The following is a 144,179-nucleotide window of genomic DNA, read 5'->3' as shown; positions in this document are numbered from 1 at the left end:
ACATTTGGAATGCTTCTATGAGATCCCCCTCATTCTACTGAACTCCAGGAGATACAGCCCAAGAGCTGCCAGACGCTCCTCATATGGTAACCCTTTCATTCCTGGAGTTATTCTCGTGAATCTTCTCTGAATCATCTCCAATGTCAGTATATCCTTTCTAAAATAAGGAGCCCAAAACTGCACACAATACTCCAAGTGTGGTCTCATGAGTGCCTTATAGAGCCTCAACATCACATCCCTGTTTTTATATTCTTTACCTCTAGAAATGAATGCCAATATTGCATTTGCCTTCTTCACCACTGACTCAACCTGGAGGATAATGTTTAGGGTATCCTGCACAAGGACTCCTAAGTCCCTTTGCATCTTTGCATTTTGAACTCTCCCCCCATCTAAATAATAGTCTGTCCATTTATTTCTTTCACCAAAGTGCATGACCATACACTTTCCAACATTGCATTTCATTTGCCACTTCTTTGCCCCTTCTCCTAAACTATCTCAGTCTCTCTGCAGCCTCTCTATTTCCTCAACACTACCCTCTCCTCCACCTATCTTTGTATTATCGGCAAATTTAGCCACAACTCCATTAATACTGTAGTCCAAATCATTGACATACATTGTACAAAGCAGCAGTCCCAACAACGATCCCAGTGGAACTCCACTGGTAACTGGCAGCCAGCCAGCATAGGATCCCTTTATTCCCACTCTGTTTTCTGCTGACCAGCCAATGCTAGTAACTTCCCTGTAATTCCATGGGCTCTATCTTGCTAAGCAGCCTCATGTGAGGCACCTTGTCAAAAGCCTTCTCAAAATACAAGTACACCACGTCTGCTGCATCTCCTTTGTCTACCCTGCTTGTAATTTCCTCAAAGATTTGCAGTAGGTTTGTCAGGCAGGAGTTTTCTTTCAGGAAACCATGCTGGCTTTAACCTATCTTGTCATGTGCCTCCAGGTACTCCATAATCTCATCCTTAACAATCGATTCCCAAGCACTGATATCAGGCTGCACACATAAAAGTTGCTGGTGAACGCAGCAGGCCAGGCAGCATCACTAGGAAGAGGTACAGTAGACGTTTCAGGCCGAGACCCTTCGTCAGGACTAACTGAAAGAAGAGCTAGTAAGAGATTTGGAAGTGGGAGGGGGAGGGGGTGGGGGAGATCCGAAATGATAGGAGAAGACAGGAGAGGGAGGGATGGAGCTAAGAGCTGGATAGTTGATTGGCAAAAGGGGTATGAGAGGATCATGGGACAGGAGGCCTAGGGAGAAAGAAAATGGGGAGGGGGAAACCAGAGGATGGGCAAGGGGTATAGTGAGGGGGACAGAGGGAGAAAAAGGAGAGAGAGAAAAAGAATGTGTTTGTTTGTATATAAATAAATAACGGATGGAGTATGAGGGAGAAGTGGGGCATTAGCAGAAGTTTGAGAAGTCAGTGTTCATGCCATCAGGTTGGTGGCTACCCCAACGGAATGTAAGGTGTTGTTCCTCCAACCTGAGTGTGGCTTCATCTTTAAAGTAGAGGAGGCCGTGGATAGACATATCAGAATGGGGATGAAACGTGGAATTAAAATGCGTGGCCACTGGAAGATCCTGCTTTCTCTGGCGGACAGAGAAACAGGTCTATAATTTCCTTTCTACTGCCTCCCACCCTTCTTAAATAGCGGAGTAACATTTGCAAATTTCCAGTCATCCAGTACAATGCCCGAATCTATCAATTCTTGAAAGATCATCGTTAATGCCTCCGCAATCTCTCCAGCTACTTCCTTCAGAACCCGAGGGTGCATTCCATCAGGTCCAGGAGATTTATCCACCCTCAGACTCATTAAGCTTCTCAGTCGTGATTTTCACTGCACAAACTTCACTTCCCTGACACTCTTGAATGTCCGGTATACTGCAGACATCTTCCACTGTGAAGACTGATGCAAAGCATGCATTCTGTTCCTCTGCCATCTCTGCATCTCTCATTACAATATCTCCAGTGTCATTTTGTATTGGTCCTATACTGTATTTATCCTCGACTCTGTTTTACCCTTTCTATACTTAAAAGCGTTTAGTATATTCTTTGATATTAGTCACCAGCTTCCTTTCATAATTCATCTTTTCCTTCCTTTTCCTTCTTAGTTTCCTTCTGCAAGTTTTTAAAAGCTTCCCAGACCTCTATCTTCCTACTAGCTTTGGCTTCCTTGTATTCCCTCTCTTTTGCTTTTACTTTGGCTCTGACTTCACTTGTCAGCCACAGTAGTGTCCTTCTTCCCTTTGAAAATTTCTTCTTATTTGGAATATATCTGTCTTGCACTTCCCTTATTTTTCATAGAAACTCCAGTCATTGCTGTTCTGTTGTATTTCCTGCAAATGTCCCTTTCTAGTCAACTTTGGCCAGTTCCCTTCTCATGCCATTGTAATTTCCTTTATTCCACTGAAATACCGACACGTTGGATTTTATTTTTCCCCTCTCAAATTTCAATGTGAACTCGATCATATTGTGATCACTATTCCCTAAGGATTCCTTAAGCTTAAGCTCTCTTATCACCTCCGAATCATTGCACAGCACCCAATACAGCACAGCCAATACCCTAGTGAGCTCAACAACAAGCTCTATTAAACGTGCCCGCTAGGATATTAGACCCCTTTGGGTTCAGGTGTAACCCGTCCTTTTTGTACAGGTCGTACCTCCCCCAGAAGAGGCCCCAATGATCCAGGAATCTCCACCAGTCTCTCAGCCATACACTAATACACTCAATCATGCTATTCTTGCTGTGGCACAGGCCGCAATCCTGAGATTACTACCCTAGAGGGCCTGCCTTTCAGCTTCCTACCTAACTCCCTGAATTCTCTCTTCAGAACCCCCTCCCTTTTTCTACCTATGTCATTGGTACCAATATATACTAGGAATTTTGGCTGTTCACCCTCTCCCTTCAGAATACTTTGCACCCGGTTCGAGACATCCCGTACTCTGGCACCTGGGAGGCAACACACCATGCAGGTATCTCTATAGGGCTGACAGAACCTCCTGTCTGTTCCCCTCACTATGGAATCCCCTGTGACTACCGCATTCCTCATCTTCCTTCTGCACCACGGAACCAGGCTCAGTGCCAGAGACCTGATCACCGTGGCCGTCCTCTGTCAGGTTATCCCCATCAACATCATCCAAAACGAGATAATGATTACTGAGGGGGATGGCCACAGGGGTGCTCTGTACTATCTGAGCTCTTTCCCTTGCTTCCCTGACCATCGACCACTTATCTAACTCCTGCAGCCTTCGGGTGTAGTTCCTCTCTATCTCCTGTTCATTCTCCCTAATAAGCTGTAAGTCATCGAGCTGCAGCTCCAGATCCCTAACATGGAGCTGCATCTCGGTGCACCTGGTGCAAATGTGGCCATATGGGAGACTGGCAGATTCCCAGGATTCCCACATCTGATACCCAGATCAAAGTACTAACCATACCGACATGCTCAGGATTCCTTAAAAAAAATGCAAAGGGAAACCAAAACAAAGTCCGCTTACCCACTCATCTCGCCGAAACCCAATTTGGCTGAAGCCTGAATGAGCAAAAGCCTGTCGCTTCTACTCTTGCCACTGGCCGACTCCCAACAATGGCTGCTCCGCTTATCCGTTCTGTACTTTTATTTAGTTCGTCGAGCTCGGTTGCTGCTACTGATAGGCCCTGCACAATGGACTAACGCCTGCGAAGCTCTCATTTTAAATCACCGACCCTGACCTGTGAGTAGCACTCCCTCGTCGAGCTCAGTTGCCACCACTGATTGGCCTGCACAATGGACTAACGCCCGCGAAGTTCTCGTTTTAAATCACCGACTCCGACCTGCAAGCAGCACTCCTTTGTAACCCTTTCATTCCTGAAATCATCCTCATGAAGCTTCTCTGTACCCTCTCCAATGCCAGTATATCTTCTCTAAAATGGGATTTGTGTAAGGTGAATGCTATATGGGTGCTTGATGCAGATTCACTAGGCTGAATGGCATTATCAAATGTTTGTAATATTGTTAGCACCCACCATTCCAAAGAAGCCTGCCTCTTCAAAATAAGTCATGTGATGGCTGGAGTAGCTGTTGGCTGCCAGGCAGAAGGAGAGCCGCTCTAGGAAACACAGAAAAGTCACAGCAAGACATGGAGTTGATTGTGGTCTTCAGGAAGGGGAAACTAGGAGAACATGCAAGCAGGGGGTCAGCAGTGGAAAGGGGAGCAGATTCGGGCTCCTGGGTATTAATATCGTCAATGACTTGGAGGATTTATCCTGAGCCCAACATACTGATACAAACACAGATAAGGCATACTAGTGGCTATACTTTAATGAGAGTTTGAGTAAAGGTTTAAAGTTGTACCGTGGAGAGCAATGTAGCCGTCTGGTATGAAGGCTCCTAAGCACAGGGTCATAAGGGGCTTCTGGGGACGTAGGCTCAGCCAGCTCCATCATAGGCATAACACTCCCCTTCATTGTGAACATCTTCACAAGTCTGTGTCTCAAGAAGGTGACATCCATCGTTAAGAACTCTCACCTGCTGGGACATGCAGTCTTTTCATTGATACCACCAGTGAGGAGGTATAGGAGTATGAAGACCAACACTCCACCTCCACCATCAGTCCATGAACCCACAAACCCTACTTCACTATTTTGCACTGCTTATACAGTGTATTGTACCTTATTGTCTTTTTATGTCTTGCACTGTACTGCTGCCACAAAACAACCAATTTAGTGACACATGTCAGTGATAATAAACCTGATTTTGAATTCATGCCATGTTTGGAGCAGCTGTTGGCTGCCAGACAGAAGGAGAGCCTCATGGGAAACATGAAGGTGTAATTGACTCCAGGGTTTTCAGAAAAGGAACTGGAAGTTTTGGTGGAGGGCTGTAGTGTAGGAGGGTAGCTTTGTACCTTCAGATATACACAGAGAAAACAATGGGTACAGGAAGCGGCAGAAGTCATTTTCTGTAGTCAAGCTCCAAAGAGCTTGATGCAGTGTTTAATAACACCTTTTAAGACTTCAGAACAGAATTAAGCCATTTGGCCTATCAAGTCTGCTCCATCACTTCATCATGGTGGATTTATTATCCTGCTCAACCCCATTCTCCTGCCTTCTCCATGTAACCTTTGATGCCCTGACTCATCAAGAACCTATCAACCTCTGCCTTAAATATACTCAATGATCTGCCTTCCACAGCCATCTGTGACAATAAATTCCACAGATATATCATCCTTGGGCTAAAGAAATTCCTTCTCCTCTCTGTTTTAAAGGGATGTCCTTCTATTCTGAGTCTGTGCCCTCTGGTTCTACGCTCACCCATTACTGGAAACATCCTTTCCACCTACACTCTATCTAGGCCTTTTAATATTTGATACATTTCAATAAGATCTCTCTTCATTCTTCTAATCTCCAGTGAATACAGGCCCAGAGCCATCCAATGCTCTTCCGTATGTTAACCCTTTCATCCTTCAATCATATGAGCTTATACAAATGATCTTTGGTTGGCGGGGGAGGGGTGGAGACATATCTACCAAAGGAGGTGTTTGGCGCTCCTTCCCTCTGCTAGTCTGCAGGTCACAATTGGACCAGGTGTAGCAGCTGCTTAGCCCCCACTCCCTGGTCAGGGTCACGTGAAGCCATGAGATCAGGCGGTGGATGGTTGATGAGCCACTGGCGCATCTCACAAGTCCTAGTTATATGACTACTGATGCCAGGCAGACAACCCTTGAAGATTGATAATGGCTGGGGTCACCCATCTTGTAAAGACACTGCCCAGAAGGCAATGACAAACCACTCCTGTAGAAAAATTTGACAAGAACCATCATGGTCAAAGACTATAATACCCATGTCGTACAACATGGTACATAATGATGACGATGACAAATGACCAAAGCCAGTGAATGCACCTTCATTGCAATCTCCATTAGCCTTTGCTACTGCTCAATTTGTCACACTCCCAGCATTCACAAGTTCCATCAATCCAACCTTGTTCATATACTTTCTTGCAATATCACACATTTAACACTGCATCAAGACTCAACCACGTCTCACGCCTCACAAGAGAAATCTGGAGCTAAACACACAAAATGCCGGAGGAGCTCACACTAATAAAGCGAAGGATGCTGTCTGACTTATTGAATTCCTCTATGTGCTGTGTCACAGACCACCATTTATTTACAGGGCCTTGCATTGAAGGGCTCCATATGCTGACATCTTGGGTTAGGTCCTACAGTGAGTGGAAACCAAAAGACTTTTTCTTGTCTGAAGTAGGTTTTGTGAGATTTTACACTATTATGTTCCTGATTTGGTTGGGTTTAATATTAATGATTAACTGACTAAAACTTCACCACTATGAGATCCTCTGCCAGTTGAGGTCAACTATGGATGCTACCTCCTAGCTGTCGATGTGATATGCAAGCCAGGGCAGTAAAATATGGAGAGCAAGCCTATAATATGGAGAAACCCTGACTATAGATCGGGGTCTCCCACTCTGCGCAGTTGATGAATCCAAAGGAACAGCAGAGACTGACAGAGTTTGGCAGCAGCGTTGTAGCAGGAGTTCCCAATCAGCGCTGAACTCAATGTAGGACTGCCTTAGGGACTTCACTACTAATTCTATTTACTTCACTATTCTGTTTCTTCCCCTACTTACATATTCTTCATATTTCTTATATTATATTTATGCATTGCACTGCACTGTAGCTAAAAAGCACAAATTTCACACCATATGTCAGTGATAATAAGCCCAATTGACCCTCGACTTCCCAGCCCTTGTCCACCGTCCCGACACGCCATGGCGGGCTGTCATTCCACCCGAAGGTGAGGGAGGTCTCCAGTGGAAGTCCCTTTACAAGGGAGTTCTTCACATGCACTTCGGGGTCTGGGGTGGAGGCTGCTGCATAGAGTGGTGCCCTGCAATAAGTTCTTTAGTTTGTACACAGATCTCCAGGCGACATGTCACTTCTATGGGCTGGAGGAGACCATGTACCACATGTACACGGAGTGTGTGAGGCTGCAGCCCCTTTTTGCATATCTGCACGGGATGCATCTCGCTTTCTGGTATACTTGACCACTGCTACACAGCAGTCAAGGATGCGTACCGTTCCGTCCCACGACCTCACTTTGAAAAATCGGACCATCAGGCCGTACTCCTCCTCCCGGCTTGCAAACAGAGACTGAAGCGGGAGGTCACGGTGTCAAAAGTAGTGTCGCGTTGGACGGAGGAAACGGATGAGGTCCTCCGTGACTGCTTTGAATCGGTGGACTGGTTAGTATTCAAGGACTCGGCAGCTAACCTCGATGAGTATGCGTCAGCTGTCATGGACTTTATCTGGAAATGCACAGAGGACTGTGTGTCTCGCAAGATGATCCGGGTATTCCCTAACCGGAAATCTTGGATGAATTATGAGGTCAAGTCCCTTTTGAAGGCTAGAGCTACAGATTTTAGGTCCGGGAATACCAGTCGCTACACAGAATCCAGGCGTGAAATCCGGAAAGCTATTAAGGCCGCAAAGAGGCAATATCGAGCCAAGTTGGAAGCCCAGGCTAACCAGAGGGATGCCAGTAGACTATGACAGGGTCTAAATGAGATCACTGGGTGCAAAGAAAAGGCTGGGAATATCAATAACTGTGGCGCTTCTCTTCCTGACGAATTTAATGTATTCTACGCAAGATTCGAACAGAAGAGGAGCGTCCCGCTCCCTCCGGATGAACCGGACCTGGTGGCATCGAGATTCATCATCACCGAGGAGGACGTTAGAAGGGCCTTCCTGAAGATAAATCCAAGGAAGGCGACGGGCCCAGATGGCATCCCAGGACGGGTTCTCCGGGCCTGTGCAAGCGAGCTAGCTGGAGTGTTTGCTGACATCTTCAACTGCTCCTTGCTTCAGTCTAAGATCCCCTCGTGTTTTAAGAAGGCAACGATAATCCCAGTGCCGAAGAAGAGCAAGGTGGCATGCCTGAATGACTATCGACCTGTGGCTCTGATATCAATTGCTATGAAGTGCTTCGAACGATTGGTTATGGCAACATCAACCACAGCCTACCGGTCAACCTCGACGCTTTGCAATTCGCCTACCGGAGCAACAGGTCAACAGCAGATGCCATCTCTCTGGCCCTACATTCCTTCTTAGAACACCTGGAGAATAAAGATGTATATGTAAGGTTCCTTTTCATTGACTACAGCTCTGCCTTTAATACCATCATTCCAAATAAACTGATTCCTAAGCTCTGGAACCTGGGCCTTAGCACTCAGATCTGCAGCTGGATCTTCAACTTCCTCACAGACAGGACCCAGGCTGTAAAAATAGGGGACAAGCTCTCCTCTACAATCACTCTGAGCACTGGTGCCCCACAAGGCTGTGTACTCAGCCCCCTGCTGTACTCAATGTACACCCATGATTGTGTAGCCAAGTTTCCATCGAACTCAATATATAAGTTTGCTGATGACACAACAATTGTAGGCCGTATCTCGGGTAATGATGAGTTTGAGTATAGAGAGGAACCTGGTGGCATGGTGCGAAGACAATAACCTATCCCTTAATGTCATCAAGATGAAGGAATTGGTTGTTGACTTCAGAAGGAGTAGCGGACCGCACGACCCCTTTTACATCGGTGGTACGCAAGTGGAACAGGTCAAAAGCTTTAAGTTCCTCAGGGTCAATATCACAAATGACCTGACTTGGTTCAACCAAGCAGAGTTCACTGCCAAGAAGGCCCAACAGCGCCTTTACTTCCTGAGAAAGCTAAAGAAATTTGGCCTGTTCCCTAAAACCCTCACTAATTTTTGTAGAAAGCATTCTTCTAGGGTGCATCACAATCTGGTATGGAAGTTGTTCTGTCCAAGACCAGAAGAAGCTGCAGAAGACTGTGAACATGGCGCAGCACATCACACAAACCAATCTTCTGTCCTTGGACTCACTTTACACCGCACGCTGTCGGAGCAGTGCTGCCAGGATAATCAAGGACACGGCCCACCCAGTCAATACACTTTTCGTCCCTCTTCCCTCCGGGAGAAGGCTCGAGCTTGAAGACTCATACGGCCAGATTTGGGAACAGCTTCTTTCCAACTGTGGTAAGACTGCTGAACGGATCCTGACCTGGATCTGGGCCGTACCCTCCAAATATCCGGATCTGCCTCTCGGTTTTTTTGCACTACCTTACTTTCCATTTTTCTATTTTCTATTTATGATTTATAATTTAAATTTTTAATATTTACTATCGATTTGTAATCCAGGGAGCGGGAAGCGCAGAATCAAATATTACTGTGATGATTGTACATTCTAGTATCAATTGTTTGGCGACAATAAAGTATAAAGTAAAGTAAAGTAAATTATCTATTTGTAGTGTAATTATTGTGTTAGTCGCTGGTTTGTATATATTGTGACACTGAATTTGTAACAAAGATATTTTGTATATTAAAAAAACCAAACCTGATTGTGCTTCTGATTCTGGTTCCAATTCAGAATCAGATTTAAATATAAATACATTTAAATAGTTTAGTGTAGAAAGATAGGGAAATACAGAGGAAACGTTAATGGGTTCATTGTCATTTCAGGAAGCTGTTGGTGGAAGGGAAGAAGCTGTCCCTGAAACTTTGAGTGTGTGTCTTCAGGTTGTTGTACCTCCTCCTTGATGGTAGCAATGAGTCCTGGATGGTAAGGGTCCTTAATGATGGATGCCCCCTTTTTGAGGCATTTCCTTTTGAAGATGTCCTGGATGTTAACAATGAAATTAGATGTGCCAGAAGGGGCCATGAGAAGGCCTTGGCAAGCAGGATTAAAGAAATCCCCAAGGCATTCTACAAGTATGTGAAGAGCAAGAGGATAAGACATGAAAGAATAGGACCAATCAAGTGTGACAGTGGAAAAGTGTGTATGGAACTGGAGGGGATAGAGGAGATACTTAATGAATACTTTGTTTCAGTATTCACTATGGGCCCTGGCAATTGTATGGATGACTTACAGCTGACTGAAAAGCTTGAGCATGTAGACATTAAGAAAGAGGATATGCTAGTGCTTTTGTAAAGCGTCAAGTTTGATAAGTCACCAGGACCAGATGAGATATACTCCAGGCTACTGTGGGAGGTGAGGGAGGAGATAGCTGAGTCTCTGGTGATGATCTTTGCATCATCAATGGGGACAGGAGAGATTCTGGAGGATTGGAGGGTTGCAGATGTTTTTCCCTTATTCAAGAAAGGGAGTAGAGATAGCCCCGGAAATTATAGACCAGTGAGTCTTACTTCAGTGGTTGGTAAGTTGATGGAGAAGATCCTGAGAGGCACGATTTATGAACATTTGGAGAGGCATAATATGATTAGGAATAGTCAGCATGGCTTTGTCAAAGGCACGTCATGCCTTATGAGCCTGATTGAATCGTTTGAGGATGTGATGAAACACATTGATGAAGGTAGAGCAGTAGATGTAGTGTACATGAATTTCATCTAGGCATTTGATAAGGTACCCTATGCAAGGCTTATTGAGAGAGTAAGGAAGCATGGGATCCAAGGGGACATTGCTTTGTGGATCCAGAATTGGCTTGTCCACAGAAGGCAAAGAGTGGTTGTAGATGGGTCATATTCTGCATGGAGGTCGGTGACCAGTGGTGTGCCTCAGGGCTCTGTTCTGGGACCCCTTCTCTTTGTGATTCTTATAAGTGACCTGGATGAGAAAGTGGAAGGACGGGTTAGTAAATTTGCTAATGACACAAAAGTTGGGGTGTTGTGGATAGTGTGGACGGCTGTCAGAGGTTACAGTAAGACATCGATAGGATGCAAAATTGGGCTGAGAAGTGGCAGATGGAGTTCAACCCAGATAAGTGTGAGGTGGTTCATTTTTGTAGGTCAAATATGATGGCAGAATATAGTATTAATGGTAAGACTCTTGGCAGTGTGGAGGATCAGAGGGATCTTGGGGTCCGAGTCCATAGGACACTCAAAGCTGCTGCACAGGTTGACTCTGTGGTTGAGAAAGCATATGGTGTATTGGCCTTCATCAATCATGGAATTGAGTTTAAGAGCTGAGAGGTAATATTACAGTTATATAGGACCCTGGTCAGACCCTACTTGGAGTACTGTGCTCAGTTCTGGTTGCCTCACTACAGGAAGGACGTGGAAACCATAGAGAGGGTGCAGAGGAGATTTACAAGGATGTTGCCTGAATTGTGGAGCACGCCTTATGAGAATAGGTTGCGTGAACTCATCTTTTATCCTTGGAGTGACAGAGGATGAGAGATGACCTGATAGAGGTGTACAGGTATAAGATAATGAGAGGCATTGATTGTGTGTATTGTCAGAGGCTTTTTCCCAAGAGGCAATGTAACTGAGCAAGATCTTGAATTATCAAGGTAGATAGGTTAGAATAGATAGGTAGTAGTGTGTCAAAGGGACTTTTCTGTGCAGTATGGCAACACATGCAAATTAAAGCTCTTTGTAAAAAACAATCTGTCCTTGGTACATTTGAAATGGATAATTTGGCAATTCATAAGCTTCAACTTTGTGGAATTCTATTCAGTAATGTTTCAGCCTTGAAATCTTATGTTGAAATGTTTAAGTAGAAATTTTGATTTCATGAGCCCAGTACAGCAGCTCACAGGCAAATATCTCTGGAGGTAGCAGAAAGGCTAAGGTACAGATCTTATTCTTGAGTGGTCCATCAGGATTGAGGATGACTCCAGGCTCTGAGGTGGCTTAGAAGGTCAGAATGGACACTACCAGTTCTTTCACAGACAAGTTGGAGATTCCACATTGGGTCCGTTCCTATGCCAGACTACTGTGTTGGCCTTATGCATGGTGTTGAGGTTCAACCAACAGCAATTCAGTGATGGCAGATGTATGCAGTTCAATGATGTGTTGAGGTATCCCAAACGGAAAGTGGGAGGCTAATTGTAAAGTGATTAATGTTTGCTGCTACTTTTTTAGTTCTCAGGGTGAGCAAGTTTAGGAAGGAGGTTTGTTATCAAAGGAGATAGAAACATAGAAACATAGAAAACATGCAGCACAATACAAACCCTTCGGCCCACAAAGCTGTGCTGAACATGTCCCTACCTTAGAACTACCTAGGCTTTACCCGTAGCCCTCCATTTTTCTAAGCTCCATGTAGCCATCCAGGAGTCTCTTAAAAGACCCTATCATTTCTGCCTCCACCACTGCTGCCGGCAGCCCATTCCATGCACTCACCACTCTCTGAGTAAAAAACTTACCCCTGACATCTCACCTTAAAACTATGCCCTCTCGTGCTAGCCACTTCAGTCCTAGGGAAAAGCCTCTGACTATCCACATTATCAATGCCTCTAACACCTCTGTCAGGTTACTTCTCATCCTCCATCGCTCCATAGAGGAAAGGTAGAGTTCACTCAACCTATTCTCATAAGACATGCTCCCCAATCCAGGCAACATCCTTGTAAATCTCTTCTACACCCTTTCTATGGTTACACAAGATGACTGGCCTTTCACACAATCTACAACAAGTTCTACATTTTTTACATGAAATACACAATGCTGAATGATTACAGAAATTACCTAGAGGCAGTGAGATTGCTGCATGATAACACATTACTTGTCAAAATAAGAAATGAATTGAATATCATTGCAGCAAAATTATTGATAAAGTAATTTCTCTTAGCTGTGGGAAATGTTAAATTCCATTGATTTACAAAAATGAGCACATTTCTCTTTTTAAATTTTCTGTTTTATTCCCCTGCTCTCTCCACACAGAGATTTCACCAAGAGCAACACACACAAAATGCTGGAGGAACTCAGCGGGTCAGGCAGAACCAATGCAAGGGAATAAACTGTCGAGACCCTCCTTCAGATCCTATTTATTCCTCGCCTGTTTATTCCTTTCCATAGATGCTGCCTGATCTGCTGAGTTTCTCCGGCATTTTGTGTGGGTTGCTCTGGATTTCCAGCATCTGCAAAATTGGTTGTGAATCTGAATTCACCAAGAACCAATTAAGGAGAATATTCAGCAGAACTGTCAAAATTGACAAGATGAGGTGATTGGTAATAAGAAACAAAAGTAGTGTATAGATAAATATTTTTATTCATTGCCTTGGTTGTGTGACGTTCATTCACTTCAAGATCAATGTTCACTTTATCCAGTTTTATTTATTTATTTTACTGAGTATCTTTAAGATGGAGGCTGATAGGTTCTTGGTTAGTCAGGACGTCAAGGGTTACAGGGAGAAAGCAGGAGAATGGTGTTGAGAGGGATAATAAATCCATCATGATGGAATAGCTGTGCAGACTCTCCAGGCCGAATGGCTTAATTCTGTTCCTATATCTATAGTCTTATTCCAGCTCGAAGAGCCTACACTACCCAATTACATCCATGTGAACCAATTAACCTACCAACTGATATGTCTAGAATGTGGTAGGAGCTCTTGTCTGTAGTAGAGGCTCCAGGTCTCGCTGCCGTAAAGCAGTGTGCTGAGGACGCAGGCCCTGTAGACTGCAACCTTGGTGTGCGTCGTCAGCTTTCTGTTGTCTCAGACTCTTTTTGTCAGCCTGGCTAATGTTGAGGCTGCTTGTCCGATCCTTCTGTTGATCTCGGGGCCTAGGGAGAGACTGTCTGTGATGGTGGAGCCAAGGTATGTAAACTCGTGGACTACATCCAGCTCGTAGTTGTTGATGGTGATGGCAGGGGGGTGCTCAACGTCTTGGCCCAACACATTGGTCTTCTTCTGGCTGATGGTCAAACTGAAGTCCTGGCAGGCTCTTAAGAAGCTGTCCATGAGGCGTTGCATTTGCTCTTCAGAGTGTGTTGCCAGTGCCGCGTCATCTGCAAACAACATATCCCTGATGACTACTTCACAAACCTTGGTTTTCGCCCTCAGCCGGGACAGATATGTCACCATATACAACCCTGAGATTCTTTTTCATGTGGGCATTCACAGTAAATACAAGAAACACAATAGAATCAATGAAAGATCACACTCTACGGGATGGACAAAGAACCAATGCGCAAAAAAAACCCAACAAACTGTGCAAATACAAAAGGAAAGAAAAAGATATAATAATAATGATGATAATAATAACTAAATAAGCAATAAGTATTGAGAACATGAGATGAAGAGTCCTTGAAAGAGAATCCATAGGTAGTGGGAACAGTTCAGTGATAGAACCATTGAAGTTATCCCCTCTGGTTATCCCCATCCGACTGATGGTTGCGGAAGAAGCTGCAGAAGATTGTGAACATGGCGCAGCACATCACACAAATCAATCTTCCATCCTTGGACTCACTTTACACCACACGCTGTTGGAGCAGTGCTGCCAGGATAGTCAAGGACACGACCCACCCAGTCAACACACTTTTCGTCCCTCTTCCCTCCGGGAGAAGGCTCAGGAGCTTGAAGACTCGTATGGCCAGATTTGGGAACAGCTTCTTTCCAACTGTGATAAGACTGCTGAACAGATCCTGACCCGGATCTGGGCCGTATCCTCCAAATATCCAGACGTGCCTCTCGGTTTTTTTGCACTACCTTACATTCCATTTTTCTACTTTCTATTTATGATTTATAATTTAAATTTTTAATATTTACTATCGATTTGTAATCCAGGGAGCGGGAAGCGCAGAATCAAATATCACCGTGATGATTGTACGTTCTAGTATCAATTGTTTGGTGACAATAAAGTATAAAGTATAAAGTGTTCCTGAACCTGGTGGAGTGAGTCCTGAGGCTCTTGCACCTTCTTCCTGATGGAAGCAGCGAGAAGAGAGCATGGCTTGGGTGCTGGGGAAAGTGAGTTTCCTCATATGTCCCAAAGGCGTTATCGGTTGAATTAAGTGTATCATGGCCAGCAGTATTGATGGGATTGTGGAGATGCACATTAAGGGCAACATGACAGCATATCAGTTAGCACATTGCTTTGCAGTGTAAGCCAGTGATCACTGATCAGGGTTCAATTCCTATCACTGCCTGTAATGAATTTGTACTTTCTTCCTGTGACCACATGGATTGCCTGTGGGTGCTCCAGCTTCCTCCAACATGTAGCTAGGGTTAATCAGTTAAAGGCATCTATGTTGGTGTCAGAGCCTGGCAACACTTGTGGGCTGCACCCAGAACAATCTTGACTGATTTCATTTGATATGTTTCACTGTATGTTTCGATGTACATGTGACAAATAAAGTTTATCTCTTTGTCTCTCTCTCTCTCTTAAAGATTAGATAGAACATAGAACATAGAATAATACAGCACAGTACAGGCTCTTCGGCCCACAATGTTGTGCCGACCCTTAAACCCTGCCTCCCATATAACCCCCCAACTTAAATTCCTCCATATACCTGTCTAGTTGTCTCTTAAATTTCACTAGTGTATCTGCCTCAATGACTGACTCAGGCAGTGCATTCCATGCACCAACCACTCTCTGAGTATAAAACCTTCCTCTAATATCCCCCTTGAACTTCTCACTCCTTACCTTAAAGCCAAGTCCTCTTGTACTGAGCAGTGGCACCCTGGGGAAGAGGTGCTGGCTGTCCACTCTATCTATTCCTCTTTATAGTTGAGAAAGTTAATGAAGGATTAGTATTACTCCATGATGTACCACTGGGATCGGTGTTCGGACCCTTACTTTTTGTTATATATGTGAATGATTTGGATATGAATGTAAGAGGTAGGATTAGTAAATTTGAAGTCCTACATGGTAGTGAGGAGGCTAGTCTTAGATTATAGAACACAGACACCATGGTAATGTAAAGGTTAGTGCGAAGCTATTATAATTCAGGGCATCGGGAGTTCAATTCCAACGTCCCCTTGGAATCTGTGGGGATTTATCTGGGTCCTCCAGCTTCCTCCCACAAGTCCAAAGATGTACCAGTTGGTAGGTTAATTGATCATTGTAAACTGTCCTGTGATTAGACTCTGGTTAAAATGGGGGTTGTCGGGATGGTGAGGCTCAAAAGCACAGTAGGACCTAATCTCTGCTGACCCTGAGTACTGACCTGAACCCAATTGAACATTTCTGGCAAGACCTCAAAATTGCTGTCCACTGTCATTCCCCAACTGACCTGGCACAACTTGAGCTATTTTGCAAGGCAGAAAGGGGAAATCGTTCTCCATCATATTGTGTAAAGCCAATAGAGACATCAAGAATGACTACTGACTATAATAGCTGTGAGAGGTGCTTCAGCTAAGTACTGAGCAAAGGAGGATGAATACTTCTAAATGGCTGACATTTTAGTTTTTGAATTTTCCTTGTTTTTTGGGTTGTACTGTGAAGAAAGAAGCATGTGATTCACAAATATAAATTTTCAGTTAAATTGATCAAACTCCCTGGTTGTGGTACTCATTCATGTGAACAATGGGTCAAGGGCTTAACACTTTTTCAAGGCACTGTACTTTTCATTGTGTGTTTTTTTAGAATTATTATCGTGCCCTTCATCTTTCATGTTTTTTTTGTGCTGCATCGGATCCTGAGTAACAATTATTTCATTCTGCTTACACCAATGTACAGGAAATTACATTAAATAAACTTGAATCTTGGGCCAATATAGGAAAATATCAAGAATGTCATTTTTAGTATCATCATCAGAGCTTGTCGCACCAGACAGCCAGCCACTCTAGTGTTGTTTGGTTGATGTTGAGCAGGTCAGTGTCAGCTAAATCAGGTGAGAGTGGGCAGAACGTGTTCAATGTCCTGCACCCTTTCGCCACACTCACAGGATTTGCTGGTCATTAAACCCCACTTCACCATGTTGTCTCCCGTCCTACAAACTCCCGCTCTTGCTCTGTTGAGAGTGCACCATTTCAGTCTGTCAAGCAGTGCCCCGTCTGGCAATATTTCTGTGGGGTCTTGCCCTGTATTGTTTGGTGGGGTTCTGGCTTCTGTTTGTTGCCAGAAGTCAATCCTGTATGTTTGGGGGGGGGGGGGATGTTCCGTGCAGTAGTTCCTCCATTGTAGCAAAGCTTTTCCTTGATTTTAGGCAGTTGGAAACTGGCACATGATGATGTAGTGGGTGCCCTGGATTGGAGTTCTGTTTTCCTCTTTCAATTTTTGTTGTAGTGTGTCTTCGGATCTCTGGGGGAGCAATGCCTGCAAGTCTGTAAATGATGTTAGTGGGTGTGGGGCGCAGTGTGCCCGTGATTATTCGGCAGGCTTCATTAAGCAATGGGTCTATTTTCTTCGCATGGGCTGATCTGCCTCACACAGGTGCACAGTATTCTGCAGGTGCATAGCAGAATGCTAGGGCAGTTGATCCAAGTGTGTGAGCATTAGCTCCCCATTTCGTGCCTGCTAGATTTTTCAAGAGAAAATTGCGAGAGCCAACTTTCCTTCGGAGGTTTTGGATGTGGGTGGCAAATGAGCGCGTCCTATCCAGTATCACGCCCAGATAAATTGCAGTCGGATGGTGTTCGAGCTCCTTCCCACACCAGAAGACCTTGAGTTTCTGAGCTGCTTCTCGATTCCTCAGGTGGAATGCACACTCTTGAGTTTTTGATGGATTTGGGATCAGAGGCCATTTTTCATAATACTGCTTCATTGCTTCGAGGACTGCTGTAAGTCATACTTCAACTTCTTGGAAGGGGTTAGCTTGTGTTGCTATGCATAGGTCATCTGCATATATAAACCTGCGTGTGTTAGGAAAGGTTGATTGGTTATTTGTGTAAATATTAAATAGTAGAGGTGCCAGGATTGATCCCTGTGGTAGTCTGTTCTTTTGTGGACACCACCTACTCTTAATTCCATTCATTTCTACATAAAGTCTACGATTTTCTAGGAGGCTTCTTATTACTTTGTCTGGTTTTGTTCTTTAACATTTTAAATAATTTCAGATAATTTGGTCTATTACACGCCAGACCAAGTGATCCAGTGGGTGGTAAAAGGATAAACCTTCAGCCCACTGGAAATCATGAAAACCATTAGCCACAATATCGAAGGCTTCAGCCAGAGTAAAGCAGAAATCCTTGCAAACTTAGAACCGGACATCTTGTCATTTTTACTTACTATCGGTGATATATATTACATACCTGTGTAAAGGTACTAAGCTGCATTTATCTTGTTGAAATGACAGATGTTAAATAAGTTATGGCTCCTAAAGGTTGTTATAGCCAGGGTTAAAAATGGGACAAGCTCCCACCACCATTAAATGTTCCCAATGGCGTATACTTCAAATAATCTTTGACACCAAGTCCTGACTGTCACATATGATTTAGCTACTAAGCCCTGTGGAACCATTTCTACAGACAGGAGAAGGGGCAAAGGTGGGATACTGGTGCCTTAAAACCAGTCGCTTCCGGCAGAAGGGGCTCATGGTCAGCAGCTCACCTAGGAGAAGGAAAACTCTGATCTCAAACCTCCACTGCCTTTTGCTATACCTACGCATGGGGAAGGCTTCAGAAGTAAACCCTGAGGGAAAAATCCAGAGCTAGAATCCCCAAGGCAGTCATACATTGAGTTCAATGTTGATTGGTAACTCCTGGGACACTGCTGGTACCAAACTAAATTGGTCTCTGCCGTTCTTTTGGGTTCATCAGATGCGTGGAGAGGGAAGCTTGCTACAATCCTGCCCAGGATTGCATATCCAGACAGCTAAGACATAACATCCATGGTCAACTCTGACTGATGAAGGCCTCAGACAGAAATAAGATACATTTTCAGGTCAAAAGGGATGCATGTAATTCTTCATGGTTGACATTTAAATGATTGCTAGGGAACGGAAAGGAAGGGGAGCACCCGTTGGTCCAAGGTTCTCAACACTTTTTATGCCAAGGATCGAGAGGTCCGTGGAGTCCAAGTTGGGAACCTTTGTCTGAGACTACTTACTGGGCCTCCCTCCATAAGGATTGAAACATTTTCAATTTATGGCTGCTTATCCTAAAAAAAAAGTCAAAAGTTCCACCAGGGAGCACATCTGGGACATGGACTTTTCCAATCCTTGTGTAAGCCTGCAGCCATCGGGCTCCTGGACCGGCTGCTGCACTGAACTAGCTCCAAGGTCGTGGACTCGTTTGAGGACTCTGCAGTCCATGTTTTGTGTATCATTTATTTACATTTTTATTGTTTTTGCGCAATTTGTTTTTTTTTCGGACATTGAGTGTTTGACTGGCTCTGTTGTTTGGAATTTTTTCATGGATTCAATTGTGTTTCCTTGTTTTGTGGCTGCCTGCAAGAATATGAATTTCAAGATTGCATATGGTATACATACTCCGATAATAAATGTACTTTGAACATTGAACTTTAAACTCAGCTGAATGTGTGACTGGCAAATATGTTAATTCAGGGTTAAAACTAACCCCCTCTCCACCCCCGGCAAAGTAATTCTATGTTAAGGAAGGTTTTTAAGAGAAGTTGGCCTGCTTCTTCTTACTTGGCCATTCTTGCAGGCAAGGAATAACTTATTTGCATTCTGATTTTATGTGTTCTGAGGGTCCAAAGTTTGATCCACAGACCTTTCAACAGAGAGGCTGATGAAGTGGGTAGTTGGATGGCTTGTGAAGTGGTGAACGGCTTCCATTTCTCTTGTTACTGATGCATGGCCTTGAATATCCCAATAGCATTCTGAATGTTCCTTCTCCACCTTCATTGGTTGTGGGCCAGATGCTCCTGTGATGGTATTGGATACGCTGTCTGCAGAGTGCTAATCTCCAGATTTTAAGATTTTAAGTCTTATCCAATATAGTTATGCACACATATCCTCACTATAAGAAGTTTATACTGTATCCACCTACTCTTCATTCAAAGACTGACTTACTTCCCTATCTAGTCTCTGCAGTGTGATTTAGCTGCCAATATCCACTGCTTGAGTGGTGGATTCCCCTCCTATCAAGGAGATACTTCCAACTAACCAAATAGTTTAAACACAGTTCATTTATTTTATTTTTAATGATACATGCTTAAATTCAAACTAATAATTCTTATCTTGATCCCCTGAGTACACAAACATCCCAACTCTGATGTAGTAAGTGACATCACCTTATTATCTTGTGTTTGACAAATAGAAACAAGTCTCCTGGTGAATTTACTTTGCAAAACAAGCTTCAAGTTTCCATCTGATTGCTACTTGCAATTTACGTTAGGAACTGGGTCTGGTTCTTGTTTACAACAAAAAGCTGAGCAAAGAATATTTGTTTAAATATTTACTCTATCACTAACAACTCTGACCCTTTGTAAGGGCCATGGCATTGTTGTAGAAGCGGAGGTTAACAACAGACCTCTCACACTCTGGAAAGTGAATTTCCATCATACTCTCAGCTCTCTTCAAAGCATCAGGATGGACAGAACTCAGCTATGATTCACAAGGCAGTTCCAGAGACACTGGATAGATGTACTGAGATAGCTTATCCTGTGACAGACAGTTGTGACTCCCTAATAGTTACCGAGACCTTTCTAGGGAAAGGTCTGGGCTTGCTGGAAAGTCTGGGATCCGATGGCAGTGCCGCAGGATAAAAGGATGTCCTTTAAAGTTGAGATGAGAGGAATTTCCTCAGCCAAAGGAATTCATTGCCACAGTGCTCTGGAGGCCAGGCCATTGTGCATATTTAAGGCAGAGATTGATAAGTTCTTGACTGGTAAAGAGTTTAAAGGTTACAGGGAGAAGGTGGGAGAATGGGTTGAAATAAAAAATTAGCATGATGGAAGCGGACGTAATGGGTCAAATGGTTTAATTTACTTTTATAGCTTATGGCTTTATGGTCCTGTCACAGTCAGACTTATACACTAAACAAAGAACACAGAGCAATACAGCACATTTACAGGCCCCACAGCCCAACAATGTCTGTGCCAAACATGATGGCTACTGGAGATGCACGCCATTGGGAGCATTTGATAGGCAGTGGAAGCATAACCGCACTAGTGCCCTCTCCCAGCTTTGACAACCTTATGGAACCACAGGGTCTACAACGGTGAAAATAAACAGTGTCATTGGCTAAAATATTTTTGCCATATGTACTGAAATGCAAAGTAAAGCTCCACACAGATCATTCCATACATAACTACATCAAGAAAATGCAAAAAGGAGGGGAAACAGAAAGCAGAATGTAGTATTTTAGCTATCGAGGAGGTGCCATGCAGGCAGACAAATAAAGTGCAAGGGTCATAATGTGATAGATTGAGAGATCAAGAATTCATCTTTATTGTGTAAGAGATTCCGTCAAGGGACTTACAACAGAAGAATACAATTCGTCCTTGAGTAAGGTAATATTCAAAGGTTTCAAAGGTACATTTAATTGATGCCTCCATTTCACAGCGAGAGGGAAAACATAACAAAGAACTCGCTGATTTACAATGTTAAAAGTCCATTGCATCGCTTTTTCCAAGCTCTGTGCCCAAAGATCTCGGGTCTCACGACACACCAATGTCCTGCCTGGACACCGAACTTCGATCCGCCCTTCTCCAGAGCCACAAGATTCGGAAACTCTGAAGGCGAGCTAATCTCTTAGGCCGCATTCTTGGCATCGGGTCCCATTCCCGGCAAAGAACCAAAGTCAGCATGTAACTCCAGGTCAGAGAACCCTGAAAGGGAAAAATAGAGATATTAAAGATGGAAATAGATCTGTTTCCAAAGATGCAAGCAAAGCAGTCACCGTTAGGCGCCGTTGTCTCCTCCTAAGCTCCTCCTCTTACTGGGTGCCACGGTAGCGTAGCAGTTAGCGTGACACTATTACAGCTCTGGGCATAGGGTTCAGACATCAATTCTAATGTCTGAATTCTATAAGGAGTCTATATGCCTTCCCCATGGAATGCCAGGGTTTTCTCCAGGTGTTCTGGTTTCCTCCCACAGTCCAGTTGGCAGGTCACTGTAAGCTGTATTGTGATTAGGCTAAGTTTAAATAGGTGGCTGTTGGGCGGTGTAGTTCGAAGGGCAGGAAGGGCCTGTTCTGTGCTGTATCTCTAAATATATAAAAATAAATGTGTTCTCAAGCATTTGTTTCTTCTGCACAATGGGAGGGACAGAAAAGAGAATGATCTGGGCGGTAGCATGTTGGCTATGAAGGGGTTAAGATATGGGAGAAAGCATCTAACTGCAGTGAGTCAAAGGCAATGGAAGTCAGCATGTTATAGGATAAAGGGCAGGTACTATGCTGCACTGTTCTACATTCTAGGTCTGTTGGTTATAGGTCAACAGGAGCATGTTGGCTGCTTTCCTGAGAAGTATAGTTACATGTCTGGAATTTAAAGGGTTTAAAAAGGTTATAGTAATAATATTGTGATGTTATTGGGTTCACTATCCGCAAAGCCCTAAACTCAAAAGGAGATTTTAAACTCTATTTGATATAGGTATCTATGAGTACCTTCAGTAAAGAGACATTATAGTATATCAACCTACACATTAAAGACTAGCTTACTTCCCTGTCTAGTTTCTGCGCAAGGTTTAGCTTCCAATACCCACTTATGGGTTGTGAGTCCCCCTTCCCAATCATACTTTCAGCTAACAAAGTAGTTTAAACACAGTTTATTTTATATTTAATGATACATGTTTAAAGTAAGACAAGTATTTCTTAACACACATTTAAAACTCACGGAGGATATCTGATTTATAGCATATTTCTGAACTCCAAAAAATTTATAGACAGTAAAGGAGTTTAAAACGTAAGCACAATATTTATGACTGAAAGAACATACCAACCATTTACTAATAAACGAGTCATTAAATCAAAGGTTGAGGAATGAATTCTGTTCTTTCTATCACCTTTTCTTACCATTATTTATTTATGTATGCATGTATTTATGTATGTATTCATTTAGCGATACAATGTGGAACAGGGCATTCCATCCCTTCAAGCTGCACCACCCAGCAGCTCTCCAATTTAACCCTAGCCTACTCCTAGGACAATTTACAATGACTGACTAAATGGTATGCCTTTGGGCTGTGGAAGGAATTTGGAGAACCTGGAGAAAACTCATACATTCCAAGGGGAGGATGTACAAACTGCTTACAGAGGATGTCAGAATTGAACTAGGAACTCCAACACCCTAAGCTGTAATATTGCCGCGCTAACAGTTATGCTACGATGGCATCCAATTCTCATAAGAATCACCAATGCTTTCTAACAATGAAACTGTTATGCTATTAGTTGACATTATCTGAATGTGATGTTTTTCAGATACCTCTTCTGGGACAAAGTAATTCACACAGGTGGTCTAAAAGCTTCTTGGGCAGAGATCCGAGACACCCAAATTTATTGCTGTGAGGGGTGACTTGGAGTACACAAATATCTCACTAGACTGATTGATCAATTATACCCATGACCGTGTTTGATGTGCTGAGTGATAAAATCAATCTAATCCTTGAACTTGGTCACAATTGGTGCAAATAATGTAATAGTATTGCCCAGTTTGATGCAGGCCAATTAACACAACCCCATTGTCTTGTGTTAATTAAGCATGAGTCAACAAGACTTCATTATTTACTTGTTTACAACAAGAAGATGAGCAAAGAATATTGGTTAGAAGTTTAACTTTGTCACAAACAACTCCAACCCTTTGGAAAGGTCGTGCTGCTGTGCTAGAAAGCTAAGGTTGATTTGCAGGACAAAATGGTGTTACCATAACATCAGAGCCACACATTACATAAATTGGATGGTTGGTGATTGTAAATTTCTCTTGTAACATGTATAATTAGTCACTTTGATTATTAAGACTAGATGAGAAAGTTGAATAAAGGCAGAAAACACCATGATTCACCTATCCTGATTTACTGTGTTGTAAACCTCAGTGACATGGACTCCGAATCAGAATCATAACCAGAATCACTGGGCTATGTTGTGAAACTTGCTGTTCTGCAGCATCAGTATATTGCAATATATAAAAATAAAAACTATAAGTTAGTATAAATTGAGGCAATGCTTTTTGAAGATGCCCTCAATGCTTGGGAGGCTAGTACCCATGATGGGCTGGCTGAGTTAACAACTTTCAGGAGCTATTTCTGATGCTGTACATTGGCCCTTTCATAGCAGAATAGTCTCCACATGCATCTAGTCATAGTCATAGTCATAGCCATAGTCATACTTTATTGATCCCGGGGGAAACTGGTTTTCATTACAGTTGCACCATAAATAATAAATAGTAATAAAGCCATAAATAGTTAAATAGTAATATGTAATTTATGCCAGGAAATAAGTCCTACACATGCATCTGTAGAAACACGTGAGAGATTTTATAAGCCAAGATAAAAATGAAAGTGTTTTCACATTCAGTTATCTGATGAATCAAGATACCTTCAATATATGAAGCTCTCAGATGGTCAGCATCATGTGTCTACTAAACCCCTGCAGAATATCTCCCAAAAAATTGTCCTATAACAATTGTCCCAGGAGCATAAGCTCTCAGTGAGATAACTCTCTCCCTATTGATTAATTGTCCTGTAAACAGGACACGAATGGCAACACAGAACCTTCAACCCCTCTTTAATCTTTGTTGTTCTCGTGCCCACTATGTTTTTGGGATGGATTCCAGAAACCAGACTTGCAAAAATTCTGTCAGTTCCCATTACCTTTGGTGAGTTAATATGTCTCATTAACACCAGCAGTGTAACTACAGAATCCCCCTATGGTCCAATAAAATATTCCCACCTTGAATTGGGATTGCTAGCACATTTCCATATTTATTACAGTCAAGGGAACTGATGTGTGTAGTCAGCAGATTTTGCAAACACAATATCTTGGAAAGGGACCAATCCCCAGCAGTCAATATTTCAAGAGAAATTCAGAGCAAAACAAAGAACGTGTTGTTAGTCTTTCTCCCTCTCCATCAACTATCATTCATGGGTATTTGACCTGACATGCCACACTGGTGAATAATCCTGGCCCAATGTTATTAATTCTCCATCTTATTTCACCTATCAATCTTGTCTGAAGTTTGTTAAGCTAAACTACTTGAATGCAATAACACTTTTTAATTACATTGAGATTATAAATAACTGTTTGATCAATTTGGGTGCAAAAGTAGATTTGTGTGCAATTGGCTTGATTGACTGACCATGTTATTGTGATTGATTGAAGCTAAGGATTAGTTTTATTTCTGTCATGTACATCGAAACATACCTATGATGGATGAGATAGTGGATGAGATGGAGGGGAATCTGGAGCAGGCGATGTTCTGTTTGATGGGAAGCTATAACCTCTATGACAGAGGTCTATGAACCCTTCAGTTAATGGTAGGAGATAAAAAAGTTTGGGAACCCCTGCCATTTGAGGATATTGTCATTGATCTTATTTTACTAAGATGATTTAATCTCATAATTTTCTTACTGTCTTATTTTTGTATTCATCAGGGCACACTGAACGAAGGCAATAAAGGACGATACTATATGCATGTGGGTGGCAGGGTCCTTATCAAGGGAGGTGAAAAGCACCTCTTGCCTCCTGCTAGCCTGCAGGTCACCCTTGGTCAAAGTATAGCACGTGTTTATCCATGAAAACACCCCGCCCCCCCCCGCAAGACCGGGGTCAGGTGAAGCCATGGAAGCAGATGGTGGATGGTTGTGTGCATCTCACACATCCTGGTTATGACATCAGGTAGACCATCTCTGAAGAGTATAGATAATAGCTGGGGATTCCTGTCTTGTAAAGCCACTGCCCAGAAGAAGGCAATGGCAAACCACTTCTGTAGAACTATTTGCCAGGAACAATCCTGGTCATAGATAGACTATGATCACCCAGTCAAACGACATGGGACATAATGATGGTGATGATGAATATACACATGTAGTATCTTGTAGGAAAAGCTGAGCAATATTTCGCACCCTTGTCTAATTATTAAGCAAGATCTGTGGAAAGGGAAGGAGCCAACGCCTCAGTGGTTCTAATGAAGGGTGTTTGACCTGAAGCATTAAGACATGAGATTCTGCAGATTCTGGAAATCCAGAGCAACGCAGTCACAAAATGCTGCAGGAGCTCAGTAGGTCGGCAGACATCTATGGAGGGGAATAAACAGCCAACATTTCATGTTGCGACAGAGTCCTGATAAATGGTCTTGGCAGATCTAAAGAATAATAATCACATAACAACATCAATGAAAATATCACTGAAATGGGAAAACCCTAAATCTATTTTAGAATCTGAACAAAATAATTGCACATCTGCTCTCACTCCATCCTCCTGTCACCCCACTAGGAATAGGGTCCCCCTGGTCCTCACCTACCACCCCACCAGCCTCCGGGTCCAACATATTATTCTCCGTAACTTCCGCCACCTCCAACGGGATCCCACCACTAAGCACATCTTTCCCTCCCCCCCCTTTGCTTTCCGCAGGGATCGCTCCCTACGCAACTCCCTTGTCCATTCGTCCCCCCCATCCCTCCCCACTGATCTCCCTCCTGGCACTTAACCTTGTAAGCGGAACAAGTGCTACACATGCCCTTACACTTCCTCCCTCACCACCATTCAGGGCCCCAGACAGTCCTTCCAGGTGAGGCGACACTTCACCTGTGAGTCGGCTGGGGTGATATACTGCGTCCGGTGCTCCCGATGTGGCCTTCTATATATTGGTGAGACCCGATGCAGACTGGGAGATTGTTTTGCTGAACACCTACGCTCTGTCCGCCAGAGAAAGCAGGATCTCCCAGTGGCCACACATTTTAATTCCACATCCCATTCCCATTCTGATATGTCTATCCACGGCCTCCTCTGCTGTAAAGATGAAGCCACACTCAGGCTGGAGGAACAACACCTTATATTCCGTCTGGGTAGCCTTCAACCTGATGGCATGAACATTGACTACTCTAACTTCTGCTAATGCCCCACCTCCCCCTCGTACCCCATCTGTTATTTATTTTTATACATACATTCTTTCTCTCACTCTCCTTTTTCTCCCTCTGTCCCTCTGACTATACCTCTTGCCCATCCTCTGGGTTCCCCCCCCCCCCACTTGTCTTTCTCCCCGGACCTCCTGTCCCATGATCCTCTCATATCCCCTTTGCCAATCACCTGTCCAGCTCTTGGTTCCATCCCTCCTCCTCCTGTCTTCTCCTATCATTTTGGATCTCCCCCTCTCCCTCTCAAATCTCTTACTAACTCTTCCTTCAGTTAGCCCTGACGAAGGGTCTCAGCCTGAAACCTCGACTGTACCTCTTCCTAGAGATGCTGCCTGACCTGCTGCGTTCACCAGCAACTTTTATGTGTGTTGATTATCATTCCAGTATGCAGCAAGACAAATGTACACATGGTTGACAGATAAATCGACTGCAAAGTTCAGTAAGAGCTGGATCTCAGAAATAGTATCCTTAAAGATGCCAGTAAGCTGAAGAGAGTACAGAAAAGATCTGAATAGTTGTCAGGTCTCAAGAGATACAATGAGAGGTTGACAAGCTAGGACTTTATTCTCTGGAGCAGAGGAAACTGAGTGGGTGACCTTATAGAGATATAAAATGACAAGGGGCATAGGTTGGTGGAATGCATACAGACTTTTTCCAAGGTTTTAAGAACTAGAGGGTGATGAGGTATTTGGAGTATTGTGTACAGTTGTACACACCTACCTACAGGAGAGATATCCATAAGATTGAGAGAGTGCAGAGAACATTTACAAGGATGTTGCTAGGACTAGAGGACCTGAGTTACAGGGAAAGGCTGAAGAGATTAGGACTTCATTCCCTGAAGTGTAGCTGTCAGCGCAAATCAAATAACATTCGGACTCAAAATATTGATATTGTTGTGGAATTCAAAACAACACTCGGGCTCAGCTATTTGAATTTCTTTTATTTCCATGGCTACGTGAGAATCGTCTCTCAGAGAGCGGTGATTCTGAACTTCACAGTCCATAATGCTCCCCTTTAAGACAGCTACAGATTATCATTAAGGTTTCCTGATAAGTTAAACAGATGTAACAATCCAAGCATTTGTGAGACTGAATAATAGTCATAGTCATAGTCATACTTTATTAATCCCGGGGGAAATTGATTTTCGTTACAGTTGCTCCATAAATGATAAATAGTAATATGTAAATTATGCCAGTAAATTATGAAATAAGTCCAGGACCCGCCTATTGGCTCAGGATGTCTGACCCTCCAAGAGAGGAGTTGTAAAGTTTGATGGCCACAGGCAGGAATGACTTCCTATGATGCTCAGTGCTGCATCTCGGTGGAATGAGTCTCTGGCTGAATGTACTCCTGTGCCCACCCAGTACATTATGTAGTGGATGGGAGACATTGACCAAGATGGCATGCAACTTAGACAGCATCCTCTTTTCAGACACCATCGTCAGAGAGTCCAGTTCCCTCCCCACAACATCACTGGCCTTACGAATGAGTTTGTTGATTCTGTTGGTGTCTGTCACCCTCAGCCTGCTGCCCCAGCACACAACAGCAAACATGATTGCACTGGCCACCATAGATTCGCAGAACATCCTCAGCATCGTCCGGCAGATGTTAAAGGACTTCAGTCTCCTCAGGAAATAGAGACGGCTCTGACCCTTCTTGTAGGCAGCTTCAGTGTTCTTTGACCAGTCCAGTTTATTGTCAATTCGTATCCCCAGGTATTTGTAATCCTCCACCATGTCCACACTGACCCCCTGGATGGAAACAGGGGTCACCGGTTGTGAAAAGTAGCTTCTCACAAGCCCTGCAGCTGGGGGAGGGTGGTTAGCAATTAGCTCAGTGTCTTGCTGGTATGTTTTAATAATACTTGGTTTCCCACACTCCCTTTTATCTTATCAACATTTTCTGTTCCCTTCTAGAACATCCAGCAGTCACACATTTTCATTAACCCTCTCAATTCTCTCACAGTCCCCTCCTTTTCAATCACCCTGATCAAGTTCTCCATCCTGAAGGGGTGGCTGATAAGAGGTGGGGAAAGGTCACGTAGCAAGGCAAGCTTCCTCATTATATTTGGGGTCATACGTCTTATTTTCTATCCAGGGAACTTTGGTAACCTAGGGAAACATGGATGCCCTGGGTGGTTTGCAAAGGCAGGAAATAAGGGAAAGTTTTAGGCACTGCAGTGGCTATACTACTAGGATTATTAGAAGTAGAATTAACCCATAGTGTGCTGTCATGGACCTCCACCTCTGCAAAAGTCCTCTAAATTGCCACCATCTGGCTTTGTGGTTGTAATTGTGAAATTCCTTTCCGTTTTTCCAGATTTGTTCTACACTTTTTTGTATACAGTCCACTAAATGGGTAATATTTTCAGATTCATTGGGGACGTAAGTGCAGCGCTCTTGACCTGTAAGGATGCACTCTCCCCCCCTTCTCGGTTAATGTAAAATCAAGGGCCATCCTGCTCTGTAGGGTGACTTTTTGTATCGCTACTATCTCGGACGTAGGTTTCCCAATTTGCTGCTGTGTTTCCCCCAAGGCTGAAGCGGTATCGGCTATTTTCCCTCGGGCAGTGGCTAATTTTATAACTTTCGAGCCTATCTGCCCCATTCCCTAAGGGGGAAGCATAATCATCCAAAATCGTTTGACCTCTGAGATTGCCCTCTTCCTCTTTCCTCATCTGTTGGGTGATTTCATTCATCGTGGTGGTTCTCGTACTTGAGGGAGGGGCTAGATGTAGATAAGGTACCACATACCTAATATAGCAGCACCCCTCCCGTTCCCATGGAGCCAAGGCTATGCCCAATCACCACATATCCAATAAGTTCCATTCAGAGCCCATGGGACTCCCGTGGAAGTACCCAACCCAATAGATGCTCTACTGAGCACATCTACTTCAGCCCACAAAACTGCTTTCATTTCCCTTACACCAATAATGGCCAACCTTCTGCGGGATCACGTGTAACACTGGGGGTGCGGTATTAGTCAAATCATAGTGGGGAAGCTACCATCACTCAAACTGATTGTCTCAGGGAAGGCTAATGGTTGCACTTCCGGGTCCTCGTACATTGAGTGGGGACACTGGAGGTTGATAGAATGCCCCAACCCCTGATGTATTCCTGTTTTTCCCCAAAGAACCAAAGAACCAGGATCCAAAATATCCTTTCATAAGGGGCCAATAGTCTTTGTCTCGTTTTGATGAAATGGGTTGGGTACAAATGGTATTATAGAAACAGAGTGGGTGGGTATGGCCATGCAGATCCAGCAAATTGGTATGTTCTCGTAACATGTATATTCATAGGTCATATGCATAAAAGTATCAGGTAGTGGGTGTGCTGTGTTTCCCTGTTCCTCCCACACATCCCCCCACAACATCCCTTTCAATGCTGTCAGTATCAGCAGGGGGATCCTCATTTTGGTTGGAAACAGATGGGTATTTTGGCTTGTATTGGGATGCCATGGATCCAACCAGGTCTTCCTTAAGTTTGAGTGCTATACTGGTGACCAGCGGTGTTCGGGTCAGCCCCTTTCACCGAGGAGAAGGAGAATCCCCTTTCATCATCTTTACATACACCATACATCCTGGCTTGAAAGAATGGCTGTTTCCCTCACCCATTTGAGGCGGGGCTGCTTCTACTTGTTATTGGTTCTTCCTGATCGCCTCTTCAAGGGTCTTTACCATGTCCTACCAGCTGCCAAAATGCAGGTTCAGGTTAGGGCGAACAATTCCGCTGCCTGTGCCGATGTTCCTGGGGAAGGGATGCAGTCTCTAGTGTCTTGAAGGGTGAGAATGCATGGCCGTTTGGCTTACAAGAGGACCCATTGTTAAAAAGGATCAGGTCAAGGTTGTTTAATGGGATGGAATGGATGTCTGGTCAGGGTGAGGTTACTGTCTCAACTACCTTCAAACAATTGTGGGCATAGTTGGTTCAGGACAAGGCACCAGGGTAGAAGGGTTAAGTCCTGGACATGCTTATATGTGAGATAGGGTTTACTGAGCAGCATGACCTCGTAGCCCATCTAGCAGGCTGTGGTGAAATGTTGGGTCGCCTCCGATTTGAATAGTAGCAGCACCATTTGGGATGTCAAGACCATCCAGGAGTTGTCAAGGATTAGCAGAGTTACCTTCTCAACCATCAGCGCCATGCGGCCACTGCTTGGAGGCAATAGACAATAGACAATAAGTGCAGGAGTAGGCCATTCGGCCCTTCGAGCCAGCACCACCATTCACTGTGATTATGGCTGGTCATCCACAATCAGTACCCAGTTCCTGCCTTATCCCCATAACCTTTGATTCCGTTACCTTTAAGAGCTCTATCCATCTCTTTCTTGAAAGCATCCAGAGACTTGGCCTCCACAGCCTTCTGGGGCAGAGCATTCCATATATCCACCACTCTCTGGGTGAAAAAGTTTTTCCTCAAATCCATTCTAAATGGCCTACCCCTTATTCTTAAACTGTGGCCTCTGGTTCTGGACTCACCCATCAGCGGAAACATGCTTCCTGCCTCCAGCGTGTCCAATCCCTTAATAATCTTATATGTTTCAATAAGATCCCCTCTCAGTATTCTAAATTCCAGAGTATACAAGCCCAGTTACTCCAATCTTTTGACATGACAGTCCCGCCATCCCGGGAATTAACCTTGTGAACCTACGCTGCACTCCCTCAATAGCAAGAACATCCTTCCTCAAATTTGGAGACCAAAACTCCAAATGTGGTCCCAATACTCCCAATACTCCAGGTGTGGTCTCACCAGGGCCCTGTACAGCTGCAGAAGGACCTCTTTGCTCTTGTACTCAATTCCCCTTGTTATGAAGGCCAGCATGCCATTAGCTTTCTTCACCGCCTGCTGTACTTGCGTGCTTGCTTTCAGTGACTGATGTACAAGAACAGCTAGATCTCGTTTTACTTCCCCTTTTCCTAACTTGGCTCCATTTGGATAATAATCTGCCTTCCTGTTCTTACCACCAAAGTGGATAACCTCACACTTATCCACATTAAACTGCATCTGCCATGCATCCACCCACTCATCTAGCCTGTCCAAGTCACCCTGCATTCTCATAACATCCTCCTCACATTTCACACTGCCACCCAACTTGTGTCATCGGCAAATTTGCTAATGTTACTTTTAATTCCCTCATCTAGATCATTAATATATATTGTAAACAGCTGCGGTCCCAGCACTGAACCATGCGGTACCCTACTGGTCACTGCCCGCCATTCGGAAAGGAACCCATTAATCGCTACTCTTTGTTTTCTGTCAGCCAGTCAATTTTCAATCCATGTCAGTACTCTGCCCCCAATACCATGTGCCCTAATTTTGCCCACTAATCTCCTATGTGGGACTTTTTCAAAGGCTTTCTGAAAGTCCAGGTACACTACATCCACTGGCTCTCCCTTGTCCATTTTCATAGTTACATCTTCAAAAAATTCCAGAAGATTAGTCAAGCACGATTTCCCCTTCATAAATCCATGCTGACTCGGACCGATCCTGTTACTGCTATCCAGATGTGTTGTAATTTCATCTTTTATAATTGACTCCAGCATCTTTCCCACCACCGATGTCAGGCTAACCGGTCTATAATTCCCTGTTTTCTCTCTTCCTCCCTTCTTGAAGAGAGGGACAACATTAGCCACCCTCCAATCCACAGGAACTGATCCTGAATCTATAGAACATTGGAAACTGATTACCAATGCATCTACGATTTCTAAAGTCACCTCCTTAAGTACCCTGGGATGCAGACCATCAGGTCCCGGGGACTTATCAGCCTTCAGACCCAACAGCCTATCCAACACCATTTCCTGCCTAATATAAATTTCCTTCAGTTCACCCATTACCCTAGCTCCTTTGGCCACTATTACATCTGGGAGATTGTTTGTATCTTCCCTAGTGAAGACAGATCCAAAGTACCTGTTCAACTCGTCTGTCATTTCCTTGTTCCCCATAATAAATTCACCCACTTCTGTCTTCAAGGGCCCAATTTTGGTCTTAACTATTTTTTTCCTTGTCACATACCTAAAGAAGCTTTTACTATCTTCCTTTATATTATTGGCTAGTTTACCTTCATACCTCATTTTTTCTCTGCGTGTTGCCTTTTTAGTTACCTTCTGTTTCTTTAAAAGTTTCCCAATCCTCCGGCTTCCCACTCGTCTTTGCTGTGTTATACTTCTTCTCTTTCAGTTTTTATACTGTCCATTACTTCCCTTGTCAGCCACGGCCTCCCCTTACTCCCCTTAGGATCTTTCTCCCTCTTTTGAATGAACTGATCCTGCACCTTCTGCATTATTCCCAGAAACACTTGCCATTGCTGTTCCACTGTCATCCCTGCTAGGGTATTGTTCCATTGAACTTTGGCCAGCTCCTCCCTCATAGCACCATAGTTCCCTTTGTTCAACTGTAATACTGACACTTCCGAGTTTCCCTTCTCCCTCTCAAATTGTAGATTAAGACTTATCATATCATGGTCACTACCTCCTAATGGCTCCTTTACCTCGAGGTCCCTGATCAAATCCGGTTCATTGCACAACACTAAATCTAGAATTGCGTTCTCTCTGGTAGGCTCCAGTACAAGCTGTTCTAAGAATCCCTCTCGGAGGGACTCCACAAACTCCCTTTCTTGGGGTCCAGTACCAACCTGATTCCTCCAGTCTACCTGCATGTTGAAGTCCCCCATTACAACTGTAGCACTACCTTTGCGACATGTCAGTTTTAACTCTCGATTCAACTTACACCCTACATCCAGTCTACTGTTTGGGGGCCTGTAGATAACTCCCATTAGGGTCTTTCTACCCTTAGAATTTCTCAGTTCTATCCATACTGACTCTACGTCTCCTGATTCTATGTCCCCCCTCGCAAGGGACTGAATATCATTCCCCACCAACAGAGCCACCCCACCCCCTCTGCCCATCAGTCTGTCCTTTCGATAGGACGTATACCCTTGAATATTCATTTCCCAGGCCCTGTCCACTTGAAGCCATGTCTCTGTTATTCCCACAACATCATACTTACCAATTTCCAACTGTGCCTCAAGCCATCCACTTTATTTCTTATACCCCGTGCATTCATATACAATACTTTTAATTCATTACTCCCCTCACCTTCCATATCAGTTCCTATTTCACTTGACCATACTGTACGATCCCTTCTTGAGCTTTCTGCTCTGTTGATTCTGCCGTCATTCTTAACTTTTCTTATTCTCACTTTCCCTTTATCTCCATCCTTATGTTTCCGGTTTGTCCGTCCCCCCCGCCCCCGCCACTACTTAGTTTAAACACACCCGTGTTGCAGAGGCAAACCTGCCTGCCAGAATGCTGGGTCCCACTTATTAAGGTGCAACCCGTCCCTTTTGTACAATTCATCCTTACCCCGAAACATACCCCAGTGGTCCAAGAATGTAAATCCTTGCTTCCTGCACCAGTTCCTCAGCCACACATTCAGATCCATTATCTCCCTGTTCTTGCCCACTCCAGCACAAGGAACTGGAAGCAAACCGGAGATAACAACCCTGGAAGTCCTGCTTTTCAGCCTTCTTCCAAGTTTTCTGAAGTCGCGCTGTAGATGTCTTTCCTCTTCTTCCCCTTGTCATTTGTGCCGACATGCACCACCACTTCCGGATGTTCACCTTCACTCTTGAGGATTCCCTGCAATCAGTCCGTGACATCCTGGATCCTGGCCCCAGGGAGTCAACACACCGTCCTTAAATCCCACCTGTTGCCGCAGAAACCCCTTTCTGTACCCCTACTACCACGGATCTGCCTGATGTCTGTCTCCTCGGCTTTGTTTCAGCGCCAATTGTTGACTCGCAGACCTGTCCGCCTCTCAGACTGGCACTGTCTTCTGTCCTGACAGCTTCCAAGAGGGAGAATCTGTTTACGAGAGGCACATCTCCCGGGGTCTCCTGTACTTCAAGCATCCTTTCCTTGCTCATCGTCGCCCCCCTTCTCTCTTCCGGTATCCTGGGTGTAACGACCTCACTGTAGGTCCTGTCCAGAAAACTCTCGTTCTCCCGGATGAACCTAAAGTCATCCAGTTTCCTCTCCAGTGCTGCAACACGGTCCTTCAGAAGGTGAATCTGGACACATTTTCCACAGGTGTAGGAGCCAGAGGCACTATCAGTGTCCCTGACTTCCCACATCATGCACGCAGCACACTGAATCGGCCTAGCGGTCATCTCTTTACCACTTCTCACCCTGTCCAACTGTGGCATCAGGGCATTCCACAGACTGCAGGGGGTAGGAGAATTGAGTAGTAGGCAATGGGTCCTCAAAATCCTCCACGTTCCTGCGTGAGGACAGATAAGCGAAAACCGCCTTTTTGTTCACATAAGCTGAAAAGGCTTAGTGTAGTCTGGCAGACCAAAAGCAGAGGCCTACAGCAGGGGTTGGTGTAGTGTGGCAAAAGCTTTCCTCAGTCCACTGAGTGGTGCCTGGCCCCTTCTGAGCCAGTGCCTCTTGGCAGATTGCGTCAAGGGCTCTATACTCCAGGACCCTCTGAGGACAGTAGGTGGTCTACCCAGGAAGGGCATTAGCTGCTTCTTCGTTGAGGGCCAAGGTACCAGGGCGCTGGCAGCTGGGCGCTCTGGCTCATATCTTCTGAAGTCTCCCTGGAATACGTAGCCGTTGATTGGCAGTACTGAAACCTAGATTGAGACGCACGGTGGTCCCTTGCAGCTAGGCAACTCAGAAGAACAATTGGGTCCTGTCTGCAAACAGGAAGACTCGTGGAAGCCAGTAACACATTCAGCGGTCACACCTTATCATTAGCCCTCTAAGTTCCCTCACAGTAGGAGAATGAGAGGAGATTTGATAGAGGTATACAATATCATGTGGAGTATAAATAGGATGGATGCAAGGAAGCTTTTTCTCATGGGTTAAGGGTGAAAAATGAAATATTTAAGGGCCACATGATGGAGAACTTCTTCACTCAGAGGGTGCTGAGAATGTGGAATGAGCTGCTAGTGGAAGTACTGAATGCACTTTGAATTTAACATTCAAGAGAAATTTGGATAGGTACATGAATGGGAGAGATATGAAGGGCTATTGTCTAGATGTAGATTGATGAGACTAGACAGAATAATAATTCAGCATGGTCTAGATGGGTTGAAGGGCCTGTTTTTGCGCTGTTGCGCTCTATCACAAAGTGTGGCAACTGGCTTCTTCCACCACAACTGAACTGACTTCGCCAAGTTTTCAAAGTCCAAGTGGAGTTTATTATCATATGCACAAGTAGATGTTTTAACAGGCGCCAAGAACAACTTCCCTGCAGCAGCATCATATGCACATGGCATCATTTAAGCAGCGTTCACAAGAAGAGCATAAACTAATCATAAAGTATACTCAAGTTTTAAAAGTAAGAACACAATTAGTAGGAGGAGGAATGGTCAAGCAGGTGCCCCAGAATGATACAGCAGAATGTCAGGTATCCAAGGATCTCCTCAACTGTGATTTGTTGACAGTGTCAGAGCTAAATGAGCAAATCCCAGCCACAGCAGTCACAAACACCATCCTTCAGCAGTTTCTTTCACTCATCTGGGAGGAGGCTATACAGCATTCGTGCAGGTCCACCAGCCTCAAAAACAGTTACTTTTACTAAACAGCAATGCTGATCAACACCTCCATCCATGAACCCACCCCTCCACACCCCCAACCACCACTACTTTATCATTTCCTGTCAGTCATCATATATACAGACACACCTGAAACAGAGTCATTTTATAGACATACAATTAATCTATGTATATAAGGTATCTTGTGTATTTATTTTCAATGTGTTTCATTATTGTGTTCTTTACCTTAATGATTTTTTGTGCACTGCATTGGATCCAGAGCAGCAATTATCACATTCCCTTTACACTTGTGTACAGGAAATGACATTAAACAATCTTCTGTCTTGAATCTTGAAGTTTTTTTTTGCACTGATCGGAATTTGAATCTTGAATCTTGCACCTGTCCATTACTAACACTGAGCAAAATACCTTCTTTTGCTTAATTATGCCATGCAGCAGGTACTCAGTTCCTTAGCACACAGGATCAAAATGCCAAAGAAATTTAACGTTTTTATTCATAAGTGCTGCCAAAAGCACAAATCTGTATGAGGCTGTCCTTTCCTGAGCTCCCAGCTAGAATATTCAGATACGCAGGCTGCTTTAGTACATGGCAGGAGGGAGGATTAAAAATTGAAACAAGAAATGTTTAGGATTGTTAGCATCCTATTAGCTGACTGCTGTGACCTTCTGTGAAGATTTATGTCAGAACTAGTGTGGCAAAAAGTTGGATGAAATGATTAAGTAAATGCTTACTGTAGAGTAGCAGTTTACTGTGGGAAACATCAAAGATGAGCCCGAAGACACACACTGAACGTTTCAGGAACAGCTTTCTTCCCCTCTGCCATCAGATTCCTGAATGGATAATGAACCCATGAACACCACCCCACTATATTTTTCTCTCTTTTTGTACCACTTATTTAATTTACTTTTTTAATATATACTTATTGTAATTTTTAGTCTTTATTACTGTGTTGCAATGTACTGCTGCTGCAAAATAAATTTTACAGCATTTGCCAATGATACTAAAGCTGATTCCAACTCTAATTCTGATTTTGATTTTGATTCGGTTACAGTGTAAGGGACAAGAGATAGGTAGATCCTTATGTTAATCAGCGTGCGATGTCTTGCACCTAGGAAGATTGTGTCCTGACACATCATGTTAAAACAGCAGGTTGATTCACCATAAACATTTACTTGCATTAGGAATTTGCTGTGGCGTGTTGGTCAGAGTGCGACATGCAACAAAAAAACAACATTCACCGATCAAGATTACATGGAAACTCTTCACAATTTCTTGATGATGGTGAGTGGGTGGTCAGAGTAAAGATTTAAAGATTGCTTTTATTTGCTTCATGTATGCTACATCGAAACACACAGTGAAATGCATCAACAAACAACACAACTTGAGGATATGCTGGTGTTCTCATGCTTCTGGCACCAGCATATCATGCCTACAACTTAGTAACCTTAACCTTTGCGACTTTGGAATATGGGAGAAAACCAGAGCAGCCAGAGAAAGCCCACGTCATGATGAGGAGAATGTACAAAGTGCTTACAGACTGAGTGGGAATTGAACCCCAATCTTACGGCGTTACACTAACTACTACGCTACCATGCTGCCCTCAGTACAGTTTTGTGTGCTTGTGTGCTCTAAATCTGTTCATCACAGCCTGCTCTCCAAGAAGTTGTCTGGCCTCCTTGCCACTGGACCAAGTTCTCATTCCATCGAGAATGATGGGCAACGACTATCTGCTGTTAACAGAAATCACAAACAGACTTCTACCACCCCACATCGATCCAACGTCCTCCCTAAGAAGAAGATGAATAAACATGCAGCACAAATGTGGTTGTTAATCAAAACGTATGAGTGTTTGCTAATGGAAGGCATGTGGAAGGAGGAGTCTTTTGCAACGCCGACTGCATAAAAAATGTGGAAATGAATCTCAGGGTAGAATATGGTAACATATACAGCATTACTTCAGGTTCCTTAAGGTTGTCCTAGCCAGAGAAGGTAGTGGAGATGAGCTCCCACGTCCTATTGAATGTGATGTGCATCCTCTGACAATCAAGTCCAGCTCCTGGCCTTCATGTGTGGCTTAGCTACTAAGCCCAGCATAACTGTTTCTACTAACAGGACAAGGGGCAAAGATGGGTTACTGGCACCTTAAAAGCAGTCGCTTTGGGCAGATAGACCTTGTCAGCCAAGGTTGGTGGTTCATCTAGGAGAAGAAAAACTCTGATCTCAAACCTCCACTGCCTTGCGGCTAAACCCACTCATGGGGAAGGCATCAGGAGAAACTCCGAGGGAAAAATCCAGAGTGGAGTCCCTAAGGGAGTCTGACTTTGAGTTGAATGCTGACTGGCAGCTCCTGCAATGCCACAAGTGCTAAACTGTTTTGGTCTCTGCTGTTCCTTTGGATTCACCAGCTGCGTGGAGAGAGGGAGCCTGCTGCATGGACAACAGTTTGCTCTCCATATCTCACTGTCCTGGCTTAAGTATTGGTTTCTGTATCACATTGACAGCTAATACTCAATATCTATGGTTGACTCCAACTAATGGACAGCCTCATATGTCGTTTGATAATAAAATTACTTTGAACCTTGCAGGTGTCAGTACAAGCTTCAATGTGCATTTATTGTGCCTGAGGTCCTTCTGATTAATATAGGCACCATATCTTATAATGCAGCCTACTTGCAGCACTATCTTGTGTGAATATGCTATTAAGCACATTATACTGTTGACTGGTTTAAGATTTTGTCATTACATTCCTCCCTCCAGACTTCCTCGCTTCGGTGGGGACTTTTGCCGCTGTTTCTCATCTCTCCTCCAGAGGGCAGCAATGCCCAGATAAATAGCACCGGAGATCAGCCAACTTCGAATGATCTGACACGTATTCTTTAGAAGGTACTTAGAAGTGTCGCAGAATTGGGAGAGAACTTACTAACTTCAAGCCTTTGCCTCTTCCAATAGGTGATCAAAGCTCTAGGTACAAAAATGAGTGAACAAAAAAAATGAGCAGAGAGGAACCAGATTCTGATTCGGCACAAATGTCAGCTTTGGATGCGGTTTTTGTGATACGTGAGGAGAAACACAGCTGGATGTAAACAGACAATAGGTTGTCACAGCCTAATTAACAGGTGATGCAACTCATCAGCGCTTTCATTACCAGCATATTTTGAGCCCTGCTTACTCTTTTTAGAATTGCAACAGGGATTGGACCTGTTATTGTGCTGCAACATATCATTAAGTATAGTGACAAAGAATATAGACAGTATTACTGGTACAGTCTCACCAAAGCCCATGAAAGCTTTATCCTTGAACATCTCCCATAAGAAGTATACGAACTAGGAGCAGGAGTTGGCCAACCACCATTCCATAAGATGCTGGTTGATCTGGCTATGGACTCACTTCCACCTACCTGCCTTTCCCCCCCATACCTTTAATTCCTCTACTATGCAAAAAACTAACTAACTGTGTCTTAAAGTATATTAAATGGGGTAGCCTCTACTGCTTCCCTGAGCAGAGCATTCTGCAGATTCACTACTCTCTGGGAAAAGCGGTTCTTCTTTACTTCCAAACAACAGGAATTCTGCAGATGCTGGAAATTCAAGCAACACACATCAAAGTTGCTGGTGAACGCAGCAGGCCAGGCAGCATCTCTAGGAAGAGGTGCAGTCGACGTTTCAGGCCGAGGCCCTTCGTCAGGACTAACTGAAGGAAGAGTGAGTAAGAGATTTGAAAGTTGGAGGGGGAGGGGGAGATCCAAAATGATAGGAGAAGACAGGAGGGGGAGGGATAGAGCCAAGAGCTGGACAGGTGATAGGCAAAAGGGGATACGAGAGGATCATGGGACAGGAGGTCTGGGAAGAAAGACGGGGGTGGGACCCAGAGGATGGGCAAGAGGTATATTTAGAGGGACAGAGGGAGAAAAAGGAGAGTGAGAGAAAGAATGTGTGCATAAAAATAAGTAACAGATGGGGTACGAGGGGAAGGTGGGGCCTAAGCGGAAGTTAGAGAAGTCGATGTTCATGCCATCAGGTTGGAGGATGCAAGTATATAAGGACTGGACATCCTTATCATCAGGAAGGTCTCAAAGCTCTACGCTTCTTTTTGGATTCCAGACCTAATCAGTTCCCCTCTACCACCACTCTGCTCCGTCTAGCGGAATTAGTCCTTACTCTTAATAATTTCTCCTTTAGCTCCTCCCACTTCCTCCAAACTAAAGGTGTAGCTATGGGCACCCGTATGGGTCCTAGCTATGCCTGACTTTTTGTTGGCTTTGTGGAACAATCTATGTTCCGTGCCTATTCTGGTATCTGTCCCCCACTTTTCCTTCGCTACATCGACGACTGCATTGGCGCTGCTTCCTGCACGCATGCAGAACTCGTTGACTTTATTAACTTTGCCTCCAACTTTCACCCTGCCCTCAAGTTTACCTGGTCCATTTCCGACACCTCCCTCCCCTTTCTAGATCTTTCTGTCTCTGTTTCTGGAGACAGCTTATCCACTGATGTCTACTATAAGCCTACTGACTCTCACAGCTATCTGGACTATTCCTCTTCTCACCCTGTCTCTTGCAAAAACGCCATCCCCTTCTCGCAATTCCTCCGTCTCCGCCGCATCTGCTCTCAGGATGAGGCTTTTCATTCTAGGACAAGGGAGATGTCTTCCTTTTTTAAAGAAAGGGACTTCCCTTCCTCCACTATCAACTCTGCTCTTAAACGCATCTCACCCATTTCACGTACATCTGCTCTCACTCCATCCTCCTGCCACCCCACTAGGAATAGGGTTCCCCTGGTCCTCACCTACCACCCCACCAGCCTCCGGGTCCAACATATTATTCTCCGTAACTTCCGCCACCTCCAACGGGATCCCACCACTAAGCACATCTTTCCCTCCCCCCATCTCTCTGCATTCCGCAGGGATCGCTCCCTATGCAACTCCTTTGTCCATTCGTCCCCCCCATCCCTCCCCACTGATCTCCCTCCTGGCACTTATCCGTGTAAGCGGAACAAGTGCTACACATGCCCTTACACTTCCTCCCTTACCACCATTCAGGGCCCCAAACAGTCCTTCCAGGTGAGGCAACACTTCACCTGTGAGTCGACTGGGGTGATATACTGCGTCCGGTGCTCCCGATGTGGCCTTTTATATATTGGCGAGACCCGACGCAGACTAGGAGACCGCTTTGCTGAACATCTACGCTCTGTCCGCCAGAGAAAGCAGGATCTCCCAGTGGCCACGCATTTTAATTCCACATCCCATTCCCATTCTGACATGTCTATCCACGGCCTCCTCTACTGTAAACATGAATCCACACTCAGGTTGGAGGAACAACACCTTATATTCCGTCTGGGTAGCCTCCAACCTGATGGCATGAACATCGACTTCTCTAACTTCCGCTAAGGCCCCACCTCCCCTCGTACCCCATCTGTTACTTATTTTTATGCACACATTCTTTCTCTCACTCTCCTTTTTCTCCCTCTGTCCCTCTGAATATACCTCTTGCCCATCCTCTGGGTCTCCCGCCCCCCTTGTCTTTCTTCCCAGACCTCCTGTCCCATGATCCTCTCATATCCCCTTTGCCAATCACCTGTCCAGCTCTTGGCTCCATCCCTCCCCCTCCTGTCTTCTCCTATCATTTTGGATCTCCCCCTCCCCCTCCCACTTTCAAATCTCTTACTCACTCTTCCTTCAGTTAGTCCTGTCGAAGGGTCTCGGCCTGAAATGTCGACTGCACCTCTTCCTACAGATGCTGCCTGGCCTGCTCCGTTCACCAGCAGCTTTGATGTGTGTTTCTTCTTTACTTCCGTCCAAATCTAATCCCCTATATCTTGAGACCTAATCTTGCATTCCTGCCTCTGTTTTATCTATCACTTCCATAATTTTATGTATTTCTATAAGATCCCCTCTCATTCTTTTGAATTCCAGTGAGTACACTCACAGGCAACTCCATCTGTCCACATAGTCTAACCCTTTTATCTCCAGAATGAAGCTAGTGAACCTCCTCTTTACCGCCTTCAAAGCCAAGTAAGGAGACCAGAACTATATGCAGTACTCCAGGTGAGGTTTCACTAGTACCCTGTACAGTTGCGGCATAACCTCCCTGCTCTGAAATTCAGTCCCTCTAGCCATGGCAGCAATTAGCATAATACTATCACAGCTCAGGGCATCAGAGTTCAGAGTTCAATCCTGGTGTCATATATAAGGAGTCTGTACATCCCCTCACAGTGGAAAGCAGGGGTTTTCTCCAGGATCCGCCCTCATGGTCCAAAAGCGTACTAGTCAGTAGGTTAATTGGTCATTGTAAATTCTCCTGTGATTAGGTTGGAGTTAATCAGGGGTTGGCTGGGGCGGCTCAGCTTGAAGGGCTGATTCTGCACTGTATCTCTAAATAATACAACAAACTTGGCAGAGCTTGGAATAGTCTGGTGAGGGCTCAGTGTTTGCACCACCTCACATCACACCACGGGGTCGAGGAGAGCAGAGCAGCTGGGAAAAACAATACAACCTTAAGTGGCAAGTCTGAGCTTTTAGTAAGGTCCATGATCCATGACTTTGCAACCATATCTCTGAGATAGATAATTCCAAAGAATGCATAAGTTTCCATTGGGAAATATTCTTAGATCCCCAGAAGCAGCATTCAACACATAATTTACAAGAAACATAACACTGCGAGAGAGAAACAACAACATTTATAAAGTGAATGCTTCAGGCATGGTTGATGATGTCAAAGTATCATTGAGACAAAAACATGTCATTAGATTTTGTTCAGTGTAGAACCTGGTATGATGGCTTTCAAAGCCCATTACCATGGTGACAAGTGGAGATTCAGAGAGCCTCTGCCAGGTTCTTCATATCTATTCAAAAAAACTCCTGTGATAACAGTTGAGTTAAAATTGAGTTTAAAAATCTTTCTGTACTGATTGTTTCTTGTTGATTTTGTTCCAGGCTTTAATCAAATTTTCAAGGGAAAATGGATTATGGCTTGGAACTGCCTCTGCCAGATTGAGAGAATTAGTGACAATCATTGCCAAAGGAAACCAGCAGAGGACTTCTTCCAATTTCTCTAGAAGATTCTCTTGGGCAGCACAGTTTCCTTCCACATTCCAAAGACGTATGGGTTAGTAGGTTAATCCTTCACATGGGTACATTTGCATGGTGTGGACTTGTTGCACTGGAAAGGCCTGGTACTATACTGAATCTCTAAGTAAAAAACAAATATCATAAACTCTGTGCAGAAGCTTCTTGAGATCACGTAGAGGCATTTCACTCTGCATGAACATTAGGCTGCTGAAGGCTTTGGGTGTAATCCCACCTCCACCATCCCTCCTCCACATCCCCCACCCCATCTTGCCAACAATCAGTGAAAATGTCTGAGGAACTAGCCACTAATATCAAAAATAGTGATGGGCAACTCTGTCCACCAGTTTCAGGTCTATGGTGCTCTGGAGTAAGACAAGGCCAGAGCATCAGGGCAAGGAAGTAGAGGCATGATTCTAAGGACATCTTGGATGAGAAGGTGGAAAGTGTTTCAAGTGAGGAGGATTAGCATTAAGGTTAATGTTTTTGGCAGTGTTCTCTATGCACCACTGGACTGACTTAATAATGTCACTCCAACAATGCTGAATTTGATCTCCTCTATAGGAAGATTGGGCTTTTTCTCTACATCTGTCCCCTGTCAATCTTTAGCTCTTAATGCCTTACCATGTCCCACACAAGAAAGGGAAATATTATAGTGGCTGGCCTGCAATGTGCCTCAATGATATACCTGGCATGGTTGAATTGTTTACAGATTCTACAAACTTTCTGCTGTCAAGGGGAAGGAGGTACAGGAGCCTCAGGACTCACACCTCCAGATTTAGGAACAGTTATTACTTTCAAATTTGAGTTATTGCCCTTCAACCATCAGGCACCTGAACCAGAGTGGATAACTTCACTCACCTCTCAATGAGCTGATTCCACACTTAAGGACTCACTTTCAAGGCTTCACAAATCATGTTTACAATAATATTTATTTATGTATTTATTATTATTGTTTTAGTAGTTTTGTATTTGTACAGATATTTTCTTTTGCCCTTTGTTTGTCAGTCTTTGTGTGTAGGTTTCACTGATTCCATTGTATTTCTTTGTTCTACTGTGAATGCCTGCAAGAAAATAAATCTCAATGACTTTGATAATAAATATATTTTGAAATTTTACTTTGAATTTTGAATTCTGAGTATTAGAACATAAGGACATAAAATGTACAGTCCACCTTGTGGTTAAGTTTTGTTTTGGATTCTATTTTTCTGCCTAACCATTGGTTCATTATAGCTGAAGGATCTATCTGATCAATTTTTAGTGTCAGTTAGCTAAATTTCTATCCCTGTGAATATATTATCCACAACTCTTACCTGAAAGCTCTTGTACTTTATAGTAATTCACAATCTTGATAAAAATTATCAGATTTCATGAATTGTCTTTTTGGAGTTGAAATATAAATTGGTTTCCGGTTCATTATTCACTTTGCTTAAGGCTTCACATTCTCCATCTCCAAAACCAAGTTGACTCTGATTGATTTAAGACTTTCTAACTATCCTTACTCTATTGCTGAGTAATAGATTTCAGCTTTTCCATCACTGACAAGTTTTAACCTATACGGGCAATTTTTCACACTTTTTGTCTCTTCCTCTCTTGAACAGTGGTGTTGCATTTTTCGGCTTTCCAGTCTTCTTGGCCCTTCCCGAAGCATAAGAAAGTTTTGAAGATCACAACCACTGCATCAAGTAGAGAGATAAATTCATAGTCATATAACACAACAGCATAGAAACAGGCCCTTTGGCCCATCTAGTCTGTGCCAAACTATTAATCCACCTCGTCTCATTGGACCCAGACCAGAGCTCTCCATATCCCGCTCATCCATGTACCCATCCAAATTTCTCTTAAATGTTAAATTGATCTTACATCCACCACAGTGTTGACAGCTCATTTCACACTCTCCCCACCCTCTGGGTGAAGAAGTTCCCCTTCATGTTCCCCTTAAACAGCGCACCCTCCAGTTCTAGCCTCACCCAACTGCAGTGGAAAAAACCTGCTTGCATTTACACTCTCTTTACCCCTCATAATTGTGTATACCTCTATCAAATCTCTGCTCATTCTCCTGTGCTTTAGTGAATAAAGTCCAACCTTTCCCTATAACTCAGGTTCTCAAGGCCTGGCAACATTCTTGAAAATCTTCTGCACACCCTTTCAATCTTATTGATATCTTTCCTATAGGTAGGTGATCAGAACTGCACACAGTCCTCAATGCTTTGATTTATGACGAGCAATGTGCCAAAAGTTTTTTCTTCACGACCCTATCTACCTGTGGGCTTGTATTCCTAGATTTCTCTGTTCTACTACAGTGCTCTGCTGCTACAACGTTGAATCAGGTTCATGGTTCAGTAATGAGACAGGAAATGCATTGACTTTGAAAAGGTTTAGTAATCATTTATTTATGAACAGTAAAAATTTGACCCAACATTCGTGTTCCCCAAATTACAGACACTACAAAGCTGAACAAACATACTTAGCTAAAAACACATGCAGAGCATACCTTTCCAATGGCCACATCCACCACGTGTCTTAAAGAAAGGGAGAGAGAAGAGAAAACCACCTACACATGCTCCTCATATACCCAGGATACTTGAAACTGGACACCAAGCAGCTATCCAATGGGAAAAGCAGCTGCAGTTTCTAAGCTAACAAATCACAACAAAGCAACTTCTGCCAATCAGAATAAGGCTGCCCCCCCCCCCCCACAGGATACTCCACTCCTTGAAAGTTGTGAACATGATGATCCAACTCTCAGACTAGTATGACTCTTGTGAACTCCCAAGGTTACAAATAAAACACCCAGTACCATCAATCCAATAGCCACCTCCCAGTATACTACAGTAGTCTGTCAGTCTCCCTCACCCTGGGTGTAATATCCAATGAACTGGTCTTCCATTTAATTTTATCTCCTGACTCTCAGATGTGATCAACCAGGTGAGTGACGTTACGACTTTCCAATTATATAAATGATATGTGGGGAAATACCAGTCCTTAAAGCATTAACTCCACCAGAGCTATTAAGGCTCAAGTCCCTTAAAGCTGCTACCGTACTCTGGGTCAAGAATGGCTGGATTAGGCTATCCCCTCCCAGCTCCCCAAAAACTGAAAGCCAAAACCTGAGAAGCCATGTAATTTCACACAACAGTCGTTTCCTTATCAAAGGGATTAATATCAGTGGCACCCCTCCTATTAGGTATTAAGGAGTCCTCATACAAATTCAGCAATCCGACCCATAGCTTCAGTGTGCAAATTCCAATGACATCCACAAGAATGTATCACAGGATCTTCCATCACAAATCAGCACCCACCACTTGCCATTCTGTAACATAGGGAGATACAAATGTAACACCCTGGCAGAGATTTCACTGCTAATGTAATGTTATTTCTGTAGAAGCACTGCTAATGTAATGGCTGTTCTGTAGAAGCAGTGTTTGGGTTACAGTTAGAGATAACGGGTACCTTGGAATGTGAACCATCCAATGAGGGGTGTGTGTTTTTCGTGCTGTGTGCCTGACACCGAGGTGATCTGGGTCTTTTGTTCTGCCGGAGATGGATAGAGAAGATGCCATAAGGGAGAGGTCGTAGATACCAGAAAGGAGTGGACTTGGAATTGGAATGAGTCAACGAAGCCTGGAGAAATCTATGGAGGATCAACAGAAACCATGAGCTCCAAATTGTGCACATTAGACTGTTTCATTAAAATGAGCCCTTTTTTTGTTTTTCTTTCCTAACCCTTTAGTCAAATTAAGAATTATAAAGCTAAATCGTTTAATTGCATATAGCATACTGTCTGTTATTTCGAGGCACTGAGTTGTAACAGAGTAACAAATCACGCAGCATCCACACAAATAGGAGGTCTTGCACCTCAATTTCATGTGTTTGGTGGGGCCAGAGATTGTCTTCACTAGATTTACACAGCCGACAGAGCCTAAGGTGTACAATTGTGGGGGCTCGTCCGGGATTGATTTTGTTGGATACTGTGTGATTGCCCTGAGCATTGAACCAGTAGGTTATGTGCCTAAGTCTGTGTTAAGCTATTGTCTGGTAAAGTGATTGCAATACATGGATATGGATGCTGCCGGGTTTGAGCAGTGGTGTGCATCCAGAGGATTACCGGTAACGAATGCATGCGTGTTGAGTGGGGTAGATATCCATACCCCTGCTGAATTGTTAATTGAACTTTTAAGTACTGTTAATGTTGTAGGGAAAGTTACGATTGTGGGGCGGAGGTTTGATAAAATCGCGGGCACAGACTTTGTTTTAGTTCAGACTAAGTTGAAGTAACAGCAGTGGAACTGCCTGGTACTATTGGGGCCCCAGGAAAGGGGTTCTGTGGAGTGTCCATTCTTTCCAGGAGGAGAAGCATGTAGGGGAGCAGGCTCAGTCATAAATTGAGTCTCCTGTATCTGGGTTTGGAGACTTCAAAGACAGGGTTCTATCATGTCTGAGGAGTGAAGGGAAGGAGTCGTTGGAGTGGAATGACTAATGAGTCCCCTTCCCTTAGTAAGAATTCTGAGCTAGCATCAGCCCTTACCTCTCTGGTGAATAAATGGCCCAGTGCACAGGCAGAGGGTCCTAGTTATCAGAAGCTAAGAATATTCTCTGGAATAACGCCCACCCCCCAGGTGGAAGAGGAGTATGAGATATGGGCAGAGCAGATGGCTCAGTTGTCAGATGAGTGGCAGTGCTCTGATGACAGGGATTGGTTGAGAGTTTGAGGGGGCGGGCTGCTGACATTGTGAGAGTCGCCAAGTCCCAGTAACCGCTCGCCACTGCTGCTGCTTTCATTCAGACACTGGAAAGTGCGTTTGGCATGACAGGAAGCCCAATGGAGCTCATGACGGGGTTTCAGAACATGCATCAGAAGAAGGGGGAGAAGCTTTCTGCCTACATCTTTCAGCTAGAGGCAGATAAATTGCTGTAGCGCAGAAGGACCATTTAGACAGCTAAGGTGGATCAGTTAAGAGTGGACCAAATAGCGAAGGGTGCTCAGTCCGAGGACCTGATCACTTGCGGTTTCTGATAGTCTCGTAAGACACGCTCCCTCCCTTATTTGTTGAGTTGATCAGAGAAGTATGGGAAGGGGAGAAAGTATCAGAGGCACAGGAGGGTTCCATCAACAGAGTGAAGTCCGCGGTAGTAACCCCCTGTGTTAAAGTGACCATAGATAGCCCAACCTGGGGAGTGGTAAACGAGATCGTGGCAGTTGAGAACTGAGATGTCCCAGTTGTTATCCATGGGTGTGGACCCGCCCCCCCCCCCCCCATATGATGGAACTGATAGAGAGGTCCATACTGTTTCAGATACGCAAGGGAGAAGGTGATCATCTTGGGCATTAAACCAAGGTGTCCATGTTACATTCTCTCTCTATCATTGTCATTATCTAATAATCCAGCCAGACATCCTCATTCCCCATTCATGTGTTGAGATCATCACCCTGAGCCTTATCATGGCCTGAACCTTAACGGGATCTAGCTGCTAATTAGTCCTTTGAGCCGCCTCAGAATCCTGTGCCTGCATTAGCCGACAGGTAATCTCTATATTTGTATCCTCTAGCTTAGTTGTCTTTCTCTGAGCCATCAATAGTGATTCTCTCAGAATAATACAGGCCTGACTGAGGTTTTCAAATTTATTCTAAAGGTTCACAATTGTTTTTTTTACTGATGTCTTGCAATAGCTAAAATAAGCCAGAAAGCATCCTGCACTCTATCCTTTCTTTTGGGAGAACCTAATGATTTAAGTATAGAAAGAATATGGTGTTCAATTTCAGTCCCAGCCAAATCAAACCAATCTACCAGCATCTTGTAGGTTAGCGAGACTTCCAAAGCCCTCATTATTATCTGTCCACCCTGGGCCACGGAATCTCTCAAATAGGGTCCTCTCTTTTAAATAACTCTTTAAAGACATGCATTTCCGCTCAAAAAGCCATACGCAGTGCCAAATATCCAAATGTAATGTTGAATCGGGTTCATGGGTCTGGCAAGTGAGACAGGAAATGCACTGACTTTGAATAAGAATATTAATCACTTATTTACAGACAGTAAAATTTTGACCAAACATTTATGTTCCCCAAGTTACAGACACAACAAAGCTGAATATTCAATAAACATATGTATATTCAACAAACATACTTAGTTAGAAGCATGCACAAAGCAAACCTTCCCAATGGTCACATCCACTGCTTGCCTTAAAGAAAGGGAGGGAGAGAGGGAGAGAACTACCCACACATACTCCCAATCTACCCAAGATATTTGAAACTGGACAGTAGGCAGCTATCCAGTGGGAAAAGCAGCTGCAGTTGTTGTGCTACTTACGAAAAAGCAACCTTCTATAATCAAAATAAGGCACGCACCCCACCCCACCCCACCCCCAACAATAGGACAACCACTCATATTCTGGTTTGTCCTCCCAAAATGTCACACCTCACACTTGACTGCATTAAATTCCATTTTTGTTTCTTTTTTCATTTAAAGAGATACAACAGACTACATACCTTCTTGCTGTTCATCCTATCACCCTCACACTCCCCACCTCCCACCTTTAGTCCAAACTCCACTATCTTCTATCAGACTCCATCAACTTCATCCATTTGTCATTTCCACCTATCACCTCCTGGCTTCTGACATCAGTGCCACTCAGTGGCCAATCACCAATTCACTTGGATCCACCTATCACCTGCTAGTTTTTGTTCCACACTTTCCCTCCACCTTTTTATATTGCCTCTCCCTTTTTCTTTTCAGTCCAGACGAAGGATCTCACCTGAAACATTATCTGTCCATAGATGCTGCCTGATCCACTGTGTTGCTCTGGTGCACTCTTTTTCTCGGTACATACCCTATCCCTGTAGTCACTTCTTTAATATCCCAAGATAGAAACCACGTGGTTCCAGAGATTATCTGCCTTGTGTCCCATATCTCTTCCAGTACTTTTTCTCCATTGGTGAGGGTGATTGTTTCAGGATTTGCCTTTCCTTCTGGCTTCTGTTATTGGGATACTTTTATGAAGGCAGATTAAATATACTGTGTTTGCTAAAAATCACTCTGATGCTTTTATTTTCTGTTGGTACTTACACAATCTCATCTGCTAAAGGACCAACACTTATTTTATTTTTGCTATATCTTTTCATCTATTGTAGACACTTAATGTCTAGTTTTATATTTCTTTCACAATATATTTTCATTCACTATATTACCTTTGCTGGTTTCTAACTGTTTCCAATCTTCTTATTTATAACTTATATTCACAACTCTGTAAATTTACTTTACTTTTAATTGAAGCTGTCCTTAACTTTTATCATTCGCCATTGACAGATCACCCGCTTTCTCCATAGAGCTTGCAGTCCTCACAATCACTTACTGCTTTCTAACAAAGTTCAAGGACTCACATTTATCTCCCTTGGTACAGACTGCTCCTGTGACACTTTCATTTCTGGCAAACTTGGATATCTCGGTCTCCATTCTAGAAGGACCCTGATTAACAATGTAATGTTCACTGTACTGACATCATTAAGTACCTCTGCTATCTCCTCCGGTTCCATACACACTTTTCCACTGTTACACTTGATTGGTCCTATTCTTTCACGCCTTATCCTCTTGCTCTTCACATACTTGTAGAATGCCTTGGGGTTTTCCTTAATCCTGCTCGCCAAGGCCTTCTCATGGCCCCTTCTGCCTCTCCTAATTTCATTGTTAAGCTCCTTCCTGATAGCTTTATAATCTTCTAGATCTCTATCATTACCTAATTTTTTGAACCTTTTGTAAGCTTCTTTTCTTCTTGACTAGATTTACAACAACCTTTGTGCACCACGATTCCTGTACCCTGCCATTCTTTCCGTCTCTTTGGATTGTACCTATGCAGAACTCCACGCAAATATCCCCTGAACTTTTGCCACATTTCTTCCATACGTTTCCCTGAGAACATGTACCTATCCAAACTTCTTTTAAATGTTGAAGTTGAACCCACATCTACCACAAAGCACTGGCAGCTCGTTCCGTACTTGCACCAGCTTCTGAGTTAAAAGATTTGCTTTCATGTTCTCTTTAAATATTTCACTTCTCACATTTAACCCATGACCTATAATTCTAGTCTCACCCAACTGCAGTGGAAAAAGCCTGCTTGCATTTACTCTATCTACACCCCTCATAATTTTGTATACTTCTGTCAAATCTCCACAGATTCTCCTACACTCCAGGGAATAAAGACCCAACTTACTCAACTTTTCCAGTAACTCAGGTCGTCAAATCTTGGCAACGTTGACTGGAGTACTGCACAAATACAACTGAAGCACTCCCGCGCACACGTCCAGTAAAGATAGGTCATTGTCAGAGTAGTAAGGTTTTGGCTCAACAAGGCTTTGACGATCAGAGGTGGAGACAAGGTAAGTTCATTCCTTTGTCTTATTCTGAATTAACTCTAGAGAGAATGAGGGGTTTGTATACAAAGCCAAGTTCTGTTCTGAGCTCAGAAATGGGAGTTCCAAGAGACTGTCAGTCTCTCTGATTGCCACATCTCCACCACGTGCATTGAGATACAATTCCTTAGAAACCACGTTAGGGAACTGGAGTTGCAACTCAATGACCTTTGGCTTGTTAGGGTAAGTAAAGCAGCGATGGACAGGAGCTACAGGGAGGTAGTCACCCCAATACTACAGGAGACAGATAAATGGGTGGCTGCCAGGAGCGGGGAGGAAGAAGGTCAGATAGTGGAGAACACCCCTGTGGCCATCCCCGTCAACAATAATTACTCCATTTTGAGTACCACTTGGGGGTGTGTGGGGGGGGGGGGGAACAACAGCAGCCGTGCCTCTAGCACTGAGTCTGGCCCTGTGGCTCAGGAGGGTAGGAAACTGTTGAGGATGGCAGCAGTAATAGTGGACACTATAGTCACGGGGATAGATAGGTGATTCTGTGAATGCGAAAGGGAAACGCAGATGGCAGTTTGTCTCCCAGGGGCCAGGGTACGCGACGTTTCTGGACGCGTCCACAAGATCCTGAAAGGAGACGGAGAGCAGGCAGAAGTCGTGGTACACATTGCTACTAATGACATAGGTAGAAAAAGGGAGGAGGTCCTGAAAAAAGTATACAGGAAGTTAGGAAGGAAGCTGAAAAGCAGGGTCTCAAAGGTAGTAATCTCAGGATTGCTGCCTGTGCCACGTGACAGTGAGGCTAGGAATAGAATGAGGTGGCAGATAAATGTGTGGCTGAAGTATTGGAGCAGGGGACAGGGATGTAGATTTCTGGATAATTGGGACCTCTTCTGTGGCAAGTGGGACCTGTACAAAAGGGACAGGTTGCACTTGAATCCGAAGGGGACCAATATTCTTGTGGGCAGATATACTAAAAGAGCTGGGAGTGGCTTAAAGCACCATGGCAGTGGAATGGGAACCAATATGATAGAACTAAGGATGAGCCAGGAGGTTTACAAGTAGATGATGGGTGTAAATTGAATGTAAGGAAGGACAAGCCATTGATTACTTGTCATTGCAGGCAGAGCAATGAGTTAAATTGTACCACAGAGGCAAAAAGGGCTAAGAATGCAGGGCTGAAGGTGCAGTATTTAAATGTGCATAGCACTGAGCATAAGGTGAATGAATTATAGTATTAATGGTAAGACTCTTGGCAGTGTGGAGGATCAGAGGGATCTTGGAGTCTGAGTCCATAGGACAGTCAAAGCTGCTGCGCAGGTTGACTCTGTGGTTAAGAAAGCATACGGTGCATTGGCCTTCATCAATCGTGGAATTGAGTTTAGGAGCCGAGAGGTAATGTTGCAGCTATATGTTATGATGGAATGTTATGATGAGGTTGTATAAGGCATTGGTGAGGCCGAATCTGGAGTATTGTGTTCAGTTTTGGTCACCAAATTATAGGAAGGATATAAATAAGGTTGAAAGAGTGCAGAGAAGGTTTACAAGGATGTTGCCGGGACTTGAGAAACTCAGTTACAGAGAAAAGTTGAATAGGTTAGGACTTTATTCCCTGGAACGTAGAAGAATGAGGGGAGATTTGATAGAGGTATATAAAATTGTGATGGGTGTAGATAGAGTGAATGCAAGCAGGCTTTTTCCACTGAGGCAAGGGGAGAAAAAAACCAGAGGACATGGGTTAAGGGTGAGAGGGGAAAAGTTTAAAGGGAACATTAGGGGGGGCTTCTTCACACAGAGAGTGGTGGGAGTATGGAATGAGCTGCCAGACGAGGTGGTAAATGCGGGTTCTTTTTTAACATTTAAGAATAAATTGGACAGATACATGGATGGGAGGTGTATGGAGGGATATGGTCCGTGTGCAGGTCAGTGGGACTAGGCAGAAAATGGTTCGGCACAGCCAAGAAGGGCCAAAGGGCCTGTTTCTGTGCTGTAGTTTCTATAGTTTCTATGGTTTCTATGGTATATAGGACCCTGGTCAGGTCCCACTTGGAGTACTGTGCTCAGTTCTGGTTGCCTCACTATAGGATGGATATGGAAACCATAGAAAGGGTGCAGAGGTGATTTACAAGGATGTTGCCTGGATTGAGGAGCATGCCTTATGAGAATAGGTTGAGTGAACTTGGCCTTTTTTCCTTGGAACGACAGAGGATGAGAGGTGACCTGATAGAGGTGTATAAGATGATGAGAGGCATTGATCATGTGGATAGTCAGAGGCTTTTTCCCAGGGCTGAATTGGCTAGAATGAGAAGGCACAGTTTTAAAGTGCTTGGAAGTAGGTACAGAGTAGGGGTCAGGAGTAGCTTTTTTTACGCAGAGAGTGGTGAGTGCGTGAAATGGGCTGCTGGCGGCACTGGTGGCGGTAGATATGATACGGTCTTTTAAGAGACTCCTGGATAGGTACATGGAGCTTAGAAAAATAGAGGGCTATGTGTAACCCTAGGTAATTTCTCAGGTAAGGACATGTCTGGCACAGCTTTGAAGGACCTGTATTGTGCTGTAGGTTTTCTATGTTTCTAACTCATGGCACAGTTAGGGATTGGTTGGTATGACGTGGGCCTCACTGAATCGTGGTTGAAAGAAGACCATAGTTGTGAGCTTAACACTAAGTGATATACTTTCTTCGAAAGGACAGGCAGGAATGCATTGGTGGTGGTGTGGCTCTGTTGGTAAGAGATGGAATTACATCTTTAGAAAGAGGTGACATAGGATCAGAGAATGTTGAATCTTTGTGGGTGGAGTTAAGAAACTGAAAGGGTTAAAAAACAGTAAGGGGATCATATAGAGGGCCCCAAAGATTAGCCAAGATATGGGTTCTCATTGTAAAGGGAGCTGGAAAAGACATGAAAGAAGGGTAATGACACAATTGTAAGGGGGGACTTCAAGATGCAAAGAGATTGGAAAAATCAGGTTGGTGTCGGATCGCAAGAGAGGGAATTGTTGAATGCCTAGGAGGTGGCTTTTTAGAGCAGCTTGTACTCGAGCCTATTCTGGAAAGGCTATATTAGATTGTGAGTTGTGTAATATCCAATATCTTATTAGAGAGCTTAATGTTAAGACACTCTTAGTGTCTTATTGAATTCAGCAGTGATCTAATTGAATTTGTGCTGTAATTTCTGAGGGAGAGGCATAAGTCACATGTATCAGTATCACAGTGGAATAAAGGGAATTACAGAGGCATGAGAGAGGAGCTTTCCCAGGTGGATTGGAGGGGGATACTGGCGGGGATGATGGCAGAGCAGAAATGGTTGAAGTTTCTGGGAATAGTTCACAAGGCACAGGATTGATCTGCCCCACAGAGGAAGAAGTTCTCAAATGGCGTGGGTAGGTAACTATGGCTGACCAAGGAAGTTAAGGACTGCATAAAAGCCAAGGAAAGGGCATATAAGGTAGCAAAATTGCTTGGGAAGTTGAATGATTGGCAAGTTTTAAAATCCAGCAAAAGGCAACCATAAAGTTATAAGAAAGGAAAAGATGAAATTTGAGGGCAGACTAGCCAATAATATAAATGTTTTTTTTTCATTTATGTAAAAAGCAAAAAGGAGGTGTGAGTTGATATTGAACCACTGGAAAATGATGCTGGTGAAATAGTAATGGGGGACAAAGAAATGACAGATGAATTAATGGGTACTTTGCATCTGTATTCACTGTGGAAGACACTAGCAGTGTGCCAGAGGTCCATGAGTGTCAGGCAGCAGGAGTGAGTGCCATTGCTATTACAAAGGAAAAAGTGCTAGGTAAGCTGAAACGTATTAAGGTGGATAAGTGATGGACTATATCCCAGAGTCCTGAGAGTGGTTGCTGAAGAGGTAACGGATACATTGATCATCATCTTTCAAGAGTCATTTGATTCTAGCATGGGCCTGGAAGACTGGAAGATTTCAAATGTCATTCCACTCTTTAAGAAGGGAGGAAGGCAAAAGCAAGCAAGTTATAGGCCAGTTAGCCTAACCTTAGTGGTTGGGAAATTGCTGGAGCTTATTATTAAGGAAGAGGTTTTGAGGTACTTGGAGACTAATGATAAAATAAGTCAAAGTCAGCATGGTTTCTGTAAAAGGAAATCTTGCTTGACAAATCTGTTAGAGTTCTTTGAGGAAGTAACAAGCAGAGTGGACAAAGGAGAGGCAGTGGATGTCATTTACTTGCATTTTCAGAAGGCGTTTGATAAGGTGCCACACATAAGGCTGCTTAACAAGTTAAAATCCTATGGCGTTACAGGAAATATACTGGCATGGATAGAGGAATGGCTGACAGGTGGGAGGCAGCGAGTGCAGAGTATTATCCAAATGGGGAGAAGGTTCAAACATCAGAGGTGCACAGGGATTCAAGAATCCTTGTGTAAGACTCCCAGAAGGTTAATTTATAGGTTGAGTCTGTGGTAAAGAAGGCAATGTTGACATTTATTTCAAGGGGAATAGAAGATAAAAGCAAGGAGATAATGCTGAGACCTTATAAGACACTAGTCATTCCATACTTGGACAATTGCCAACAGTTTTGGGCCCCATATCTCAGAAGCACGTGTTGGCGTTGAAGAGAGTCTGGAGGAGTTTCACGAGGATGATTCCAGGAATGAAGGGGTTAACATCTGAGGAGTGTTTGGCAGCTTTGGACCTGTACTTGCTGGAATTTAGAAGAATGCATGGGGATCTCATTGAAACCTACCAAGTGTAGAAAGGACCAGTTAAGGTGGATGTGGAGAGGATGTTTCCCATGATGAGTGTGTCCAGAACCAGAGGGTACAGCCTCAAAATTGAGGGGTGGCCTTTTAGAACAGAAGCAATGAGGATTTTTTTTAGCCAGAGAGTTGTGAATCTGTGGAATGCTCTGCCTCAGTCTGAGGGGGAGGCCAAATATATTCTGTGAGTATATTTGAATTTGATCATTTCCTGATTGGTCAGAGCATCAAAGGATATGGCAAGATGGCAGGTGTATGGTGTTAAGTGGTATGCAGGATCAGCCTTAGCAGAGCAGACTCGATGGGCTGAATGGCCTAATTCTGCCCCTATGTCTTATGGCCATATGATCTAACGTTTTCATAAATGTTTTCCATACTATTTCAAACTTATTGACATCTTTCCTGTGGGTAGATGACCAGAACGACACACATTACTCCAAATTGGGCATTACCAACATCTTATATGGTAACAAAATATCCCAACTGCTGTAATCATGAGCTGCTGGATATGCAGTGATAACCATAGCAGAGACTGAGAAGCATTGGCGTAAAATGAGATGAATTAGACATTTTAATCTGACTGCCCACTGTGTGAGTTGCCTGTGGTTTTTGAGGTGGTGCTTTGGAATCAAGTGGTAGATGAATGTAGTGAAGAATATAGAAAACTTTTAATGCATTCTACCGTTAGATCATCTTTCTCTGGTCTTCCCCTTGTTGTTATCCTTTGTAAACATTTCAACCATCAGGGCTTTGCAGAAGAGCCCAGTATTTATTGGCCAATCCTTATTTATCCTTGGGAGGGTCGTGGTGAGTGAGCAGTCTCCTCGAACCATTGCAACCCTTCTAGAGAAAGTTGGGTTCTTCCTGTGAACACCTTAGTTTCCTCCCTCATTGCAAAAGCCTGCAGGTTGTTCAATTAATTGGCTGTTGTTAATTACCCTTGGTACAGGTGGCTGATGGGGCAATTGAATATAAGACCTTAGAATATTACAAAACACAGCACACCTTCAGCCCTCCAGTTATTTTCCTCTACAGATGCTGCCTGATTTGCTGACTTCTTAAGCATTTTGTGTCTGTTGCTTTGCAGAGTCTCCTGTGTTTGTAAAGCACTAGCAGAATGCAATTAGATGAGAGAATCCAGAACTTCACCCATTTGATAGCTGACCCTCTCCTCCTCAGTGGAAGGAGCCAGATGCAACAAACAATCTGCTGGAAGAATTTAATGGGAAAAAATGAGATGTTGATGTTTTGGGTCAAAACCCATCAGGACAAAAAATGAAGAGAAGCGATGGTCAGTATAAAGAGGAGGTGAGCGGTGTAAAAGAATTCTGAGATAATTGGTGGGCTGAAGACAGGTGTAAGGTGATAGGTGGATAGTTCCAGGTAGGGGAGGGGAGTTGGAAGATTCATTTATTTATCAGAAGTACATCAAAACATAAAGTGAAATGTTTGTGTTATCAACCAGCACAACCGAAGGATGTGCTGAGGCAGCCTGAAAATGTTGCCATTCTTCCAGTGCTTGGTAGAACAACACTTAACAAAAAGGCTAAACAAGCCCCTTGCGCCCTTCCACTGATGGACACACACACAGTCCACCAGCCATCTTTGGTCTCCATCCTCCAGCGGATTTGCGGGTTCGCAGACGCTGGGCTTCAAACTTTACAAGACGGTATCAGGTTAATGATAGATGGAGGTAGAGAAAGGCAGAGAGGAAAAAGAGTGGGAAGAATCAAGGTGGGGGCAGTGGACTGGGAAGATTGGAGATAGCTGTGGCAGCCGGATAAACGGCAACTCAAATTGCTACCTGAGTTTGATCAAAAGGAAGTGATAATGGGAACTACTAGGGGGAGGTGAATGAGAACTGAAACAGGATGGGAGATGGTTGGACATTGGGAAATCTGTGTATGAAATGGGTGGACGGAATCAGGAGGGGGAGGGGTGCAAAGGTACCATAGCATTGGGACAAGAACTGTTAGGATGGGAATCAGCCTCTTCCCTCAGGCCATAAGAATACTGAACTCCCTGCTACCACCCAGGTCTTATATGTGAAGCACCAGTAGTGTTATACAGTTTACTTTTTAATTTGAATCATATATGCACCTTATTATTTGTTAATTTGTTTGTAGTAATATTACTTTATATGTTGTATGTGAACTATATGTACTGTGCTGTGCACATTGTTCCATAGGAACATTGTTTCGTTTGGCCATATACATGTGTACAGCTGAAGGACAATAAACTGAACTTGAATTTGAAGATAGGTGAAGCGAACCAGGATTTATGGAGAAAGGGGACAAAAATGATAGCACTGCTGAATGTCAGAAGGGAGGGGGAGGCAGAAAGAAACATAGAAACATAGAAAATAGGTTCAGGAGTAGGCCATTCAGTCCTTCGAGCCTGCACCGCCATTCAGTACGATCATGGCTGATCATCCAACTCAGAACTCTGTACCTGCCTTCTCTCCATATCCCCTGATCCTTTTAGCCACAAGGGCCATATCTAACTCCCTCTTAATAGCCAATGAACTGGCCTCAACTGTTTCCTGTGGCAGAGAATTCCACAGATTCACCACTCTCTGTGCGAAGAAATTTTTCCTCATCTCGGTCCTGAAAGGCTACCCCTTTATCCTCAAACTGTGACCCCTCGTTCTGGACTTCCCCAACATGGGAACAATCTTCCTGCATCTAGCCTGTCCAATCCCTTTAGAATTTTATACGTTTCAATCAGATCCCCCATCAATCTTCTAAATTCCAGCAGGTATAAGCCTAGTTGATCCAGTCTTTCTTCATATGAGAGTCCTGCCATCCCAGAAATCAATCTGGTGAACCTTCCCTGTACTCCGTCTATGGCAAGAATGTCTTTCCTCAGATTAGGGGACCAATACTGCACACAATACTCCAGGTGTGGTCTCACCAAAGCCTTGTACAACTGCAGTAGTACCTCCCTGCTCCTGTACTCGAATCCTCTTGCTATGAATGCCAGTATACCATTCACCTTTTTCACCACCTGCTGTACCTGCATGCCCACTTTCAATGACTGGTGTACAATGACACCCAGGTCTCGTTGCACCTCCTCTTTTCCTAATCGGCCACCATTCAGATAATAATCTGTTTTCCTATTTTTGCCACCAAAGTGGATAACCTCACATTTATCCAAATGAAATTGCATCTGCCATGAATTTGCCCACTTACCTAACCTATCCAAGTCACCCTGCATCCTCTTAGCATCCTCCTCACAGCTAACACTGCCACCCAGCTTCGTGTCATCTGCAAACCTGGAGATGCTGCATTTAATTCCCTCATCCAAGTCATTAATATATATTGTAAACAACTGGGGTCCCAGCACTGAGCCTTGCGGTACCCCGCTAGTCACCGCCTGCCATTCTGAAAAGGTCCCGTTTATTCCCACTCTTTGCTTCCTGTCTGCCAACCAGGGTGGAGGGCGGGAGAAAAAATGGATTTCATGAGATTGTAATGTTCATTATTTATTGCAATGCATTGTAAACTGCTTGGAAAATGCATCTGAAAATGCCGTGATGACTTGCTTTGCTCCTGCATCTAAATCTTCTGTTCACAGACTCCACACTCATTGCTTACCACTCAATGCAGTGGACCACTATAAATATTTCAAAAAATTGCTGTAAACGTCAGAGCTCCAGGCACAATATAAGGCTTCATTTACAGAGCATGCTGTCCCACTGAGATCCAGCTCCCTACTACTGCAGCTATTTCAGGTTCCTGCGTAAATAGCTTTGTGATACTCTGTTTAAATAAGTGCTCTAAGTAACTTTGATTCCTTTTTATGCAGGCCATTAATATAATCATAAATTAAACTGTCTAATTTGTGTTCTTTTTGGCTTTTGTTCAGCATTACTGTTAAAAGCTGTGAATCACCAAATTAACAATTGGCTACGTGTTAAACATAATAGGAGCATCTGATTATTGATACTCAAGCTGTCTCCATCTCTAACTGCAATTTACAGATGCAAAAAAATCCAGATAATAATAATAACTATACTTGCAGAACACTCTTCATACAGTTGATGTAGTTCAAGGTGCTTTACAATGAGATGAAAGTACAAACATGAAAATAAAATAAAAAATAAAAATAAACATGAAAATAAAATTAAAAATAAAAATAAACATGAAAATAAAAACAAAGATACATTTGTTAAAAGAAAGGTTTAATAATAGGTTTTGAGCTGGTGTTTAAAAGTATCTGCTGAATCTACATCCCTTATAGTTTTAGGTATTGAATTCCACAGTTTAGGACTGTAGCTCAAAAAAGCTGACCTGCCAATTATCTTTTGAGGAAGATTGCTGAAGGTAAAAGATACCAAACCAGAATCAGGTTTATTATCATTGACAATATGTCATGATATTTGTTTCACGGAGGCAGTACATTACAATATATAAAATAAATAGAGATAGAGAGCAAGAATAGTGAGGTAGTGTTCCTGGGTTCATTGTCAATTCAGAAGTCTGATGGAGGAGGGGAAGAAGCTGTTCCTGAAATGTTGAGTGCATCTTCAGGCTTTATTTTTCGGCTATCGTAATGATATGTGCCTTATGCTGTGTGTGACTGTTGGCACTATGTTTTGTACCTTGGCCCTGGAGGAACACTGTTTTGTTTGGCTGTATTCATGTGTATACTTGAATAACAAATAAACTTGAACTTGAACTTATCAGTGATAATTGGGTTATTATTGTCACAAACTGCCTAATAAATGTGGGAAGAAAAAAGAATGACCAGGATGAGCAAAGTCTTTGATTCTGTTGGCTGTTTTCTTGGCTACTTTTGTACAGAGCCCATGCAGGAGAACCTGAGCTTCCCTATAGATTAAGTTGTGTCCAGAACTATCTGAGGTTTCTTGTGGCCGTGGGCAATGTAACTTCCATAGCAAGTTTTGATGTATCCAGATAGGATGCTTTCAGTGGTGGATCTGTAGAAAATGGTGAGGGTCAATGGGGCCATGTCGAATTCACCTGTTTCAGAATTGGAACATCAATAAAATTTTGTCTGTTGTAGTGTATAGAAAGGGTGAAGGCACTCAGTCTCTCCTCCCCCGCCCCCCCCCCGGAAAAAGGAACCAAAAACTAGATGGTATAAGTTTAAAATGAGAGGTGAAATATTTAAAAGGGTTGAGGGCCATGGAGCGTGGAGCATACATGGAATTAGCTGCCAGTAGAAGTAGCTGATGGAGGTACAATAAGACATTTAAAAAGACATTTGGACAGATACATTGATCAGGGAAGTGAGGGGAGGGGGTGAATAGCATTAGGTTAGATGACCATCTTGGCTGATTTGGACTGAAGAGCCTGTATCTGTGCTGAATTACTCATAGACTCTAAGATGTGGATAATGTCTATCAAGCAATGATCCTCCATGCTGATTTGCCAGTGAAACACCAGTAAATCTATTTTGCCTTGGATAAGTTCTGTTGTACCAACATTAATTTGGTCATAATCATATAGTATGTGATATCAGTTTTAAATCTAAAGAGAGTTAAATAGGAGGAGTGTATGCATTTGTTAAGCTCTGACTGTATCATCTTTACTTCTGCACATTTTCCACTTCCTCTTTTCTGTCATGGAGGTTTATCTGCCAGCTTTAATACCACAAAACCAAACAGCCTTGGCATTTAGAGAAAAAACTCCAGAAAACCTACAGCACAAAATAGGCCCTTCGGCCCACAATGCTGTACTGAACATGTCCTCAACTTAGAACTACCTAGGGTTACCCATAGCCCTCTATTTTTCTAAGCTCCATGTACCTTTCCAGGAGTCTCTTAAAAGACCCTTTCGTATCCACCTCCGCCACTGTCGCCCTTAGCCCATTCCATGCACTCACCACCGTCTGTATAAAAAACTTGCCTCTGACATCTCCTCTGTATCTACTTCCAAGCACCTTAAAACTGTGCCCTCTCGTGCTAGTACTTTCAGCCCTGGGAAAAAACCTCTGACTATCCACACGATCAATGCCTCTCATCACCTTATACACCTCTATCAGGTCACCCCTCATTCTTCATCATTCTAAGGAAAAAAGGCATGCTCCCCAATCCAGGCAACATCCTTGTAGACACACATCAAAGTTGCTGGTGAACGCAGCAGGCCAGGCAGCATCTGTAGGAAGAGGTACAGTCGACGTTTCGGGCCGAGACCCTTCGTCAGGACTAACATCCTTGTAGATCTTCTGTGCACCCTTTCTATGGTTTCCACATCCTTCCTGTAGTGATGCGACCAGAATTGAGCACAGTACTCCAAGTGGGGTCTGACCAGGGTCCTATATAGCTGCAACATTACCTCTTGGCTCCTAAACTCAATCCCACGATTGATGAAGGCCAATGCACTGTATGCCTTCTTAACCATGGAGTCAATCTGCATAGCAGCTTTGAGTGTCCTGTGGACTCGTGCCCCAAGATCCCTCTGATCCTCCACACTACCAAGTCTTACCATTAATATTATATTCTGCCATTATATTTGACCTACCAAAATGAACTACCTCACACTTACCTGGGTTGAACTCCAACTGCTGCTTCTCAGCCCAGTTTTGTATCCTATCAATGTCTCACCATGACCTCTGACTGCCCTCCACACTATCCACAACACCCCCAACCTTTGTGTCATCATCAAATTTACTAACCCATCCCTCTACTTCCTCATCCAGGTCATTTATAAAAATCATGAAGAGCAGGGGTCCCAGAACAGATCCCTGAGGCACACCACTGGTCACCGACCTCCATGCAGAATATGACCCGTCTACAACCACTCTTTGCCTTCTGTGGACAAGCCAATTCTGGATCCACAAAGCAATGTCCCCTTGGATCCCATGCCTCCTTACTTCCTCAATGAGCCTTGCATGGGGTGCCTTATCAAATGCCTTTCTGAAATCCATATACACTACAACTAGTGCTCTGTTTCCATCAATGTGTTTAGTCACATCCTCAAAAAAATTCAATCAGGCTCGTAAGGCATGACCTGCCTTTGACAAAGCCATGCTGACTATTCCTAATCATATTATACCTCTCCAAATGTTCATAAATCCTGCCTCTCAGGATCTTCTCCATCAACTTACCAACCACTGACGTAAGACTCTCTGCCCTATAATTTCCTGGGCTATCTCTACTCCCTTTCTTAAATAAGGGAACAACATCTGCAACCCTCCAATCCTCTGGAACCTCTCCTGTCTGCATTGATGATGGAATGATCATTGCCAGAGGTTCAGCAACTTCCTCCCTTGCCTTCCACAGTAGACTGGAGTACATCTCGTCTGGTCCCAGTGACTTCTCCAACTTGTTGCTTTCCAAAAGCTCCAGCATATGCTCTTTCTTAATATCTATATACTCAAGCTTTGCAGCCCACTGTAAGTTATCCCTACAAATTGCCATGATCCTTCTCTGTAGTGAATACCGAAGCGAAGTACTCATTAACTACCTCTGCTATCTCCTCCAGTTCCATACACACTTTTCCACTGTCACATTTGATTGGTCCTATTCTCTTACGTCTTATCCTCTTGCTCTTCACATACTTGTAGAATGCCTTGGGGTTTTCCTTAATCCTGTCCGCCAAGGCCTTCTCATGTCCCCTTCTGGCTCTCCTAATTTCATTCTTAAGCTCCTTCCTGCTAGCCTTGTAATCTTCTAGTTCTCTATCATTACCTAGATTTTTTGAACCTTTCATAAGCTTTTCTTCTTGACTAGATTTACAACAGCCTTTGTACACCATGGTTTCTGTACCCTGCCATCCTTTCCGTCTCATTGGAACGTATCTACGCAGAATCCCATGCAAATATCCCCTGAACTTTTGCCACATTTCTTCTGTACATTTCCCTGAGAACATCTGTCCCAATTTATGCTTCCATGTTCCTGCCTGATAGCCTCATATTTCCCCTTATTCCAATTAAACGCTTTCCTAACTTGTCTGTTCCTATCCCTCTCCAATGCTATGGTAAAGGAGATAGTGATACAATCCTATCTCCAAAATGTTCTCCCACTGAGAGATCTGACACCTGACCAGGTACATTTCCCAATAACAGATCAAGTACAGTCTCTCCTTTTGTAGACCTATCTACATGTTGTGCCTTCCTGAACACACATAACAAGCTTCACCCCATCTAAACCCCTTGCTCTAGGGAGATGCCAATCTATATTTGGGAAATTAAAATCTCCCACCACGACAACCCTGTTATTATTACACCATTCCAGAATCTGTCTCCATATCTGCTCCTCGATGTCCCTGTTACTATTTCTCAGAGATCTTACAAAACTAGATGCAAGCTTTGGCAATAGTTTCTCTTTTTATTTTTTTGCAGTCAATTCCTTTACACTGTTGAGTCTCTACTTGTCATTCCTATTCTCAAGCCCATATTGCATGACTCATCTGTCAATTCTATTAGTTTCACTCTTTTGTCTTTGAATCAGAAGGCTGAGAGATTCAATCCCACCCCAGCAATGACAGCAACTTACACTAAAATTTCAGTGTACAATTGAATGTCTGTTTTGGCTAAATATATTTAGAGATAGAGCATGGAATAGGTCCTTCTGGCTCTTTGAGCTGTGTCACCACAGTAACCCCACAATCCGGATATTATCCTAACCTAATCATGAGACAATTTATAACGACCAATTAACCTATTAAACAGTAGGTCTTTGGACTGTGGGAAGAAACTACAGCACCTAGAGGAACCCATGCATTCCAAAGGGGGAAGCATACAAACTCATTACAGAGGATTCTGGGATTGGCATCTGACATGCTGAGCTATAATAGTGCTGCATTAACTGCTATGCTTCTGTATGCTCAGCACAGATCTTGTCTTTGTTTTAAGATGGATGGGTAGAAGATTGTTTGGTATTGTTTTGAAGAGGGGAAGAATTCTTGGTGATTTAGTCTTCATTCACATCATAAAACAGATTTTCCTGAATATTACCATAATTGTCATCGATGTCGGATATACAGCACAGAAGGAGACCTTTCTGTCCATTAAGCTTGTGACAACCCAGAATCAATCCTACAGTAATCTTATTTATTCTTTCCTTATTATTGAGTTTTTATTTATTTATAAATACAGTGCAGAATAGGCCCTTCCAGTCCTTCGGGCCACGCAGCCCAGCAACCTCCCAATTTAATCTTAAGCTAATCACAGGACAATTTACAATGACCAATTTACCCGCTAACTGAGAGGTTAGCAGGAAGAAACCCATTTGATTCACTTAGAGAACGTACAAACTCCTTACAGAGAACACTGGGATTGAACTCCATATTCCATGCCCTGAGCTGTAATAATGTCATGCTGCTGCTATGCTGCCATGGGGGCCATCTTTAACTTCCCCACCTTCTACCACTCACCTACAAACCAGGGCTAGTTTACTGTGGCTAATTGACCAAGCAAGTAAAGCACATAAAGGAAACTCACACTGTCACAGGGAGACCATGCACATTCCACACAGACAACATTGAATCTCAAACCAGGTCTTTGATGTCATGAGGCAGCAGTCTCCCAGCTGTGCTGTCTGTGGGATCTTGCCGTGTGCAAATTGGCAACTCAAGTTTACATTGTGGCAACCAGATTTATACTGTCTTCGTTTTGGTGTTGCAGCCTTCTTTCTGGAGATCATGAACAGCTGCACATAAATATTTCTTGATGCTCTCCCAAGGACTGTATGACTAATGATTTCAGAATAAAACATAAAGCTTTCAGTGACTTTGCCGGCTTCCTCACATGGCCTTCAACCTATGAAAGACTGGTTGAACAAAACTGGTGGGAAAATGGGAGGAATAATAAAGACTGAGAGCTTTTGTACCTCCGCAATTTCAAACCACACCATCTCTGAGCAGACTTCAGTAACTGATTTGCACCTTCACTGGCTCTAGAATTTTGTGCAGAGATCACCTTCTTACTGAACTTCATATTCATTAGAGACTCTCAGGATAGCTTCACAGTGAAAAGAAAACAGAAATTAGTCACTTATATAACTAACTGAAAACTGTCAAAGTAAGAGACTTCACATTCTGATACCTTCACTAATATATACAAATGTTCAATCTGTTTCTCCTCAGTATATTTTACATAAAAACCTTTTTATGCTCAGCAGAGTGCACCATGCAATATTTATAAAGGCATGCTATACTTTTGTAGCAGAATGTAGTTATAATAGCCTCTGTGCTGTCTTGTAATTTACACAAAGTCTTAAATCACATAAAAGCCAACTTCACGTCCTAAATAATCTTAATAGTAAAGTTAGGAAACTAAGATGTTAATGTTAACAGCTAACTTTACCCACCCCATCACATCTCCACATCACCATTACTTTATCATTTCCTGTCAGTCACCTGACATACAGACACTCCTGTGCCTATGTCACGTTATGGACATACAATTAATGTACAATATACAGGCTATTTTATGTCTTTATACGTATTGTGTTCTTTATTTTATTGGTTCTGATGCAGCACAAAAAACAAAGTTAGTTATTTTATTCTCCTTTACACTTGTATAGAGGAAATGGCATTAAACAATCTTGACTGTTAGTGATACAAGATAGTGCAAGTCAGCAAGGGATTTTACTATAGGGTTCAAATGCTATATCTCTTGACACAGATTGCTGACTCAATGAGCAGATGATGTGAAGAGGAAAAGGTTAATCAAGTAGATGTACCAAAAGCTACCTGGTGTTCATTTCTCATGTCCGATAAACCTGCAGTGTAGTGGCTAAAAAACATGAGGCCGTGGCACACTAGACACAAGTAAAGATCAGGACATCAGCATGCTGCGTCCCAGTCAAACCGAGGTGCCCACAGCAAAACTGGTTTGCCCTGATCCACTGATTACCTTCAGTAACACTATCCAAAAGGCAACAAAAAAAGTTGTAGATTTGGATTCAGATTCATATTTATCAGATGTATATTAAAATGAGGCCCTCTGTTGGTCAGGCTTGACCATGGATGTTGAACTCAGTGTAGCCCTGCCTCAGGGACTTCAGTTTTGGATTATGGTACTGACCTGAAAGAAAAGCTTTTAAATGCCAGCTTTATTGTCACCTACTGATCATTATCACCTCAAGTTTTAATCACATCTCAACCAAACAATTCCAACTGCTCATATGAATTACAAGGACAAATTGTTGTACAAGTCACACTCGACATATTAAAGCCATGTATTCATGGCTATGCAGTCACGGCTGTCTTGCCAAGGAGGTGCAGTCATGCCATGTAGCTTCTGGCCGTGTAGTCATGGCTCTGGGGTCATCGCTGTATAGACATGGCTGCGTAGCCACGACCGCGCACTCATGCCCATGCACGTATTCTGTGTCATTATGATATATAGACATGGCTGCGTAGCCAAGACCGTGCACTCATGCCCGCGCACGCATTCTGTGTCATTATAACATATAATCATGGCAGCGTAGTCACAGCCGTGCAGCCCATTCGATGTAGTCACGGCCACGTTCTCATATCCGTGCATCCAAAGGAACAGCAGAGCTTAATACAGTTTGGCACCAGCATGGTCTCCGGTATTGTCACTACATTCAGATATGACCCAAGTTTGGAGGGAGAGACACTGAAGCGGGTCGATAGTTTACAGACTTTAATGCGAACTTTGTTAGAGGGAAAGGTAAACAATAAACGCTAGGCCAAACAGGGCCGTTAAACTAAAACTCTCAAAGGGAAAACGAACCCAACACTGCAGCTGAAAGGAATAACTAAATATAAAACGAATACCACTAGTCTTCAGAGTTAGTCGAATCGAAAGTCCAATTTCTCAGGCAGGCCGATTGCAAGTAGGCAGCGAAACATTGCTGTGCTTTGTTCAGTCTCAACAAGTGCTACGACGGAAAAAATGGAGTTAAATACCATCACAATGAAATAATTAGCTGGCACATGCATATTCACGAGCGTAATTGCCTATCTGCTGCACTGGTTGTAACAAGGCCTCCCCCTAGGCGATACAGACCTGCCAGCTGGAAGTCCCAGATGAGTGGCTTGTTCAAGATGTCCCGCTCCAGATCCAAGAACATTTTTCTGGACTATACCCTTGCCAGTCCACAAGGTACTGGACCTTACCACGTACTCGGCGAGATTCCAGGAGATGCTGCACCATATAGACAAGGGAACCATCTTCTAGGCAGGGAGGAGGGGGAGCTGGGGTGACTGGGGCCAGGAGAGAGGTATAACTGGCTTGAGCTGGTAAACATGGAATACTGGGTGGATCTTCAGTGATGCTGGTAAACGCAATCTCTACAAACCTTGTTGACAGCCTTTTCCACTACAAGCGGTCCCACGTAGCGCGGTGCCAATTTACGGCTCTCAACTTTCTAGGGAAGATCACTTAATGCCAACCGGTCTCCTCTCCTGGCTTGAATGGCCTTACCTGTCAATGGAGCCTGTCCTGACGAAGGGTTCCGGCCCGAAATGTTGACTGATAGTTTCCACGGATGCTGCCCGACCTGCTGAGTCCCTCCAGTGTGTTGTGAGTGTTGACGGAGTCAATCAGTCTGCCGGGCATGTTGTTTCTGGGCAAGCAGCAGAGAAGCTACCTCTCGCTGGCTCCAGTTCATCTCCAGGTGTGCTTGTAGCGCTGGATCAGCTGTTCAGCAGCAGGAACCCCTACGTCAACTTCCTGATCAGAGAAGAGCAGGGGCTGGAATCCCTTCTGGCATTCAGAGAGAGACATACCCGCTGAGGTTACTGTAGGCGATCTCTGTCCAAACCAACTGGGAGCTCCAGGATGCAGGACTGGAAGCAGCAAGGCAGTGCAGGGTTGTCTCCAACTCCTGGTTCACTCTCAGTCTGGCAGTTGGATTGGATTGGGGATGGAAACCAGATGAGATGCTGGCCGTGACTCCTACAGAGCAGAAAGCCTTCCAAAAGTGGAAAGTGAACTGTGGTCCACGATTAGACACTATGTTTTGAGGAAACCATGGTGCCTGAGCACATGTTGAACCACGAGTGTGGTAGTTTCACAAACCGATGGGAGCTTCCGGAGGGCAATAAAGTTAGTAGCCTTGGAAAATTGATCCACAACAACCAAAATGGTGGCATTTCCATTAGACGGGAGCAGCCCAATGATGAAATCTACTGAGAGGTGGGATCAGGGGTGGTGTGGCACAGGCAGTGCATATAGCAGACCCACAGGACATGGCATGATGTCTTTTTCGGAGTGCAGGTGGGACAGGGAGATACAAAGTCACAGACATGGATGGCCAGCAAAATTGTTTCTTTATAAACTGGGTCCGTTGAATTCCTGGATGTCCAGCCCAGCCAGTTGGGAGGAGTAACTCCATTCCAACACTTTGGAACGCACTGTAGCGCGACAAACAGTCGGTAGGGAGGTCCGCCACCCGGGCCTGGGTCTGACTGTTGGGCAGTCCTCACCTCTGCCTCTATTCCCCAGCAGTACACGAGCAGCGAAGAATGGGCTCTGGGTCGACATTGTCTTCAGATCAGTCAAACTGCCAGGAGAGAATGTTGGCCTTTGTATTCTTGCTGCTGGGAAGACAAATTGAACCGTGTGAAGAGAAGAGCCCACTGGGCTTGATACCTCTTAATATCCTGAATGCAGGAGAGGTTCTTGTGCTCTGTCCAGACCAAGAATGGGTGTTGCCATTCCTCCAGGGCCTCCTTGACAGGCAGAAGAGCCTGGTTCCCCAATGTTGTAATTCCTCTAGGCCGGAGTCAAGCGGCGGGAAAGAAAGACACAAGGATGCAGCCAGCAATCCGCAGATGAGAGCGGAAAGAGGACAGCATTAATGTCTACATCAGACGTATCCACCTTGACTGTGATGAATGGCTGTGATGGATCTGGGTGTTGCAACAATGGGGCAGTGGTTAAACGTCGCTCTTAACTCAGAAAATGTTTGGACCGTCCATCCAATGGAATCCTGCCAAGGTCTTCTTGGTGAGTGCATTTATAGGAGCCGTGATAGAGTCAATAAGACCATAAGACAAAGGAGCAGAAGTCGGCCATTCGGCCCATCGAGTCTGCTCCGCCATTTTATCATGAGCTGATCCATTCTCCCATTTAGTCCCACTCCCCCGCCTTCTCACCATAACCTTTGATGCCCTGGCTACTCAGATACCTATCAATCTCTGCCTTAAATACACCCAATGACTTGGCCTCCACTGCTGCCCGTGGCAACAAATTCCACAGGTTCACCACCCTCTGACTAAAAAAATTTCTTCGCATTTCTGTTCTGAATAGGCGCCCTTCAATCCTTAAGTCATGCCCTCTCGTACTAGACTCCCCCATCATGGGAAACAATTTTGCCACATCCACTCTGTCCATGCCTTTCAACATTCAAAATGTTTCTATGAGGTCTCCCCTTCTTCTTCTAAACTCCAAGGAATACAGTTCAAGAGCGGACAAACGTTCCTTATATGTTAACCCTCTCATTCCTGGAATCATTCTAGTGAATCTTCTCTCTATGATATAGTTGGGATCACAGAGACATGGCTCCAGGGTGACCAGGGATGGGAGCTCAACGTTCAGGGATATTCAATATTCAGGAGGGATAGACATGAAGGAAGGGGAGGTGGGGTGGCGTTGCTGGTTAAAGAAGAGATTAACGCAATAGAAAGGAAGGACATAAGCCGGGAAGATGTGGAATCGATATGGGTAGAGCTGTGTAACACTAAGGGGCAGAAGACGCTGGTGGGAGTTGTGTACAGGCCACCTAACAGTAGTAGTGAGGTCGGAGATGGTATTAAACAGGAAATTAGAAATGTGTGCAATAAAGGAACAGCAGTTATAATGGGTGACTTCAATCTACATGTAGATTGGGTGAACCAAATTGGTAAAGGTGCTGAGGAAGAGGATTTCTTGGAATGTATGCGGGATGGTTTTTTGAACCAACATGTCGAGGAACCAACTAGAGAGCAGGCTATTCTGGACTGGGTTTTGAGCAATGAGGAAGGGTTAATTAGCAATCTTGTCGTGAGAGGCCCCTTGGGTAAGAGTGACCATAATATGGTGGAATTCTTCATTAAGATGGAGAGTGACATAGTTAATTCAGAAACAAAGGTTCTGAACTTAAAGAGGGGTAACTTTGAAGGTATGAGACGTGAATTAGCTAAGATAGACTGGCAAATGACACTTAAAGGATTGACGGTGGATATGCAATGGCAAGCATTTAAAGGTTGCATGGATGAACTGCAACAAATGTTCATCCCAGTTTGGCAAAAGAATAAATCAAGGAAGGTAGTGCACCCGTGGCTGACAAGAGAAATTAGGGATAGTATCAATTCCAAAGAAGAAGCATACAAATTAGCCAGAGAAAGTGGCTCACCTGAGGACTGGGAGAAATTCAGAGTTCAGCAGAGGAGGACAAAGGGCTTAATTAGGAAGGGGAAAAAAGATTATGAGAGAAAACTGCACTGGTCAAAGAACACTGAGGCTGTCTACAAGAAGGGTCAGAGCCGTCTCTATTTCCTGAGGAGACTGAGGTCCTTCAACATCAGCCGGACGATGCTGAGGATGTTCTATGAGTCTGTGGTGGCCAGTGCTATCATGTTTGCTGTTGTGTGCTGGGGCAGCAGGCTGAGGGTAGCAGACACCAACAGAATCAACAAACTCATTCGTAAGGCCAGTGATGTTGTGGGGATGGAACTGGACTCTCTGATGTGGTGTCTGAAAAGAGGATGCTGTCTAAGTTGCATGCCATCTTGGACAATGTCTCCCATCCACTACATAATGTACCTGGTGGGCACAGGAGTACATTCAGCCAGAGACTCATTCTACCAAGATGCAGCACAGAGCGTCATAGGAAGTCATTCCTGCCTGTGGCCATCAAACTTTACAACTCCTCCCTTGGAGGGTCAGACACCCTGAGCCAATAGGCTGGTCCTGGACTTATTTCCTTGCATAATTTACATATCACTATTTAACTATTTATGGTTTTATTACTATTTATTATTTATGGTGAAACTGTAACGAAAACCAATTTCCCCCGGGATCAATAAGGTATGACTATGACTATGACAATGTGTAGGCTCCTCCATGGACTGAGTGCCAGGTGGTGAGGGAGAGAGAGGATGAGTAAAGACGGTGATCAGTAGGAAGCTTGAAACATTCTTTCCCTGCGTCATTCACTTAGTTATCCTGTTGTTAACTGGAATAGCCAGGTTAATCAGGCCATCCAGACTATCCTGTTCATCCCAGACAGCTATCTCACACTGGACCCCTGTGTTCAGTCCATGCCAGAAGGTAGTGATGAAAGATCTTTCATTCCATCCTGTCTGTACTGTAAGTGTGCCAAATTTGACTGCAAGCATTGGGATCATTAGAATATCTGCCTTGAGGTGGACTACTTGATTCCTGTACGGACACAGGGCAGCAGAAAAGGAGGACCTGCGAGATGCTGGGAGTGGGACTGACCCGGCCAGAGGCTGCTGAATTGTATTGGTGAGAAAGTTAGCAGCTGCCAGGTGACGTTGGCTTTCCACAGTGAGCTAGTGGACGGCGGCCGTGAGAGAGGAAATTGCAGATACCTGAGCCCAATTGTCTGTGGTGAGCTGTTAAACCTTTGCGGCTAGGGATGATACAAGATGAGACTGGGCTTGTCGATAGGATCATCATCACCATCAGGTGCCATGCCCAGTTGGAGCTTTGACTGCCATGGCCCACACACTCCTGTTTCGGGTCAAGTGCATCAATTCATTGGTATTCATTTCCAATTCTCTGTCTGCTGTCTCCATCATCATTTGTCTTTGTCTTCCTTTTGCTTTCTTCCCTTCAATCTTTCCCATAATTATCGTGCATTCTAACTCCTCTTTCTTAATCACATGTCCAATGAAGTTACGTTGCCTTTTTATGATCTCATACATTATTTCTTTTTTTGTGTTTCCTCTATTCATGACATCCTCATTAGATATTCATTTCGTCCATAATATTCTTTGCATCCTCCTCAAAAACCACATTTCTGCTGCTACAGTTCGTTTCCTCATGTTACTAGATATTGTTCGACATTCTGAGCCATATAACATAACTAGTTAAACATAACATTTCAGTACTCTGAGGCGGGTTGTCATGCCTAGTTTAGTATTGGTCAGTATACTCTTCATTCTCGTAAAGGTGTCTTTTGCCATCCCTATTCTTCTTTTGATGTCCAAGTCGCACCTGCCATCTGATGTCACCCAGCTACCCAAGTAGCAAAAGTTCTTTACTTGTTTTATGTCTTCCCCATTTATTCTCAGCCTACTGATAGGATTCTCCTTCTTTTTGGATATCACCATACATTCTGTCTTTTTGCAATTGATAGATAGACACATTTTTGCACTTTCTTCAACAACTTTATCAATTAAGTTTTGTAGTTCTTCCTCCGTACTTGCAATTAACATAGTGTCATCTGCATATCTGAAATTACTGATGTTTTCACCACCAACTTTGATTCCAAAGATGTCTCTTATTTTTTGTAATATTGTTTCACTGTACACATCAAATAAATCAGGGGAGAAAACACACCCTTGTCTGACGCTGCCCTTAATTTTCGTAAACTGACTCACTTCTCCATTTATTCTTACAGCGGCAGTTTATTCCCTGTACAGATTCTGATTAGGCAGAGGTCTTTTGAATCTAGATCTAGAATTTTCTGTAATATTTCAAATAACTTATTGTGCTTCACTTTATCAAATGCTTCTGTGTAGTCAATAAAAGAAACAAATCTTTTTGCACTTGAATAGCTCATTCTGATAGTATCCTTAACATCAATATTGCGTTTCTTGTACCTTTGTCTTTCACAAAACCACATTGTTCTTTGCCTATTTCAGCTTGTATCTTACTTTTAGCTCTTGACATCAAAATTCTTAGAAGTATCTTGGTGATATGACTCATTAAACTTATGGTCCTATGTAATTCACATTCTATTGCTCCAGCTTTCATAGGAAGGGTGATAAATACTGATTTTTTCATCTCTTCTGGTATTATTCCAGTCTCATAAATGCCATTGATTAAATCAGTAAGTTTTTCAATTCCATATCCTTCAAGGCAATAATTTGTTCTATTACTAATTCATCAGGACCTGCTGCCTTTCCTTTCTTCATCTTATTTATTGCATTACAAACTTCAGATTTTAAAATACTTGGACCTTCAATGTTTTTCTTAATTTCTGGTTTTTCGCCTCGATTGTCTTCAAACAATTCCTGAATATACTCAGTCCATCTGTTCATAATCTCATCTTTTTTCATGATAATGGTACCACCCTTTGCTTTCAAACATCCTACCTGAAGAACAGAGGATCTTTTTACCAGTGATATTCTTGATTTGTTGAAGTAACCTTTTAGTAATAGGAATTCTTTCTATTTGCTCACATTCCTGGTTTAACCATTCTTCTTTGGCTTTTTGACATAAACTTTTAAGTTTTTTATCTAAGGACTTATATTCTATAGGATTTGCTTTCTTCCGTCTCCTTTCTTCCATTAGATTTTTGATTTCATCTGTCATCCATTTATTCTTTGTGCTTTTTTTCATTTTTAGGAATCACTGACTGCTGATTCTACCAAGGCATCCTTTAGAGAGTTAAATTTCATTTCTACATGATTGCTATCGTCTTGAACAGATTCTATTTCTAGACTTAGAAATCCATTCCTTACTTCAATTGTAAATTTTTGTCTTAATTTTTCTTCTTTAATTAATTGCAAGTAGTCAAGCGATTGCTCAGGTATTTGCTTCTTTAGTTTTTTAAGTTTTACTTTTACATGACATACTACTGGGTTATGGTCACTATTACAGTCTGCACCTGAATATGTTTTGCATTGAGTCAGTGAGTTTCTAAACCTTTGGTTTATAGTACTAAAGTCAATTTGATTTCTTGTGTTATCACCTGGACTTTTCCAGGTCCACAAGCATCTTAGATAGTTTTTAAAGTAGGTATTCATAATGACCTGATTATTCATTTTGCACCATTCTACGAATTTCTCACCTCTTTCATTTCTTTCCCCTAGTTCAAATTTTCCTATGGTATTTCCATCAGCACCTTGTCCTACTTTAGCATTTAGATCTCCCATGACGAAAACAATATCTTGAGATTTGCATCCATTTTTTACTTGTTCAAGCTCTTCATAGAATTTATCCATATCTTCATTTGTTCCATCTGTTGTTGGTGCATATACCTGTATAATTGCTAAATCATATGGTTGTCCTCTGAATCTAACAAGGAACATTCTTTCTGATATTGCCCAATGTCCTAAAACACTTTTTGCCATGTTTTCAACCACAAGAATTCCTACTCCGTTAGTATGGGATGTTCCACAAGAATAAACTAATGTTTTATTTCTAATCTGACGTGTTCCAGCACCGATCCAACGAACTTTGCTAATTCCCATGATGTTAATCTTTAGTCTTTCCATTTCATTTATCACATTGTCCAATCTTCCTGCTTGATATAGGGTTCTTACATTCCAAGTGGCAATAATTTTCTTTTGTGTTCCTTTAATTTTATGAGCAGTAGCTTGATGGCAGTCGGGGATCCCCTGATGGCCAGAATCAACCCTACCAAGTGAGATATCTTCAGAGTTGTCTTAAAGATCCTCTTGACACTGTTGTTGTGTGGTACATTTTGTGAGCTTGACCATGGTTTTCTTAGCAAATTGTAACGGTGGTTTGCTGTTGCCTACCGTTGGGTGAACTAAAGAAATCGTCATTTCTCTTCCCAAATGTTCATCCGCCTATGCTATAGCCATTGTCATTTGAGGTTCTAGCTCATCCGCCTTCTCTGTCATAAGTTCAGTTACTGAACCTGCTGGATCTGCCCTTGGCCTTCGCTCGTATCCTGAACAGGAACCCTTGCAGTGCTACCGTTCCAGGACAGAGCGGCCCTGGGACCAATGAATGACTAAAGGGTAACTCCACTTTCCCCAAAGCTCTGAAAGTCCCCAATCAGAGCCTCATCACTGGTTGCAGTTTAGAGTCATACCCAGGACATGAGATTATCTGCCTCATTGCTTCTGTAACTCCACTCAGAGCAGATTTAAATGCCTGTAGCTTCTCCCTTACCTGACAAATGAATCTCAGGGCCAAGGTCAGCTGTTCTCTCTGCTGGGTCCATCTTTGTGTGGTCGAGACTTGCTGTTGCTACTTTCAGTGCAGAACGAGAGACACTGAAGCAGGTCTATAGTTCAGACTTCAATGCAAACAGAGTTAGAGGGAAAAAGAAAACAATACATGCTGGCCAAACAGGACCATTAACTAAAACTCTCAAACGTTGCTGTACCTTGCTCAAATCTCGACAAGTGATACAACGGAAAGAATGAGTTAAATACTATCACAATGAAATATAATGAGCTGACATGTGCATAGTCACGAACGCAATTGCAGTATCTCCTGCACTGCCCAATCCATGGTTGTGACAGGAGTTGCCAGTTAGAGTTGAATTCAACATAAGACTGCCTTAGGGAGTTCAGCTCTGGTTTTACTGCCGAAGTCTTCCTCATGAGTGGGTATAGCCGCAAGGTAGTGGATGCTTGAGATCAGAGTTTCCCTTCCCCTTACTGAGCTGCCAAACATGGCTGATGAGTCCTGTCTGCCGAAAGCAACTGGTTTTAAGGCTCCAGTAACCCACCCTTTCCCCTTCTCCTGTCTGTAGAAATAGCTATGCCAGGCTCACTAGCTAAGTCAGGAGTTGGACTTAGGCACTATATGAGATGCATGGCATTGGGAGCATTTAATTGGTAGTGGGAGCTTAACCCCACTACCCAACCCCCTCCCTGTCTGTGACAATCTTAAGGAACCATACTTCTTGTGCATGAGGCTGTGGAAGAATTGACTAACAATAGACACTATAGTGATATTTTTCTCACAGTTTGTACTAATGTCAACAGGTTTATTTTGTTGTGTAAGTTATAATAATGTATATTCATCATGTTTGTAGTACAGCTGCTGCAAAAAGCTAATATTCCTGACATTTCCTCCCTAGCTATGTATGCCCATGACAATGAACTTGAGCATGACCTATTCCAACAATGTTTTCCTCTACATTATTCATGGCAAGGGAAGACAAGTGAATTGGATAATTAAGACAAGAAAAGATAAACAATGAAAACTACAGAATAGAGAGGTAAATGTCATTTTGGTTTATTGTAAGAAATGCCAAGGTTCAAACAGTGCCATGTCATATCTGGAACTTCATTCTTTTTACTCCCTAAATTTTATCAGTCCCCTCTGTTCACACAATTGGTGTAGGCAGCTTCTGTGCTTTACTAGATTAAGAGTTTGTTGTACACATCAGTGAGTGATAAGAGCATATTGGGAGCCGATTGGCTGGGAAATTCATTCACCTACATGATGGGACAATTGGCAAAAATTGGTAGGCATTTTAAGTACAGGAAGTTCCCACAATCAACGACGATGCCAAACATGTAACCTACCTTGATCATGTTGACTCAAGGTTTGCATTTTGATTCTCCCACTATCTCTTTACAAGTGTAGAGATAGATTTCCCACTTGTATATTCGGTCACCACTTTTTAAGACTGTTTCCTCTGAACAAAACAGGCAGCTCAGCTATTCCCATGACTTCGCCGACAGGAAGGGAAGGACCACAGTTATTTTTGACTACTTCCATTAACCGGCGATGAGTGAGAGCCATTTGATGTGATATAAATAGCTGTCTAGCCCTTCAAACATCAGTAAAAATATATTCTGAATGGAGTTGCCTTTGAAGCTCAGGTTATCTGGCGTGCCACAGTAGTATGGTGGTTAGCTGAACACTATTACAGCTCGGAGTTTGGAGTTCAATTCCAGCATCTTTTGTAAGGAGTCTCTGTATGTTCTCCCCATGGAACACATTGGTGTTTGCCAGGTCCTCTGGTTTCCTCCCACTGTGCAAAGACAAACCGCGAAGGCTAATTAGTCATTGTAAATTGTTCCATGATTAGGTTAGGGTTAAATTAAAATTGCTGGGGCTAGCACAGTTCAAAGAGTTGGAAGGGCCTATTCCATGCTATATCTCTAAATACAAAAAAATAATAAATTTTCAGTGAAAGATAAGTATTTGCCAGATCAGTGGGGAAGCTTCTGTCAAAAGCTGACTTTGGACCTTTCATATCCACTGGAGATGAGCATTTCCATCTAAATGGGTAATGCAATGATAGGAACCTCAAGCTGCTGACTTTGTGGGATTTGCACATTCTACCTGTGATGTCTTGGGTTCCTACCATGTGCACTAGTCTGCTGCCTCATCCTGAAGCTGTACAGGCAGAACAATTTTCCCCTGTGAATAACTCCCTGCTGTGAATAAGTGACAGTACAATCAAAGAGAAGCTGATGGGCATCTAAGTGAATAGGTAGTAGAGAGTATGACACTGTTACAATTCAGGATGTTCCAGAGTTAAAAGTTCAATTCCAGCATCATCTGTGAGAACTTTGTACTGTGGAATGTGTGGGTTTTCCTTGGATGCTCCAGTTCCCTCCCACAGTCTAAAGACGAACCAGTTAGTAGGTTAATTGGTCTTTGTATATTGTCCCGTGATTAGGCTAGAATCAAATCAGGGGATTGCATGATTCAGAGGGCTAGAAGGGCCTGTTCCATGTTGTATCTCTAAATAAAAAAACAAATACATAAAAAAATAAAATTATAGAGAAATAGAAAGATGGGGGAGTATGACTGATGAGATCTGCTCTGCATGGATCAAATGGATCACATGATCCCATGTGCATCCTGACAATTAAATAAGGAAGAAGCATGGTGGTACTCTCCTGAAAATTGAGCTTTGTTTTCTCTGAATGCACTGGGCTGGGCTGTGACTTAAACTTCAAACTCCTGAGTCATTATTAGGGTACTATCAATCTGCCTCCTGCGGGTGTCTGATGATTCGAATGAGCTCCACTTTTACTGACATGTTATGCCCGCAAGATATAAAAATCTGCTTTTCAATTCAGTAATATCACTGAACTTTTTTTTTTCTAACTCCCATGTACTCCTCTGGTCGCACACCCCTTAATACACAAGAATCTATTGATTTGGGTCTAATTGGACTATACATAGAAATCTCTCAGGAATGGAGAATTGCAGAAATTTATAACACTTGATTTAGTTCATCCCAAGAAACTGATAAATACTTGTTTCAGGATGTATTTCGTCAGCTGTAAGGATTTTGGGATGTTGTGAGTTCATTAGGGTAGGGTGTTGTAGGGAGTTTTCTCTTGATGGTACAGATGTGGGGGGGGGAATGGTTATTAGAACATAGAACATAGAATAGTACAGCACAGTACAGGCCCTTCGGCCCACAATGTTGTGCTGACCCTTAAACCCTGGCTTCCATATAACCCCCCACCTTAAATTCTTCCATATACCTGTCCAGTAGTCTCTTAAATTTCACTAGTGTATCTGCCTCCACCACTGACTCAGGCAGTGCATTCCACGCACTAACCACTCTCTGAGCAAAAAACCTTCTTCTAATATCCCCCTTGAACTTCCCACTCCTTACCTTAAAGCCATGTCCTCTTGTGTTGGGGAAGAGGCGCTGGCTGTCCACTCTATCTATTCCTCTTAATATCTTGTATATCTCTATCATGTCTCCTCTCATCCTCCTTCTCTCCAAAGAGTAAATCCCTAGCTCCCTTAATCTCTAATCATAATGCATACTCTCTAAACCAGGCAGCATCCTGGTAAATCTCCTCTGTACCCTTTCCAATGCTTCCACATCCTTCCTATAGTGAGGCAACCAGAACTGGACACTGTACGCCAAGTGTGGCCTAACCAGAGTTTTATAGAGCTGCATCATTACCCCGTGACTCTTAAACTCTATCCCTCGACTTATGAAAGCTAACACCCCATAAGCTTTCTTAACTACCCTATCTACCTGTGAGGCAACTTTCAGGGATCTGTAGACATGTACGCCCAGATCCCTCTGCTCCTCCACACTACCAAGTATCCTGCCATTTACTTCGTACTCTGCCTTGGAGTTTGTCCTTCCAAAGTGTACCACCTCACACTTCTCCGGGTTGAACTCCATCTGCCACTTCTCAGCCCACATCTGCATCCTATCAATGTCTCTCTGCAATCTTTGACAATCCTCTACACTATGCATAACACCACCAACCTTTGTGTCGTCTGCAAACTTGCCAAGCCACCCTTCTACCCCCACATCCAGGTTGTTAATAAAAATCACGAAAAGTAGAGGTCCCAGAACCGATCCCTGTGGGACACCACTAGTCACAACCCTCCAATCCGAATGTACTCCCTCTACCACGACCCTCTGCTTTCTGCAGGCAAGCCAACTCTGAATCCACCTGGCCAAACTTCCCTGGATCCCATGCCTTCTAACTTTCTGAATAACCCTACCTATTCTTGTGAAAGATTCCGGAGTTCAAAAATGTGGGGCTGCCTAAAGAAGACAGATGTGGTAGAGTTCTTTCTCAGAGGAGCATGTATCTTCCTCAGAGGGCAGTAGAAACAAAGGATGGTGTATCTCCCTGAAGGGTAGTGGAAGGCGAGGTTGGTGTTTCTCCCCCAAAAGGCAGTGGAAGGTGAGGATGGTGTATCTCCCTCAACAGGTAGTGGAAGCAGAACCCTTGACTATTTTAAAACAGATTACATAGTAAAGAGAACGATACAGATTAATACAGAACAATACAGATTACATAGCAAACAGAACAATACAGATTACATAGCAAACAGAACAATTCAGATTAATACAGAAGAATACTGAAAAGCAACAGGCCACATGGGCCACAACATCTCTCCTGAACTATGCCAAATGAAACAAATTCTCTTCTCCCTCCATACAATCCATATCCCTCCATTCCTACATATTCATGTATCCATCCAAAGCCTCTTACAGTCCACTACTGTATCTAAATCAACCACCGGCCGCGAATTTCAGGCACCTACCACTCTGTGTGAAAAAAAAATTCAAAAAAATAAAACTTGCCTCACGCATCTCCTTTAAACTTCTCTCCTCTCACCTTAAATACATGTCCTTTACTCTTTAATATTTCTACCTTGTGAAAAAAAAACTCTGCCTCTTTTGTCTGTTGATGCCTTTTATAAGGTTAGTAGCTATCTTGAGAAAACAAACCATTGTCCAACCTCTCCTTATAGCTCATACTCGCTTAATCCAAGTTATTGAGAAACGAGGAAGTGACATTTTACAGAGTAGTTCGGAATGTGGGTTCGTTTTTTTTTAATATTTACAGATACAGCACAGTAAGAGGCCCTTCCAGGCCAATGAACCAGCGCTGCCCCATTACACCTCTGTAGTTGAGTTGCTTTTTATTGTCATTTCGACCATAAGCTGCTGGTACAGTACACAGTAAAAATGAAACAACGTTCCTCCAGGACCATGGTGCTACATGAAACAACACAACTACACTAGACTAGGTGAGACAACACAAGGCTACACTAGACTACATAAGACAACACAAAAACTACACTGGACTACAGACCTACACAGGGCTACACAAAGTGCACAAAACAGTGCAGGGCAGTACAATAAATAATAAACAAGACAATAGGCACAGTAGAGGACAGAGTACAATATAATAATAAATGATGTAGATGTCAGTCTAGTCTCTGGGTATTAAGGAGTCTGACGGTTTGGGGGAAGAAACTGTTGCACAGTCTGGTCGTAAGAGCCCGAATGCTTCGGTACCTTTTGCCAGATGGCAGGAGGGAGAAGAGTTTGTATGAGGGGTGAATGGGGTCCTTCACAATGCTGTTGGTTTTACGGGTCAGCGTGTAGAATAAATGTCTGTAATGGCGGGAAGAGAGACCCTGATGATCTTCTCAGCTGACCTTACTATCCGCTGCAGGGTCTTGCAATCCGAGACAGTGCAATTTCTGAACCAGGCAGTGATGCAGCTGCTCAGGATGCTCTCGATATATCCTCTGTGGAATGTGGTGAGGATGCGGGGTGGAAAATGGACTTTTCTCAGCCTTCACAGAAAGTAGAGACGCTGCTGTGCTTTCTTGGCTATGGAACTGGTGTTGAGGGACCAGGTGAGATTCTCTGCCAGGTGAACACCAAGAAATCTAGTGCTGTTAATGATCTCAACGGAGGAGTCATCGATGTTCAGCGGAGAGTGGTCGCTCCGTGCTCTCCTGAAGTCAACAACCATCTCTTTTGTTTTGTTCATATTCAGAGACAGGTTGTTGGATCTGCACCAGTCCGTTAGCCGCTGCACCTCCTCTCTGTATGCTGACTCGTCGTTCTTGCTGATGAGACCCACCACTGTTGTGTCATCGGCGAACTTAATGATGTGGTTCGAGCTGTGTGTTGCAACACAGTCGTGGGTCGGCAGAATGAACAGCAGTGGACTGAGCACGCAGCCCTGGGGGCCACGTGCTCAGTGTGATGGTGTTAGAGGTGCTGCTTCCAATCCGGACTGACTGAGGTCTCCCAGTCAGGAAGTCTAGGATCCAGTTGCAGAGGGAGGTGTTCAGGCCCAGCAGTTTCAGCTTTCCAATCAGGTGCTGAGGAATGATTGTGTTGAATGCTGAACTGAAGTCCATAAGCAGCATTCGAATGTACGTGTCTTTTTTGTCCAGGTGGGTTAGGGCCAGGTGGAAGGTGATGGCAACGGCGTCGTCTGTTGAACGGTTGGGACGGTACGCGAACTGCAGGGGGTCCAGTGAGGGGGGCAGCAGGGTCTTGATGTGCCTCATGACGAGCCTCTCGAATCACTTCATGATGTTGGATGTGAGTGCAACGGGACGGTAGTCATTGAGGCAGGACACTGAAGACTTCTTCGGCACGGGGACGATGGTGGTGGCCTTGAAGCATGTAGGAACAACGGTGCTGCTCAGGGAGATGTTGAAGATATCAGTGAGAATATCTGCCAGCTGTTCTGCACATCCTCTGAGCACTCCGCTAGGAATATTGTCTGGTTCAGCAGTGGGTTGACCCTGCATAGAGTTTTCCTCACATTGGCCACGGTAAGACACAGCACCTGGTCTTTGGGAAGAGGAGTGGTCTTCCTCACCACCACGTCATTTTCCACCTCGAAATAAGCGTAGAAGTTTTTCAACACATCTGGGAGGGATGCGTCACTAGCACAGGCAGGTGATGTTGTCCTGTAGTTGGTGATGTCCTGAATACCCTTCCACATGCGCCGCATTTCGCCGCTGTCCTGGAAGTGGCTGTGGATTCGCTGGGCGTGTGCACGCTTTGCCTCTCTGATGGCCCGGGACAGTTTGGTCCTCGCTGTTGTTAGGGCTGCCTTGTCGCCTGCTCTGAAGGCAGAGTCATGGGTCCTCAGCAGTGCACGCACCTCTGCGGTCATCCATGGCTTCTGATTAGAGTGTGTAGTGATGGTCTTGGGCACAGTGACGTCATCAATGTGAGTGCTGATGTAGCTAGTCACTGATGCCGTGTACTCCTCTAAGTTGGTAGAGTTGCCATTGGTTGCAGCCTCCCTGAACACGTGCCAGTCAGTGTGCTCAAAGCAGGCCGAGACCCTTCATCAGGACTAACTGAAAGAACCTGTTCTTTTCAGTTAGTCCTGACGAAGGGTCTCGGCCCGAAACGTTGACTGTACCTCTTCCTATAGATGCTGCCTGGCCTGCTGTGTTCACCAGCAACTTTGATGTGGTTCCTGAAAACAGTGGAGGGATTGAACCCGGGCTGCTGTTGCAGTTATAATGTTATGCTCACGATCACACTACCATGCCACCTGACTGGCAAACTGTAATTAAATAGCATTGTGCCCTTTCCGAATACAGTACTCAGCAGGATTTACTGATTAAAACAAACATTGAATCTCTCTGAAGCACTACACGTGTAGGAGTTGAGTAGTAACTGCAACTGAGTTGGCTAAAAGCCTTTAGAGTGCTTGAAGGAAGACAATTTTTGATGTAATGGTACTTTTCAAGTGTAACAATTAAATCTAATTTGTGCACGGTAAACTGCAGTCAGTGAATGATTATCTGAAGAGTGAACTATATCTACAGGCAGTTCCAATTTGAGTATAAATCATATTTTCAACATTACAAAATAAAGTAAATTAAATTTAAATGCACATACATTGTGAGTGAAATATGCCTTCCCGGAATTTCATTTTGCTGCAATTTTATCCAATAACCTACAAAATAACAGGTTTTAGAATGTATTTACTTTAAATGTCATTAGAAGCTGACCTGAGGACAAGCTTCAAAGTTCAAAAACGTTCAAAGTAAATTTACTATCAAAGTAGATACATTATACATCACTATATACAGCCCTGGGAATGATTTTCTTGTGGGCATGCACAGAACATGCATTTATTTATTTAGAGATGCAACACTGAGCAGGCCCTTCGAGCCGCACTGCCCTGCAACACTAGATTTAACCCAAACCTAATCTTGAGAAAGTTTACAATGACCAATTAACTTTCCAACTAGTACATCTTTGGCCTGTGGGAGGAAGTAGGAACACCTGGAGGAAACCCATATGGTCAGGGAGAAAACATATAGACTCCTTACAGACACTCGTGGGAATCGAACCAGAGTCATTGGTGCTCTAAAGCATTGTGCTAACCGCTATTCTATAGTACAGCCCGAAATAAAGAAGGAGAAGATGACAGCGCGTGGCCTCTCCGGTGAATGGTATCTGTAATCTGTCAAGTAGGGGACCGTGCACAATTCTGATTTGATGGAGACATACGTGAGGGTGCGGAAGAACATCTGGAAAACTTCTGAAATGCTCGCTTCGCTGCCACTGCTACTGTGTGGTAACCGGAATCTCCGGAGCAGAATGTCCCGAATCCTCGGCTAGGTTGAAGGCGCTCGGGAGGCTGTATCAGAGGGGCTGGTCGGAGGCTCGAAGTTTTCGGACGGACGGACTCAGTGTCGGCTGTTGTCGGGTACTTCCAAGGCATCAGCAAGTTGATGGTGCCTAGAGGTTTATGGCAGGGAGTTTTTCCCTTTTGCCGCCTGCTATCGGGGACTCGGGAGTCGATTGACTCAGGGACTTTGAAATTTTTTTACCGTGCCTATGGTTTGTTCTTCATCAAATTACGGTATTGCTTTGCACTGCTGTAACTATATGTTATAATTATGTGGTTATGTCAGCGTTAGTCTTTTTTTGTCCTGTTTTCTGTGATATCACTCCGGAGAAACATTGTATCATTTTCTGAATGCATGTATGCATTCTAAGTGACAATAAAAGAGGACTGAGTGTTCTCATAATCTAAACTAATCTAAATTGCAGAAAACTGGCAGGCAACATAAAAACTGACTGTAAAAGCTTTTATAGGTATGTAAAAAGGAAAAGACTGGTAAAGACAAATGTAGGTCCCCTGCAGGCAGAAACAGGTGAATTGATTATGGGGAGCAAGGACATGGCAGACCAATTGAATAATTACTTTGGTTCTGTCTTCACTAAGGAGGACATAAATAATCTTCCAGAAATAGTAGGGGACAGAGGGTCCAGTGAGATGGAGGAACTGAGCGAAATACATGTTAGTAGGGAAGTGGTGTTAGGTAAATTGAAGGGATTGAAGGCAGATAAATCCCCAGGGCCAGATGGTCTGCATCCCAGGGTGCTTAAGGAAGTAGCCCAAGAAATAGTGGATGCATTAGTGATAATTTTTCAAAACTCGTTAGATTCTGGACTAGTTCCTGAGGATTGGAGGGTGGCTAATGTAACTCCACTTTTTAAAAAAGGAGGGAGAGAGAAACCGGGGAATTATAGACCGGTTAGCCTAACATCGGTGGTGGGGAAACTGCTGGAGTCAGTTATCAAGGATGTGATAACAGCACATTTGGAAAGCGGTGAAATGATCGGACAAAGTCAGCATGGATTTGTGAAAGGAAAATCATGTCTGACAAATCTCATAGAATTTTTTGAGGATGTAACTAGTAGAGTGGATAGGGGAGAACCAGTGGATGTGGTATATTTGGATTTTCTGAAGGCTTTTGACAAGGTCCCACACAGGAGATTAGTGTGCAAACTTAAAGCACACGGTATTGGGGGTAAGGTATTGGTGTGGGTGGAGAGTTGGTTAGCAGACAGGAAGCAAAGAGTGGGAATAAACGGGACCTTTTCAGAATGGCAGGCGGTGACTAGGGAGGTACCGCAAGGCTCAGTGCTGGGACCCCAGTTGTTTACAATATATATTAATGACTTGGATGAGGGAATTAAATGCAGCATCTCCAAGTTTGCGGATGACACGAAGCTGGGTGGCAGTGTTAGCTGTGAGGAGGATGCTAAGAGGATGCAGGGTGACTTGGATAGGTTGGGTGAGTGGGCAAATTCATGGCAGATGCAATTTAATGTGGATAAATGTGAAGTTATCCACTTTGGTGGCAAAAATAGGAAAACAGATTATTATCTGAATGGTGGCCGATTAGGAAAAGGGATGTGCAACGTGACCTGGGTGTCATTATACACCAGTCATTGAAAGTGGGCATGCAGGTACAGCAGGCGGTGAAAAAGGCGAATGGTATGCTGGCATTTATAGCGAGAGGATTTGAGTACAGGAGCAGGGAGGTACTACTGCAGTTGTACAAGGCCTTGGTGAGACCACACCTGGAGTATTGTGTGCAGTTTTGGTCCCCTAATCTGAGGAAAGACATCCTTGCCATAGAGGGAGTACAGAGAAGGTTCACCAGATTGATTCCTGGGATGGCAGGACTTTCATATGAAGAAAGAATGGATGAACTGGGCTTGTACTCGTTGGAATTTAGAACATTGAGGGGAGATCTGATTGAAACGTATAAGATCCTAAAGGGATTGGACAGGCTAGATGCAGGAAGATTGTTCCCGATGTTGGGGAAGTCCAGAACGAGGGGTCACAGTTTGAGGATAGAGGGGAAGCCTTTTAGGACCGAGATTAGGAAAAACTTCTTCACACAGAGAGTGGTGAATCTGTGGAATTCTCTGCCACAGGAAACAGTTGAGGCCAGTTCATTGGCTATATTTAAGAGGGAGTTAGATATGGCCCTTGTGGCTACGGGGGTCAGGGGGTATGGAGGGAAGGCTGGGGCGGTGTTCTGAGTTGGATGATCAGCCATGATCATAATAAATGGCGGTGCAGGCTCGAAGGGCCGAATGGCCTACTCCTGCACCTATTTTCTATGTTTTCTATGTTTCTATGTTTAAATACAAGAAACACAATAGAACTAATAGGATGGACAACAACCAAAGTGCAAAAGACAACAAACTGAGCAAATACTAAGGAAATAAAACAATCAAAGTAATAATGATAAATTAATAAGCAATAAATATCAAAAAACATGAGTTGTAGAGTCCTTGAAAGCAGTTGTGGGGTGTGGGAGAGGCTGATGGTTGTAGGGGCAGTTCAGTGATGGGCAAGTGAAGTTGTGTGAAGTTATTCCCTCTGGTTCAGGAGCCTGATGGTTGAGAAGTAATAACTGTTCCTGAACCTGGTGCTGTGGTCCTGAGGCTCCTGCACCTTTCTGACGGTAGCAGTGAGAAGAGAGCATGTGGTGGAGATCCTTGATGATGGGTGCTGCTTTCCTGTGACAGCACTCTGTGTAGGTATGCTCAGTGATAGGGAGGGCTTTACCCGTGATGCACTGAGCTGCATCCACTACCTTTTGTAGGATCTTCCATTCGGGTATTAGAGTTACCTTATGAGCATCGTGTCTCTCATTTCCAAAAGAATGACAATGGTTACATCCAGAGAATGAAGAGAGGCATAAGCTAGCACTGCATAAGGTACTAATGCCCAGAGGCCTGGGCTTTTGATCAGAGACATGTGGGCAGAGGGTATTGATCTATTTTCTGTACAGGGTTGATGGTGACCTTAAGATCACCATGGATCCCGACAGCCCCATTCTTCTTGGTTACTGGGACCACTGGTATTGCCCATACCCATATGCTCCATCTAACCTTGGAAGGAATTTCTTCAGCCTCCAAACAATCTAGCTCACTGGCTACTTTATCACAGATGGTAGAAGAAACTGAATGGAGTTTGTAAAGCTTGAGTGTGGTATTTTCATTTAATTCTTCAGCGGTGAACCCGGTACCCAGGCAAGGGCGGAGACACACCACGTTCCCGCCGACCGTATCTTTCCACCCTGTGCGTCTATGGCTGGTCTCGCTTCAGACCTCCAAAACTTCCCACCGACTTGTGGGGGCACACTGCTTCCAGAGTCTCGTTACCTCGTGGTGTCATGTGTGTGTCTTAGCGAACCTGCCCCTTTTTATCCCCCTGCTGAGGTATCGCTGTCCATCATACTCCAAACAGTTCAGGGTTCAAAAGGAGCCCGTCTTGACAATACTCAGACCGGTGTCTTCTTCCGTTAAATTCTCTGGTCTCTTCATTAACATTTCCAAATGTTGCTCTATTGTCTTACTTATCTCTCTCTCCTGAAGACAGGTGGCAGATCAACTGTTGATCCCACTGGTGCCAGCACAGGACAGTTAACATCTTAGTCTATGTGTACTTTTGTAACCGTCTTTCGTCACACCCCTTCCCTTTAAGGATTTTTACCGGGGTAAAAATTATAAGCATGAATACATTAGTAGATACACACAAATATACATCTTCATCAGCTATTTGGCTAATACAGAGAATTTTAAGTTGTCAACACCTTGACAGACAGTCAGCAATCACATTTTCTGTCCCTTTTATACGTGTTATTTTAATAATCCTCTAAATCAGGCTCCAACTTAGCAAACTTCATAGTGGCCAAAAACACTGATGAATTGTGATCAGTGTAACCTCTCACTGGGTTTCGTCCCGGACCACGATAACAAGGGTCGTCCCATCCCAACTTAGTTTTCTTTCGCAAGGGCTTAGTAGGAGGGGGAGGGGTAGTACCCGCAAAATTATTGCAAAACTTCCTACAGTATCCCACCATCTCCAAGAGCCTTCTGAGGGCCCTCTTGTCTGTCGGGGTTGGGATGTCAGAGATAGCCCGCACCTTAGCTTGCATCGTTGCCAGCTGCCCCTGTGTTACCACAATTCCCAGATAAGTGACCTTCGCGTGGCCGAACTCATTTTTTTTCAAGGTTCACTATCAAGCTGGCTTCAGACAGCCGTATTACATCGCCAATATACACTTCTGTGTTCTTTAGCCCTTTCGTCACTGAATTAATCATTCTATAGGGCTGTTGCTCACTAGGCTGACCTAGCGTGACAAACACCACCCAACGTCCCAGTTCTTTGCATCGCCTCGGGACAATCAAACACACATTTGCGAGCCATTTAATTAGCTCTCCTAAAGGGTCGCTTTGTTCGGGGATTAAGGGAGAGACCTTATCAGCAGAGCTGGCCAAAACAATAGCCTTCTCCCATCTGGTCGGTACCATACTCATCTTTTCAAAATGGGTTTTCCCCTTATCAGGTGGCACCCTAGCTTCATTGATTTCCGAGCTAACACCGACTAGGTTTGTTAGCATATCAAAAGCCTATGACCGTCTCAGTTCGCGTCTGCAATAATCAATAACATCCTTCCTCCTGTGCAGCCAGAAAAACTCTCTCATGGCTTCGCCGGCTGTTTCCTTCAGCACCTCAGAATGTCCACCGAGGGGTACCTTGTGGGCCAGGTTAAAAATCTCATCCCCATAACTCTTTTGCACCACCCCCCCATTCCTCATCTGCGATACTTGGTCTCCCTTCCTTCCTTAGCACCTCCCCCTTCACACCATAATTCACTGGCTCCCTTCCTAATTCTGTTTCACAGAGAGCTGTTTCCTCGTCTTGCTCCTGTGCCTGTATAAAGTCCTTCTTTTCTAATGATAAATCTACCTTAATTTCCCCACTTCCTCCTGTTTCATTACGCTCCTTCTTTTCACTTTCTACCCCCTCCTCGTACAAGGCTGGTAGAAACGTCTCAGCAGTCTCTCTGGACATACAGCGAGTCACTGCGCAAACAGGATGAACCTGTGAGTCCATGGGCGGGGCCTCAATGCTGACAGGCGGCCCTGTCAATCTCACTGCCAAGAACATAATTCCCCGGGCGAGGTCATTACCGAGCAAGACTTCCACGCCTTTCATCGGTAATTGGGGTCTCACCCCGATCGTGATTAGTCAGGGTCATAAAAGGCATTGGAAAAGGTATCTGGTGCAAAGGGACTGCCTCAGTCCCTTTTCCAATGCCTTTTATGACCCTTCTGGTAGCCTTTACTCGGGGCAAACTTCATTTTATGCGTCAACGCGTACTCATCCGCTAACTTAGCAGTTGCGGCTAAAGTGGCTGCCTCTTTCTCATCTAGGTAGGGTCTCATACCTTCAGGGACACAACCTTTAAACTGCTCAATCAGGATCAGCTGTAGCAGTCTGTCATAATCCCCATTTACCCCCTTCGAGGCGCACCAACGCTCACAATATGTCTGCATCTCACGGGCAACTTCTTCACATTCTGGAACCTCTGCCGGTATGCCTCCGGGACCAACTCATAAATCCTGAGGATGGCCTCTTTCACCACCTCATACCTCTGGGCATCTTCCGCAGACAAAGCCGAGTAAGCTTGTTGGGCTTTCCCTTTAAGTACACTCTGAAGCAAAACAGCCCACTTATCCCTCGGCCAGTCCTGACTTGCAACAACTTTTTCGAAATGGAGAAAGTACCGATCCACATCGGTATCGTCAAATGGGGGAACCAGTCTAACCTCCTGGGTTGCCCTGAACCTTCCACCTTGGTTCGGCATGGACCCCTGCTCTGCCCTTATCTTTAACCTCTCCAGCTTGAATTGCCTTTCCCTCTGTTTCTCTTCTCGCTCCAACTGTTTGTCCCTCTCTCTCTCTTGCCTTTCTAACTGTTTCTCTCTCTCTAACTATTTCTCTCTCTCTTGCCGTTCTAACTGTTTCTCTTTGTGTTCTAGCTGCCGTACCCGGAACTCGTGCTCTAGTCTCAGTTTTTCAAGCTGCACCTGTACGGCGTCTCCACCAGGTTTTCCAATAGATATCACCTCCAGCTCCCCTTGGGGAAACACACCTTTAGATACCTAGTGCTCTATGTATCTCCTCTCTCCTCATTGTCGACTTCCCCTTAACAAGATTCAACCATTTGGCCACAGCTGCCAATTCCGCTTTCCTGGCATCCTCTAATGCCTCCAAGGTCGGCGCCTTTAGAAATTCCTCAATCTCCATTTCTGCTGTTTGCCTTTTCTTTCTTTCGGGAATTTTAACCCAATCAATTTATCCCGTCCCAAATTTAGCGTTCAAAGTCGCGGACGAGAACCCCACTTATGTTACGTACCCCGTAACTGGGTTGCCAAACCAGCAGAAATGGATCACTCAGTTGGAGACTGGATTACTGGAACTAAGAAAGTTTTATTAAAGAAATAAGCAACACAGTACTCTAATAGTAAGGATATAAATGCAACAGGTTAGCAATGAATAAACACACATGTACACAGAACTAGGATAATAGGGTCAATCAAGCTCTATCGCAGTCTAGGGGTAAGATGATCAATCACAAGTGACAGAGTTCAGTTTAGTTCAGTTCGCAGTAACCACCGTCGTGTCATTGGAGAGAGAGAGAGAACGAATGAATATGCAAATCGGATTCCAAACAGACCTTCGATATTCCTCGCAGTTAGCTTTCGGGTGAGCCCTTTGTAATGTCTTCTGAGGTCACCGACTGTGACCCCTCCATTCCAGACACGATCGTTCTTCAGTGGTGAACCCGGCACCCAGGCAAGGGCGGACACACACCAGGTTCCCGCCGACCGTATCTTTCCACCCTGTGCGTCTATGGCTGGTCTCGCGACCAGACCTCCAAAACTTCCCACCGACTTGTGGGGGCACACTGCTTCCAGGGTCTCGTTACCTCGTGGTGTCGTGTGTGTGTCTTAGCGAACCTGCCCCTTTTTATCCCTCTGCTGGGGTATCGCCTGTCCATCATACTCCAAACAGTTCAGGGTTCAAAAGGAGCCCGTCTTGACAATACTCAGACCGGTGTCTCCTTCTGTTAAACTCTCTGGTCTCTTCATTAACATTTCCAAATGTTGCTCTATTGTCTTACTTATCTCTCTCTCCTGAAGACAGGTGGCAGATCAACCGTTGATCCCACTGGTGCTAGCACAGGACAGTTAACATCTTAGTCTATGTGTACTTTTGTAACCCTCTTTCGTCACAATCCTCAAAAAATTCTATGAGATTCGTCAGACATGATTTTCCTTTCACAAATCCATGCTGACTTTGTCCGATGATTTCATCACTCTCCAAATGTGTTGTTATCACATCTTTGATAACTGACTCTAGCAGTTTCCCCACCACTGATGTTAGGCTAACCGGTCTATAATTCCCTGGTTTCTCTCTCCCGCCTTTTTTAAAAAGTGGGGTTACATTAGCCACCCTCCAATCCTCAGGAACTAGTCCGGAATCTAAAGAGTTTTGAAAAATTATCACTAATGCATCCACTATTTCTTGGGCTACTTCCTTAAGCACTCTGGGATGCAGACCATCTGGCCCTGGGGATTTATCTGCCTTTAATCCCTTCAATTTACCTAACACCACTTCCCTACTAACATGTATTTCCCTCAGTTCCTCCATCTCACTGGACCCTCTGTCCCCTACTATTTCCGGAAGATTATTTATGTCTTCCTTAGTGAAGACAGAACCAAAGTAATTATTCAATTGGTCTGCCATGTCCTTGTTCCGCATAATCAATTCACCTGTTTCTGTCTGTAGGGGACCTACATTTGTCTTAACCAATCTTTTTCTTTTCACATATCTATAAAAGCTTTTACAGTCAGTTTTTATGTTCCCTGCCAGTTTTCTCTCATAATCTTTTCATCCTGTCATCCTCCGTCACTCCAAGGAGAAAAGGCCGAGTTAACTCAACCTATTCTCATAAGGCATGCTCCCCAATCCAGGCAACATCCTTGTAAATCTCCTCTGCACCCTTTCTATGGCTTCCACATCCTTCCTGTAGTGAGGTGACCAGAACTGAGCACAGTACTCCAAGTGAGGTCTGACCAGGGTCCTATATAGCTGCAACATTACCTCTCGGCTCCTAAATTCAATTCCACAATTGATGAAGGCCAATACACTGTACGTCTTCTTAACTACACAGTCAACCTGCCCAGCTGCTTTGAGTGTCCTATGGACTTGGACCCCAAGATCCCTCCGATCCTTCACACTGCCAAGAGTCTTACCATTAATATTATATTCTTCCATCATATTTGACCTACCAAAATGAACCACTTCACACTTATCTGGGTTGAACTTCATTTGCCATTTCTCAGTCGAGTTTTGCATCCTATCAATGTCCTGCTGTAACCTCTGACAGCCCTCCACACTATTCACAACACATCCAATCTTTGTGTCATCAGCAAACTTACTAACCCATCCCTCCAGTTCTTCATCCAGGTCATTTATAAAAATCACGAAGAGTAAGGGTCCCAGAACAGATCCCTGAGGCACTCCACTGGTGACCGACCTCCATGCAGAATATGACCTGTCTACAACCACTCTTTGCCTTCTGTGGGCAAGCCAGTTCTGGATCCACAAAGCAATGTCCCCTTGGATCCCATGCCTCCTTACTTTCTCAATAAGACTTGCATGAGGTACCTTGTCAAATGCCTTGCTGAAATCCATACACACTACATCTACTGCTTTACCCTCATCAATGTGTTTAGTCACATACTCAAAAACTTCAATCAGGCTCATAAGGCACGACCTGCCTTTGACAAGCCACACCTATTCCTAATCATATTATGTCTCTCTACAAAGCAATGTCCCCTTGGATCCCATGCCCCCTTACTTTCTCAATAAGCCTTGCATGGGGTACCTTATCAAATGCCTTGCTGAAATGCATATACACTACATCTTCATTTTTAAAATCTTTTTATTGATATATAATTTTCTACAGCTTTAAAATGGTACAAGATTTCAGCAAATTGATATATAAAGTTAATACAGTTAATAAAACTGAAGAAAAAAACTTATCAAAAAAGAATAACATATGATAATGAAAAAAAATACTTCTATAAAAAAAAGGAAAAAGTGAAACCCAACTACTAAAAGAAAAAAAACAGTAACTACAAGAGAAAGAAAAAGAAAAAAGAAGAAAAAAGAGAGGGAAAAAACCCATTAGGAACCAACTCCCGGAGCAATATGTCTTACAATTATCGAAGAATATAAAGAAGAAAAATCAACCGCCAATTCATATTTATATAAAATAAGATTGGAAGGAAACCATATAAATTAATTCAAATTAAATGATAATATTTGGCAAAAGAGCCCCATCTTCTCTCAAAATTGAATCGAGGATCAAAAGTTCTACTAATCTTATCCAAGCTAAGACATAACATTACTTGAGAAAACCATTGAATTAATGTAGGGACAGAGATATCTTTCCATTTCAATAAAATAGCCCTTCTTGCCAACAATGTGACAAATGCAATTACATGTTGGTCTGAAGATGAAATACCCTGAATATGATGCGGAACTATTCCAAATAAGACAGTCAATGTATTAGGTTGTAAATTAATTTTCAGAGCTTTAGAAATTGTAGAAAATAAAGATTTCCAAAAAGATTTTACAGAGACTTAGAATAGTACAGCACAGTACAGGTCCATCAGCCCACAATGTTGAGCTGACCCTTAAACCCTGCCTCCCATATAACCCCCCACCTTAAATTCCTCCATATACCTGTCTAGTAGTCTCTTAAATTTCACTAGTGTACCTGCCTCCACCACTGACTCAGGCAATGCATTCCATGCACCAACCACTCTCTGAGTAAAAAAAACTTTCCTCTAATATCCCCTTTAAACTTCCCACCCCTTACCTTAAAGCCATGTCCTCTTGTATTGAGCAGTGGTGCCCTGGGGAAGAGGCGCTGGTTATCCACTCTGTCTATTCCTCTTAATATCTTGTACACCTCTATCAGGTCTCCTCTCATCCTCCTTCTCTCCAAAGAGTAAAGCCCTAGCTCCCTTAATCTTTAATCATAATGCATACTCTCTAAACCTGGCAGCATCCTGGTAAATCTCCTCTGTACCCTTTCCAAAGCTTCCACATCCTTCCAAAAGTGAGGCGACCAGAACTGGACACAGTACTCCAAGTTTTGGCCTAACCAGAGTTTTATAGAGCTGCATCATTACCTCACAAATCTTAAACTCTATTCCTCAACTTATCAAGGCTAACACCCCATAAGCAATGTCTTAACTACCCTATCTACCTGTGAGGCAACTTTCAGGGATCTATGAACAGGTATCCCAGATCCCTCTGCTCCTCCACACTACCAAGTATCCTGCCATTTACTTTGTACTCTGCCTTGGAGTTTGTCCTTCCAAAGTGTACCACCTCACACTTCTCCGGGTTGAACCTCATCTGCCACTTCTCAGCCCACTTCTGCATCCTATCAATGTCTCTTTGCAATCTTTGACAATCCTCTACACTATCTACAACACCACCAACCTTTGTGTCATCTGCAAGCTTGCCAACCCACCCTTCTCCCCTACATCCAGGTCATTAATAAAAATCACGAAAAGTAGAGGTCCCAGAACCAATCCTTGTGGGACACCACTAGTCATAACCCTCCAATCCGAATGTACTCCCTCCACCACGACCCTCTGCTTCTACAGGCAAGCCAATTCTGAATCCACCTGGCCAAACTTCCCTGGATCCCATGCCTCCTGACTTTCTGAATAAGCTTACTGTGTGGAACCTTGTCAAATGCCTTACTAAAATCCATATAGATCACATCCACTGCACGACCCTCATCTATATGCTTGGTCACCTCTTCAAAGAACTGTATCAGGCTTGTTAGACATGATCTGCCCTTCACAAAGCCATGCTGACTGTCCCTGATTAGACTATGATTCTCTAAATGCCCCTAGATCCTATCTCTAAGGATCTTTTCCAACAGCTTTCCCACCACAGACGTAAGGCTCACTGGTCTATAATTACCCGGACTATCCCTTTTTTGGACAACGGGACAACACTTGCTTCCCTCCAAATCTCCGGTACAATTCCTGTGGACAAAGAGGACATAAAGATCCTAGCCAGAGGCTCTGTAATCTCTTTCCTCGCCTTGTGGAGCAGCTTGGGGAATATTCCATCAGGCCCCGGGGATTTCTCCGTCCTAATGTATTTTAGCAAATCCATCACCTCCTTTCCCTTAATATCAACGTGCTCCAGAACATCAACCTCACTCATATTGTCCTCACCGTCGTCAAGTTCCCTCTCATTGATGAATACCGAAGAGGAGTATTCATTGAGGACCTCACTCACTTCCACAGCCTCCAGGCACATCTTCCCACCTTTATCTCTAATCGGTCCTACCTTCATCCCTGTCATCCTTTTGTTCTTCACATGATCGAAGAATGCATTGGGTTTTCCTTTACCCTACTCGCCAAGGCCTTCTCATTCTCCCTTCTTGCTCTTCTCAGCCCCTTCTTAAGCTCCTTTCTTGCTATCCTATATTCCTCAATAGACCCATCTGAAGCTTGCTACCGAAACCTCATGTATGCTGCCTTCTTCCACCTGACTAGATTCTCCACATCACTTGTCACCCATGGTTCCTTCACCGTACCATTCTTTACCTTCATCACAGGGACAAATTTTTCTCTATCATCCTGCAAGAGATCCCTAAACATTGACCACATGTCTATAGTACATTTCCCTGCAAAAACATCATACCAATTCACACCCTCAAGTTCTAGCCTTATAACCTCATAATTTGCCCTTCCCCAATTAAAAATTTTCCTGTCCTCTCTGATTCTATCCTTTTCCATGATAATGCTAAAGGCCAGGGAGTTGTGGTCACTGTTCCCCAGATGCTCACCCACTGAGAGATCTGTGACCTGAACCGATTCGTTACCTAACACTAGATCTAGTATGGCATTCCCCCTAGTCGGCCTGTCAACATACTGTGACAGGAATCTGCCCTGGACACACTTAGCAAACTCTGCCCCATCTAAACTCTTGGAACTAATCAGTTGCCAATCAATATTAGGGAAGTTAAAGTCATTGTAATGAAGAACATGACCAGAACATACAGTGGCATGCAAAAGTTTGGGCACCCCGGTCAAAATTTCTGTTACTGTGAATAGTTAAGTGAGTAGAAGATGAACTGATCTCCAAAAGTCATAGAGTTAAAGATGAAACATTCTTTTCAACATTTGAAGGAAGATTAGTGTGTTATTTTTGTTTTGTATAATTTTAGAATTAAAAAAAAGGAAAGGAGCACCATGCAAAAGTTTGGGCACCCCAAGAGATTTGAGCTCTCAGATAACTTTTACCAAGGTCTCAGACCTTAATTAGCTTGTTAGGGCTATGGCTTGTTCACAGTCATCATTAGGAAAGGCCAGGTGATGCAAATTTCAAAGCTTTTTAAATACCCTGTCTCCTCAAACCTTGTCCCAACAGGCAGCAGCCATGGGCTCCTCTAAGCAGCTGCCTAGCACTCTGAAAATTAAAATAAATGATGCCCACAAAGCAAAAGGCTATAAGAAGATAGCAAAGCATTTTCAGGTAGCCATTTCCTCAGATCGTAATGTAATTAAGAAATAGCAATTAATAGGAATGGTGGAGGTCAACTTGAGGTCTGGAAGACCACGAAAACTTTCCAAGAGAACTGCTCGTAGGATTGCTAGAAAGGCAAAGCAAAACCCCCATTTGACTGCAAAAGACCTTCAGGAAGATTTAGCGGACTCTGGAGTGGTGGTGCACTGTTCTACTGTGCAGCAACACCTGCACAAATATAACCTTCATGGAAGAGTCATCAGAAGAAAACCTTCCCTGCGTCCTCCCTATAAAATTCAGTGTCAGAGGTTTGCAAAGGAACATCTGAACAACCCTGGTGCATTTTGGAAACAAGTCCTGTGGACTAATGAAGTTAAAATAGAACTTTTTGGCCACAATGAGCAAAGGTATGTTTGGAGAAAAAAGGGTGCAGAATTTCATGAAAAGAACACCTCTCCAACTGTTAAGCACGGGGGTGGATCGATCATGTTTTGGGCTTGTGTTGCAGCCAGTGGCACATGGAACATTTCACTGGTAGAGGAAAGAATGAATTCAATTAAATACCAGCAAATTCTGTAAGCAAACATCACACCGTGTTAAAAAAAGCTGAGGATGAAAAGAAGATGGTTCTACAACAGGATAATGATCCTAAACACACCTCAAAATCCACAATGGACTACCTCAAGAGGCGCAAGCTGAAGGTTTTGCCATGGCCCTCACAGTCCCCTGACCTAAACATCATCGAAAATCTGTGGATAGACCTCAAAAGAGCAGTGCATGCAAGATCGCTCAAGAATCTCACAGAACTAGAATCTTTTTGCAAGGAAGAAAGGGTGAAAATCCCCCAAACAAGAATTGAAAGTTTCTTAGCTGGCTACAGAAAGCACTTACAAGCTGTGATACTTGTGCCTTTTGGAAATCAGGTCACCTTTTAGTCACTTAGCTATTCACAGTAACAGAAATTTTGACCAGGGTTGCCCAAACTTTTGCATGCCACTGTATGTGACAAAGTGGCTTCTTCAGTTTTACACCTATCACAATACTTTTCTATGTTAGGAAATATTTTGGATAGTCTCTCCTTTGTTAAATAATAACAGTGAACAATTTTAAATTGAATTAAGCAGTAATTGGCACATATCGAAGAAGAATTGATCATTTTCAAAACTTGCAAACCAAACAAAGGTCATATGAAGTTCTCTCTCCCAATCTTGTTTAATCTTTAGTAAGAGGTTATCTTTTCGTAGTAAATCATACAGAATACATCTACTGCTCTTTCTTCATCAGTGTGTTTAGTCACATCCTCAAAAAATTCAATCAGGCTCATAAAGCACGACCTGCCTTTGACAAAGCCATGCTGACTATTCCTAATCAAATTATACCTCTCCAAATGTTCATAAATCCTGCATCTCAGGATATTCTCCATCAACTTACCAACTACTGAGGTAAGACTCACTGGTCTATAATTTCCTGGGCTATCTCTACTCATTTTCTTGAATAAAGGAACAACATCTGCAGCCCTCCAATCCTCCAGAACCTCTCCCCTCCCCATTGGTAATGCAAAGATCATCGCCAGAGGCTTAGCATTCTCCTCCCTCACCTCCCACAGCAGATCTCATCTGGAGTACATTTCATCTGGTCCTCGCGACTTATCCAACTTGATGCTTTCCAAAAGCTCCAGCACATCCTCCTCCTTAATATCTACATGCTCAAGATTTTCAGTCTGCTGCAAGTCATCACTACAATCACCAAGATCCTTTTCCATAGTGAATACTGAAGTAAAGTATTCATAAAGTACCTCTGCTATTTCCTCCGGTTCCATACATACTTTCCCACTGTCACACTTAATAGGTCCTATTCTTTCATGTCTTATCTTTCATCTCTAGCTCTTCACATACTTGTAGAATGTCTTGGGGTTTTTCTTAATGCTGCCCGTCATGGCCTCTTCTGGCTCTCCTAATTTGCTTCTTAAACTCCTTCCTATTAGCCTTATAATCTTCTAGATCTCTAACATTACCTAGCTCTCTGAACTTTTTGTAAACTTTTCTTTTCTTCTTGACTGGATTTTATTACAGCCTTTATACACCATGGTTCTTGTACCCTACCATAAATTCCCTGTGTCATTGGAACGTACCTATGCAGAACTCTACACAAATATCCCCTGAACATTTGCCACATTTCTTCCGTACTTTTCCCTGAGAACATCTGTTTCCAATTTAAGCTTCCAATTTCCTGCCTGACAGCCTCATAATTCCCCTTACTCCAGTTAAACACTTTCCTAACTTGTTTGTTCCTAACTCTCTCCAATGCTATTGTAAAGGAAATAGAATTATGATCACTATCTCCAAAATGCTCTCACACTGAAAGATCTGACACCTGACCAGGTTCATTTCCCAATACCAAATCAAGTACAGTCTCTCCTCTTGTAGGCTTATCTACATATTGTGTCAAGAAACCTTCCTGAACACACCTAACAAACTCCACCCCATCGTAACCCCTTGCTCTAGGGAGATGCCAATCGATATCTGGGAAATTAAAATCTCCCATCATGACAACTCTGTTATCATTACACCTTTCCAGGATCTGTTTACCTATCTGCTCCTCGATATCCCTGTTATTATTGGGCGGCCTATAAAAAACATCCAGTAAAGTTATTGACCCCTTCCTGTTCCTAACCTCCACCCACAGAGATTCTGTAGACAGTCCCTCCATGGCGTCCACCTTTTCTGCAGCCGTGACACGATCTCTGATCAACAGTGCCACGGCCCCACCTCTTTGGCCTCTCTCCCTGTACTTTCTGAAACAACTAAAGCCCGACACTTGAAGTAACCATTCCTGTCTCTGAGCCATCCAAGTCTCTGTAATGGCCACCACATCATATCTCCAAGTACTGATCCACGCTCTAAGCTCATCCACTTTGTTCACAACACTCCTTGCGTTAAAATAGACGCATCTCAAACCGTCAGTCAGAGCCCGTCCTTCTCTATCACCTGCCTATCCTCCCTCACACACTGTCTCCAAGCTTTCTCTATTTGTGAGCCAACCTCCTCTTCCCCAGTCTCTTCAGTTCGGTTCCCACCCACCAACAATTCCAGTGTAAACTCTCCGCAGTAGCCTTAGCAAACCTCGCCGCCAGGATATTGGTCCCCCGGGACTCAAGTGCAAATTTTCCTTTCTGTACAGGTCACACCTGTCCCAAAAGAGGTCCTAATAATCCAGAAGTCTGAATCTCTGGCCCCTGCTCCAATCCTTCAGCCATGCATTGATCCTCTACCTCATTCTATTCCTATTCTCACTGTTACGTGGCACAGGCAGTAATCCCGAGATTATTACCTTTGCTCTCCTGCTTCTCAACTTCCATTCTAACTCCCTGTACCCTTTTTTCAGGACCTCTTCCCTTTTCCTACCTATATCATTGGTACCAATATGTACCATGACCTCTGGCTGTTCTCCCTCCCACTGCAGGATATCTTGGACGTGATCTGAAACATCCCGGACCCCGGCACCTGGGAGGCAAACTACCATCCGAGTTTCTGTCCTGTGTCCACAGAATCGCTTGTCTGACCCCCTAACTTAGAGTCCCCTATCACTACTGCCTTCCTCTTACTTTCCCTAACCTTCTGAGCCACAGGGCCAGACTCTGTGCCAGAGGAACGGCCGCTGTCGATTCTGAAATAGAACATAGAAAAGCAGAGCACAGAAAAAGATCCTTCATCCTCTTATGTCTCCACTGAACACAATACCAAATTAAACCAAATCTCTTCTGCTCCCACATAATCCATATTCTTCCATTCCCTGCATCACACGTGTCTATATAAAAATACCTGAAACGTCACTTTGAAACAAAAAATTGTTGGAAATGCTCAAAGTCAATTTATTCTCAAAGTACATATATGATGGTATATAATAGGTGTAACTATGTAATTACTCTATAATATAATTATATACTATCTTCAGATTCTTTTACTTGGAGGCATTTTCAGGGAAAAACAAATACTTTATACTTTATTGTCGCCAAACAATTGATACTAGAGTGTACAATCATCACAGCGATATTTGATTCTGCACTTTGCATTCCCTAGAGTACAAATCGATAGTAAATATTAAAAATTTAAATTATAAATCATAAATAGAAAATAGAAAAGGGAAAGTAAGGTAGTGCAAAAAAACCGAGAGGCAGGTCCGGATATTTGGAGGGTACGGCCCAGATCTAGGTCAGGATCCGTTCAGCAGTCTTACACAGTTGGAAAGAAGCTGTTCCCAAATCTGGCTGTACAAGTCTTCCAGATCCTGAGCCTTCTCCCGGAGGGAAGAGGGACGAAAAGTGTGTTGGCTGGGTGGGTCGTGTTCTTGATTATCCTGGCAGCACTGCTCCGACAGCGTGCAGTGTAAAGTGAGTCCACGGACGGAAGATTGGTTTGTGTGATGTGCTGCGCTGTGTTCACAATCTTCTGCAGCTTCTTCCGGTCTTGGACAGGACAACTTCCATACCAGGTTGTGATGCACCCTAGAAGAATGCTTTCTACGGTGCATCTATAAAAATTAGTGAGGGTTTTAGGGGACAGGCCAAATTTCTTTAAATTTCTCAGGAAGTAAAGGTGCTGGTGGGCCTTCTTGGCAGTGGACTCTGCTTGTTTGGACTAAGTCAGATCATTTGTGATATTGACCCTGAGGAACTTAAAGCTTTTGACCTGTTCCGCTTGCGCACCACCGATGTAAATTGGGTCATGTGGTCCGCTACTCCTTCTGAAGTCAACAATCAATTTCTTCATGCTGCTGATGTTGAGAAATAGGTTATTGTCTTCGCACCATGCCACCAGGTTCTTAATTTCCTCTCTGTACTCAAACTCATCATTACCTGAGATACGGCCTACAATTGTTGTGTCATCAGCAAACTTATATATTGAGTTTGATGGAAACTTGGCTACACAATCATGGGTGTACAGTGAGTACAGCAGGGGGCTGAGTACACAGCCTTATGGGGCACCGGTGCTCAGAGTGACTGTAGAGGAGAGCTTGTCCCCTAATTTACAGCCTGGGTCCTGTCTGTGAGGAAGTTGAAAATCCAGCTGCAGATCTGAGTGCTAAGGCCCAGGTTCCAGAGCTTAGGAATCAGTTTATTTGGAATGATGGTATTAAAGGCAGAGCTGTAGTCAATGAAAAGGAGCCTTACGTATGCGTCTTTATTCTCCAGGTGTTCTAAGGAGGAATGTAGGGCCAGAGAGATGGCATCTGCCATTGACCTGTTGCTCCAGTAGGCGAATTGCAAAGCGTCGAGGTTGACTGGTAGGCTGTGGTTGATGTGTGCCATAACCAATCGCTCGAAGCACTTCATAGCAATTGATGTCAGAGCCACAGGTCGATAGTCATTCAGGCATGCCACCTTGCTCTTCTTCGGCACTGGGATTATCGTTGCTCTCTTAAAACATGAGGAGATCTTAGACTGAAGCAAGGAGCAGTTGAAGATGTCAGCAAACACTCCAGCTAGCTCGCTTGCACAGGCCCGGAGAACCCATCCTAGGACACCATCTGGGTCTGTCGCCTTCCTTGGATTTATCTTCAGGAAGGCCCTTCTAACGTCCTCCTTGGTGACGATGAATCTCGATGCCACCAGGTCCGGTTCATCTGGATGGAGTGGGACGCTCCTCTTCTGTTCGAATCTTGCGTAGAATACGTAGAACACAATAGAATTTTACAAAAATATCCATAAACAGACAAAAACTGACTAACAACCATGTTCAAAAGAAACAAACGGTTCAAATAAAAATAATGCTGAACACATGCACTGTAAAGAATCCTTGGAAGTCTGTAGGTCATAGTATCAGTTCAGAGTAGTGGTGAATGACTTTATCTGTGTCGAATCTGGAGCCTGAAGGGTAATAGGGTAGGGTAGGGTAATAACTCCTCCTGCATGTGGTGTTGTGGAACCTCCTACCCAATGATAGTAGTGAGAAGAAAGCATGGTTTGCATGATGGGGGGGTCTTTGATGATGGATGCCTTCTTGTGGCAGTGCTCCATGTAAATGTACTCATGGGTAGGAAGGGCTAGGCTGTGTCCACCACTTACTTAGTGGATACTCACCTTTTAGTCGCTGGCCATTGGTAAAACAGTCTAGGTCAGGTAGCCTCTGAGAAGATTTCCCAATCTATACAATCCAGGTAAAACAGCATAGAATGAGTAACACACACAAAAGCTGGAGGAACTCAGCAGATTAGTCAATATCTATGGAGAAGAATAAACAGTTGCTGCTTTGGGCTGAGACTCTTCATCAGGGGAGTGTACCATTTGACGGATATTTTATATATATATGTATATCAAGGAAAACATAATGCAGAATATAGTGTAACAGTCCAGGAGAAAGTGCAGTAGTGCAGTGCAGGCACAAATAAGGTGCAAAGTAGATCAGCAATTCAAGACTTGATCTTTATGTATATGTGAGGACTATTCAAGAGTCTGCTATAAGAGGGATAGAACCATCACTGAGCCTGGTGGGATGTTTTCTCAAGCTTTTGTATCTTCTGCCTGATTGAACGTGGAGAAAAGTGAAAAAATGGTGTGGGAGGGATTGATTATGTTAGTTGTTTTCTCAAGGCAGCGAGAATTCAAGTTCAAATTTAATTATCATTCAACCATACACATGAATACAGCAGAACAAAACAAAACATTGCCTATAAAAAGTATTCACCTCCCACCCCCACTGGGAAGTTTTCATGTATTAGTGCTTTACAACATTGTATCACAGTGGATTTAATTTGGCGTTTAATGACACTGATCAACAGAAAAAGACTGTTGCGTGTCAAATTACTTAAATAGAGATCTGTTTTTGGAGATGTTTGTGCAGTCAAGGTGTTTCAATTGATTGTAGTAAAAATACACCTGTATCTGGAAGGTCCAACTACTGGTGAGTCAGTATCCTGGCAAAAACTACACCATGAACACAAAAGTACACTCCAAGCAACTCCACAAAATGGTTATAGAAAAGCACAGGTCAGGAGATGGAGAGAAGAAAATTTCTAAGTCATTGAATATTCCTTGGAGTACTTATGGTGATATCACGTGTCACGTGTAAGAACGTGATTGGATGGAGTTATGAGCATGTGCAGCAATGACAGAATGATCCAGAAGCTTGTATGCTAAAGACGTGTTTGCTGTTTGCTGTTGTAAATAAACATTCTAGTTTTAATTCTTCCAGAATATGGTTTGTTCTTAGTAACCCACGGTACGTGAAAGAACACAACATGGTGTTAGAAGTCGGTCTGGAAGAATAATTCATTTTGCTAACATGGGAGGAGCGAAGACCATCAAAAAAAAAGAGCGCAAGCTTTTTCATTGTTTGCTATAGCTTAAAGAATGGAAGTTTGTAACCTCAATCGACGCTTCAGCTGACTGGAAATGTAGCTGAAAACTGGAAAAATTTTAAACAGCGTTTTGAAATTTATTTATCTGCGATCGGAGCAGAAAACAAATCGGAAAAAATGAGAGCTGCCATTCTACTCCACATGATTGGGGATGACGCAGTTGAGGTATATAACCATTTTACATTTGAGAATGCAGATAATTTGAATCTAAAAGCGATATTGAACAAATTTGACACATTTTATATACCGAAGCGCAATGTGACGTATAAATGGTACACATTTTTCAAATGTCAGCAGAGACCTGGTCAAATGATTCATCGATTTGTTACGGAGTTGAGACACCACAGTAAAACTTGCGAGTTTGCAGAGCTCACAGACTCTCTCATTAAAGGCAGAATTGCTTGTGACATTTTGGATAATGGTCTGAGAGAAAGACTGTTAAGAGAACAAGACATCGACCTGAACAAAGCTTTGAGGCTGTGCAAAGCTTCAGAAACAGTGATGTCGCAGGCAAAAGAGCTTTTTATTGAGAACTGCAGTTAAAGGAACATGTGTGGCAAAAGTATCACACGAAAATATTGTGCACACACTTTCATTTGTGGTGGTGCCTAAAATGTACAGTCAGTAATTGGTTTGTCTGCCTGTGATAGACTGAAATTGGTGAAAAGAGTCTTGTCCTGGACAGTGACACAGAGTCAGAATACAGTAACTTGATGAAAGAGTTATGAGTTCAAAGGGCTTGGTTGTCTTCCAGGAGAGCACATGATTAAAATTAACAACACAGTGCCACCCGTAATACATCCATGTAGAAAACTACCTTTTGCATTACGTGATCAACTAAAAACAGAGCTTGACAGAATGGAACAGTTAGGAGTCACACAAAAAATTGATGAACCAACTGAATGGGTCAATTCGCTTGATATTGTTGACAAGAAAAATGGAAAACTGAAGATTTGCTTAGATCCAAGAGCCTTGAATCGAGCCATTAAAAGAGAGCATTTCAAATTGCCTACTCGTGAAGAAATTATGTCACAGTTTGCTAATGCAAAGTACTTTGGTAAATTAGATGCACCCTCTGGATTCTGGCAACTTAAACTGAATGAACTAAGCTCAAAGTTGAGTACCCTTAACACTCCTTTTGCCAGATACAGTTTTCTTCGGTTTCCATTTGGAACTGCACCAGCTCCTGAGATGTACCATAAAACCATTCACATGCTATATAAGCACATTGAGGGCGTAGATAATTCCATGGACGATATTATTGTTTAGGGATCATCTAAACAAGAGCATGACGCCAGACTTAAGACAAGTCTTAGAGGCAACACACAAGGCAAACCTGAAGTTGAATAAAGACAAATGTCAGCTAGTAGTGACTGAACTTACCTTTGTGGATGATATTATCAGCAAAGAGGGTGTGCGTCCTGATCCATTGAAGGTTTCTGCTGTTGAGAACATGCCAAGACTGCAAAGAAAAAAGGATATTCAAAGGTTCATGGGAATGGTCAACTACATGGGAAAATTCACACCCAATCTTTCGGAACAGCTTGCTCTAGTGAGGCAGCTAACAGAAAAGAAAAACGAATGGAGCTGGAATCATGAACTGGAGAAGGCATGGCAAAATCTCAAGAAAGTGCTCACCAAAGAACCTGTGTTGAAATTCTATGATGCTGAGAGACCAATCAAAATCTCATGTGATGCATCTCAGGCAGGCTTAGGGGCCGTATTACTCCAGAAACATGATCAGGAATGGCTACCAGTGGCATATGCACCTTGTTCATTATCTGATCCAGAAACAAGGTATGCCCAAATTGAGGAAGAATTGCTTAGCATTAAGTTTGCATGTGAGATTTCATCAGTTTGTGTCAGGGCAATCTATTCATGTTGAAACTGATCATAAGCCTTTGATTGCATTGTTTAACAAACCTTTAAGTGAATATCCTTTGTGAATTTAACGAATGATGATCAAATTGCAAAGATATGCATTGAATATGTCATACGCACCTGGAAAATTCAGGTACACGGCTGACACACTTTCCAGAGTTGTGGATCCAACAACAAAAGACAGTCACAGGAACTTTATTGATGTTCAGATATTTATTGATATGGTCATAGAAACTGTATCTGTTGCTCCCAAAGAGTTGGAACTGCTGCGTCTTGAGACAGAGAAGGACAAAATTCTCAGTCAGGTAATATAAGTGGTGATGGATGGATGGCCAGATAATAAGTATGACTGCACCTCAGAAGTACAAGAATATTGGAACCACAGATCAGAACTTTCTGTTGTGGATGGGATATTGTACAAAGGTAGCAGAATTGTGATTCCTAAAAGTCTCCGAAAGGAAATGCTGGGGAAGATCCATGAAGGCCACCTAGGTATTGAAAAGTGTAAGAGGAGGGTACAGGAAGTGATGTTTTGGCCCAGGATAAATCAAGCAATTGCAGAATTGGTATCTTCTTGTCGAACATGCTTTAAATATCAACCTTGCAACCCTAAGGAGCCATTGCATCCACAGCCTAATCCTCAGAGACCTTATCAGAAGGTAGGTGTTGATCTTTTTGTAACTGACAACAAAGATTATCTATTAATAACAGATTACTACTCCGTGTATCCTGAAGTGCATGGTTTGGGCAGGACAACAGCAGAGAATGTAATTACATTTATGAAATCAGTTTTTTCCAGACATGGTGTACCTGATGAAGTTTTCACAGACAATGGTCCACAATTCAATGATGAATTCATGAGACATTTTGCTCATGAATGGGGCTTTGCTCATACAACATCGAGTCCATTTAGTTCATTTTTCCCTTTGTCCAATGGATTAGTTCAGAAAATGGTAGGAATTATCAAGAAACTGATGCACAAAGCAAAAGATAGTGGAGGTGATTTTTATAAAGCTTTGTTAGCCTATCATAGTACTCCAACTGAATGTGGATTTTCACCTAACAACACACATCAAAGTTGCTGGTGAACGCAGCAGGCCAGGCAGCATCTTCTAGGAAGAGGTACAGTCGATGTTTCAGGCCGAGACCCTTCGTCAGGACTAACTGAACGAAGAGTTAGTAAGAGATTTGAAAGTAGGAGGGGGAGGGGGAGATCCAAAATGATAGGAGAAGACAGGAGGGGGAGGGATGGAGCCAAGAGCTGGACAGGTGATTGACAAAAGGGATACGAGAGGATCATGGGACAGGAGGTCTGGGAAGAAAGACAAGGGGGGGGACCCAGAGGATGGGCAGGGGGTATAGTCAGAGGGACAGAGGGAGAAAAAGGAGAGAGAAAGAATGTGTGTATAAAAATAAATAACAGATGGGGTACGAGGGGGAGGTGGGGCATTAGCGGAAGTTAGAGAAGTCGATGTTCATACCATCAGGTTGGAGGCTACGCAGACGGAATATAAGGTGTTGTTCCTCCAACCTGAGTGTGGCTTCATCTTTACAGTAGAGGAGGCCGTGGATAGACATGTCAGAATGGGAATGGGATGTGGAATTAAAATGTGTGGCCACTGGGAGATCCTGCTTTCTCTGGTGGACAGAGCGTAGGTGTTCAGCAAAGCAGTCTCCCAGTCTGTGTCGGGTCTCGCCAGTATATAGAAGGCCACATTGGGAGCACCGGACGCAGTATATCACCCCAGCCGACTCACAGGTGAAGTGTCGCCTCACCTGGAAGGACTGTTTGGGGCCCTGAACGGTGGTAAGGGAGGAAGAGTAAGGGCATATGTAGCACTTGCTCCGCTTACACGGATAAGTGCCAGAAGAGAGATCAGTGGGGAGGGATGGGGGGGACGAATGGACAAGGGAGTCGCGTAGGGAGCGATCCCTGTGGAAAGCGGGGGGGGGGAGGGAAAGACGTGCTTAGTGGTGGGATCCCGTTGGAGGTGGCGGAAGTTACGGAGAATAATATGTTGGACCCGGAGGCTGGTGGGGTGGTAGGTGAGGGCCAGGGGAACCCTATTCCTAGTGGGGTGGCAGGAGGATGGAGTGAGAGCAGATGTACGTGAAATGGGGGAGATGCGTTTGAGAGCAGAGTTGATAGTGGAGGAAGGGAAGCCCCTTTCTTTAAAAAAGGAGGACATCTCCCTCGTCCTAGAATGAAAAGCCTCATCCTGAGAGCAGATGCGGCGGAGACGGAGGAATTGTGAGAAGGGGATGGCGTTTTTGCAAGAGACAGGGTGAGAAGAGGAATAGTCCAGATAGCTGTGAGAGTCAGTAGGCTTATAGTAGACATCAGTGGATAAGCTGTCTCCAGAGACAGAGACAGAAAGATCTAGAAAGGGGAGGGAGGTGTCGGAAATGGACCAGGTAAACTTGAGGGCAGGGTGAAAGTTGGAGGCAAAGTTAATAAAGTCAACGAGCTCAGCATGCGTGCAGGAAGCAGTGCCAATGCAGTCATCGATGTGGCGAAGGAAAAGTGGGGGACAGATACCAGAATAGGCACGGAACATAGATTGTTCCACAAAGCCAACAAAAAGTCAGGCATAGCTAGGACCCATATGGGTGCCCATAGCTACACCTTTAGTTTGGAGGAAGTGGGAGGAGCCAAAAGAGAAATTATTAAGAGTAAGGACTAACTCCGCTAGACGGAGCAGAGTGGTGGTAGAGGGGAACTGATTAGGTCTGGAATCCAAAAAGAAGCGGAGAGCTTCGAGACCTTCCTGATGAGGGATGGAAGTATGTAGGGACTGGACATCCATGGTGAAAATAAAGCAGTGGGGGCCAGGGAACTTAAAATCATCGAAAAGTTTAAGAGCGTGAGAAGTGTCACGAACATAGGTAGGAAGGGATTGAACAAGGGGGGATAAAACCGTGTCGAGGTATTTTCACCTGCTCCGTTCTTGATGGGACGCTGTTTGAGATCCAATCTGCCAATAAATGAGAGCCTTCTGAGAACAGAGGAAGGTGAACAAGTGAAAAGATGGAAAGATGAACACAAAGCAAAGCAGAAAACATACTTTGACAGATGTTTTCGTCCATTACCTGAACTGCACCAAGGAGATGAAATGAGAATACAAGACAAAATGAACACATGGACACAGAAAGCTACAGTACTTGAAGAAGTAGAACCCAGATCATACATTGTCCAAACAGAAGAAGGAGCAACGTTAAGAAGAAATCGCAAAGACCTCAAGAAAGAGCCAATCTTGGAGTTAACTGATGCAGACCAGATGAAACATGAAGATAACAACGAAACACAAGAACTGTGTGAACCACTTAGAAGGTCTACTCGTGTTCGTAAACCCCCAGAGAGACTGACAGGGATATGATAAATTATGCATTTGTTTTGATTAATGTTGCTAATTGTTTTCTTTTTAAGGAAATGAAGATGTGGTGGTATCACATGTCACGTGTAAGAACGTGATTGGACGGAGTTATGAGCATGCGCAGAAATGACAGAATTATCGAGAAGCTTGTATGTTAAACACCTGTTTGCTGTTTGCTGTTGTAAATAAACGTTCTAGTTTTAATTCTTCCAGAATATTGTTTGTTCTTAGTAACTCACGGTACATGTAAAGAACACAACAGTACTGTTAAGTCAATTATCAAAAAATGGAAAAAGTATGGCACAGTCATAAACCTGGCTTGAGCAGACCATCTTCAAAAACTGAGTGACCGTGCAAGAAGAGGTCTAGTGAGGGAGGCCACCAGGAGACCTATGACAACTCTGGAGGAGTTACAAGCTTTAGTGGGTGAGATGGGAGAGATTGCGCATAAAACTGTTGCCTGGGTGCTTCACCAGTTGCAGCTTTATGGGAGGGTGGCAAAGAGAAAGCCATGGTTGAAAAAAAATTCACATGGAATCTCAGCTAGTATTTACCAAAAGGCATGTGAAAGACCCTGAAGTCAGCTGGAAGAAGGTTCTATGGTCTGATAAAATCAAATTTCAACTTTTTGGCCATCAGACTAAATGCTATGTTTGGTGTAACTACACATCATCAAGAACACGCCATCGCTACCGTAAAACATGGTGGTGGCTGCATCATGCTGTGGAGATGTTTCACTGCAGCAGGCCCTGGAAGGCGTGTGAAGGTAGAGGGTAAAATGAATGCAGCAAAATACAGGGAAATCCTGGAGGAAAACCTGATGCTGTCTGCAAGAGAACTGCAACTTGAGAGAAGACTGGTTTTCTAGCAAGAAAATAACACCAAGCATAAAGCCCAAGTCCCTGAGTGTCATGGCCTGTAGACTGATGGTGCACGGATATTGTCCTGGAACCATGTTTCTGCAAGAACAGCCCACAGTAGTTCCTCATTTCAGCAAGTGCAGCCACAGTTGAATGCAATCTGGCTTGTCTTCCTCTGAGCCAACTCTGGAGCACAGCACAAACAGAAGGGGCCAGCACCAACCCAGTGCATAGTGTAATGTAGCACAGTGAAGTGTGGCCAGAATCTAAGGCAGTTTGCTGGCTTGTGTGATGAGTTCACAACTCTCAGCAGTTTATTGAGATCTCAACTGAGCTGCTTCCATGCCAAGAAGTGACGCATCTGGATAGAATGCATTCTACAGTACATCTGTAAATAAAAATTGCTGAGGACATTCCAGGACAAACTACTTCCATTTTTTAAATTTATTTATTTATTTATTTACTTACTTACTTTATTGCAGATACAGCTCAGAGCAGGCCCTTCTGACCCAATGCACTGCATTGACCATCAGCACACCTATTCAACACTAGCCTAATCATGGGACAATTTATAATAACCAATTGACCTACTAACTGTTACGTCTTTGGACTGTGTGAGGAAAGCTGAGTCTTGCCTGCTCAGCTATTAAGAATAACTAATGACTCCTTTTTAAAGAAGGAAGCAGAAAATATAGGTGCTGTGGCCTATACTTTCTCCTCTATTAACAACTAAAACAAGGGTTAATGAATGAGGAATGTTTATTACCTTCGGGCTTTTACTCATGGGGGTTAGAAGAATAAGGGGGCATCTCATTGAAATCTATCGAATATTGAAAGGCCTAGATAGAGTGGTTGTGGAGATATTCCCAATAGTCAGAGAATCTAGGACCAGAGAGCACGGCTTCAAAATAGAGGGATGTCCTCTTAGAACAGAAATGAGAAGGAAAGTCTTTAGCCAGTAAGTGGTGAAATGGTGGAATTTACTGCCATAGACAGCTGTGGAGGCAAGTCATTGGGTATATTTAGAGTGGAGTTTGTTAAGTTCTTGGTTAGTAAGAGAGTCAAGGTTATGAGGAGTAGGCAAGAGAACAGAATTGAGAGAGAAAGTAAATTAGCAATCTAATGACAGTGCAGAATTAATGGGCCAAATGGCCTAATTTGCTCTGATATCTTATGGTCTTCTAATCTAAAACAGTTATCTAATCACTATGCCCTTCTGTGAAGGGTCTTGGCTCAAAATGTTGACTGTACTTTTTTTCATAGATGTTGCCTGGCCTGCTGAGTTCCTCCAGATTTTGTGTGTGTTGCTTGGATTTCCAGCATCGGCAGATTTTCTCTTGCTTGTCACTATAATGTTCTTGTTTATAGGAACTCAACATGGGGCAATTTGGCTACAAAATATAATAAAGTATGACATTAAAAATATGAAAAAAGAAGTGAGAATAGGAAATTTGAATTCCCATGCCTGTTCTGAAATTTTACGACACCATGACATCTTTTACATAAGTATACATATGAATTCACCTCACTCCATTCCCTTAGTATCAAAAATTCTACTGACTTCTGCCTCGATTCGACTCAGAGTATAATAAAGTTGAATTTATTGTCATATGCTCAAGTCCATGTGTGCACAGGTGCAATGAAAAACTTACTTGTAGCAACATCACAGGCACATAACATCAGAGACACAACATTCACAAGAAAAACCTAAATATGGGCTTTGTTCATCATATCCAATAATGACAGGAAATCTGTGCAGGAGAGTCTTTAAAGTGGAAAAGTCTTTGCACTGGGCGCTTTCACTCTCCTGATCTTAAAAGTCTGGGTCCAGTTGTATGAACAGACATCACAACTGGGGTTTTCCTTGGTTGCAGTGGATGGCCATGACTTCTTCTCTGCCTGGTCAATCCCTTCCATCTTCATGGAATATTGCAGATCCTCCTTCCAGACTGTTGGATCTCACTGCAGACCTCATCCATCCAGTCCACCAGGCTGAACTCACATACTAGGACAGACATGTCCATATCTCTCCAAGGTATGAGGCCAACTGTGCCGCCAAATGAAACAATATTCTTCCAGACCAAGTTGCACAACACAGTACATATGACTCACACACATAGCACATAAAGTAATATTACCACAAATAATTTACCAGATAATGAGGTGCATTTGCAAACAAATTAAAATGTAAACAGTATAATGCTACTGGCACTTCATGCATGATGAGACCTGGGTGGTGGCAGGCAGTTCAGTAGTCTTATGGGCCCATTCTAACAGTTCTTGCTATAATGCTATGGTAATGCTATGGTAGGGGGTGAAAGAGATCGTGTCTGTAATTCATTGAGCAAAGTGAGCCCAATACTAACTGCACCTCTTATATTTGTGCCTTTAAATTGCCGTACCAGATCATGATGTAACAATTCAACATACTACGTTATATAGCCAGACTGGCAGATCTTCTAGAGGACCATCCTCTGTGGCTGAGTGCTGAGCTTTGGAAAGGATGTACATGGTGCTGTGAAGGAAGGGGGACATCTACATAATCAGTCAGATCAGTGTGTGGGTTTTCTCTGGGTGCTCTGGTTTCCTTCCACAGTTCAAAGGCATACTGGTAAATAGGTTAATTGGTCATTATAAATTGTCCTGTGATTAGGCTAGTGTTAAATCAGTGGGTTGCTGGGTGGTGCGGCTCATTGGGCTGGAATGGCCTGTTCTGTGTTATACCTCTAAGTACATAAAATTCTTTCAACAGTACACCTGTAGAAGTTTGTTGGAGTGTTGTTGGAGTGTTTAGTAATAAAATGAACCTTCTTAACCTTCTCAGCAACTGGATTTCTAACAACTAATCTCTGTAGCCCAAAAAATTCCAAAGATTCACTATTAGGTAAAGAAATTATTTCTCAACTTTTTCCTCAGTGAGTAAATAGCCCTGGTTCTAGACATCCCACCCAGGGGAAACTTCAAAATTCACAAGTTCAGGTAGCATTTATAAAGAGGAATAAGTAGTCCACTCATTATGTCCTAGAGTTAGGGTTAGGTCAAGAACCTTCATCGGGACTCATTAGGGTCCTAGGATTAGGGTTAGGTCTAGACAATTCATCAGGACTCTGTAGGGTGCTAGGGTTAGGGTTAGGTCTAGACTCTTCATCAGGTCTTGCTATGCTCCTAGGGTTTGGGTTAGGTTGAAACTCTTCATCAGGATTCATTACGGTCCTAGGGTTAGGGTGAGGTCAAGGATGAAACCCTTCATCAGGACTCCATAAGGTCCTAGGGTTAAGGTTAGGTCTACATCCTTCATCAGGTTTTGCTATGGTTCTATGGTTAGGGTTCGGTTGAGACTCTTCATCAGGTCTTGTTATGGTTCTAGGATTAGGGTTAAGTCAAGACCCTTGATCAAACATCAACTGTTTATTCCCCTCCATCGATGCTGCCTGATCTGCTGAATTAAACATCTTACCTTTCACTCTTAACCCATGACCTCTAGTTCTAGTCTCAGCCAACCTCAGTGAAAAAAGTCTGCTTGCATTGACCTTATCTTTCCCTCTCATCATTTTGTTTACTTCTATCAAACTTCCACTCGGTCTTCTATGTTCCAAGGAATAAAGTCCGAACCTGTTCAACCTTTCCCTACAATTCAGATCCTCAAGTGCCAGCAACATCATAGAGTCATAAAAATTTTGTGCCCTGTAAGATATATGTGTTTCAATGAGATTATCTTGCATTTTTCTGAATTCAAAGAATATAGGTCCAGATTGCTTAATATCACTTCAGACAACAAATTCACCATCCCAGGAATCAATCTGGTGAAACTTTGCTGCACTCCCTCTATGGAAAATATATTCATATTTGGCTAGGAAGATCAGACTTGTCCATTAAATTCCAGATCACCAGATTTCAATGTACACTCAGTGGCCACTTTATTAGGTATAAATGTGCACCTGCTCATTAATGCAAATATCTAATCAGCCAATCATGTGGCAGCAACTCAATGCATAAAAGCCTGCAGACATGGTCAAGAGACTTAGCTGCCTCAGACCAAACACCAGAATGGGGAAGAAATGTGATTTAAATGACATTGACGTGGTATGACTGTTGGTGCCAGACAGGGTGGTTTGTGTATTTCAGAAACTGCTGATCTCCTGGGGTTTTCACATACAATGGTCTCTAGAGTTTACACAGAGAAGGGTGTGAAAAGCATCTAGTAAGTGAAAATGTCTTGTTAATAAGAGAGGTCAGCGGTGAATGACCAAACTGGTTCAAGCTGACAGGAAGGCGACAGCAACTCAAATGACACTGTAGTGTGCAGAAGAGCATTTCTGGATGCACAACACATCAAACCTTGAAGTGCATGGGCTATAGCAGCAAAAGACCCACCAGGTTCCACTCCTTTACCTGATCAAGTAGCCATTGAGTGTATAACTTTCTTCAGCTAGGAAGATCAAACTTGTTTACAAAATTCAAGATATTATCTCATCAGTGTTCAATATATCTGGAATGAGGCATTAGTAACTTGACTGCAAAAATAATTCCTCTGTCATGAAGGTCATTTGAATTCCTGCATAGGGGTGTGAAAGTTTCCATAGAAATGCAAGTCTTTCTTTTCCAAATTCAATTTGAGCACTGATCTGACTGTCATTAATGTAATGCAGTGAGATTTCTGTCTGTTGAAAGTGCACTTTGTGACAAGGCATTAGAAATCCTATTTGCATAATTGTGCATGAAGAAGCTGTTATTATAATGAATGGATGAGAAATTTAAAACTCTGCCTGGTCTGAAAGCCAGTGTAGGGCAGTGAGTGTTGAGTGAAAAAAAATCAATGTTATAGGTTGAGCGTGAATTTTTCAAAGAATGTTCCATACCCAATCTTGCCTTGTGAAAATAAGCAGTATATTCCAGGGATAGTAACTTCATATTTCCTCATGGCAGAAAAAAGGGGCATCTGGCCTGTCAAGTCGATGGTGGTCATTAGAGCAATCCCACTTGCCTGCTTACTTTCCCTCTATACATATCTTCTTCAGTTGTCCATTGAAATCCGATGACGATGTCTACTCCTTTAACAGTGAGATCTTCGATGACTATACAGTCCTATCCTGGACCCACAAGCTCTATAGCAGGTGGGACATGTATATGTGGTAGTGGTGGCAACCATGGCTGCATTTCTCCTGGCTGTGTTCTGCTGTCTTCTGGTTGTCCTTTCCATCTCCAGAATATAAACCCCATCCCCACACAGCTGTCACCAAGTGGTACGGTCAGCAGCAACCTCCTCCAGGTCCTACGGTCTGATCTTGCACTTCCTTAAAGCATTCTTCATCTGATCCTTATAGCGCTTCTTTGGCCTCCCAGCTGAGCGTTGACCATGATGTAGCTGGCCGTATAACTCTCTGCGGGGTAGCCGACATGGGGGCATCCTTATCACGTGCCCCAGCCACTGCAGCTGACGTTGGGTGACCATGGCCTAGTACTCCTGCAGTTGGTCCTTACAAGTATTTCAGTGTGAGGCACCCGCTCACACCAGGTAATTCCCAGGATGTGCTGGAGGCAGCTTATGTGGAAGCACTCCAAGGACTTGATGTGACGGCTGTAGGTTACCCAAGCTTCACAGCTATAAAGGAGGGTGGTGACACGGACTGCTTGGTATACAGCAACCTTTGTGGAGGGACGAAGGCTCCTGTTCTGAAAGACTCTATGCCGAAGTCTCCCAAAGGCAGCCGATGCCTGTTTAATGGGGCTCTGGATATCGTTGTCAATGCCGCTATCATCAGAGAGAATGCTCCCCAGATATCTGAAAGATGGCACTACTGATGGCCCTGGCGCCCGTCAACCACTGTCCCAGCTATGGGGAAATAGCCCCACTGCCTTGTGGTAAGTCTGTCGAGACAAAGCTAAGGGAGCACACTCTGACAGAAAAGCAATGCGCTGGCAGAGCACAATAGGCGGGCCTTAACAAACAAAGGACCCGGAAGCCTCCTGCAGCCAAGATGTGGGACCGGTTGTCCTGGGATCACCCTTGCCACTGGGATTTACCTCATCATGGTGAAGATAGTGCTACTGGGGATGGCGCACCCCCTGTGGCACTTTAAAACCTTCCTTGCGCAGGTCTCCACCTCTGAGCACGGTTCTATTCATATACCCATTAGCATTCCCACGGGATGCTGCCTGGACTAGACGGCATGTCTATGGAGATAGGTTGAGCAAACTAGGGTATTTCACTGGGGTGAAGGAGATGAGAGGTGATTTGATAAAGGAGTCCAAGATGAAAAAAGTTATGGATTGAGTGGACAGCCAATAGCTGTTTCCTAGGGCAAAGCGACGCATCATTTTAAGGTGATTAAAGGAAAGTATTGGGCAGATGTTTGAGGTAAGTTCTTTACATAGAGAGTGGTGGGTGTGTGGAAGACCTAGTCAGGGGTGGTGGGAGACTCAATGACTATTGCCCAGGAGCACTTACATCCACAGAGATGAAGTGTTTTGAGAAGAGGGTGATAAAACATACCAACTCCCACCTGAAAGGAGACTTAGATCTGTTCTAATTTGCCTTTTGGAGCAACAGGTGCACAGAAGATCCACCTCATTGCATCTGCAAGGAGCAGTGCCTTAAGAGGTGGCATCTGTCATTAAGGCTCCCCTCATCTCAGTGTGACCATCAAAAAGGCTGAAGTCACACACTCAGTGACTCAGGAACAGCTTCTTCCCCTCTGCCATTTGATTTCTAAGTGGAAATTGAAGCCATGAACACTACCTCACTACTTTTTTATTTCTGTTTTTTGCACTGCTTATTTTAACTTAACTATTTAATGGCCACATATACACACATATATTTAATGTAACTCGGGTTTTCACTTCTGTATTTATTTCTCATGTATTTTTGCTGTAAAGTTAACAGGTTTCATGACATATGCTGGTGATATCAAACCTGATTCAACCCTGAAACATCTAGGCAGCAAAACATGGATACATCAGGGTTCTCTTTATTAACTACAGCTCATCATTCAATGCCATCTACCCCTCAAAACTAAGCAATAAGCTCCGAGACCTTGGCCTCAAAACCTCCTGTGCAATTGGAAACTGGGTTTCCAGTCAGTTTAGAGTGGCAACAACATCTCCTCCACACTCTCCATCAGCATAGGTGCACCGCAAGGCTGTGTACTCAGTCACCTACTCTACTGGCTTTACACTTATGACTGCGTGGCTAAGCACAGCTCCAATGTCATTTTCATGTTTGCTGATGACACTAATGTCACTGGCTGAATCAAAGGTGATGATGAATCAGCATAGGGGAGGCAGATTGAACACTTGACCGAGTGGTGTCATAATAACTACCTCTCACTCAATGACAGCAAGACAAAGGACATGATTATTGACTTCAGGAGAAGGAAACCAGCTGGAAAGGGGCTTCTTTTTTTGCTGTTGTTTTGTTTTGTTCTGTTGCTATTGTGTTGCTGCTTGTGTTACTCTCTGTTCTGTGTTGTGTTGAACATTGTGGGCATGCTATGTTGGCAACAGAATGTGTGGTGTCACTTGCAGGCTGCCCCCAGCTCATCTTTGGATGTGTTTGTTGTTAACACAAATGGCATATTTCACTGTATGTTTCAATGTACATGTGGTAAATAAATTTGAATCTGGATCTGGATCCCAGAAACCTATCTATACTTCATGTGTGTTGCTTTAGATATGCAGCATCTGCAGAATCTCTTGTGTTTATACTTCTTGCTGCCTTGGTAATGCAACCACCCAACTCAGACATTTTTCTCTCTCCCATTGGGCAGAAGATACAAATCCCTGAAAGCATGTATCACCAGGCCTAGGACAACTTCTGTCCCACTGTTACCAAAACCCTGAATGGACATCTTTATGATAAGATGGACTCGTGGCCTCACAATCTGCCACGTTATGATAAGACCATAAGACATAGGAGCAGAATTAGGCCATTCAGCTCATCGAGTCTGCTCTGCCAATCCATCATGGCTGATCCCAGATCCTACTCAACCCCATACACTTACCTTCTCACCATTACCTTTGATGTCCTGACCAATCAGGAAATTATCAATTTTTGCTTTAAATATGCCCTCCCTTCTTAAAGTAAAGTGACATTGGCAATTTTCCCATACCAGAATCAAGTAATTCTTGAAAGATCATAACCAATGCATCTGTTATCTCTTCAGCAACCTCTTTCAGAACTCTGGGATGTAGTCTATCTGGTCCAGGTGACTTATCCACTTTAAGACCTTTGAGCTTGCCTCGCACATTTTCCTTTGTAATATCAATGGCACTCACCCCTGCCCCCTGACACTTACAGACCACTGGCATACTACTAGTTTCTTCCACAGTGAAGACTAATGCAAAGTACTTATTAAGTTCATCTGCCTTTTCTTTGTCCCACATTACTACCTTACCAGCATCATTTTCCAGTGGTTCAATATCAACTTCCAACTTCCTTTTACTCTTTATATAGCTGAAAAATCTCTTAGTATTCTGCTTTATATTATTAGATAGTTTGCCCTCATACTTCATCTTTTCCCTTCTTATGGCTTTATAGTTGCCTGCTGTTGGATTTTAAAAGCTTCCCAACCATCCAATTTACCACCCACTTTTGCTGCATTATATATCCCCTTTCTTTTGCTTTTCTGGAGTCCTTAACTTCCTTTGTCAACCATGCCATCTGAGAAATTCTTCTTCTGTCACACATCTATCCTGTGTCTTGTGAACTATTCCCAGAAACCTCAGCTGCCTCTGATCTGCCATTATCCTTGCTAGTATCCCCCTGCAATCCACTTGGGCAAGCTCATCTCTCATCCCTCTAATTCCCTTTATTCTATTGCGATACCGTTACATCTGACTTGAGCTTCTCCCTCTGAAATTGCAACATGAATTTAATTATATAATGATCACTGTCTCCAAAGGGTTCCTTTACCTTAAGCTCCCTAATAAAATTTGGATTATTACATGACACCCAAACTAATATATCCTTTCCCCAAGTAGGTTCAAGCACAAGCTGCTCTACAAGCCATCTCATAGGCATTCAACAAATTCCCTCTCTTGTGATTTTCCAAATCCCTTTGCACCTTGAAGTCGCCCATTACAATTGTGACATTACCTTTATTGCACGCCCTTCCCAGCTCCCTTTACAATCTCAATCCCACATCTTTGCTACTATTTGGAGGTCTATATGTGCTCCTCATCATATTTTTTTACCCTTGCAGTTTCTTAAGTCAACCCACAAAGATTCAACATTCTCTGACCCAATATCTCCTCTTTCTAAAGATGTAATTCCATCTCTTACCAACAGAGCCACACCACCACCCATGCCTTCTACCTATCCTTTCAATACAAAGCATATCCTTTGATGTTAAGCTGCCAACTATGGCCTTCTTTCAGCCATGACTCAGTGATGCCCACAATGTCATACCGACCAATCTCTAATTGTGCCATGAGTTTATCTACCTTATTCCAGATTCTATGTGCATTTAAATACAACACTTTCAGCACTTCATTCTTTGCCCTTTTGAATTTTGCCTCTGTGGTACAATTTAGCTATTTGCTCTGTCTACATTTGTACCCAATCATTGGCTTGTCCTTCCTTAAACCCATCATCTACCTGTAAACCTGCTGGCTCATCCTCAGCTCTTTCATACTGGTTCTCATTCCCAGTCATATTAACTGAAACCAATGATCTTGCAATTCATTATTTATCTGTGTTGCATTTTTTCAGTATCACCTTATTTTCACACCTTATGTGTGAAAATAACAAAACAGAAAAATGCTATTAATACTTAATAGGTCAGGTTCTCTCTGACCAGATCTTGCTTGTTCTGTTGAGTATATCTATTGCTTTTCTGTTTTGTTTCACTTTACACTTCCAGTATCTATGGCATTTTTTCAATGCAACCCATGTGCTATAAAAATCCTTCATCTTACTTTATATTTCTAAGTCTATGTGTCTTTCTGGTAAACCTAAGCTGCGCTCCCTCTATTATTTACTTCCTGCAGTACCCTGCTCAGAAACTTTTGAAGTAAGTTGGCAGTTGAAGGTTGCAATTGGAAATTTGTCATATGAAATATCTTCTTTAGTTCTCTGCCCCTCTGCCCCAATGAACATTCAACTGGCAGAATCTACATGATAGATTCTAAGCTCTCAGTGTATTGTTGAAGTCAAAAACCTGGCCATGATCAGCAGTGGAGAAAGTGTGAAAGTGGCATTTTAAGGTTGCCAAGATAGCTCAGAGGTGACAGCATCTGGTGGTCCTGAAATGACGATTTGTCACCAGGAGCCTTCTGCTGTATTGATGGCAAGCAACCTCTAGGGACACCACATTCCATGTTTTACACACCCTCTGGGGGTCACATTTGTTTCTGTTCTGTGAGGGAGATGAAAGTTCTAATAGTTTTCTCCTTGCCCCCACCCCTATTTCTTGTGAGAACTTAGTACAGTCCTTAACAGTATTGTTTTACTGTAAATTCTTGAGGGCTTAAACAATGTTTCCCACACACTAGCTACTGACCTCATATGTCAGCCATTGCCATCACTCCCCAACCACTGGAATTATGAAGATCCAGAGAATTAATATTCTCTAAAGCTTAGTGTATTTGCTGTGTTGAGGAGACTCTTAGATAGGAACATGGATGCACAGGATATGGACAAACATGCCATTGTTGCAGGCAGAAGGGATTAGTTTAGTTAGGCATTTAGTTAGATCAGCACAACATCATGAACCACATCCTGTGCTACACTATTCTATGTTCTCTTGAGCTCAGAAGGGAAGGAGGGAAAAGAGGAGAGCAGTAGTGATAGGAGATTCGATAGTTTAGGGGGACAGACAAGAGGTTCCATGGGAGAGATCGAGAATCCCGGATGGTCTGTTGCCTCCCTGGTGCCAGGGTCCATGATATCTCGGATCGAGGTCTCAGTATTCTCAAAAGGGAAGGTGAGCAGCCGGATGTCGTGGTCCATGTAGGGACCAATGACGTGGATAGGAAGAAGGAGGAGGTCCTGCAAAGAGAGTTTAGGGAGTTAGGTGCAAAGTTGAAGGACAGGACCTCCAGGGTTGCAATATCAGGATTGCTACCCATGCCACGTGCTAGTGAGGCTAGAGATAGGAAGACAATGCAGCTAAATACGTGGCTAAGGAGTTGGTGCAGGAGGGATGGCTTCATGTTTCTGGACAATTGGGCCTTGTTTCAGGGAAGGTGGGACCTGTTTCGATGGGATGGGTTGCACCTGAACTGGAGAGGGACAAACATCCTTGCGGGAAGGTTTGCTAGTGCTGCTCCAGAGAGTTTAAACTAGATTTGCAGGGGGAGGGGAACCAGAGTGTTAGAGCAGATAGTGAGCTGGAAGAGGATAGTGGTCATGTGAGAACTGCAAGTATAGTGCATGGAGTAAAGCCAGATCTAACATATAAAGAGGCTTTGAGGAAAGAGAAGCAGAATAAAGGGTGTAAAGGTAGTAAGGTAGAAGGGCTAAAGTGCGTGTACTTCAATGCAAGAAGCATCAGGAACAAAGGTGATGAACTGAGAGCTTGGATACATACATGGAATTATGATGTACTGGCCATTACAGAGACTTGGCCGGCACCAGGGCAGGAATGGATTCTCAATATTCCTGGATTTCAGTGCTTTAAAAGGGATAAGAAGGAGGAAAAGGGGAGGAGGGGTGGCATTACTGGTCAGGGATACTATTACAGCTACAGAAAGGATGGGTAATATAGCAGGATCCTCTTTTGAGTCAGTATGGGTGGAAGTCAGGAACAGGAAGGGAGCAGTTACTCTACTGAGAGTATTCTATAGGCCCCCTGGTAGTAGCAGAGATAACGAGGAGCAGATTGGGAGGCAGTTTTTGGAAAGGTGCAAAAATAACAGGGTTGTTATGATGAGTGACTTTAACTTGGCTAATATTGATTGACACCTGATTAGTTCCAACAGTTTAGATGGGACAGAGTTTGTTAAGTGTGTCCAGGATGGATTCCTCTCACAGCATGTTGACAGGCCGACTAGGGGGAATGCCATACTAGATCTAGTATACGTAACAAACCGGATCAGGTCACAGATCTCTCAGTGCGTGAGCATCTGGGGACAGTGACCACCACTCCCTGGCCTTTAGCATTATCATGGAAAATGATAGAATCAGAGAGGACAGGAAATTTTTTAATTGGGGAAGGGCAAATTATAAGGCTATAAGGCTAGAACTTGCGGGTGTGAATTGGGATGATGTTTTTGCAGGGAAATGTACTATGGACATGTGGTCGATGTGTAGGGATCTCTTGCAGGATGTTACTGTCCCAGTGAGGAAGATAAAGAATGGTAGGGTGAAGGAACCATGGGTGACAAGTGAGATGGAAAATCTAGTCAGGAGGAAGAAGGCAGCATTCATGAGGTTTAGGAAGCAAGCATCAGATGGGTCTATTGAGGAATATAGGGTAGCAAGAAAGGAGCTTAAGAAGGGGCCATGGAGAGAAAGAAGGGGGCATGAGAAGGCCTTGGTGAGTAGGGTAAAGGAAAACCCAAGGCATTCTTCAATAATGTGAAGAACAAAAGGATGACAGGAGTGAAAGTAGGACTGATTAGAGATAAAGGTGGGAAGATGTGCCTGGAGGCTGTGGAAGTGAGCAAGGTCCTCAATGAATACTTCTTTTCGCTATTCACCAATGAGAGGGAACTTGATGACGGTGAGGACAATATGAGTGAGGTTGATGTTCTGGAGCATGTTGATATTAAGGGAGAGGAGGTGCTGGATTTGTTAAAATATATTAGGACGGATAAGTCCCCAGGTTCTGATGGATTATTCCCCAGGCTGCTCCACGAGGCGAGGAAAGAGATTGCTGAGCCTCTGGCTAGGATCTTTATGTCCTTGTTGTCCACGGGAATGGTACCGGAGGACTGGAAGGAGATGAATGTTGTCCCCTTGTTCAAAAAAGTTAGTAGGGATATTCCGGGTAATTATAGACCAGTGAGCCTTATGTCTTTGGTGGGAAAGCTATTGGAAAAGATTCTTAGAGATAGGATCTATGGGCATTTAGATAGATAGATAGATATACTTTATTAATCCGGAGGGAAATTTGGTTTTGTTACAGCTGCACCAACCAAGAATAGAGCGTAAATATAGCAATACAAAAAACCCCAACAATCAAACAACAAAATGCAAACTATGCCAGATGGAAAATAAGTCCAGGACCAGCCTATTGGCTCAGGGTGTCTGACCCTCCACGGGAGGAGCTGCACGTTTGATAGCCACAGGCAGGAACGACCTCCCGTGCCGCCAAGTGTTGTATCACGGTGGAATGTGGCCGAAGTCCAACAGTAAAAAGTTCAATATCCAGTCTGCAAACACGTTCCTCAATTGTAATATACCCCGGATTGCACCATCCGTTGTTAACCAGAACAGTAAGCACCCAACTCCTTTACACTTAACATTCTCAGTGTACTTCCGGTCAGCCGGAACGGTATTACCCACCGAACTTCTCTTCTGCAAAAGTCTCTGTTGTCTTGACCGGTCCTCTTTCCTCAGCTTTGTGATCCTCCTCTGTGTGTTTTCCTCTGGATTTCAGCAGGGGTGTCCACTGTTCTGTTCCCTAAGCCGGCCGGTCTTTGCTGGTCCGTGGAATACACAATGCGATCTTGCTTCTGTCCCGCGTGTCGGGATGTAACCATTTCCAGCATTAAAGAAAACCCGAATAAAACTCTCTCTACCAGCATGTTAGAGAGGGTGCAGCTTCGACGTGTTACCGTGAGAAAAAAAAAACAAAAATTAACGTAAACTAAAAAGTAAGAAGAAGAAAGTAAGAATAGATCAGAATGGCTGTACCAGGCTGCATGCACGACCAGCGCATGCGCACCATGATTTGGAGAATCATGGTCTGATCAGCGACAGGCAGCATGGCTTTGTGAAGGGCAGATCATGTCTAACAAGCCTGATAGGGTTCTTTGAGGAGGTGACCAGGCATATAGATGAGGGTAGTGCAGTGGATGTGATCTACATGGATTTTAGTAAGGCACTTGACAAGGTTCCACACGGTAGGCTTATTCAAAATGTCAGAAGGAATGTGATCCAGGGAAGTTTGACCAGGTGGATTCAGAATTGGCTTGCCTGCAGAAAGCAGAGGGTTGTGGTGGAGGAAGTACATTCCGATTGGAGGGTTGTGACTAGTGGTGTCCCACAAGGATCGGTTCTGGGACCTCTACTTTTCGTGATTTTTATTAACGACCTGGATGTGGGGGTAGGAGGGTGGGTTGGCAAGGTTGGTGGTGTTGTGGATAGTGTAGAGGATTGTGGAAGATTGCAGAGAGACATTGATAGGATGCAGAAGTGGGCTGAGAAGTGGCAGATGGAGTTCAACCCGGAGAAGTGTGAGGTGGTACACTTTGGAAGGACAAATTCCAAGACAGAGTACAAAGTAAATGGCAGGATACTTGGTAGTGTGGAGGAGCAGAGGGATCTGGGGGTGCATGTGCACAGATCCTTGAAAGTTTCCTCACAGGTAGATAGGGTAGTTAAGAAAGCTTACGGGGTGTTAGCTTTCATAAGTCGAGGGATAGAGTTTAAGAGTCGTGAGATAATGTTGCAGCTCTATAAAACTCTGGTTAGGCACACTTGGAGTACTGTGTCCAGTTCTGGTCGCCTCACTATAGGAAGGATGAGGAAGCATTGGAAAAGGTACAGAGGAGATTTACCAGGATACTGCCTGGTTTAGAGAGTATGGATTATGATCAGAGAATAAGGGAGCTAGGTCTTTACTCTTTGGAGAGAAGGAGGATGAGAGGAGACATGATAGAGGTACACAAGATATTAAGAGGAATAGATAGAGTGGACAGCCAGCACCTCTTCCCCAGGGCACCACTGCTCAGTACAAGAGGACATGGCTTTAAGGTAAGGGGTGGGAAGTTCAAGGGGGATATTAGAGGAAGGTTTTTTACTCAGAGAGTGGTTCATGCGTGGAATGCACTGCCTGAGTCAGTGGTGGAGGCAGATACACTAGTGAAATTTAAGAGACTACTAGACAGGTATATGGAGGAACTTAAGGTTGGGTGTTTTATGGGAGGGTGGGTTTAAGGGTCGGTACAACATTGTGGGCCAAAGGGCCTGTACTGTGCTGTACTATTCTATGTTCTATATGTTCTATGAAAAGCATTGAGAAAAGATTTACTATGTTATTTAACTTATGGATGAGTATTTTGCATCTCAATACTATTCAAAATTTTGTCGTTCTCCATCCATGCAGGTACAAAATGTCAAAATAGAATCAGGCTGTGAACAATCCATTTACTTTGCCTGTGATCTACATTTCAGGCTGATTGAATGATCAGTCCCCGAGTGAGTTTGATGAGGTTTCGAGCGAAGAAGCCACGAGACAGAACATGCTCAACTCCATTTCTAACTGATCTCACTGATTAAAGCGTCGAGAAAGTTCCTAGTTTCTGGTTGCTTCATTTTTGTCGCTGTTTTTGTGCCATCTTTGATTGGGGTGGACTGGCTCTGTAACCTGAGGTTAATGAATGATGTAGTGCTAGATTGAACTGAACTGATATGTCTGAACTGTTTCTGTAATTTGTGGTTTTATGTTTTACATATTCTGTGTTTTTTCACCTTTTTTGCCAGTTGTGCGATATATTCTGCTTTTGTGTGTGTGGGGAGTGGGGGTGGGTTTGATGTTTTTCTTTGAACAGGTTCCATAGTTTTCTTTCTTTGCTTTGTGATTGTCTTTGGGAGGATGAATCTCAGGGTTGTATACTGCATATATACCTTGGTAATAAATGCACTTTGAATCTTTATGTCAGGTTGAGTTGCATCTCGCCTCTCCTTTGACTCAAGGTTCCCAGTCACCTTCCATGTAGCCTGCTTCTCACAACTGGTAAGTGCATTGGTTGACTTTCTTGCAGGAAGCCCAGAGGATGCCCTGTAGCTGTCCAGACCTGCTGGGGAATTCTCCTGAATCATCAAATGAAAGAGACTAAAATGATTGAAAAATACAGCAAGCATATTTCTCTTGGGGGCAACTTGGCAATTGATGTAGACGTTCAATTTTTGATCACTGGGTTCAGAGAAAACTCTCAGATGTTGACTGTAAGTGCTGCCAAGCAAACTGCTAGGGAAAAGCTGACAGACTTCCTCAGATTAACCTTTTGAAGTGTTAGAACATAGAACAGTGCAGCACAGTACAGGCCCTTCAGCCTACGGTGTTGTGCTGACCCTTTAAGGTACTCCAAGACTGAAAATAATCCTTCCGTTCCACAGAGGCCTCCATTTTATTTTCATCTACTGTATGTACCTAACTATATCTCCCTACCACCACCTCTGGCAGGGCATTCTAAGCACGTACCACACTCTGTGTATAAAAAAACAATTACATCTGACACACCCTCTAAGTTTGCCTCCAATCACCTTAATATTTTACCCTCCTGGCTTAGCCAATTCTGCACTGGAAAAAATACACTGCTATTACAATCTATCTACAGTGGCATGCAAAAGTTTGGGCAGCCCTGGTCAAAATTTTTGTTACTGTGAATAGCTAAGCGAGTAAAAGATGGACTGATTTCCAAAAGGCATAAGTTAAAAGTGACACACTTCTTCAATACTTTAAGCAAGAAAACTTTTTTATTTCCATCTTTTACAGTTGCAAAATAACAAAAAAGGAAAAGGGCCCGAAGCAAACATTTGGGCACCCTGCATGGTAGTACTTAGTAACACCCCCTTTGGCAAGTATCACAGCTTGTAGACGCTTTTTATAGCCAGCCAAGAGTCTTTCAATTCTTGTTTGGGGGATTTTCGCCCGTTCTTCCTTGCAAAAGTCTTCTAGTTCTGTGAGATTCTTGGGCAGTCTTGCATGCTCTGCTCTTTTGAGGTCTATCCACAGATTCTCGATGATGTTTAGGTCAGGTGACTGTGAGGGCCATGGCAAAACCTTCAGCTTGCACCTCTTGAGGTAGTCCATTTTGGATTTTGAGGTGTGATTAGTTTCATTATCCTGTTGTAGAAGCAGTCCTCTTTTCATCTTCGGCTTTTTTACAGACGGTTTGATGTTTGCTTCCAGAAGTTGCTGGTATTTAATTGAATTCAATTTTTCCCTCTACCAGTAAATGTTCCCCGTGCCACTGGCTACAGCACAAGCCCAAAGGATGATCAACCCACCTCTGTGCTTAACAGTTGGAGAAGGGTTCTTTTCATGAAATTCTGCATCCTTTTTTCTCCAAACATACCTTTGCTCATTGCGACCAAAAAGTTCTATTCAAAAGGTTCAAAGGAACATCTAAACAAGCCTGATGCATTTTGGAATCAAGTCCTGTGGACTGATGAGGTTAAAATAAAACTTTTTGGCCGCAAGAAGAAATATTTCATCTTTAACTTTATGCCTTTTGGAAATCAGCTCATCTTTTACTTGCTTAGCTATTCACAGTAACAGAAATTTTAACCAGGGGTGCCCGAACATTCGCATGCCACGGTATGCCTCTTATCATCTTGTACACCTCTATCAAATCACCTCTCACACTCTTTTGCTCCAAAGAAAAAATGGGGTACGGATGGGGTACGAGTTCATGCCATTGACTTCTCTAACTTCCGCTAATGCCCCACCTCCCCCTCGGACCCCATCCGTTATTTATTTATATACACACATTCTTTCTCTCACTCTCCTTTTTCTCCCTCTGTCCCTCTGACTATACCCCTTGCCCATCCTCTGAGTTTTTCCCCTCCTCCCCCTTTTCTTTCTCCCTGGGCCTCCTGTCCCATGATCCTCTCATATCCCCTTTGCCAATCACCTGTCCAGCTCTGGGCTCCATCCCTCCCCTTCCTGTCTTCTCCTATCATTTTGGATCTCCCCCTCCCCCTCTCAAATCTCTTACCCTGTTCATACCCTGTTTGTGTTCCATAGTCTTTCAATATCAACTTTTAATTTGGCGTATTTCTGGTGTATTTCCTTCAGTTAGTCCTGATGAAGGGTCTCGGCCTGAAACTTCGACTGTACCTCTTCCTAGAGATACTGCCTGGCCTGCTGAGTTCACCAGCAACTTTGATGTGTGTTGCTTGAATTTCCAGCATCTGCAGAATTCCTGTTGTTTGCATTTTAAAAACCATTTCTTTTGTTTTGTTCACATTCAGAGACAGGTTGTTGGCTCTGCACCAGTCCGTTAGCCACTGTACCTCCTCTCTGTATGCTGACTCGTCGTTCTTGCTGATGAGACCCACCACGGTCATCTGCTCTCCCCAGTTTTGTGTGCTGTTTCCACTCCTACCCCTCCGCCAGCCTATCACCCTCCCTCACCTGAAATCACCTATCGTCTGCTCCATCTGTTCCCTCCACTGGAACTATCCCACTCCCTCGTCTGAAACCACCTATTGCTTGCTCCATCTCTTCCCTCCTCCTTGTTATACTGGCTTATCTGCTCACTATCTTTCATGAGGGTTTCAATCAGAAGTACTGACGTCCATTTCCTTCCACAGATGCTGCCTAACCTGTTGGGTTTCTCCAGCATTTTATGTAGTTCTGAAAGACACTGTGTGGGGATGATATATGACTAGAAATTCATAAGCCCTCCATGTGAGCTGCTGCATCTGTGGTCCAGGCACACTGTAGAGAGTGTGTTGCCAAAGTTCAAAGCAAGTATATTATCAATGTTATGTATAGTATATGTTACCATTTGCTACCCTGAGGTTCATTTTCTTGCAGGTATTCACAATAGGTCAATGAAATACATCAAAATTGCTTATTAATCAATTATTATTATTATTATTATTTTTTCTTCTTCTTTTCACTTTGCACAGTTTGTTGTCTTTTGCACATTGGTTCTTTGTTCGTCTTTTGGGCTGGTCTTTTGTCGATTCTATTGAACTTCTTGCGTTTACTGTGAATACCCCCAAGAAACAATCTTAGGGTTGTATATGGTGACATCTTTATACTTTGATAATAAGTTTGTTTTGAACTTTGAACTTTATCGAACACAGACTGACAAACAATCCATGTCCAAAAGGAGATAAATTGTACAAATAGAAACAAAATCAAATAATAATAATAAAATATTACAGATAGGACAATCCATAATAATCATCTGGATATAATATTACAGGATAAACAAGCAAGAACAACTTACTTAATAGATATAGCCATTTCAACGACACGTAACATACAGAAATCACAAGTGACATACACCAGAAATACGCCGAATTAAAAGATGATATTGAAAGACTATGGAACATGAACAGGGTATACATTGTCCCAATAGTAATATCTACAACTGGTATCATCCCAAAGTCACTACGCAATAGCATTATACAATGAGGCCTACCCAGCAATACTTACATAAATCTCCAGAAAGCCACTAGAATAGTCCAAAAGTTCTTAGTAATTCAGAAATAAGTGTGCTTGGTTATGCCCGTACCTCAAGCTTTACCAGCTTGGACTGAGATAAAATAAAAATTATAACAGGAATAATTTGAAGCACTGTACTGTCACAAATGCTAGCACAGAATTACCAACAAACAGAGAGATAATGATAGCAAATAGCAAAGGCAATAAGCACTTTCACTATACCCATATTAACTTATTCTTTTGCATAATGCCTTAGTATGAAACTGACCTGAAGAGTTTACAAAGAGAAATAAAAACTGAAATTGCAAATTTTATAAAACACTACATATACTCGGATATATTTCGAACATACTACCTAAGACAGAAGAAGAAAGAGAAATAACAGACATAAACAAAATATACAACAGTCAGATAAGACTTCTAAGGATATAATTTCATCAACAAGAACAGGATTCAGCATTTCATGTTAACAGATGCAATTCTGATAACTTAAATGAAAGCACAAACCAGAAAAATGAAGAAATTATCACTATAGAAGAAAAATTTAACCAATGGAAGAGCATGACCCTCCATAGAAGACATCCCCATGATCTGAGCAGACTAGATGTTGACAAGGAAGTGTTGAGAGTCTGGCTCGGAATTGGAGATCTCTTCTCAGAAACAAATATTCCTTGTGATAATACAGGTCCAGGTGGTTAATACAATAAAATATCAAAAATACATAATAAAAGACCAACAAATTCAAGATGATAAATGTAGAAAATGCCAAGGGAAACCAGAAACAATCCAACACATTACAGGATCCTGCAGCACTTTAACTCAATCTGATTACTTACACAAAAAACTTGCTTTAAAATATGAACTCATAAAAGATACCATACCCTACTATAAATACTAGCTTGATCCAGTTTTAGCGTCAGAGTTCCACAAATTCTATTACACCCAATCCTTTATTATAGATCGGACAATCCATAATCATCCAGATAAAATATTACAGGATAAACAAGAAAAATAACTTAATAGAATTAGCCATTTCAAACACACATAACATATAGAAGTCAGTGAGTTAAGAACAACAGAAATACACTGAATTAAAAGGGGATATTGTAAAACTAAGGAACATGAACAGGGTACACATTGTTCCAATAGTAATTTCCAAAACTGGTAACATCCCAAAGGTACAACACTATTAAACAAGTAGGCCTCCACAGCAATACTTATGTAAATCTTCAGAAAGCCACAATACTAAAAACTACTAGAATACTCCAAAAGTTTCAAGCAAATGAGTGTGCTTGGCTATGTTTTTCCATGACCATGATAGTTCTTGGCAAATTTTACAGATGTGGTTTGCCATTGCCTTCTTCTGGCCAGAATCTTTACAAGGCATGTGCTCCAGCCATTATCAACAATCCTCAGAGACTGTCTGCCTGGCATCAATGATCACATAACCAAGGTTTGTGGTATGCACCAGTTACTCATATGACCATCCACCACCTGCTCCCATGGCTTCACTTGACCCTGAATGGAGGGCTATTCAGGTATTACACCTTGCTCAAGTGTGACCTTGACCTGCAGGCTGATGGAGGGATGGAAAGAAGGAGGACCTAACACCTCCTTTGGTAGAGACGTATCTCCACCCCACCACATTAAATATAAATACTTTGGTGCTCCAGGTGGGGGTGGGGGGGTCAACAGCTCACCTCAGCATTCCTGGCGGGCAGTGCTATTTATTGTTCTTAATATGCATTTGTGGGATTATGGTGGGATATTCAAGTTTACTTATTGCTACACTTTAGCTTGGGTTATACAGTTTTTCACTTGTGTGTTTGTGGATCACCCTGACGGTAATCGGGGTGTGTAATAGTCACCTTCCCTGTCTGTGTGAGACTGAGTGGTTTTCTCCTCAGGTCGTAGTGCCTGGCTGTTTTTGAGCTTATCACAATACAATTTGCAGTTGAACTAAACGAGCTTCTCTTGTCTGCCATCATGGACCAAATGCTTGCCATATTGGCGTAAGGAGCGGGATTAGAAATTGACGGTGAGATTGAAGAGCTATGATATTGGATGAAGTGCCTCGAAACCTGGAGAATAAGTCGAGGGACTGGACAGTATGATTCCCTCACACCTCTGGGTCAGGCTCCCAAGGACAGGAAACTGATCTGGAGGGAGGACCCAGGAATCAAGCGTACCTAGGCTCCCCAACGCGGTGGAACATATCACTTGCCTCCCTTGCAGCTTGCGCCAGGGAACCCAGGATGCCGCCGCTATGGGAGGACAGGCAATGCAGATGGCATCGCCAACAGTGCCAGAGAAAGAAGAGGACCAACAGGCCACAGAAATCAATACTACAAGGTCCACTCTGCCCCCTTCTGAAGCTTCCAAAACACAATGATACCACACACCTGAAACTTTACCTGGTGCAGGTCAAACTTGCTGCATGGCACAATGGATGGAGCTCCACAGAGATGGTGGTGAACCTTGCCATGGCACCAGAAGGGTATGGCTCTGTGGGCCCTCCTCAACCTAAAGATGGCTGGGCAGTGTGACTACAGAGCCCTCGTAATAGCTGTGGAGCGGCGTTTCGGGCAGAGGCCATTGGAGGAAGCAATGGGGGAAGAACTAGGCAGTAGGTGGTGCTGTGTGTGAGAAAGCCTGGGGGTGTTCACGGTACATCATCACCAGTTTGGCAGCCTATTTGCCTGACATCACCATAATTGCTCGCGAAGGTGCTGACAGAGGCGTAGAGGGCTGAAGCAATATTTGCCCCCTAAGGTGTTCCAGAATCGTCATGTACACCTCGAGCCCAGGTGGAGGAGAAAACTGACGAGGAGGAACCTGTGAGACAGATCTGCACAGAACTGCACTGGCTCTGCGGTCTCTGCTAACAGTGTGACGAGACCCCATGTAGCCTGTTACTGCCCTGCACCAGTGCCTGCCACAGCCCAGTGCAGCCATCAGGAAACGCCGAGGGGGTGGCACCGTCTGAGACCTCCAGCAAAACCCCTCCCTTGTCGCCTCTCTGGGTAGGCCATTCGGGTGAAGAGCAGGGCTCATACATGGAGGGCATCAGGTGCCATGTGTTGGTGGACACAGACTCAACCATCACATCTGATTCTGCGTGTCCTCCCCAACACGGACCAGCCACGGATTACGACGGTGGTCCAGCTAGCTATGGTCACCGGCGACTGTGCGGCAATGCAAGGGAAGAGGTGGCCGTGCATCACAGTGGGGATAAACACAGAGGAGTACGATGTGTGGCTAGCCAACTCCTGCTGCCGCTGGTCTGGACCAGCTGCCCCGCTGGGGGGCCCATGTGGTCATGCCGGGGGCAACACTCTACCTCGACACTGAAGCTGTGACTCTCCGGAAGGGCAGCACCAGGAAACAGACCCAGTGGGAGCAGCAACAACCACCACCCCATAGCAACCACCACCGGTCTCACAGCGGCCTGCCGCAGTGCAGCACACCCCACTGTGGTCCAACACAACACAGCAGAACCAGGGGAATGCGCCGGTGGCAGCTGGCGGTGAGTTAGACCTCCCCATCATTGACCAGCAGCTGTGCAGCGAGCAGGTGAGCGACTGCATTCTGGCCCAGGTGAGCGACTGCATTCTGGCCCAGGTGAGCAGATGGCTGAGTGTGGGACAGTGGCCAGGGTTGGGGGAGTTCTGCACCCTGAATCCAGAGGCCAAAGCCCTATACTCTCAGTGGGGTGCGCTGGAGGAGTGTGATGGGCTGCTGTTCCAGTGGTGGTAATTTCCCGATGGCAATGGATATCCACTGCAGCTGATGGTTTCTCCAGTGCATAGGCTGCTGGGAGCTGGTCATTTTGGGTTGCAAAGACGTTGGGCAAGTTGGCAGAATGCTTCTATTGCTCTGGGTGCAGGCAAGATGCGGAGCTGTGCATCCACAGCTGCAACGCTTGCATGTCCCAGATGGGGTCAGGCTGCCAGTCTAGGGCACTAACGCAGCAATACCTGTTGGGGGATCCAACGGGGTGCGTACGGACGGACATCCTGTGCCCCTTCCCCTGCACTGATGCCAAGAACTGCTACGTTCTCATGGCCATAGATTACTTCACATAGTGGCCAGAGGAATACGTGGTCCCAGACCGGAGCACCACTTTAATCACTGAGAGACTCGTGGAGTAAAAGTTGGAGTGTTTTATCTGCACCCTGGCAACGCAGTTTGCTATCTGCTTCAGTCAGCACCAGCATAATTGGGATTGCCACCTACCCCTAGTATTGTGGGCATACCGGACTGCAGTTCAGGTGAGCACCAGGTATATGCTGGCTGTGCTCATGTTCGGGTGGGAGCTGTGAGGTGTGCACACCAGTGGATCTGGTATTTGGCAGCCCTCCCCGCCCCCGAGCCAGAGGTTTACTGGGGAGGCCGAGTTGGAGTACCTGCAGGACTTCAGGCGCACCTGTGGGCTTTTCACGATGCAGCTCGGCAGAACCAAAGCACATGGGCTGATGATGCCTGCAGCTGGGGACAAGACTTTACAGTGAGGGACCGAGAATGGGTCTCCTGCCCCTCCCAGAAGAAGGGACTATTCCCCCAAACTGGGAAGCCACTCACTGAGGCTCGACGCATCTCCAACATGGTGTATCGAGTGCGGTTGCTTGAGCATCAGAAGGCACTTGTGCTGCACGGGGACCGGCTGGCACCGTATTGGCCCTTGGCCACCACCGACCTAGTGAATCTAAAGGAAGCAAATGAATAGATTGGGTGTCCTGCTTCTTGCCTCACCAAACAATGCCTCCCCTGTGGGGATGGGGAAGTCTAAACACCTCCCAGCATCCCAGGCAGCAGCCTCAACCACCAATGGGATGCTTGGACTTTCTGTGGACTGTGGAGTTGCTGGCAACAGTGAATCCTCAGGTGAGGTCATTGTGGCACTTGCAGGGGTGGGGGGCATTGTCAACATCTCGCCCCAGCATTCCTGATGGCCAGTGCTATTTATTGTTCTTTTTGAAATGCGTTCGTAGGATTAAAGTGGGATGTTCAAGTTAATTTATTGTTACATGTTAGTTTGGGTTATACAATTATTTGTTTCTGTGTTTGTGGGTCACCCTGACCAGAGTGTGTAATAATCACCTCCTCCGTCTGTGTGAGACTGAGTGGTTATCTTTCCGGGACATAGTGCCCTGTCTGTTTTTGTGCCTACCGGAAAAAAACTAGCAGTTGAGCTAAACAAACTTCTCTTGTCTGTCATCACGGACCAAACACTGGCCACAATACATTAAATAAATAAATACCGAGAACATGAGTTGTAGAGTCCTTGGAGGTGAGTCTGTAGGTTATGGACTCAGTTTAATGTTGAGGTGAGTGAAGTTATCCACCCTGATTCAAGGTCTTGATGGTTGAAGGGTAATAACTGTTGTTGAACTGGTGTTGTGGTCCTCGGCTGCTGTACCTTCTTTCCAATGGCAGCAGTGAGAAGGGAGTGTGGCCTGGATGGTGAGTGCTCTTGATGATGGATGCTGATTTCCTGCAACGGTGCTTCCCACACAGACACTTACACTTAAATCTAGTGTTGTGTCTCTGTCTTTCTTACAGATCTTGTGCACACTACATCTGAACAACAGCCATTGCATTATTTATAAATATTAAGTGATTATTTTGCCAGTTCAATGTCATTATTGTATTTTTACAGAGGCTTCTCAATATCCACAGTACTAATGCATGTTTTCCTGAATTTATGTTTCCTGATTTATTTTAGCAAATATAATTTTTAAAACATTAATTAAATGCTGCACCGAATCATTTTAAAGCCGTTCAAAATAGAATGGCAGTTCTGCCTTTTCCCAGTTGTGTTCATACTCGCATTATCTCCGAAGGAAACTCTTGACACTCACAAGAATGCCTCGGGTTTCCGACAGAAACTGGCGGACGCATTTGTTAGCAGTCCAGATCCACTATTTCTAATATGCACAAGAGGCAAAAAGAACTATTATGTAACTGAGTTCAAAACTCTTTGTTCAGTTTATAGCCAAAGTTAGTTATATAGGAGAAAATAACTAGGTTAGTAAAACATGCTACAGAAGCAGGCACTGACTCCAGCTTGGACGCCACACCACACTGGTGGACTCCAATGCTTCTCACCTCTCTCCTGGGCAGCTGTAAACAGGCGACACCATGGGTTGATGCTTAGCCCTCACTACAACTGAGACCACACAGCTCCCCCACCCCCCGCACCATCCGATCCTGCTGCCCACCAATAAATCAGTAAATTGGACTTGCTGCATTCCACATTAACAATGTCCAAGAAAAGTGACTAAAATGATCACTCACCATTAAAGTGCAAACCACCTTCATGCACCAACTCCTCCGAAGCCTCTCTGACACAGACAAGTAGTACGATCTGCACAGTCCAGCTCCTTCAGTTTCTCTGCCAATGAGCAACTTGCTGATGGAATCATTCTTAATGTCCTACAGGGTCTTACAATCATTAAAAAAACTTAAAAAAGGGACAATAACACTATTGTTTAGCCCCATAGAAGTAATTGTAACTGAGTGTGCTGCCATCTTAGTGGAGACTGTGACTCAGGATACATAGTAAGACCTTAGAACTGGTCCCAGACTACCCAACCAGGGGAACATCCACACTGCATTAAACCTGTTAGAATTTTGTAAATTCCATCAACATCTCCTCTCTTTCTTCTAAACTCCAGTAAGTGCCAGCCTGGTTGATTCAATCTCTTCTCAACCATTACTGCAGCCATTCTGGGAATCAATCCAACGGGACTGGAAAGGAAGGGGACATAAGCCAGAATAAGAAGTTGGAGGGAGGGGATAGAGTACAAGCTGGCAAGAGGTAGGTGAAACTATGTGATTCACCTGCCCATCACCTTGTCTGGTGCCCCTGCTCCTTCCCTTTTTCCCCATGATCCACTCTCCAGTCAGAACCCTTCTTCTTCAGCCCTTTACCACTTTCACCTATCATCTCCCTGCTTCTTACTTCATCTCCCCTTCCCCACCCAGCCACCTTTCCCCTCACCTGGTATCACCTATGACCTGCCAGCTTGTACTCCTTCCACTCCTACCTTCTTATTCTTGCTTCTTCCCCCTTCCTTTCCAGTCCTGATGAAGGACCTACACCCAAAATGTTGACTGTCTGTGCTTCTCCTCAGCTGCTGTTCATCTGGTGAGTTCCTCCAGCATTCTTTGTATGCTGATCTGTACGAACAGTATGGAAGGCAAACTTTTCACCGAACCCTGGTTGAGGCCTCCATTGGTTGGGGTCGACAATGGACGTTGTGTTCTAGTTATGTATATTGATACACAAGCCAGCATGCACACCAGGGCAGTACGATATGGAGAGCAAGCTGTTGCCTATGCAGTAGGCTTGCCTCTTCTTGCATCTGATGATTCCAAGGTAACAGCAGAAACCGATACAATTTGGCACCAGCAATGTCACAGAAGTTGCAAGTTCAGTGTTGAACTCAACATAGTCCCTGCCTCAGGGACTCGGGCTCCGTATTTTTCCCCGGAGATTACTCCTGAAACCTTCCCCATGAATGGGGATAGCTGCAGGCAGTGGATGAGCTGCCAACATCTGCTAATGAGCCCCATCTGCCTGAACGGACTGGTTTTAAGGCACCAATAACCCTCCTTTGCCCTTCGTCTGTCAGTAGAAATGGTCCTGCCATGCTTATTAGCTAAGCCACATGTGAAGGCCCAGAGCTGGACTTGGTTGTCAGAGGTTATTTGAGATGTATGCCACTGAAAACTAAATGAAAACATCTTTTAATTTCTAGAATGACTAACATTAAACTTGGCAGACTGCAGAAAGTGGGAGACAGGTAGTTGGAATGATTCAAGGAGAGTTGACCTATGATACTCCACTATTGTCTTGGAATCTTCTGCGAAACCAAGCAGTTCATTGGCCAGAGTGAAAACAGGTGAGGTCCTTAGTTAGATATGTAAATTAGCTGTGATGGTGACATCAGGCCTGGGAGATATAAATAGGTTTGAGAGAGTTGAACACTAAATTAAAGAGAGCATGAGATAGTGCTAGAGAAAGCCCAAAGACACAGGATATGTTTTAGGTTAAACAAGTGTTCCAGAATAGTAGCCTCTTCCACTGCCAGGGTGAGGTTAAATTCAAACTAAAGGAATTGCAACTTGCGCTCTGCCTGGGTACTTCACAACCCAAAGGCATGCATGTTGAATTCTCAACTTCAGATAAACCACTTTCCTACTGTTTCCTATCTGTCCCTTTCCCCTCTCCTCCTGGTACACCCATTTCCTCATACACTTACCCAATTCCCCCCACCACCCTCTTTCCCCCCTCCTCCATTCACTTCATCTGCCCATCACCTACAATTCCATCTCCTTCACTATTCCCATCTGCCTTTCCCATGTCCCTTATTTAATTCCATGCTCCATCCTCCTTTCCTGTTGCACTCTGACTTTCTGTGGCCCTTCAAAACCGTCAGCTATTACCTCCCAGCCTCTTCAGCTATTTCCGTTCTTCACTCCTTACCTAGATCATGTTCCTCACCTGTTGCTCTCCTGTTCTTCACTCCTGGCTTTCCACTCTCCCTTCCTTCACCTGCCGATCACCCATGCTCACCTGGATCCATTCATTGCTTGCTGTCCCTTGCTCCAGCCCTTGCCCTCACCTCTTTATTCTGGTTACCTCCCCTCTATCTTACAGTACAGCTGAACAGTCTTGAGCCAAAATGTTGACTGTCCATTTCCCTCTGAACCACTGAGTTCCTCCAGCAAGGTATCAACATATTCCCATCTCAAAAATAATCTCATTATTCTCATCAAGTAAGCACACAGTACCAACCCACACCTAACAAGCAGTAATAATCGGTAAGAGAGATTCTGCAGATGCTGGAAACCTTGAGCAACACCCAAAATGCTGGAGGAACTCATCAGGCCAGGCGGTATCAATGGAAGGGAAGAAACAGTCGACGTTTTGGTCTGAGGCCTTTCATCAAGACACCTGATTCTGATGAAGAGTCTCGGTCTAAAGCAGTGACAGTTTATTTCGCTCAAAAGGTACTTCTTGACTTGTTGAGTTCCTCCAGCATTTTGCCTATCGTTCCAGATTCCAACATCCTGTATCGAGAACAATGTCTCCATGAAAGTTGGGCCTTCCTGATTCCCCGTCGTTACTAGAAACCCTTTGGAAACCTTCATTGTAACTGTGGCGCCCATTATCCCCACAACAATGGAAATTACATTATATCTTTGAAAATATACCCAAAGATGAACTGGGTTTCCCCATCACACTATTTTTGCAGTTATTCTTGTAGGGAAATGTATCGTAGCAACTGTGTTAGTGGCTAGGGCAAGCACAGTGACATGGTTAATAGATATATTGTCTGACAGCAGTAGAGATCGAGGCTCAATCCTATCTCTGGGAGTTGTCAGTTTGAAGCTTGTATGTTCACCCTGTGATCACATGTATTTCTTCCAGGTGATCTGGTTTCCTTCCACATTCCAGAGGCATGCTGATTAGCCTCTAGAGAGCTCCAGAACTTAGTTTCTTTTAGGTCACCCATGGCAGTAAGGTCAACAGGAGGTTTCAGACAGGAATAATCCAACCAAAGCCTCAATGGTGAAGATGGTAGAAGATAATGACACATAACAATGGCAGTGAAGGTTCCCCCATCCTCTTGCATTCCATCCCACTGGACCCTGATCTTGATCTGTCAAGGACCACGTGGTGGATGCTCGTGCATCAGCCTCCCCAGTTAAACAAAGTCACGCAAAGGCATGCTCCATTATGGAATCCGCCGGACTAGATATGCCCAGGCATCATCCCTGATGAAGATGGCAGAGTTTGTCATCGAAACATCGGTTATAATCGATATCTGTACCCAGCTGGAAGCTGGTGAAGAGTTTATTCGTCATATATGCTGGGAAAGCACTAGAATCTTTTCCAAGCATACTCAAGATCTCAGGAAATTAAAATAATAAACTGAAGTAATGATTGTGAATCAGAGCCTTGTAACTGTTATTCATCAATCTATTTGCTGATGAAGAAAATTGTCCAATCAAGAGACAAAAAGTCAGCCCATTTTTAATAAGGTCACAACAAAATCTGATTGTCAGTAATCATGGAATGGAATTAATTTAGCCAAAGCAAAAGCATTTTCAGTTATTCAGGCTGAGGTGAATGTTTAGCCAGCATCCTTTAGACTGCAGGCAGGAGCTTTGTTAGAAACATTTGTAGAAAATAAATGATTTTTTTTTGTCCTCTGCCTTCCACAGCATTGTAGAATTTTCCTTTTGTTCTTTTCCCTCTCTTTCTCTGGCCTTGATTATCACATGGAGACAGAGGCATATTCAGATGTAACATAAAACAATCCACTGGAGAAACTAGGTAGGTTGCTGTTTCAGTTCGAGACACCTCATTAGGCTTGGGAAATGTTGACTGTCCATTTCCTTCCACAGATGCTATCTCACCTGCTAAGTTTCTCCAGCAGTTTGTTATTGGATTGCCTTGAAATACAAACTAAACTGCTAGCAAATCAATGATTTATATCCTACCTTCAATTACAACCAGAATTCGAGGGAATGTACAATCCATGTACACTACTGTACAGCAGATATTATATGATAGAAAACTGATGAATTTCCAGACCAGACAGACATATCTTAAACTTCCTTCTATTTCTAATAGATGGTCAATCTGAAACATTAACTGTATTTCTTCCATAACTGACTATGTCTGGTTGGCTGAGAGCTTTTTGTCTCTTCCAATTTCCAACATACTTAATCATTATGTTTTGTATTAGACCGTAAGTCCATAAGACAGAGGAACAAGTTAGACCATTTGGCCCATTGAGTCTGCTCTGATATTCAATCATGGCTGATTTATCTTCCCTCCCAACCCCATTCTCATGCCTTCTCCCCGTAATCTTTGATGACCTTTCTAATAAAGAACCTAAAAACCTCTGCTTTAAATATACCCAGTGGCTTGGCCTTCACAATGAATTCCACAGATTCTAAAGAAATTCCTCCTCATCTCTATTCTAAAGGAGTGGCCTTCTCTTCCGAGGCTGTACCTTCTGGACGTTGACTTTCCCACTATTGAAAACCTCCTCTCCACAGTCACTAACCTTTCCAATATTCCATAGTTTTGAACGAGATCTCCTCTTGTTCTTGTAAACTCCAATAAGTACAGGGCTAAAACCATCAAACACTTTAACCCTTTCATTACCAGGATGATTCTCATGGACCTCCTCTGGACCATCTCCAATGCCAAAACACTTTTTCTTAGATAGATATAGGGCCCAAAGCTGCTCACAATACTCCAAGTGCAGTCTGACCCAGATTCTCTGTCAATGCCTTATAAAGCCTCAACATCATGTCTTTGCTTATGTATTCTAGTCCTCTTGAAATGAATGCTGATTTTGCATTTGCCTTCCTTACCACCAACTCAACCTATAAGTTAACGTTAAGGGAATCCTGCACGTGTCTCTTTGGCATCTCTGAATCTAGAATCCTAGAGCTCGTGGTTGTATTCTTCAATCCGTTACACCGTTAGCGCAAATCGGCAGATATAATGAATCTGGTGTTGTTGAACTTCAGTCAAAAGTACACAGCAAATACACGTCTTTATAAAAGAACCAGCTTTTTATGAATACAATTGTCACCCTTGTTCTAGGCACGTGTCAAGGAGCAGGAGTGGGTGCCATTTCTATAACAAAGGATAAGGGGCCAGGCAAACTCAAAGGTCTTAAGGTGGAAAAATCATCTGGACTAGGTGGACTACATCCCAGAATGTCGAGAGATGTTGCTGAAGAGATAATGGATGAATTGGTCATAATCTTTCAAGAATCACTTGATTCTGGCACACTCCTGGAGGACTGGAAAATTGCAAATGTCACTCTACTCTTTAAGAAGGGAGGAAGGCAAAAGAAAGGAAATTATAGGCCAGTTAGCCTAAACTCAGTGGTTGGGAAATTATTGAAGTCTATTATTAAGGATGAAGTTTTGGGGTACTTGCAGACTAATGATGAAATAAGTCATGGTCAGCATGATTTCTGTAAAGGGAAATCTTGCCTGACAAACCTTCAAGGAATTAACAAGAAGGGTGGAACAAGGAGAGGTAGTGGATGTCATTTGCTTAGATTTTCAGAGGGCATTTGATAAGGTGCCACACATGAGGCTGCTTAACAAGGTAAAACCCCATGGTGTTATAGGAAAAATACTGGCATGGATAGCTGAATGACTGACTGGCAGGAGGCATGAGTGGGAATAAAAGGGGCCTTTTCTGGTTGGCTGCAAATGGCTAGAGGGGTCAGTATTGGGACCGATACTTTTCACATTGTTTGTCAATGATTTGGATGATGGAATTGATGGCTTTTTGGCAAAGTTTGCGGATGACATGAAGATAGATGGAGGGGTAGGTATTGCTAAGGAAGCAATGTGATTGCAGCAGGATGTAGACTAATCAGAAGAATAGGCAAAAGGGTGGAAGATGGAATACAGTGTCGGAAAATGTATGATAAAAAGTATTATTCCTTTTGTAAAAAGAATAATAGTGCAGATTATTATCTAAATGGGGAGAAAATTCAAACATCAGAGATGCAAAGGGACTTAGGAGTCCCCGTGCAAGATTCCCAGAAGGTTAATTTACAGGTTGAGTCTGTAGTAAAGAAGGCAAATGTAATGTTGGCAGTTATTTCAAGGGGAATAGAATATAGAAACATACATAGAAAATAGGTGCAGGAGTAGGCCATTCGGCCCTTCGAGCCTGCGCCGCCATTTATTATGATCATGGCTGATCATCCAACTCAGAAACCCTCCCCAGCCTTCCCTCCATACCCCCTGACCCCCATAGCCACAAGGGTCATATCTAACTCCCTCTTAAATATAGCCAATGAACTGGCCTCAACTGTTTCCTGTGGCAGAGAATTCCACAGATTCACCACTCTCTGTGTGAAGAAGTTTTTCCTAATCTCGGTCCTAAAAGGCTTCCCCTCTATCCTCAAACTGTGGCCCCTCGTTCTGGACTTCCCCAACATTGGGAACAATCTTCCTGCATCTAGCCTGTCCAATCCCTTTAGGATCTTATACGTTTCAATCAGATCCCCCCTCAATCTTCTAAATTCCAACGAGTACAAGCCCAGTTCATCCAGTCTTTCTTCATATGAAAGTCCTGCCATCCCAGGAATCAATCTGGTGAACCTTCTTTGTACTCCCTCTATGGCAAGGATGTCTTTCCTCAGATTAGGGGACCAAAACTGCACACAATACTCCAGGTGTGGTCTCACCAAGGCCTTGTACAACTGCAGTAGTACCTCCCTGCTCCTGTACTCGAATCCTCTCGCTATAAATGCCAGCATACCATTCGCCTTTTTCACCGCCTGCTGTACCTGCATGCCCACTTTCAATGACTGGTGTATAATGACACCCAGATCTCGTTGCACCTCCTCTTTTCCTAATCGGCCACCATTCAGATAATAATCTGTTTTCCTATTTTTGCCACCAAAGTGGATAACTTCACATTTATCCACATTAAATTGCATCTACCATGAATTTGCCCACTCACCCAACCTATCCAAGTCACTCTGCATCCTCTTAGCATCCTCCTCACAGCTAACACTGCCACCCAGCTTCGTGTCATCCGCAAACTTATAAAAATATAAAAACAAAGATACAATTATGAGGCTTTTGAAGACACTAATCCGGCTGCAGTTGGAGTATTGTCAACAGTTTTGCAAAACGTATCTCCAAAAGAATGTGTTGATATTGGAGAGAGTCCAAAA

The sequence above is a fragment of the Mobula birostris genome, chromosome 16, assembly GCF_030028105.1.
Source record: "Mobula birostris isolate sMobBir1 chromosome 16, sMobBir1.hap1, whole genome shotgun sequence".
NCBI classification, from domain to species: Eukaryota; Metazoa; Chordata; class Chondrichthyes; order Myliobatiformes; family Myliobatidae; genus Mobula; species Mobula birostris.
This window is presented reverse-complemented; position numbering follows the sequence as displayed.